The 144,179-nt window shown below is 42.4% G+C and overlaps 1 protein-coding gene and 1 pseudogene across 3 annotated transcripts; one reads left to right on the top strand and one right to left on the bottom strand.

The window, feature by feature from the left end:
* Positions 1 to 30,440: 30,440 nt before the first annotated feature.
* On the bottom strand, positions 30,441 to 129,883 carry LOC133376454 (sodium channel protein type 3 subunit alpha-like). Of its 3 annotated transcripts, none has more exons than XM_061608595.1 (30): positions 129,658 to 129,883; positions 109,746 to 109,904; positions 108,728 to 108,782; positions 106,773 to 107,047; positions 104,874 to 105,191; positions 101,889 to 102,006; positions 99,382 to 99,472; positions 91,566 to 91,694; positions 90,876 to 90,967; positions 89,502 to 89,774; positions 88,459 to 88,522; positions 84,151 to 84,292; positions 83,714 to 83,920; positions 81,609 to 81,878; positions 78,744 to 79,088; positions 78,189 to 78,321; positions 77,262 to 77,500; positions 72,006 to 72,179; positions 70,658 to 71,014; positions 63,653 to 64,138; positions 51,927 to 52,047; positions 50,606 to 50,760; positions 50,096 to 50,269; positions 40,199 to 40,321; positions 38,473 to 38,754; positions 36,894 to 36,947; positions 36,399 to 36,536; positions 34,643 to 34,747; positions 33,551 to 33,821; positions 30,441 to 32,112 (listed from the first exon to the last, which is right to left on the bottom strand). In XM_061608595.1, exons 5-30 carry the CDS (start codon positions 105,138 to 105,140, stop codon positions 30,920 to 30,922), a joined length of 6,003 nt encoding a protein of 2,000 aa, XP_061464579.1. In that variant the 5' UTR covers positions 105,141 to 105,191; positions 106,773 to 107,047; positions 108,728 to 108,782; positions 109,746 to 109,904; positions 129,658 to 129,883; the 3' UTR covers positions 30,441 to 30,919. The 3 variants fall into 3 exon arrangements, with proteins under 3 accessions (XP_061464579.1, XP_061464578.1, XP_061464581.1); XM_061608594.1 differs by lacking the exon at positions 90,876 to 90,967 and adding an exon at positions 90,681 to 90,772; XM_061608597.1 differs by lacking the exon at positions 90,876 to 90,967 and adding an exon at positions 90,681 to 90,772 and having other exon boundaries at positions 50,732 to 50,760.
* LOC133378601 (5S ribosomal RNA) lies at positions 42,762 to 42,880 on the top strand (annotated as a pseudogene).
* Positions 129,884 to 144,179: the final 14,296 nt, after the last annotated feature.

The raw sequence follows: 144,179 nt of genomic DNA, 5'->3' as shown, positions 1-144,179 counted from the left end.
TTAAGTAAACAAAATGCAGTTCCCAGGATCGAAACAATTAATGGCAATCGTCAAGAAACAGATTCGTCAAAATAAAATAGACCAAAAAGAGAGTAGTCTCAAAACAGTATAATATTTTTCAAAATAAAAATCTGGAATAGAAATCCCTCTTCTGTGTATATCTTTAGAATGCAAATCCAGGACAGCTTTTTGCAACAAAAACAGAGATAAGCTATTAATTAGTGCGTAGCAGAGAGAAGTTATGGCTCCCCAGTGAGATGTCAAAAACTGATCAATCTGGCAAATCTCTTTTAAACAGCAACAATTTAAGTCAAGTAAAAGAAAAATATAGAAAGAAGGGTGCTTGCCTGTTAGTGCGTTCTCTCTTAGAAGATAAGATGAACGTTCGCTTTAACAGATAGAGCTTGCTGTTGAAAATCCGTCCCACCTTCGTCGGCTGGACCTCGTCCCATAAATTAATGAGATCTGGTCGTCCCAACAAAAATAGGCTTTGAGGTTAATCTCTTCGTTTCTCCCTACCCGGGAGAAGTTTAATCAGTCAAAAAAAAAAGAAAAAACTGACTGATATATCTGAATAAGCTTCTTTTGAGGCAGGAGCCCGTCTCAAAAGCAGGCACAGGCTAAGTCACCCTTCCCGGAAGTCCAGCATCTGATTTTCCTAATGCGCAACCTATACTCTGGACAAGAGGCTACTGTAAGGACAGAATATGGAGAAACCAATTGGTTCCAAATCGGAAAGATTGTGAGACAGGGGTGTATTTTATCACCCTATTAGTTTAATCTATATGCAGAACATATCATACAGAAAGCAGGATTGGACCAAGATAAAGGAGGCATGAAAATTGGAGGGAGAAATAGCAATAATTTAAGATATGCAGACGATACCATACTACTATCAGAAACCAGTAATTATTTGAAACGAATGCTGATGAAAGTGAAAGAGGAAAACACAAAAGCAGGACTACAGCTGAACGTCAAAAAGACTAAAGTAATGACAACAGAAGATTTATGTAACTTTAAAGTTGACAATGAGGACATTGAACTTGTCAAGGATTATTAGTACCTCGGTACAGTCATTAACCAAAATGGAGACAATAGTCAAAAAATCAGAAGAAGGGTAGGACTGGGGAGGGTAGCTATGAGAGAGTTAGAAAAGGTCCTCAAATGCAAAGATGTATCACTGAACACTAAAGTCAGGATCATTCAGATCATGGTAATCCCGATCTCTATGTATCGATGTGAAAGTGGACAGTGAAAAAGCGGATAAGAGAAAAATCAACTAATTTGAAATGTGGTGTTGGAGGAGAGCTTTCTGGATACCATGGACCATGAAAAAGACAAATAATTGGGTGTCAGAACAAATTACTGTCACTAGAAGCTAAAATGATGAATGAGGTTATCATACTTTGGACACATAATGAGAAGACATGGTTCACTAGAAAAGGCAATAATTCTGGGAAAAAGAAGGGAGTAGAAAAAGAGGAAGACCAAACAAGAGATGGATTGATTCCATAAAGGAAGCCACAGAGCTGAATTTACAAGATCTGAACTGGGTGGTTCATGAAAGATGCTATTGGAGGTCACTGATTCATAAGGTCACCATAAGTCGTAATCGACTTGAACGCACATAACAACAACAACAACAACATCTCTCAGCACCCTTCACAAACTGCACTTCCCAGGATTCTTTGGGGGAAGCCACGACTGTCTAAAATGAAATAAAGGTCTGGCATCAGTGTGGCCCCCTGATTTGTCAAGCCAAACAGCTTTGAGTTTTAGAACACTGACTTTTGGTTCTTACTGAGTTTGCCTGATGTTATGATAGACTTCAATGTTACATTTCTTAAATTAATTAAAAATCAGCCAGGCATTTTTTAAAACTTTTAAACTGCAGAAGATTAAAGTCAGAGTATGGGGCAAGGTCAGTAATAGGATTACAGACGCTCTGTGAACATGGCTGATTTTTAATTAATTTCAACAAATCATGAGACCACTGTCAGAAAGAAGTCCAATAGGGGTCTGGATTTTTTTCTCTTGTTTTACATTTTAAACTCTCAATTCTCTCTGTTTTGTGTATCGCCATGAAAACTCAGAGGGTTGTTAAGCAAATGTTTCTGAGTTCAGGACTATAAGTTTTCTAAGTTTTTTTTTTTTAATGAATGGCAGAATGGCATGGGGGTATTTTCAATTTAACATTGCAGAATGTGAAAAATCCTTGCTGGTTATAGTATAGAGCCACTCTTGTGGCTTATAATAAAATGGAAAATCCAGAAAGCCTAGGGGTTTTGTTATTATTATTTTTAAAAAATCTTGGAACAACTCTTCTGCTTCTTCAGTTTGAGTATATGATTTCATGAAAATCAGCAGCAGTTTGTGACTGACTTATCTTTTATACAGTCAAGGAACAAGGTTAAAAAAACCCTATCAATTATCTGAGGTTTACAGATTTCAGAAATTGCTGCACACAGTTGTTTGAGATTGCTCCAACATGGTGAGCAAGAAGATGTGTTCATGGCCATAGAAACCACTGCTGGTGTAAACCAGGACTTGCTATTTCGGGATAACAACCCTGTATCTGTTACTCCTAATGTCTGCAATACATAAAATGGTATTCAGCTAATGATGAAGACTCATAGATTATTTCTGCCTCAGTGAGAGAATGTACCAATCCTTCAAGCAGCTTCATGAAATTTCAGACTGGGAAAGAAACTCATTTGAAGTCCCATTTGTGAATGGGAGACCTACGTAGTTCTGCTGAAAGAAAGATCTGCTTTCTTCAAAGACAGATGCATTGCTCCTGCCACAAAGGTGATAAGCTCTTAAAAACATTTAATAGGAATTTGCCATAAATATCAAGGGCTAGTGTTGAGAATTAGGGTTATCACAAAGGTATGAAAGAGAGCCTTCTATTCAGTCAAAAACATACAATTGAAAGGTTAAAAAGTATAAAATCCAAGCATTCACTTTTTATTACATTTCATTACAGTGTACTTATTAAACTGGGGCTTTTCTGCCTAGTGGTAAGTATGTATATCAGTTTTCTGCAAAAGTGGCTAGAAACGTTCTGCCCTTGTAATCTGCAGCCAGTGGTGGAGCCACTGGCATTAGATAATAGTTTCAGTGTTTGCATCAGTGAGCACATTTCACAATCACTTTGAACTAGCCTACTATACGTATGCCCATTCATTCTAAGGAAATATTGTATCTGCTTTGACCACACACTGAATTTACTTGCAAAACTCTTTTTATAAAATATCAAAAGGCATCTGATGTCTGACAGATTTCAGTATTTCTCCTTGTTGTTGCTGCTGGCAAAACTCCTCATGAAAAACAGAGGTTTTATTTTTAAATAAATCTTTCCTCTCAAACACAACCTTTTTTATTTTTAGCTGTAGAAAAACTGCTTTCAAGTGGAGCACTTGTGCTGCATGACAAACTTCAGCCTCAGGTTAATTTAGCACAAAACATTCAGTCTCTGAATTGAAAAAAATATTCTTCAGCAAAAATTGCTATTAAGTCTCATAAATGTGTCATAATGTTAGCGACAGCGACTTTTAATGCACGTAAGAGGACTACATTGTGTGTGCCTTTAACAGTGCAGTCCCAGATGTGGCTACTCAGAAGTAAGATCTTTGAATTCAATGGGGCTTACTCTGAGATAAGTGGGTGTAGCAAGGGTAGCCAGCAGGGTGCTGATGTCGCTGGATTACATCTCTCATCAACTCTGACCCTGGCCACGCTGGCTAGGACTGATGGGATAAAGTCCAACAACATCTGTTTAAGTAGTATATTGATTTGAAAAGGGTCTTAACTATAATCTCCACTAAGGGCACTTTCAGACTGCTGCAGTTTTGGAGTGGGATTCAGTCGCATTTCAGGTTATAAACTTTCTCAGATGGTTGGACTTTTTGCAATAAGGAAAGTGACAAGAGAATGCACTGGAAAGTGTGGAATAATACCTCCTCTGGCACCATGTCATCTAACCTTCCCGCAAACCACTCAGAATGAATGCTCATTAAATAGACGTCTGGCTGTCTGAGGCAAACAGCAAGATGTTCTCTCCCCCTGCCCCCATTCTACATAGAGAAGCTTACTAGACTGGCAACTGAACCTTACTTCAATGTTGACAATGAGGCAGTGACCTTGACCTCCATGTCACCTGAGGGCATTAGGCTAGCTTAGGGGATGCAAGGCAAGCATGAGGCACACACAGCTCTGCCTTCCAACACCTCACTGCCATTTTCCATCCCCCAGCATCTGCTCCCTGAGACAGCTGCCTTATTCTGCCTAATGGCAGGACCGGCCCTGCTAGAACGAATGGATTTGGGAGAGACAAACCTGATGTTCACCTGTGAAAAACACAACTCTGAACAGAGAAGTGTGGAATGGTCACAGTCTATTCTAGCAAGCCAGTTGTGGAAAGAGATGAAGTCAAAAGGACAGGTCAGTAACTTGCTTGCCTAGAGGGGTGAGTCATCAGTCCTACCCAGAGGACAACAGCCTAGAGAGGACCAGCTTGGTTAACTCATTTTCCCAAGGGGAAGCACCTCAGAGAAATAGTGTGCTGATTGATATGTGCCTGCTGGCTGGCTGCAAATTGTCTATCAGCAGGCATCCTCTCCAATCTGATCATTTGGATAAAGGGATGAACAGAAACAATGGCATTTGCCCTTCATGAAGCCATTTGAGACTGAACATTTTCCCTATTCTTCAAAGACACTGTATTATAGAAAGGATTCCACAAGCTTTACAGATATCCCATTAAAGAATAAGGGCATAAAAGAGATGACAACATTACTTTAAAGGATGCATGGTAAGTACGGGAGCTCACCAAGTATGTGTGAGCATGATTAGGTGACAAGTGAAAGTAGTCTTTCAATTACGGTGCCAGGGCTCCATATGGAATAGCAATTTATTTTAACTAATACAATCAGCTTGAAATGTCTTGAGTTGTAGAACATGTGTGCAAGGTCTCCCTTGCCAAACACTCTACAGCTGCCAAGTTTATGAAATGCTCCTTAGTGATATGCATATACCAGTTAGCCTCAGTTTTGTTTTGTTTTTAAGAGCGAGATTAGCTCTGGGATTTTATCACTGGCTGCTTGCCTGCCTGAAAGACATCATTTGTTTTATTGCATGCTGAGAGGTTTGCATGAAAAAATGTGAGAAGCTGTGAAGTGCAGAGAATGCCTTCCATGGCAAGCTCACAGAGATAGCTTTAAGGATCTCAGGGCAGGCAGAGAACATAATGGGACTGAGGCCCAGTGCAGAAGCCATCGCCATGGTTGTGCTGCTGCTTGCATCCCTTTCTTGTTGAGGCATAGCCAGAGTTCATCAGCACCTATAACCTAATTTATCTGGGCAGCTCACAAAAATTAAAAGAATAAAATACAATATAAAACCATTTTTATTTCTAAAAATATTTGTATATTGGCATCTCTCTCTCTCTCACTCACTCACTCACTCACTCACACACACACACACACACACACACACCAAGAAGACCCCTGTTCTCTTCACAGAATACATTTCCCAGAGTTCCCTGGAAAAAGGGATTCAGTGTTAAACCACTGGGAATCGTAGCTCTGTGAGGGGAATAGGGGTCTCCTAACAACTCTCAGCACCCTTCACAATCTATAGTCCCCAGGATTCTTTGGGGGAAACCATGCCTGTTTAAAGTGATGTAATAGTGCTTTAAATGTATAGTGCAGATGGAGCCTTTATGCCTCCTGCTTCTAAGGATGCATAATGGGGAGGGGTGTGTGTGTGTAGGGCAGAGAAAATCATGCTTTTACATGGCAGGAATATAATGTACTTTACAAAGAGGTAAGAGTTACATTTGTTACTCCACCCACTTTTACTTCTTACACCCACCCCTTGCATGTGGCCCCTCGAAGGTTCCGCACAAGGGAATGCGGTCCCTGGGCCAAAAAAGCCCCCCTACTTTATACAAGGAGTTGAACCTTTCCTCGCCCATCTACATAAGTTTCTCTCCCCAGTTGTGTGTGTATGTGCGCACTCATATCTGTATCTATCTGCAGCTCAGGATAACATTATCCATCTAATGATGTGGACCATACTCCATGAAAGATTATGCTTTAGGCCATAATCAGTTGGGTAGTCTTGAAGACTGTTTTTTGTTTTTGCTTTTTTCCTTCAAAAGACTCATCACACAGTTTACCGCTCTTGAAAATGATACTGGAATGGTAACAAACTGGCTGGCTGGGTGGTGTTGATTATGATGCTGGGTGTGTGTGGGGGGGGGAGGAGACACACAGCCCAATGAATCTTATATAGACTTACATTTTGCAGACAGCAGTGAATTATATCACCTGAAATTAAATTGCCTGAAATGTTTGAGATTTTAATCCTGAGGTATTCTCTCGCTCACTCTCTCTCTCACACACACACACACGCACATCACAAAGCAGCTACCGCTCACTAGCTACTTAACATAAATCCAAGCATACACCTAGCAAAAGGAACACCAACAAATTGCTTACGCAGGCTATAACAAAACACTGATGGGTGTTCTGCTGGTGTGCGGCGAAGGTCTGCAGAAATTTTTTGCATGTGTTAAACCTCAGGAAAAAAATATTTCTAATTCATATATTGCAAATCAACATTTGTGCAGTGTGGAGCACCTTGTTTGTGCATAAACAGGATGACCTAGTTTTCAACTTCTGCAAGTCTTTGCTCAAAGCTTGTTTGTATTTGAAAAGGCAGTTAAAATTTAAACAAGTGTTGGAGAATAATCTCTTTTATATGCTTTGGATTTCTTCAGGAGAGAGTTAGGTGTTCAGTAATATTAAACTCAAAGCCATAGGCTCTCTGTTATCTGAATGTAATGAACTGTGTTATTCCGTGGGCCACACAAGACATATCAAACCATAGATGGAAAGGTGTTAAAAGATATTTAACAGAGGCAGCCCAGATTTAGAATATGTGCTAGCTTCCAGTTCTATTAGCTGTAAGTCACAAGCTAAAGCATACACCCTGGTTGATAAATGAGGTACGTGTTGTGCATTGCTGTACCGTGCACCTCCAAAATCCCAGAGATTTATCAGAAGTATAAATATGCATTATAGAATAAAATTAAATACAATTATTACACAATGTCACCAATGACTGCCAGCAGGTTATTGAGAACATTACCTAGAACAGGGCCTTTTCTATAGTGCCCCCCCCCAGTTATGGAATTCAGTTCTGAGTGATATCCGACAAGCCTCAGTTTTGGTTTATTTTAAATGAGACCCCTCATTTCTATACTGTGCCTTTGCAGGTTAGTTAGGATGTTGGATTGTTTTAAATGGGCTATTTATAGTGTTATGCCGGTTTCAAATTTGTGGGAGACACTAAGTATTTTAAATGTGTTGTGATATGTTTATTGGATTGCAAATCACTTTGAGAGGCAGTCTTGCCTAAAAAGCCGTACAGACTTCTTTTTATTAAAAAAGGGACATTTGGTGCTGCAAACTTTATAAAAAATATGCATGCATGGAGTGGAGTTTAAAACAAAGAAACTGTATTCTTAGCTCTGTGCTACTTGTACAAGCCAACAAAATGATTGCTCAGATTTTGTTTTTTTCTTGTAAAATATCCCTTGAAAAGATTTTTCAGGAAGAAAAAAACACTCGGGGTATTCTTTGGTTCTGACTTCATATCACCATTTTAACAGGTCACCTGTTTTGCTTTGCCTCCAGTAGCCTTGATGTTAGCCTCCAACAAGCTGTTGGCCCTCTAGATGTTTTAGACTACAATTCTCATCGGTCCCAACCAGCGCTGATGGGAGTTGTAGTCCAAAACATGTGGAGGGCCACTAGGGCATTCTTATGGAGTTGAGCTGCCCATAAACAGGGCTTGTTCCACTTTGGTGGGGACTAATCTCTTGCCAACACGGAACATGGGATCCCAGTTCTTTGCACTTTTAACAGTGTGTGAGAGAGTGTGAGGAATGGATATGTCACCCTAACTTATCACTTTGACTGCAGTGGTGACAGGGACCTCCATTTGCAGCTACGTTAAATATTGGGCTGTATGGGAAAGTCCACCAGGTCTTTACTGGTAATAGCAGTGACTACTGAGCAATGGCATAATAAAACATGCAAAAGAAAATGTAAGGTAGATAGTGTGGAACTGCTCTGGGTGTTAAATACATTCTCTGATACATACGAAACCTAGATGCATTTACCTGTTTGCCATGGCAACTGTATCTCAGGGAAATTGTTGTCACATCATTTCACATGGTTTCTAGATTCTTTCTGCTGCATATGCATACCTTTTCCTGCTAGGGGAAAGGTAGTGATGATGGAACATGTAGGAGCTGGAAATATGAGAAAGAGCTACCAAAGGTCCAAAATTCAGTCTCTGGAAAAGACTATTGCCTGGAATTCTGGAGAGCCAATGCTATTACATGTCATCAGTATGGAGCTAGATATACTGACTCAGGCCATTTGGTACTAAGGCAGATTCCTTTGTTCCTAAAAGAGGAAAGAGAACCAAGGGTCACAGTGACTCTGAAATTTATTTATGTATTTTATTTACAACATTTATATACCACTTTACTGTAAAAAGAACCCCTCGAACCAGTTTACAGAAGGAATTAAAACAATAAGATTATTAGTAAAAGCAGTTAAAAACACTCAAAATAATAAAACCACCAATGAGTTAAAAACAGATAAAAGCATAATAGCTTCTACAAGCCTGGGTAAGCTTGCCTAACCAAAAATGTTTTTAGCAGGTGCTGAAAAGAGTACTATAAAGGCACCTGCCTAATGTCAATAGGCAGAGAGTTCCAAAGTGTACGTTCTGCCACCATAACATGGAAAGCAAGCCTTGAGCATGGAAGGTAAGCCTGATAGCAAATCGACAACCAGTGCAGATTTCAGAGCAGAGGTATTATGTGCTGACAGGGTCTCACTCATGTCAACAATCATGCCACACTATTCTGCACTAATTGCAGCCCCCAGGTCAGGTTGTGCGGTATGGGGATTTCTGTGACCTTGGCTGACTGGCTGCTAGGTTTGTTCAGTTCTGATTTTTGGTTAGGAACCCTGACTGGTTGCAGGATGCTGAGTTTTCTGCCTTACTCATACAAGTCTTGTTGTGGATGGTACAGTATTGCATTTAGGAAATCATCACTGTTTTTTGTTTTTCTGTTTGCATTTTATTTACCTCTGACCTCACCCCCTTACATCCATAAAAGCAACAACAGTGGTTCCATGTGCTCAGCTCAACCCCCTTAAACCCACCGATGGTGCACCTTGTTGTTTGCATGATGGTTTGTTTCTTGCTCAAAAGCGATAAAAGAGAATTCACTTTCTGCGAAGTGTGACTTCAACTGCTGTCATCCCCAAGCTATTGCCTGTGAAGGTAGTCCAAACCATGTGTGTTTTCTTTCTGTCAATTTTTACTCACTGGAATTGGGTTGGCTGTCAAAGTGAGTGTATAGCAGCCCACAGGGTAGGCAAGAAAGGGTAGAGAATCTTCTTAACTCTTAACTCATTTCTGAAACCTCTCCCTGCAGTGAAGTATGGAGCAGCCACGTTAAAAGTCAGACAGGGCATTCCAGGGAAGGGGTTGCCAACCCTGCTTTGATAGCAATATCTTTGCAGAAGATCCCTACTCAAGCCTTACCAATAGCACAATCCTAACTGTATCTACTCAGAAGTAAGTCCTGTTGAGTTCTATGGGGTTTAGTCCCTTAGTAAGTGTGCTTAGAATTGCATCCTTCAGGGGCATCCATCTTTACTCTTCAATGCTCCCATCTAACATCTCCATGATACTAGGCTCTCTTCTTCCAAAAATGGCCTTCTGGTGACTAGCCTGGCCTGAGGGCACTTAAACTCTTCTTGCCAGAAGCAAGTAGGCTAGATTAAATGTTCCCTGCCTAGGCTCCCTAAGCAGGTGAGAAGGAATGATCCAGTCTCTTCAGCTGGACCTGGGAACACCCTCATTTAGGTAAGATTTCTATTTTAATTTCCAATCAGAGAAATTTTTTTGTTTGGGTAGTATGCTCCAAGCAGCTATGGTTGATGCTTAGCATATCATGCTTAATGAGATTGCTAGGGTCAGGGCTCTGACCAGAGAGCAGCCAGGTCAGACCCTGGCCAAGGGCCCCTGAAAGGCACCTCCTTAGAGTAGGTGGATAGCGCTCCTGTTCCGTGATCCACAGCAGAGTGGGCACCTGACCCTGCCATGGATTGCAGAGAGGGAGCTCTTAGGCACACCCACCCACAACCGTGCAGGCCTGCAGCGCCTGCCTGCTTGCCCCACCTACCTCTTCCATTGGGGTGAATGCTGACCGTGCTGCGTGCATGCCTGCCATCAGCCAAGATGGCGGCTGAGGCTTCCCTAATGGGCTGATGCCTCTGTCACCATCTTTGATGGCAGGCATGCAGATGCACATACATGCATGCGTGGCATCAACCAAGATGGTGGCAGAGGCAGGAGAGGTAGGTGCAGGTGGGAGTCATGGGCCCAGGGCAGGCTGGCACCCAAGGGCACAGTCATACTTGGCGCCGGCTCTGACCAGGGCCCACCCCATGACATCACTTGAGCCTGCCCCTGAAATCTCAGGGTTTGGGATGCTTCTGAGTTGGTAACCCTGTTCTGATTTGTTTACAGGGTAGTTATATGAAATGAGCATTCGTTCTGTTTTGCTTGTGGGTGTTCATACTTCTATTAATCATTCATCTCATGCTTTCCAGTGCATTTCCTTGCCGCTGTCCCAACTGCAAAAAGTCAGCTTTTTTTAAAAAAAAAGTGGATTTGTTGTGCTAAAGTAAGAGAGTGTTTTAATCCACTTTAAATATGGAAATCTAAATATTTGAAGCCCTCCTGCAATATACTGACAGTGTGGAGACTCTTTTATACATCTCCCCTTTATAATCAGACAATAATTTTTTCAGTGATGTGATGAGCACTTAAAACCCCAAAGCAGATATTCGTATGGCCCCTCGGATGTTGCAGTTGCAGAACGCAACATATGCCTGGGAGAGGAAACCGGGGAGTATGTGGAGCCACCTGGAAGCAGCTGTGAAAGCAACAGGGCTGCCCAGCAAGCAGTGGATGAGTATAGCAGCCATTTTGGTAAGAGCTACTTGATGCTCTGCTGCAGAGATCCGTTGAATTTTGGCCAATCTGTTTGTCAAGAATGTTTGTTTTTATTTTTCTCCTGCAGTGATTTTGGCTTATTTTAAAAAGAAAGTAAGTCCCACTGATTTCTGGAGAATAAATTCCACTCTATCTGGCAGCCTTTACTGCCAAATCCTGTGAGTCCCATTTAGGGATTGGAGGGACAGAAGAGCCTATGCAACAAGATAAACAAAGAATTACCTATCTCTCATTCATTCATTCATTCTCTCTCTCTCCCCATGTTTTGGAGAGTCCTTGGGCAAAACATCCTCCATTGCCCTGCTTCCTCATTGAATTGAACTCCTCACTGCAGCAGGTCCAGGGGGCTTCTGCCAGCAGGTCCCCTGTCAGGGTGTGGACCATTGGCCGATGCCCCACCATGCCAACCCTTGACACCAGCCCTGCATTTCTGTTTGCCTCTCCACAAAGGAAAGACAGTGTGTTGCCAACTAGAGTGGCTAGATGTGGCCCAGTAGTAGTAAATGTTTACAAAGCCACTGGGCGTGGGGGAAAGTAAGGCCTTCCTCCAAATGTAGCTAGTAGCAGGGCAGCAGAAGTAGTGAGACAACAGCAAGTGGCCTCCGCCACTCCCTGATATTTATTTATTTATTTATTGCGCTTGTATACCACCCCATAGCTGAAGCTCTTTGGGCGGTTTACAGCAATCAAAAACATTAAAACAAATATACAATTTAAAAGACATATTTTAAAAACAATTTAAAAGACAATTTTAAAATTTAAAACAATATAAAAACAATTTGAAACACATGCTAAAATGCCTGGGAGAAGAGGAAAGTCTTGACCTGGTGCCGAAAAGATAACAGTGTTGGCACCAGGCACGCCTCGTCAGGGAGATCATTACATAATTTGGGGGCCACCACTGAGAAGCCCTCTCCCTTGTTGCCAGACTCCCAGCTTCCCTCGGAGTAGGCACCCGGAGGAGGGCCTTTGATCTTGAACGTAGTGTACAGGTGGGTTCGTATCGGGAGAGGCGTTCCATCAGGTATTGCGGTCCCAAGCCGTGTAAGGCTTTATAGGTCAAAACCAGCACCTTGAATCGAGCTCGGAAACATACAGGCAGCCAATGCAAGCAGGCCAGAATCGGTTTTATATGTTTGGACCGTCTGGTCCCTGTTACCAATCTGGCCACTGCATTTTGCACAAGCTGCATTTTCCAAACCGTCTTCAAAGGCAGCCCCACATAGAGTGCATTGCAGTAATCTAATTTGGAGGTTACCAGAGCATGGACAACTGAAGCCAGGTTATCCCTGTCCAGATAGGGACATAGTTGGGCCACCAACCGCAGTTGGTAGAAGGCACTCCGTGCCACCGAGGCTACCTGAGCCTCAAGTTGCCTCCGGGTGCCTACTCAAAGGGAAGCTCGGAGGGTGGCAACAAGAAAAAGGGCCTTCTCAGTGGTGGCCCCCAAATTGTGGAATAGTCTTCCTGATGAGGTACGCCTGGCGCCAACATTACTATCTTTTCGGCACCAGGTTAAAACCTTCCTCTTCTCCCAGGCATTTTAATATGTGTTTTAATATGTGTTTAATATGTGTTTATAAATGTTTTAAATTTAAAAATTTTTAAGGAAGCCCATTTTTACTGTTGTTTGAATTTGTTTTAAAATGTGTTTTATTGTGTTTTGATATTGACTGTTGTGAACCGCCCAGGGAGCTTCGGCTATGGGGCGGTATATAAATTTAATTTTTAAAAAAAGTGACAGAGATGGTTCTAGGAGAACCCCCAAGCTACGAACCTGCTCCTTCAGGGGGAGTGCAACCCCATCCAGGACAGGTTGGACATCCACCATCTGGTCAGAAGAACCACCCACTAGCAGCATCTCAGTCTTGTCTGGATTGAGCCTCAGTTTATTAGCCCTCATCCAGTCCATTGTCGCAGCCAGGCACATTGACAGCCTCACCTGAAGAAGATGAAAAGGAGAAATAGAGCTGCGTGTCATCAGCATACTGATGGCAACGCACTCCAAAGCTCCAGATGACCGCACCCAACGGTTTCATGTAGATGTTGAACAGCATGGGGGACATAACTGACCCCCTGCGGAAACCCATACTGGAGAGTCCAGGGTGCCGAGCAATGTTTCCCAAGCACCACCTTCTGGAGGCGACCTGCCAAGTAGGAGCGGAACCACTGCAATGCAGTCCCTCCCACTCCCAACTCAGCCAGTCTCCCCAGAAGGATACCATGGTCAATGGTATCAAAAAGCGCTGTGAGCTCAAGGAGAATCAACAGAGTCACACTCCCCCTGTCTCTCTCCCGACAAAGGTCATCATACAGGGCGACCAAGGCTGTTTCTGTGGCAAAACCAGGCCTGAAACACGACTGAAATGGATCCAGATAATCGGTCTCATCCAAGAGTGTCTGGACCTTGCCCAGGAATGATTTGCTACCGGCCTATAGTTATTAATATTTTATGGGTCCAGGGAGGGCCTCTTCAGGAGTGGTCTCACTACTGCCTCTTTCAGGCAGCCAGGGACCACCCCCTCTCGCAGAGAGGCATTAATCACTTCCCTGGCCCAGCCGGCTGTTCCATCCCTGCTAGCTTTTATTAGCCAAGAAGGGCAAGGATCCAGAACAGAAGCGGTTGCATGAACCTGTCCAAGCAACTTGTCAACGTCCTCAAGCTGCACCAACTGAAACTCATCCAAGAAATCAGGACAAGGCTGTGCTCTGGATACCTCGCTTGATTCACCTGCTATAACACTGGAGTCTAAGTCCTGGTGGATGCTAAAGATTTTATCCTGGAAGTACCTAGCAAATTCATTACAGCGGGCCTCAGATGGTTCTACCATGTCCTTGGGGCCAGCATGTAATAGCCCCCAGACAATTCTGAAGAGCTCCAGTGGGCGGCAGATTGATGATTTGATAGTGGCAGCAAAATATTGTTTTTTTGCTGCCCTCACTGTCCCTAAATACAGCTTACCATAGGCACTTACCAGTGTATAATTGCATCCACCAGGAGTTCACCTCCATCTGCACTCAAGACGTCTCCTATATTGTTTCATCGCTCTCAGCTCTGGGGTATACCATGGAGCTGTACGAGCTCTACACAGGAGAGGGTGCTCAGGAGCAATCATGTCAACTGCCTGGGTCATTTCTGTATTCCACAGTTCAACCAGGGTTTTGACAGGAGCACCAGCCCTATCAGCTGGAAAACTCCCCAGAGCCCTTTGGAAACCATCCGGATCCATTAGTCTCTGGGGGCGGACCAGCTTAATAGGTCCCCCACCCTTGCAGAGGGGAAAAGCCGCTGTAAGTCTAAACTTCAGCAAGCAGTGATCTGTCCATGACAGAGGGACTGATGTAAGGCCCCCCACATTCAGATCACCAACTCCATGTCCAGATGCAAAACCCAAATCTAGAGTTTGTCCTGCTACATGTGTTGGGCCAATGCCATATTGGGACAGTCCCATAGTTGTCATGGAGACCATGAAATCCTGAGCCGCCCCGGATAAGGTGGCCTCAGCATAGATGTTGACATCCCTCAGAACCAACAGTCTGGGGGATCTCAACAGTACACCCGAGATGACCTCCGTCAGCTCAGCTAGGGAGTCTGTTTGGCAGTGGGGTGGGCGGCACGCCAACAGAATCCCCAGTCTGTCCCGCTGACCCAACATAAGGTGCAAACACTCCAGACTAGTAGTCACATGGACAGGTGCTTGCAGAGGAAGATGGAGCTCCTATAGACCACAGCAACCCCCCCTCCCCAACCCTCAGGTCTACCCTGATGCTGGACCAGGTACCCTGGTGGACATAGCTGGGAGAGACTGACTCCCCCCTGCTCACCCACCCAGGTCTCGGTTATACATGCCACATCGGCTGCCTCATCCACAATTAAATCATGAATGAGGGAGATCCTATTATGCACCGATCTGGCTTTAGCAGCAGCATCCGGAGACCTGAGAGCTGGCTGATAGAGCAACCAACAAACTTGCGGGTGTGGGGAGGACCGGAACAAGGCACAGTCGTTAACTGCCTGTGCCGTGTTCCCCTCACCTGGCAAGTCCTCCTCACAATGCCATATCTCCCTCTACCCATCACTACACTAATTGGGGGCCCCTCAAATCTCCCCACTTGGCTCTGAGTCCTCTCTCCCAGGCACATAACTGAAGACCCAGAAAAAGGCAGACAAAGCAGGAGCCGGCATATGTATCCCCTCCAGAGAAGGGACAGGTGGAAAAAATGAGCCACAGCTGGCTGAGTACCTGGACCCTGGTCCTGCAAGGTGTGACCCCCGCAGAGCAGAAGTCCAACCAGGAAAGGGTGGTGGTGGTGGTAGCCGAGCAGCAGCAGCAGCAGGCAGGCAGGCAGGCAGCAGCAAATGGCTCTCTTTCTCTGGAAGGGATGGTGGTGTTCCCCTTCCTCCTGCAGGCACTGGGTCTCCTGGGCACTGGGATGCCTAGAATCAGGGGTGTTGCTAGGCACTTGAAAGACTCAAGGCACAGAAGTTGAAAAAATGTTGTATATGCTAGTGTATATGTACAGATGCAAATTTACATCTCTGAGCAAATTAAGAGAGTGGGTAGCTGACACCTCCCTGGCACCATGCTTTGCAGCATGCCCAGTAGCCCTATAAGCAAAGTAAAAAAGAAGTTTTTAAAAGGTTAACAGAAGTAGCAGAAGATCAGGGGAGTACAGAAAAAGACCTGGGGCTTGGGCCCCTTGGCCAACCCCAAACGATAGCCCTGCTTAGAATGCTACAATGACAGTGCACCAGAGAGCCTGGGAAACATAATTCTTCATGGCCCCAATTGTGAAATAACTTCAGCAGATAATAGAATGAGATAGCAGAGTAAGATCCTATTGCCCCTGAAGAAGACTATACATCAAAACATGTTGGGACTCTTGAGCCTCACAGAGAGCTGGGGTCACCAATGTGATGTCTGTAGGTGCAATGGCACCTTTCAGGGCTTCCCCTGGTGGTGCCTGTGAAGTCTCTGAGCCCCACTCCTCCCACTCCCTACATTTTTGTCCTGAGGTGGCATTGAGAAAGCAGATACAGGTAAAAGAGGAATTAGGAAGAGCATCACTCCTCTCACACTTTGCCTTTCAACTCAATGTGCTTTTCAAGGCTCTGTTCGGGAACTGAGCAGTTGAAAAGACAGCAGAATGGCCAAGATGGTAGGAGGGAGAGAAGGTGATCGGCTGGAGGAAGGAAAACAGGGCAGCCAGCAGGAATGGGCAAAATGTTCACTTTTGGTTTCCATTTTTCCAATTTTCTGTTCAGTTCTCTACATTTCCCCATCAGCTTGTGCATTTTGTTTTGTCAAAGTCCTCATGAAAATTCATCACCATTTTAGTGTGAATTTATCCTAATGTACAATTCTTGTATTCTGTTTTGCCTAATGTACACAACTTTGCAAAGCGCATTTCCCTAATACAATGCCTTTTGTATGTTCTTTTCGTCAATGTATGCATATGTATGCAGACTACACCCCCGCCCCACGTTTGTGTACATGTTACCGGACTGGAGAACTGCACTGCGAGATGTGAAGGAGTGCAAATATTGAAAAACAGCTGTGTTTCATTTTGCGCATTGTTTCCGAAGATGTGGAGTTGGTAGGTTCGCCTTTAAATCAGAGCTTGGAAAAGTTACTTTTTTTGAACTACAACTCCCATCAGCCCCAGCAATCATGGCCACTGGATTGGGCTGATGGGAGTTGTAGTTCAAAAAAGTAACTTTTCCAAGCTCTGCTTTAAATGTGAACTGAATTGAATTTCTCCCCCAGTCCTAGCAGCCAGTCAGGGAGAGACTCTGGTGTCCCACAGGAGAGCGTGTGCCAGAGAGAGAAATAGAAGAGGTATGTGTGCATGCCCACATGTTGAAGCCAGTAAAACAGATCTAAACTCCCACCCTTTTTTAATTTTCTCCCCATCACCAGCATTTAGCGTCCCTCTGGTTAGAAGGCCAGCTGTGAGAGCGACAATAGGAATGAGGTTACATCTGGAGCAGCAGGGACACTTTCAGCCTCTAATTCTAGAGTTACAACTCACCCCTCACCTGTTCTGCCTCCTTGATGTCTCCCTGGTCTAGTCCCATTTAAACAGATGGTTGGATAGGGCTCACTCTACCATCAGTTATTCACACAGAGTCCTCGATCACACTAAGTCACTTGAGTAATTTTTCTGCTGGTGCCTGTGCCCTGGCTTCATAGCTCAGTAAGTGCTTGTCAGCTAACATCCTCCAAATATTTATAGTATCTCTATGGATAGCTTCCTGTGGGAGTGGATGATACCGGCCCAGTTTATTTATTTATTTATAAAAATATTTGTATACTGCTACTTCATTAAAAACATCAAAGCGGTTTATAACATGTTAAAAAAACAACCACCGTAGAATAAAAACATTAAAAATATAATGAAAACAAAGGTCAGCTATTGCGGGGGGGGGGAAGCATCTTCTTAATTGCCTGCATAAGGCTGGTGAAACAGAAAGGTTTTCAACAGGCGCTTAAAAGTTAAAACAGAAGGCGCCTGCTGAAACTCTGTTGGCAGAGCATTCCAGGGAACCAGGCTGAAGACACTGAAGGCTTGATTTCGTGTCGATGTTAAATGAGCCTCGCCAACTCGGGACGACCAAAGCTGCTCCTGCAGATGACCTCAGTGATCAACCTGGAATATAAGGGCTTAGGCGGCACCTAAGATGTTCAGGGCTTTGTAAATTAATTCAAGGACCCTGAACCTGGTTTGGTAGTGCTAGTTTCCCCTCCCCCTAATTAAAAGGAACTAATATAACTAATCTATTCCACCAATTTTCTTTGGTTACGTTAGTAAAGTGCACCACATATGTCCAAGACAGATGATTTCACTTGGTGTATTATAAACCTGATGTAGTAAAAGCAGAATAATTAATACACAGAACTACAGAAGACTGTGCCTGAAACCTTTTTATTATAGTAGCAAGCTCCTTGGTTAGACTGTTCTATAGCAGCAGATCTCCACAAGGTGGCAGGATTTAGTTGTGCATGCAATAATCATCACTGACTTCTGAATGCAATTGCGGGACTGCAGAAGCAGAGATGCCCACTTGCAGAGACAGGAGGCCACACATTTCATTATTTAGAACAGCTACTGAGGACCAAACTAGATGGGAGGTTAACTGTGTGGATGCCATTAATCAACTGTGCAGATTTTTGTTGTTATGAAAATATCAGCAGAGGAGAAGCCTGAGCAGCCCCTGAACTGTGAGAGGTGAGGAGGGGAAGTTTGACTTCTTGAAAACTCCCCTCAAAAGCTACTATTTGGATTTCAAGAGAAATTCCCAATGGCACCAATGGAGGTTTCCCATGAAATGCACACAGTGGGATTTACTCCAAGTAAACTTGTATAGGACTGTTAAACTGGTTTAATGGCCATTCCCTCTTCTCTAGGAACTCAGAGGAACTTATTTCTGAATAAGACATGCAGAAGCTTGTGCTGTGAATGAGAAATGGTAATCTTCGGTGATAGAAAAAAATCTGAGGGACAAAAGATGCTAACTTAGGGAACTTCTTTATTGTGGAATCAGTGCTGGTTTTTTGGAGCACAAGCAGGTGTTTTGGAACACCCACACAGTGTCATCCTCATCAAAATACTCATTTCTGCTGAAACATTAAATCCAAATGAAATGGGAAAATGAATAAAATTCAAATATTTTTTTTTAAAATAAATAAAATTAAATCAGATGTAATGGCATTTTGATGAGGATGACATCATATGGACACTGTGGAAAATTTGCATGTTTGAGCAGTACTGAGTCCACAATAAACTGTTGTGTCAAAGGGCTGTTAGAACCAGGCACGGCCATATTTGGGGATGTAAGGCTGTATCATTTTATTTATTTTAAAAAGTTATATCCCACTTTTCACCATCGAGGTCCCAAAGTGGCTTACAATGATAACATGACAAAAAAATGGAAACGGACTGCCTTCAAGTCGATCCCAACTTATGGTGACCCGATGAATAGGGTTTTCATGGTAAGCGGTATTCAGAGGTGGTTTGAGGTGGTTTATCATTGCCTTCCTCTGAGGCTGAGAGGGAGTGACTGGCCCAAGGTCACCCAGTGAGCTTCATGGCTGTGTGGGAATTTGAACCCTGGCTTCCCAGATCGTAGTCCACCACCTTAACCACTACGCCACACTGGCTCTCAACATGACAAAAATATACAAAATTTAAAATGTAAATTAAACCTCAGAAATTTAAAATCTTTAAAAAAATAAACCAAAAAATAAAAAATGTAAAACATCAGAAGCTTTCACAATGCAAATAAAACAGTCCTAACCAGGCATCTGACACTCAGCAGGGACAGTGCCTGTCTAAGTTCTAGTGGGAGGGAGTTCCACAGAGTGGAGCCCACAACACTGCAGACTATTTTACATAAGGATTATGTGCCAGGCCTGGGAAATGACCATAGTCACACTGACAATGGTCATAGAATCCAAAGCACATCCACCACCATGTGTTTTTGCTAAATAATTCAGGAGGCAGTTTTTATAGGCATAGGGCGCCTCTAGACTGTTAGTATTTCATGGAAGGGATTCAAGTGCATCCCAGAACTTTAACTTTGTGCATTTAAAGTGGATTAAAGTACTGTGCCACCCTAGTGGAACAAACCCTTTTTTAAAAGGACTTTTCAAAGTTTGGAAAGTTACGGGAAAATGCATTGAAAAGCATGAGGTGAATAAATTATTAACAGGAAGGTGTGTGAACATCCCACAAGCAAATTGTGATGAATGGAGGATGAATGCTCATTGTCATATGATCTCCCCGCAAACAAATCAGGGTGAATGCTTAATAAAGACCAGACATAATCTAACCGCCATGTACGGCTGTGAACACACTGGTCGCCTAAAGCAAAGCATTTCCTTCAGCCATACCTGGAGGGGAAACGGGTTGATCTGCTGATCAGTTGCAAAATCTCTTTGAAGCTGAATTTTTAAAAAACACACATTCAAGCTGATCCCATCAAGTTTTACAGTAAAGAGGGACGGGGTTTTACCAGCATCGTGTGCCTCTGTTTTCAGAAAGAGTGGTGGAGAAGCGCTGGAACCAGCACAGCAGTGGGTGTGTCTCTACTCTTTGTGCAAGCCAATCAGGCTGACTGCTCAACAAACCGGTCGTCTGGAGGAGCCCAGACTGGCAGACAAGCAGATAACAGACGCTTATGTAATGGGAGCTGAACAGGTGTCTCACAGACACCAGGGAATCTGCAATGCAAAAATGGCCCTTGGGGTTTTTCTTTCTTTCGTTTGTACTGAATTTGCAAGAAGAGTGCAGCAGTTTTCATTATGCCACTGGTTCCTGTTAAAAGGAAAGAAGCTGGCATGTGCCATCCACTGGCCCGTAAGCTTTTCTGTGCTTTGGGCCGATTACAGCATCCACCACCCCTTTAAATGTACATGCCACGAAAGGGATTTGTGCAAACATACACTGCTGTTCCGTTTATTGGCCTTTTTAATTTACTTGCCTGACATTCCTCCCCCCTTCTCCTTTTTCCTCCACCTCCCATCATTGCTTATCCTATTTGCATGTCTGTTTCCCTGCAGGTCACATGCTGGATGCAGCATTTCAGAATCCAAAGCATGCTCTGAGGAGCAGCAAAACAAAGCCTGCCATTCCAACTCACCGCCTCCACTGCAGGGACATGCAGGTGGTGATGCCTTGTCACCATGACGACATGCATCCCACAGGGAGGGATATCCTAGGATGGTACACAGATCCTGAGGCTGGGTTTAGGGGGGGTGGAGGAAAGAGTGTTTGTAGATAGTAACCAGAGAGACTGCAGCCTGGGATAAGGGTTAGACTAATCCCTCCCACTGTTTTCTTGAAGCATCTTCTCTGCACACAGATAGAAGAGGGAAGACAAGCTGCATTTCATGGATCTGGATTCTTGTACTGCTGCTGATAGTACCGGCAACGGTAATAGCTCCTATTAGAGCTGTGCTCAGAGAGTCTCTTGAAATCCTCAACTCTGTTCATAGGCAGAGTTGTTGGAGGGAAAGTTAGGGAGTGGGAAGAGAAATTCCCGAACAGTTTCTCCAGGGTGGGGCTTGCCAGTAGCAGTGGCAGTATATAGGAACATCGGAAGCTACCTTGTGCCAAGTCAGGCCATTTTGTCCATCTAGCTTAGTACCGTCTATACTGACTGGTAGCAGCTCTCCAGGGTCTTCAGAGCCGGGTCTCTCCTGGCCCCACCTGGAGATGCTGGGAGGTGAACCTGGGACTTTCTGCATGCAAAGTAGATGTCCAGCATGTTTTTTACCCTGCGGGTTTTTTTAATTTCACCGCAAGTGCTGGCAGCCTGGTTGCCATTTTGCATCCTCCATAATGCCCTGACCTAGCGCAGGTTTGGAGCAGTGGGGTGGGGGGAATGGCAGCTGCTGCAAAAGAAATGGTGGAGAGTATTCAGAGGAAATTCTGCAAAGTGGTAAGGAAAAAAATGCAGAAATTTTCTCAGAAAAAAAGACTTCCAAGAAATTTTGTTTTGGCTCTAGTTCCTATGGGCTAGACCAAGGATAGCTAACTTGGTGCCATAATTTCTATCACCCCTGAACGTCAACCGTGGTGGCTGGGGCTGATGGGAGTTGGGAGTCCAACAAAATCTGGAGCACACCACATGGGCTGCCCCAGTCTGGGCAGAAATTAGGTTAATCTCAGTCAAATTGCAACATGGGTCTTTCTACTACCAAAATGTCCAGGACAGTGTGTTTTGTCACATACAAAATGTCTCCCAAAAGTTGAACCTAACTTATGCCCTTACTATGGTTGGATTTTAATGCCAGACCTACTCAGAATAGATCCATTGAAATTAATAGGCATGACTTACTTAGGGTCAGAAAGCCAGTGTGGTGTAGTGGTTAGAGTGTTGGACTACGACCTGGGAGACCAGAGTTTGAATCCCCACACAGCCATGAAGCTCACTGGGTGATCTTGGGTCAGTCACTGCCTCTCAGCCTCAGAGAAAGGCAATGGTAAACCCCCTCTGAATACCGCTTACCATGAAAACCCTTTTCATAGAGTCGCCGTGAGTCAGAATCGACTTGAAGGCAGTCCATTTCCCTTTTTCATTTCAGCTTAGGGTCATTAATTTCAATGGGTCTACTAGCTGAATACAACCCAATGTAGTGTGGATGTGACCATGTAGGCTTTTCCTAAGGACTGCCTTTCTGTGCCAGTGACAAAATGGAAAAGCTCACAAGGATGGTAAACAATATTATTTGACAAACAGGGTTAGGAGTCCAAGAAAGTTAAAAGAAAAAGTGCCCAAGAAAATAAGGGAACAAGGGCCTTGGTTTTTATTTCACATTTCATCCCATCCTTCTTCCAAGGAGGGTGGTGTACATGAATAGGGTTACCCCTTTTATCCTCTCAATATCCCTGTGAAGTATGTTGGGTGTAGAGAAACTGACTGGCCAAGTCAGCTTTGTGGTGAGAGACGGGTTTCAAACTAAGCCCCAATGCTCTAACCCAGTGGTGGGAGAAACCAGTGGTTCTCCAGATGTTGCTGGACTCCCATTAGCCCTAACCATTGGCCAGGCTGGCTGGAGCTGATGGAAGTTGGGAGTCCAGCAACATCTGGAGGGCCACTGGTTCCTCACCCCTCCTCTAACTGCTATACCAGACTGGGTCATCCTAGTTCATATTCCGGTCCTGTTTTTGCAATGTATATTACTATATTGCTAGTGAATGGTGCTGTTGCTTCTTATCTCTCGTAATAGGGACTGCCAAACCTCACTTCGGTTGCCATCCCCGCCTACACCCGTACCCTACAGCACCTCCAAGTCCTCCTCCCACCCCCTCTGCCAGGTGCTTCCTAGCCATCTCTCCATCCCCTCTGCCATGCCTCCCCCTACCACTCCCCCCACTGCATCTGCCAGGTGGCCCAACCCCGCCCTACACGGGTTGCCAGAGTCCCCTTGTGTGCACACTGGTCGCCGAAGCTCTCCCCCTGCTCCTCTACGGTCTCCAAACCTCCCACCTCCCCCTTCAAGGTTCTCCAAACCTCCCCTCCCCCTCCAAGGTTCTCTAAGCTTCCCCCCTCCCCCTCCATGTGTCTCCAAACCTCCTCCCCCACAGGTCTCCAAAGATCCCCCCTTCAAGGGTCTCCAAACCTCCCCTCTCCAAAGGTCTCCAAAAACTCCCTCTCCCCCTTCAAGGATCCCCCAGCCTTCCCCTCCTCCTGCAAGGGTCTCCAGACCTTCCCCCCACTCCCCACTTACCATGTAGCCTTGCTGCTGCTCTGCTGCTGCTGTCTCACTTGCTCACTAGGCCCCCCACTGCCCCGCTTGTCATTGTCCCTGCCTTCTCCTTTTCGCCATGCCATCGTAGCCAAGGTCTGCCTCTCCTTGCCCTCATCACCTGTAAGCATCATGCTACCTGTGAACGCTTCAGTGCACGCACGTGCCTGTGCAGAAGCCTTCATGGGTAGCGTGACACTTACAAAAATGTAATATAATAAAATAAGAATTAACTCTATGTGTATAGTACAGTCATTAATTTTCCCTACCTTGTGTAAAAGCTGTAAAACGTAAAGGTTAATAGATCCAAAATATAAATATTCCACTTGCATGAATGCCAATGAAATTTGCAAGCCCAGTTGTAGATTATTTGCTCAGTTGTCTTATTTTTATTTATTTATTTTTTAACCAAAGCAAGTAGGAAGAGAGAGGGAGAGTTCCTCTGTGCATCCATTGCAAAATGGGAGCCTAGAAGCAAGGCCATTCTGTTGGCTCTGCTGAGACCAGTTTGATCAATACGTCCCTCCCTCCACTCTCTCCTGGCAGCAGTCACCCCATCAGGCTGCAACAGAGGGAGATATAGGAAGCTGGGCCATTCCACTGGGTATGCCAAGAGAGCCACTACATTTGGCTTCTCCTCTCCCTGAAGGTTTTCCTTCCATCTGGTCATGATAAGAACCGCTATTTCACTTTAAGCATTAGTGACTAAGAGTGCTGCTTCTGCTTCTGCTTCTGCTCCCTTTTCACAACCCTTTCTTTCTTTCTTTTTGTACTTTTGTGTCGTTTCTTTTTGATTGTAAACCTATGGGCTGTCTTATTTTCATTGATCATATGTGAACCGCACTTGGGAGCCTTTTTGGCTGAAGAGTAGTGCAATAATGCATTAAGTAAATCACTGAAATGACCTCACTCTGGCTCTAGTCACACGCAACCAATCACATACAACATTGGTAGTGGCCCTGGATCGGGATGCAGATCCACATCTTCAACGACAATGTGTCCAGCCACTTCATGGGATCCCAAATTAGCGTTTCAGTGTTGATGCACCTCCACATGTGCCTCTGCATTGACATGGGCTGCACATGCAAGCCTTCTTCTCGCCTTCAGATCTACACATGTATAGAACATATGCAAAGGGGGAAATGGCCTTGTGTCCACTGGCCGCTCTTGATCTCTGCATGATTGAGAGCAGGCTTTATGTGCATAATAGTTGAACACAAGAGCCTGGAGAAGATCAGGCTTTCTGTCTGCACATGCAGACCCTACACATGGGCTCCTACTGGGAGAAAGGGCAGGATATAAATCTAATAAATAAATAAAACAGTTTGTCTTATTTTTGGTGAAAGGCATGAAGTGTGGGAGTGGGGCTAGCAGATGTTGTAGAGGGGTAGGAACAACAGATGTGATCCCACTCTTTTGCCATACATTTAGTGAGCACGTAGATTCATTGGCAATCACTCATAGTCGAATAAGATTGTCTTCCAAGATAAGGTCTTTGCTTGGAAGACGCCTGTGCGTGAATTTGTTTTATGTGGGGAGATCGGTGCACCACGATCAACACACAATCTTGACAGAAAAAGGCTTTGACCCAATGTCATGGGTACCATGACGATTGGAAGTCCTTTATCTGCTGCAACCTTCATCCACTTTCACAGCCTTTGTAACGTACACATTGTTATCCTCCGTCTGTTCTGCCATTGAGGACTTTCTTGGATCGTTCTGTCTGGTTCCTCTCCCTTGACCTTACTGCCATGGGTGACCCTGCTGGGAGTACATGACTCCCGATGACATCGCTTACAGGGTTCATTGGAACACGCAAGCCCACTCACCACTACAAGGTGACGATCCAGCACGTAGATACAACAGTGAGAACAAGGTTATGGAAGTCAGATGGCTGACCTTGATGCCATAGTCTCAAAGCTAACTATGGGCTGGTTCAAATGTTACCTTTGCGGCATGGAAGCAGTTTCCAAGTGACCCATTCCCATGCCTTCCCAATCACAAAAGAGAACACAGGGAGAACATTTCAGTCTCCCAGGTAGGATGTTTTGCTGCTGACTTGAAACTCACCATTTCCAACAGCAACATCATAATCAAAGGGAGATTCCAGAGTCAAATTACTGAACTAGAATTTAGTTGCATTTAAGAACTTTTTTTTAAAATGCAGCAGTTGAGACAATAAGTGTCCTTTCCCACTATAGGTTTTAAATTATAACAGTAAATCTAGGAAGGTTATGTCATTATCACCTATTACTGCTGGTGTGCGTGCTTACCATGCTTATTTTGTGTACGTTCAAGGTTTACATAACCTTAATTTGGTCAGAGCACAAGTGAGGATACAGCACTGTGCATCAGAGTGCCTTGGTGGGAGAACGTCTTTGAAACACATTGAATTACTAAACTGTTTGCATTGTTGAGACTCCAGCATTCCTTTTCCTCACCCTGGCATTGCTGCCTTCTATTCTTTTTCTTTTTTCAGTGCTGCCCATGGAAACAATATTTTCAGCAATGTGAATGTGCACCCAACCCACCATGGTCCATCAAGAATGCAGCCTCGGAGGTTGGATTTGTTCCCTGGACAGTCTTGTGCAAGAACAACATGATCCAGCAAAGGGCTCCTCAGGCCACACAGAATCCACTTTCCACATGTGGATTGTTCCTACTGGGTTTGCGTGCATTAAAAAAAAAACCAGCCCCATGATCCAGAGATTGTAATGGTATTGAATAGCACCTCTGCAACAGTACAGCATGAAAGTCCTAGGTGCCTTCAGTTGCTTTTTGCTGAGGCAAGATTGCTGAAAATTTGGCAGATGGAAGGTTCCTTCACCCTATTTTTGACAATCCCCCTTCCAGTTGCACCACAGCCTGTCATATCCAGACGGGTCTCCTGACCCTCAAGAGAGATTTTTTTTTCAGGTTTGTAAGGGGGGAAGGAATAGGAAAGTTAACTTCCACACGGACCCCCAGTGCTTCTCAGGATCCATTTTTTGTTCATATTAGACCCAGAAGTCGCAATTTTGGCTGACTTTTTGTTGTTGTTCCTCAACTCTGAGTGAATGTGTGTGCTCAGGGGGGGGAGGCATTCTTTTAGAAATTTTTAAGAAATTAAGTGTCGAGTGTTTGGCATGCCAGCCTGCTTGCTATAAATTGTTCATGATATGGCTTCCCAGATTTGTATCAACCCTAGTGTGGTGTAGTGGTTAAGGTGTTGGACTATGACCTGAGAGACCAGGGTTCGAATCCCCACATAGCCATGAAGCTCACTGGGTGATCTTGGGCCAGACACTGCCTCTCAGCCTCAATGAAAACCCTATTCACAGGGTCTCCATAAGTCAGAATCGACTTGAAGGCAGTACATTAACTCCTGCAGCTGAGATGCATGTGACTGCTTTCTCTCTGGAGAGATGCTGATGCCCTTCGGTTCGCTCTGCTTAGGTTACAGCAGTAGAATGTACCTCTTTACTCTGCCTAAGATTGAGATTGCAGGATAACTATTTCTTATCAGGAAGAATGAGCTATTTAATTCTGTGTCAGCAAGGGCACCCACTCTGCACTGGAGTGGCAATTTAGATTTGTGTTCAGAGGCATTTTGCAGTGATAGATCTGATGCGTTAGCATGTGCTCGCTCCATCTCCCACCCAAAAGTGACGTTAACTGGCAGGTGTCAGAACAGAAGGAGCGGTAGTTGAAGCTCAGCTAAAAAGAAAATGAAGATGTATAAGTTTATTGCTTGATCCAGCAAGTGAGACCACTGTAGCACTCAGAAGCACTGGGTAATAGGGTTCAAATGCTGAAAGTGGGAGCCTCGTGGTAGGGGTAGGACCAAACTTCAGTGCCTGCCTCAAATATCTGTACAAGGCAGGAATTCTCTATTAGGGCACATCTGCCAAGCTGCTGTAACAGGGGAAGACCCCTAGTTCAGTGGTAGATAGACTATAAACTTTGCATGTAAAGGGTCCCAGATTCAGTCTTTTTTACCTCCAGGTGGGGTTGAGAACTACTCCCTTTTGAAACCCCGGAGAGCCACTTCCAGGCAATGTAGAACTATACGGAGCTAGATGAACCAATGATCTGACTCATTACAAGGCAACTTCCTCTATTCCTCTTAGATACTAGGAAAATTTTCTTTCCACATCATTCTAGCAATGTAACTACAGATGACACACAAACACTACAATACATTAGGGGGGAAATCTTTGCATGTCTAGGCTAATTAGATTGTAGCTTCATATCATTGCTGAAGTGGGCTCTACCTCATTTCCTCTACCTCCGATGTTCCTGTCAGTGATGATGCTTATGTAGCCAAAAAAAGCACCCCATAGACATAAGAGGGAGATATCAGCACTCCAACAGTGTCTAGCTGGTTACCCATGAGGTATGGGTAAGAAGGCAAGGCTGGCAAAGGGGCAAAGCAGAACAGCAGCTAGACAGGCTGGTGGCTGCAGCACTATGGACAACTCCTAATGAGAAACTAGCTCCAACAAAAGTTGTAGGTGAAGAGAGGTCATGAGCCTGACTGCAATTCACCCATCCAAAGGTCCATCCTCTTGCTGGAAGCATGGAAATTCTTAAAAGGCCAACATCCTAGCCTGAAGACAGATGTGTCTTCTCCCTTCCAGCCTGGGGTGCTTCCTGTGCTATTGAATGGGTGCAGTAGCCTGGGAAGGTGCTCACAGAGGTCCTGGCCCTGGTTCTGTAGGGTCCTGCCTACTAGGGTTCCCAACCATTGCCTTGCTGTCAGAAGTCTACTGCCTCAGTCAGCAGCAGCAGCTCCTCTCCCTCTAGACTCGCAAACCCATAAGCTGCAGCCATGACCATCAGCAGGTTTGTGATAGCCACAATCTATGGGGAGGGGAAAACACAGAAAACTCGGGGGGAGAATTGGTGTGGTTGGCTGAACAGGAGTGCTTTCACTCTGCAACAATTTGTTGCAGAGCCCACTTGTGAATGCTTATTCTATATTTGTTAATCTTCAAGGTGCCCCCCCATTTCATCCATGCAATTTATTATGGGTGATATCCAATGTTAGTCATACTCAAGAGTAAACCTACTGAGGTGAACAAACTTATGTTACTTGGATCTACTCGGACTATGACAAACACTGCATATTACCCAAAGATTTTACAAGGTGACAGCTTCTCAAAAGGGAAACAAGCTACATTTGTGTATGAAAAATGTGTTTTCCTGGTCTGATTGCATTGCTTAACCAATTTGTTCTTTGAAAAACATGCTGGGTTTCATACTGTATTTCGAATACTTTAGCACAATATGTACCAAACAATAAGAGCAGATGACAGGCATATAGGGATAGGGTGGAGAGAAGTCTTACAAATACTGTGAAGTCCTTACCTTACTTAATATCATCACTGAAGCACTGGCTGCAATCCACTGAGAGGGTTAAACACTCTATAGGTCGGATTGCATTAGGAATTTAGTGGATTAAGGCCAACAACTATGAAACCAATATGCTCGCAATCATTCCAATATACATCCCCAGCTACTGTAGCTGGCATCTTTTATTTGTTAGAATTAAAATTAAAAGTGAGGCCAGGATTCAAAGAGGCCCAAGCATATGTGCAAAGTGATGGCAGTGGCCAGTATTAATTTTTGGTTGCAGCCCCTCGGTGCATCACAGTCTGCTGCTGCAGAGCATCCCCAACCTTTGCAGGTGTTGGGGGAGGTTGCTGCTTGGAGGGAGAAACGAAAAAGCCCCACAATTGATGCATTAGATCACAGCCTGAGCTATTATGCACACAATATTCTCTTCCAACAAAATGCCTAAATGGAATGAGTTACAAAGCAGACGAAGCAACAAACACTCATTCATTTCTTTTATTTTTGTATTGTGGAGGTCTCAGTTGAAAGATACAATGAATGTAAAGTAAACAAAATGACTGGAAAGGAAAAATACATGAATCTGAACATAATTTTATGTACATAAATGCTGCTATTTTTTTACATTATGTATATTTGCTAACTGCATTGTCAACAGGTTAAACAGCTTGCAGTATTCCCTATACTGTCTTGATCTACACCATGTAGTAGCCAGCTGAAATGTTAAAAGGCCAAAAGAAAAATTTTAAAAGCTCATAAATAACAGCAAACTATTGCTCAGTGATATGAAGAAATGAGGCGATTTCATTCACTTCACCACTTCCTATAGAAAATAAATGTGGGTAGTGGGAGGAGCACGGTACAATTGTAGCAAAGGCAATATTCACATGCACCAGCGCCCTCCCAGTTATCTATAATGGTACAGAATACAAGGTATGTCCTGTCAAGAGTTTGCAAGCTAGACCTGCTGTGGCACGTTTGCAGAATTGCACTGTGGATAGACCATTTGCTTGTATGCTCAAATATGTACAACTTTGTAAAATGAGTATTTACATCACATAGTCAAACTGTTTTTTGTTTCTAAAAATTAGGTATGAACAGTACTGAGAGCAGATGACTATGCAGTACTTTAAGACAAAGTAATACTTTTTAAGACCCTACTTTTTTGCCCATTTTTTCTAACTCCAGGGTATATTTATGTACTAGTTTACTCTCCAAGCCTTTTGGCCAGTCCCTTGAATCAGCAGGTGCCTCTGGCATGAGACACTTTGCCTGTCCCCTGTTCCTGCCTCATGGCATGCTATAATTGTGATTCTCTATACTGTGAATTAACCTGTGGTGGAAGTGATTGTTCAGTGCAGAGGTGATCTCACCTTAGGTAAAGGATTGGATTTAGATAACTCTCCAGGACTAAGATTGTGTGTGTGTGCTTGGACTAAGCAATCAGCATAAAAATAAATTCATTTGGGATTTTTTATCAAGTGCAGGCACAAGAGGATTTGCCTGATCTGTCAACAGAAGGTGTAAAATTGCTTTAAAAAACATCAGAGCCAACCTGAAATACAGAAGTGGTTTAAAACTCTGCCTGATGATGTCACATCCGTTTCATGCGGGATCCAAAAGTGCAGCAGGCCTTCATGCAAGTTGCTTCTCTGCCTGTACGTTATAGAATATCTGAGAGGAGAACACCCTGGTCCTGGTAGCCCCACCCCTTCCCTCCCACAACAGAAAACCCATTTACAAAAATAGTCACATATAATAGTAAACACCCTGTGAATTTTTAAAAAATGATCACCTACATTGTGTGTGTGTGTAAAAATATGGCAAATGTGGCAGTTGAAATACACACAGTGAAAACACTTACCAAACTAAGTGTCTTGCAGTTTATTATACACAAAGGCTATAGCTTTGTGCACCTTTCAGAGCAGCCATATTGTCTCTCCCTCTCTCTCTTCCACAACGTCAGCTGTTGTAATGAGTACACGAGGCCATTACCCTGATTTACAGAGTTACAGTTTGGTGACAAAGGGTCACTGTCTTGTTATAGGCACTGACCTTTAGAGAGATTGTATAGATTTATATATATATGCAATATATTTATAAAGTAAAAACTGACAGTTTGGCATAAATCTCCCAATGGAGTCTTGCTGACAAATACATCCCTTTCAGAGGCTGTAAACAATTTTTGCACACAAACAGAATTTAAATAGTTTGCTTCACTTTTTGCTAACCCTGGCATCTTTACTTTTGTAGTCTCTGGCTGTTTTGCCTTTTTCATATTTCTGTTTGTCTGGCTTTGTAACACTATCATAGGAAGGTGGGGAGGTGGTGGAGGAGCTCTCATCTGTTTTCTCCGGAGTGGAGTTCCCATTAAACTGATCAGGAATCATGTCTTTGATGGGAAAGACATCACCATCTTTGCACTTATCTTTATTATACATAGAGGTCACTTTTTTAACTTTTTGCTTTAAGAGGTAGCGCCTGAAAACCCGCTGGATGATGGTAGCAGACACCTCCTCTTGCTTTCGTTTCAGGGTGGTTGTAATTGGTTCGTATGAAACTTTTGAAGGATTAGCTGCCATGAATCGATCTTCCATTTGTACTCTGAGTAAATCCATTTCCTCACTCTCTCCCAAAACACGTTTTGTAAAGGCAAACAAGATGTCAAGGCAGTGAATTCTGTCGCCACTTACCATGGGTAAATCCATTGCAATAAGCTGAACGTGGTTTGGTTTTGGTATTAGGAGAGGAGGATCCAGTGAAGCAGCAAAAGTGGAGAGTTTACTGTATTCTATGAACTGGGATGCATCTGGATCAAACTTTTCCCAAACTTCATAGAACATCTCAAAGTCATCCTCACTCAAAGGCTCAGCGCTTTCTTCCGTGGCAACGCTGAAGTTCTCCAAAATCACAGCAATGTACATGTTTACTACAACTAAAAATGATATGATAATGTAGCTGACAAAGAAGAAAATCCCAACAGAAGGATTGCCACAGTCTCCTTTGACTGAGCTTCCTGGATGGTCTATCTCAGGGTCACAGTCTGGTGGCCCACTGTTGAGAATGGGTGCCAGCAAACCATCCCAGCCAGCAGAGGTGGTGATTTGGAAGAGGCAGAGCATGCTGTTGCCAAAAGTTTCAAAGTTGAACATGTCATCAATTCCCACTTCTCTCTTCACATAGGCAAAGTTGGACATTCCAAATATAGCATAGATGAACATGACGAGGAAAAGGAGGAGGCCAATGTTAAACAAGGCAGGGAGAGACATCATCAAGGCAAAAAGCAGAGTGCGGATCCCTTTTGCACCCTTGATTAGACGCAGGATTCGACCTATCCTGGCGAGTCGGATGACTCGGAACAAGGTGGGCGACACAAAGTATTTTTCAATAATCTCTGCTAGAAACATACCTGAAAAGAATGTTAAAACAAATGATTTGATCGCTAAATTAAATTAGTAAAATTCTCTTAAACTACGATGGCATTTGTAAACTAGGAAGTATAACAGAAATTAATATTAAAAACATTCAGATAAAATGGTTTGGGTGACATAATGCAAGTCAGACTGTGGTTAGGACATGTGAGGAAGTAAATTTAATTTGTGTTCTGTGTAGGGCCTCTGCATACATGATACTTTTTATCCACAGATGTTACTCAAGAGATATTAGTCATGTGCAGGACAAGGGGTTAATCCTACAGTCATATGTAGCTACCATATATGCATAGTGGGTTTTGGTGTTTTTTTGCTTGTAATCACAACAGCTACAGCCATTCATGCCTTTCCACTACATTTACACCATGAAACCAACAGCTCTCCACTCATCATACATAATTATGTACATGTGACATACATATTTCTCCACCTTGAGAAAGAAAAAGCTATGTGTGAAGAGACTGTCAGTCTGCATCTCCATGGAGATTTGCTAATGAACAGATGCTGTCCAAATGGGCTGTGTGTTCAGCCCTGCCCTTCCCCAACTCACCTGTGCTACAGAAGTCTGCAGGAACATCTAGGAACATGCAATCTGCATGCCTCCAGGTACAGTATTGAAGTTGGACATTTACACCACACCAGAGATACTTTTTCTTAGGACACTGCCCATAGCATCAGAGCAGTAGCATAGAAAGCTCATGCATGTAAAATTCCTTCTTATAGAGGATCCTTCCACCTTATAAGAAAAGGCTGAATTCTGTAGTGTCAAAAGGGCTCTGTGTGGAGTGATGTTTTAAGACCAGATACTCTCTTAACCATAGAGACCACTTCAACATCTTCATTTGCTGTCAACAGAAGTTCTGCATTATGCAAAACTTGCTACAATTTACAAGAGTGCAAGCCCTTAACATACAGTTGTACTGTTAGGCTGCCTCCAGACTGCTACTATTTTGCAGGAGGGATTCTCTCCTCTGCTTCTCTTCATGTCCTCTTACTCGCTTCACCTCCAATTTGGAACAAACCATAATTTGCCCTTACATACAAACCAGCACGTATTTTTTTATTCTTACTGGATCAGAAATCTTATGCTACATATCTGAATTGCGAAGAACCATTTAAGTAAATCTTTTATTTCCAGTGTTTAAACAAATTACATGTGATACCCAACTGCGTTAGTTCACCAGCTGAACTGACTTTCATAAGAGGACGTCCCCTTCTCACTACAGACTCCCTGTGGCTCCTCAAATCTGCTCCAGAGGGTAGGGGGACCCTCCACAGTACATTTGGGGGGCATGGATGCCTAGAGGGGGAGGAAAGGAAAGAGAAGTTCCATTGCATGAGCAGAAGTCCACTCACAGGATGTGGATTTCACCCTAAATTATTACACTTTAGTCCTTGTTCATTCTTGGTTCTTACCTACAATGGAGAGAATGACAACTACAAAATCAAAAATGTTCCAGCCAATGGTGAAGTAATAATGACGGAGTGAAACCAGTTTAAGTACACATTCCCCAGTGAAAAGGATTATGAAGATCAGGTTAATCCTAGTTAAAATAGTTTCCATTTCTTTGCTTTGGTCATCTGTTTCCACCATCATGGTGACCATATTAAGGCAGATAAGAATCATGATGCTGATGTCAAAGGCTTGTTTTGTTACAAAATCAAAGACCATGCCTTGAAATCTATTCTGTAGAAACAAAAAAAAAATTGAATGTGAAAATAACTCTTTAGAAATGTGCTAACAAACGTTAAAAAATATTCATGCCCTCTTCCTTTGAGGGATGAGGCAACTGTATCTGCTTTCCCAGTGTCTTGGTTTTTGGGAAACAATTACTACAGCTTTTGCTTTTTTTGGAAAATTCTGGGAGGCAACCAGGAACAAAATCAACCACCTTCATTTCATCTGAACCGCCCTGAGAGTCAGCCATGTTATGAACCAAAATATTAATGACACTACTATCTTATGTTTCATATATTTAAATTGTCTATATATAAACTACAATAATTTCACCCTATATTATTTGAAAATGTAAGGGGTGGGGAAAGCATGACTGGAGAATGAAAGCAGAGTGCAGGTGGTACATTTTCTGCTATTGCCTCTGCCCTGTGAAACACCCTTCCCTCAGCCATACGTGATACATCACCTTTTAGTTGCTTCAGAGAGCTTGTGAATACTTTTTTTTTTTGGCCAGGCTCTCCCTGATGCATAAGATTGGATCCTGTTCCTTTTGAGTGCCTGTTTTTATTCTTTTTTTTTTTACAATATATTATTATTATTACATATATTACCTTCACCATAAGGTCTAAGGACAATTTAAAATAAAACATTAAAACAGTCTAAAACAAACCACAGTCACAAGAATAGGGTGGGTCCCAAAACCACAAATCTCAGGTATCAAAGGCTCAGGTATCAACATTAAACGGTTGAAAAATGTTTTCATATAGACAGACAGACAGACAGATACAATGTTGTATCTTAAAAGATATGAAATAAAAAGATATTCTTACCCCCGGTCTAGGTATAGGTTTTTGTGGCTTTTTAGAGCCTAATTTTTTCATTGCATTATAGTATTTCTTCTGTTCTTCTGTCATAAAGATGTCCTGTCCTCCAAAGTAAAGAAATGAAATCAAAACTAGTTACAACCAGGTCTACAAATTAATTTACACTATGATGAATTGAACACATTTTAGAACAGGGTGGAAGCACCACACAAGTTCAGGCCTGTACTTCAGGCAGTTCTGATGGGGTGAAGTTTATGTAGCATATTACTGTGATATTATACCATATCAATTGACTACAAAGCTATTTCCAGACCCAGTTCAAAGTGCTGATGTTGGCCTTTAAGGCCCTAAGTGGTCTGGGGTCAGGATATCATCAAAAACATCTCCACCCATATGTATGTTTGCAACTACTTAGATCAACATCAGAGGTCATTCTCTATGTCACCTTGTCATCTGAGATATCATGGGTCAGTAGGCAGGAAAGGTCCTAGACCAGATTAATGCAAGGCAGGCCCATCTGGACCCATTGTTGCTGCCCTTTCATCACACAGGAAATAGGTGGCTTTTTTTCCTTAGCACATTTGGGGTGTGTGTGTGTGTGTGTGTGTGTGTGTGTAGATTAATTGTGCATCTGTTTGCCTCTTTTCTGGTTTTGCTATTTGATAAGCTCAATTGTATTTTGATTGGTTGTAATGGAGTTTTCAGTGTTTTGTTCGGACTGGGTAGCTGTCTATGGGAACTTTATCAAGACAGAAACACAAAATATAATCCCTCCAATAAACAACTATATTCAGGTGAAGTTACATATTAGAGGGTCAGGGAAACATGAAGTAATATATGTTCTCTTTTGCTGTCAGTTTGCTGGGGTGAGGTTAGGGAAGAGCAGGGGGGAAATTGCTGAGCTACTATTTCCAGCAGCAGACACTAATCTCTCATAATATGAGATTTTGCCTAGATATGTCCTGCTGACTTCTTGGGATGACTTGTCAAGTGGCTTGTCAAAACAGTTTGACACAAACCTGCAAGAAAACACCCCATTCACATAGCTTTCCCATTAGCTCCTCTCCTAGGAACTTAGGGTACAATCCAAACTACTGCCCCCACCAGTGGGGCTTTGTGGAGCAGCAGGGCTACCATTGTATTTGCAATTTTGTTACTCACAGTGGCCGTGGTGGAAGTTGGGGGATGCAGAACAATCAGGCCCGATGCTGTTGCGCTACAGCAGTGAGACCAGCTCGGGAATCAGTGGATCCTGGGTTGACTCAGTCCAATCCCCTCCCTTATAACACTTTGCTTTTGTGCCTTCCATTGGCTACCGCTGGTGGGCAGCCCACCACCAGCACTCCCACCAACTTACCAACTTGCCAACAGCCAGTGGGAGGCCGACTCAGCTGGGAGAGAGGGGGGGAGGGAAACCTCCGCCTAATCCAACCCCCTCCTACCCCCCAGCCTGGTGTAAAGGGGGATTGCTCTACTAGTATTCTAAATAAGAATGGGCACCACTGTTGGATAGGTCATTCTCCTTTCTATAGGAGCTGACTTTATATAGGGAGAAGAGTACAAAAATAACTTACTGGTAGACACGATCAATAAATGATGTTGCATTTGCCACAGCAAGATGTATTTTAAATAAATAAAAAATGTATTTTCTTTTAACTTTAAAGTGATTTCTTCACTGTGGGCAGGACTTGGGTCTGGCAGTTTTAAAAATACATTTATAGTTTTATTTCCAGAGCATAGAGAAAACACTTTAAATACTTATCTTCTTTTTTTGCTGATTGAAGTTGTCTATGATGACACCAATGAAAAGATTTAAGGTAAAAAATGATCCAAAGATGATGAAGATAACAAAATAAAGATACATGTACAGGTTGTCCTCATAATAGGGCTGATCTTCTACCTACAATCAATTTAAAATATTTACAGCATCTCGGTACAGACACACTAAACAGGCAACCACCAATTTTCTTAATAATACAGCAATTCAATGCAAAGAAACAAAGGACCTAGCATGTGTACCTCTCTGTATGCAAGCACTGAGTTGTAAACACTGAGCCAAAACTTTGGATTTGGCTTTTTGTTTTAGTTTAGCATAACAAACCTAACTGATATTCACCTATATGTTACAGAAAAATTAACAATACTTTGACTGCAGGTTTTACCAATTGGACCCCCATGAGTTACAGAATGGAGTGTAGACATGCATACTCAGGAAATACCGTTTACATGTATAAAATGAATGTATACTGAGACTTACATGCCGTGAATCAACAGCTGCATACATAATATCCATCCATCCTTTAAAAGTAGCCTACAAGTAAAGTGCAAAAATTAAGCACAGTTTAACCATATGTATACAGAAAACATTGATATCAAAATTTGGCAGACTTATATTAATACCTTACAGCCTGATCCTATGCTGTGATATGCTATAGAAGAGGAGTAACCAATGTGATGCCCTCCAGATGTTGTTGAACTACAACACCTATTATACTTGACCACCAGTAATTCTAGAGGGAGCTAATTTATTCATTTAAAACATTTCTTACCCACTCTTCATGTAAGTGCAATTTCAGAGCAGGTTACAACTAAAACAAGTTCAAATACATAGTATGATTGCGAAAAAGAAGGCAGATAAATCATAACCAGCCAACCAAAGTAAACATCAACACTAGCATTAAACTCCACCAAAATCCTGGGTGAATAACCAAGTTGTCACAGATGGTATCTGAAACATAAAAGAATAGGCACCAATTGTATCGCAGAGAGGAGGGAAATTCCAAAGCTTGGGTGCCATAACAAAGAAGGCTCTCCTCCACCTTACCATTTAGTGGTTCTCAGTTAAAGATGGCACATATAAGAGAGCCTCCCTGGAAGATCTTAATAAACAAGCAGGTCTGTACAAGAAAAGGTGTTGTCCATCCATCAGATTCCATTAAGAGATGGACCATCTTAACGGGTTCCCTCATCTCTACAGGGGAAAATGGCACCTTCATTCCAAACCTCACCGTAACATTGTCTGATTGAAGTTGTAGTTCAGTAACATCTGGAAGGCACCACCCTGATGACCCCTGCTATAGGGACATGTGAACTGATATCCAAGAGCCAGTGCAAGGGGACAGAACAATTTCAATGATTCAAGGAGGCTTATAAAAATAAAAAATGTACGTAAAATAATATTTACTGATTAGATTTTGAAAACACCCTTCAGCAAACAGAGATCCTAGGACAGTTTGTACCATATTGTTTAAACAGAATAAAACCCACTTACAACTTATAAAGCCTAACAATGAAATAATTAAAATGTCTAAAAATCATTACAAATAAATACAACAGCTATTCACAGTTGTTCTAAGACCTTGGAGGACCTAATCAGATCCCTCTAAATGCCTGGATGCATGCAAAACAAACAGCAGATTAAAACACAATCAAAAGTTAGAGAGTTTAAAAGAATTAAGATAACTAAAATGATTTAAAATGCCAAGTGAATAAAGGCATTTTGCCTAGTACCTAAAAAGAGAGCAAGGCTGGTGCCAGGCATACCTTCCTGAGAAGGGTTAGCCCTCCCTTTTGTAACAAGGCTCTCTTCTGATGGAGGTGGAATTTAGAGAACGGATAAATCAGTCAGTGACCCTAGAAGGCTTGACCCAGGAGCTCCTTCCATGGGCTAACGTACACATGGAGCTCCCGTGCCTGTCAGGACTCCCCACTGCCTTTAATGCTGGGGCCAGTTTCAGGCAAACACACTGGAAAACACATGGAGGCAAGGAAGCTGAAAGATTCGCATGGGTACTATTTTATGCAGGGGTTGTAGAGTGGGGAAAAAAACTACTTACAACTTGAAGCAGAGCGAGATAACCAGCTCCAACATTGTCAAAGTTTACTTTCACATTTTTCCACCGGGCAGGCTGATTGTCGTTGATGAGTTCTTCGCACTGAGTTTTATTGTCAACCTCGCTGATATTAAACATTCCACCTGTTGTGGTGTTAACACAGTGGTAGAACTTGCCAGCAAACAGATTTACGCCCATGATGCTGAAGATCAGCCAGAATATAAGACATACGAGAAGCACGTTCATGATGGAGGGAATTGCGCCTACCAGGGCATTAACCACCACCTAGCAGGCAAATTGAAGGGAGGGGAAAGAAAAGAACCCCCAAATTATCTTTTAAAGCTGAAGAACGTAGCCTCTTAACTTCTGTTCACATCTTTACAATCCAACACATAAGCTTTTTTAAATACATATACACACACGTGGAAAAATAATGCATGTTAATAGAAAATCCTACTATAAAGTGTAAAAACAAAGACAAGGAAAGCAAATAATTGTAAAAAGTAAAATAAAACCTGGTAGCGGTAAGATGGAATCATAACATTTGTGTGCACTGGGGAGGGAAAGAGAAAAAAAGTTAAATACGAAGAATATAAATCAAAGACTGATACAACAAACCAGGACTTCAAACATGGAATAGCTTGAGATGAGAACACACTGAATAAAGACATGAAGTGATTGCCTGGGCTTTTAAGATGTCAGTAATGCATATTTTGTATTGGTTTTACATGTTTTTACGTTGTTGTACACCACCCCGATGTTTTGTGAGAGGGCAGAATATAGACACTTTTATAAATAAATAAATAAAAGTGACAAGATGTTTCTTCAGTTTGTGGTAATGCCAACAGATCTTCTCAACAATGGCAAGACAGCAACATTTAATTTTTCCACTAACCATTCAGTCTTCAAATATATAGCCTTATTGTATTGCCTGTCTAGCTTTTGAGCTTTCAGTAAGCATTACCCTCGTACTTCCAGGGATAACTTCGCAGGCAGACGAGCTATACATTCTGCACCAAGCATCACATTCTGCACTCCTATAGAACTGCAACATATCCAGCACTGTATACTTTCCTGATAAGGTAACAATTGTTAAATGAAAGTTGCATGTTTACACTCTGAGTATCACTTGAAAACTGTAGTTCACAATGAAGATGGCTTACTGCTGTCAGTTCAACAGTAGAATGAAGGTGAGTGTATGATGTGACCATAGTTTGTATTATTGACAGTGTAATCCACTGTTATGCATGTCTAGTTTTTATCAGCTTGTGGTCAAGAATCCATCCCCAAATCAAAAGCCTTCAACGATACAATATTGCAGTGTATGATGGTCTAAAATCCAGTTTTTCTTGGTGCAAAATCTGGACTGCCTAGTCCTGGTATCTACATTTTGGAGGTGCAAAGTACATAGTTCTGTACAGTCACTCACACACACACATCCACGTGCACACTTAACCATTCTGGAGTGTTCTAATACTACCATGAAATGCTGAAATTACTTTAAGTAATATTCATGTGAGGGACCAACATGGCTTAAGTGCTTTGCTGAGAAGGAAACCTCCAAAAAAGATGTAGAACTTAAAAGTCTTTCAGAAATGCTGGTGTCTGTGGCATATAGTAGAAAAGAAAATTGTGCAACATTTCATCATGGATTTATCATTCTTTATTCTGCGTGAATAGCCTTGTTTCATGCACATATTATTTCAGGTTCATTTCACTGATGTCTCACCCTCATTCCTTCAAATCGTGACAGGGCTCTTAAAGGCCTCAAAGCTCTTAGTGTTCGAAGTGATTTAATGGCACCAAGTTCAGAATAGCCCAGAGCATTGGCTACTAAACTAACCAATGAAACCTGCAAGGAAAAAAGGTAAAATATGTTAGTGGCATTCGTTATAATAGAGATATAGAGAACAAGGTTCTCATGTACATAGACCTTCTTTTGAGCCAGATTTCAGTTTATCTGAGGCCCAGAACATGCTTTCAGTTGAGCCCAAGGCTTCACGGATCAAGAGCAGAGAACCAGACTCACACAATGTGTGGCTCATAAAGCCAAACATGTGCTGTGGGGTGCCTGCTAGGTGCTCGATAACCATCCTGCTGTTGTACTCCCAGAAGCTTGGCCTTCTTGCTTAATCAACTACTTGCCAGAGAGTCCCAGCCCTGATACACTGCAGTTCCAGCAACTGACTGCAGAGGCCTGGGAACATAAGAAGCTGCCTTTATACCACCGGTCCATCTAGCTTAGTATTGTCCACATAACTGGCAGCAGCTCTCTAGGGTTTCAGACAGGAGTCTTTCCCAGCCCTACTTGGAGATGCTGGAAATTAAACCTGGGACCTTCTGCATGCACAGCTTGTACTCCACCACTGAGCAACAGCCTTTCCCTTCCCCTTTTGCGAAACATACACACGTAGGTCTTGGTATGGTTATAAACCCAGCCATAACACAAAAGGTCAGGGACAGGCTTATTTCTCCAGACCGCCGCCTTCAAACTGGTAATCGCTGCTCCTTGTCAGTTCAAGTGCAGCTGTTGCTAGGCAAAGAGACTGCAAAGAGGTTACAAAAGGAAGTGTAACCCTGTTGAGTATTACTCCCTGGTGGATCTTGGCAGAGGAATGCTTTTTCTTCTGGAAAAGCTGCCATAGGACTCTGAGGATGAAAGTACCTGAGGTGGCTTTGTGAGGAAAAAATTGACAAGAGAAAATCTGGAACAGAGAAACACAGCCATCCAGAAGAGGTCTTGTGAGAAAGAACAGTGTAGGAGACAGAAGTGGACATCCAAACCACCTTCACTCCATACAACCTGCAGCAGCGCTGTAGGTAGTAGCCAACCAGGGAGGGACTGATAGACAGGAGGTCTATAGCTCCATTATGCCAAGAGTAGCTCCAGGTCTACAAGACTCTGAACGCCGGATTCCTACCCTGCTGTCAGCTCACAAAAAAGACTTGCCCATAGCCACTCTAATGGGTTTGATACCCTCCAGTTATAATGAATGTTGTTTGTTTTATCTTTCTATTGTGAGCAGTGACTGTTCCTTTTGATTCCTCCTTTCCTACTTTTTTTGTTAAATAAACGATGCTATTCTAGCTCCAAGCAAAAGGATTAGAATTGTAATTGAAGATCTCTGGTTTTGGATATAGATAATTTAATCTGTTGCTGTTTTCCTACTTGTTTCCCCTACATGATGTCAGGAAACACAGAAGTAATTAGGATGGACGCACCATGTGTGCTAATGGGGAAGCGGGGCTGCCATTATTCTCTGTACCCACACTTTGTTTCATCTGTGCAAAAAACCCTATAGCTTCTCCTGTAGAAGGAGTTTGGTAGGGGAAAGTGGTGTTACAGAAGCAAGACACTTTTGCCCATCCAAGTAGTATCAAGGCCTAACCCTATTTAGAAAGTTCTAAGGTCAGCCAAGATTACAGCAGGATGCTCTAGCTGTGGATTTCCTGCTGTGAGCAGGGGGTTGGACTCGATGGCCTACAAGGCCCCTTCCAACTCTATGATTCTATGATTCAATGATCAATGGAGAGAAAGCAGAGAGGGGAATAATGACTCAAGACCCTTCCAAAACATGCTGAGAGGAACCCGCTGATTTAATAATATACCCCTCCAAACTGTGGATGTGTTGTTGGTTCATAAATTACTTATTCCCTTGCCTTGCACTTTGTTTCTGGATTCTTGAAGAGGAAGGAAAGAATTGGGGACGGGGATATAAGGTGCTGGAGGGCAAGTGTTTTTTTTTTAGATGTAATTTTAGCCTACCTACATTAGGTATACTGACATAACAAACATGTGAGAAACTTAAAAGGGACACTCAGAGCAAGACGGGAGCTAACTTCCCCTTCCTTCCCTGCTTCTTTTGCACAGAGGAAAGAAAGGCAGTGGGCGTTTAGCTCTCACCCTACTCAGGAGGATAAAGCAGGATGAAAGCTAATCCTCAATCCTAATGATTTCATTGCAGTTATCAACTTTTATCAGACACACAAAAACTGGAACATCAATGTAAGTTTCAGGCTGACATCTCACAATGACAGTTGGCTATTATTACTGTTTAGTTTGACAGATCAATCTAACTGGAAGAAGTTTTTTATTTGTTCCATCAATCATTCTTATCAGTTGGATTATATATATACACAATGCATTTTTTTACTCAAATAAAAAATAAAATACCCACCTCAGGTAATATATACAATTTTACAATAACTTTGCCCATAAAGCTGTTAAGAATATCCTACTGCCACTTCTTCTGTAATGTGATAAAGTATTATTATTCCTATAAAATGGATTTGGCTACAGCCAAACTATCCTGAACATGCCCAATCTCCTCTGATCTCAGAAGCTAAGCAGGGTCAGGCCTGGTTGGTACCTGAATGGAAGACTGCCTGAGAATACCAGGTGCTGTAAACTGAGAGGAAGGCAATGGTAAAGCACCTCTGAATACCTCTCACCATGAAAACCCTATGAATATATCCAAAAACAGATTCATAGGATCGCCATAAGTCGTAATCGACTTGAAGGCATATAATAACAAGATGGATTTAAATACTATGGAAAAATACATTTTATACTGCATTCCTATTGCCAGATTATAGGTGAAACTTCAGAAACCTTCTACAATATAGGTCTATTGACAAACAATACAGGAAACATATATACAAAAAGAAACAAACCCACAGCTCTTTTAAGAAAGAGGTCTAGTTGAGACATAATGCTAAACCATGGTTTAGTATTTTGAGAATGGGCCACAGAGAGCTTTCGCCTTGTGCACTCCCCCAACTCCTCTGGTGCATCTGCCAGGAGGAGTTCACATCCATTTTAGATTAACTACAGTTTAGCATGTTGTCTGAATCCTAAACCTGGGGTGTGGGACCTGCAAATATTGTTGAACTACAACTCCCATAGACTCTAACCAGCATGGCCAATGGTCAAGGTTGATGGAAGCTGTAATCCAGCAACATCTGGAGAACCACAAGTTCCCAATTTCTGCACTAAGATTAAGTAATTATTAACTATGGTTACTGAAACAAATCAGCTTAATAAACTGTGGTTTAAAGCTGACTTATTTCAACTACCTTTAGTTAAGATTAACCACCAATTCTCCAGGTTTGGACACATGGCAAGCTGTGGTTAACCTACAGCAAAAGCAGGAGCCTCCAATTTCTTTCTTGCAGCTGTGCTGCAGGAAGAGAGGGGAGTGTGTAAACTAGAGACTCGCTGCAGTTCTTCTTTACTGTGAGTGAACCAGGCCATCTTCAAACTGATTAAAAGGATGAAATTCACCAACAGTTTGAATCGCAGCTCCACAGATATTACTAAACCAAAGGAAATTTGAAAGTCATATTTGGAAGAGGAAAAAAAATATGACCTCAACAAGGTCAAACAAGCCAAGTTCAAACTATAGATTACAAAGCTGACTTGTTTAAATTAGTCAGTATTAACCAAGTTGCTTGTTCAGATGACACAACAAACTGGTTAAATAAACGTGGAAATTAAAGCTTCCTCCTCTCGGCCATATGGCAGGGGGAGGAGAGAAGCGCACAAGCCCAAACCTTGCTGCAGCTCATGTACATCATAATAAACCATGGTTTAGCATGATGTGTGAATATGGTCACTATCTGACTTTGACACATTTTTGTAAGTACAAAGATTAGAGATACACAGATGCACATGAGGATACCTTGCTGAAATAGACATTCATGAGCAGAGGTAGGTGCTTCCAGCAGTGCTCAGAACAAGGGTGGATTACCAAGTATCCCTAATTGTATGTCATGTCCTGGATGGACCAGCCTTGCTGCCATCTATCCACTGTTCTTGGGTTTCTTCATAGTCCTCCTGATCAGTCAAGCACACACTTTGCCCACCTGTGACAGCTCTTTGCTCACCTGTGCAGGCAATGTATTTCTATTCTGGCATCTTCCCCCGCTACTGATGCCCCCCCTGATTCTAGCTGGGTTTTATACCTTACAGCCCATTACATGGAAGTTGCTTTAAACAGTTCCATATTTTAAAACATTCTGTATGCCCATTTTTAAAACCACATTTTACAACCCATCTTTTAAAAAGTGCCATCCCAGATTAAGATCTTTTGGCCTCCAGTTTCCCCCCTTTATTTCCGTCTCTCTGTTGTAACAGAGTTTCAGAGGTGCTTCCTATTTTGCAGCAAAGTACAACACCAGCTTCTTATGAAGAGAGCCAACTGTTTATTTTGGATGCAACATTACTGAGACTCAGAGCCTCTGGTACCAGTAATACCAAGAGCCATCTTCACAAAAACTACAAGAGGGCTTCATCTTTCCACATTGCTCTAGGACATTGTTCTTCAACCTTGAGTCCCCAGATGATGTTAGACAACAACTCCCATAAATCCCAGCCAGCTTATCCAATGGCTAAGGATGATGGGAGTTGTAGTCCAACAATGTTTGGGGCCCCAAGGTTGAAGAACAGTGTGATCTAGAAAGCAGTTGTCCCTTCCATCAAATCATAACTATCAACTCACCAGCAGTACTACTGTATGTCTGTATTGGATCTTGAGCCTGTAGGCATGGCCTTTCTCCTCTTTAACCTTTGTACAATACTTAAGTTTTTAAATGTTGTAGAAATAATATTATTACTTGTTGGTGTGACTATGTTGTAAGCCTTTTGCATTCCATTGTTGGCTAGCTAAGTTGAGGTGATTTTTCTTCATGTCATCTCAAATCCTTTCTGCACATTTTGCTCTGATTTGTGAACTCCAGGATGATGTTCTTCACATGGGCTAATTGCCAAAGCATAAAACACTTAAAGAGGCTTCCATATGGCAGCTGAACTGTTGTAGCTCTTGACAAAATCAACACCCGGAAGTACAAAGAGGTGAGTCTGTGATTATTCTGGCAGGGTTCATGAAGAGTGCTGAAGTAAATCACAATGAGCAGTGATGTATCCAGAGCTGACATTTAGGATGAAGACAGTGGTCAAATTTATTAATTGCCATTTTCAAAGCTGCCTCATTGTACTGTGAGCTTTGGAGGAGGGCACAGGAATGATCAGTTTCAGAATGATCAGTTTCAATGGGGGAAACCCAATAAAGGACAGTATTTGTGAGGTAAAAGCCTTCCCACTCCACATGCCCAGAGCAGTTTTCCAAGTCTTATTGAATTGATTGGGTGTTTGTTGTTGTTTTCATGGTGATGCAATTAAAGTTTAATGAATATATGCATATGTGTTATTTAAATTGGAAAAATACAGGCAGCCTGCCTGAACCCTGGAGGAATGGCAAGAATGATGGCTCAGCCAGTGTTTGTTCTGCTGACATGGATATGTGTAGACCATGTCTCACATTATGCTGGGTATTCATGATTAGTACACAAATTTATGAAAGCAGATGCTAAGGACTGAACTCTCATGTTAACTTTGTGTATCACTGTTCTTGATGCTGTTATAATGATTGGGGTCTGAATAATGGAGAAAGTTATGCGTCTGTGAGCGTGTGTCAAGATCTCGGATGAGAATGGATGATTTTAACCTCATTAGTCCAGCCATCTGGCTTCACTGACATAGTTCAAATTGCCCTCCATGCCAAAACCATTTCATACACCCAGCTCCCCATTCACAATTTAGGCACTGCACAGCTTGCAGCAGCTGCAACCATGCTGCAAATTATGCCTAAGGTGTTATAGAGTTCTGTTGACAGAAGAATCCATACTCCTATGTTTGCAAAATGGCTTGCTTAGCTGTGGTTTTATAGGGATCTGCTGTAAGGTTGAATAAATGCTGTGAATTTCTATATGAACTTCACGAATCTGCAAGAGATGTCCCCAATTGTGCTCATTCTGTAAATATTAATGGTTTTCTTTGTGCAGACACATAGACAGAAGTACACAAAACATAACCATAAAGAAGTAGATTATCTTGTAAACATCTCAAAAATGTATGTTAATTGCTTTAATTAACTTAACAGAGAAAACGATGGGACACTTTTTGTGACAGAGTTTGATATGTTCATTTCTGGTTCCTGTTTATACTCTCTGTTTTAAAGCGACATATTGACCCTACTGAACTTTTTAAGCACTCAAACCAGATCTGACTTTCTAATGCATTTCATAAAGATATGTATTTCTATATTTGACAAATGATGAAAGCCCTGAAGGTTTTTTTCTTGCCATAAACTCCACAAAGTGATGGTAAGTCTTCAAGCCATACATTCCTTCAGCCTTTTGCTTTTGGGAAGTGAAAACCTTGTTTGGCCTTGATCACTTTGTCCACCTTGCAGTTTTACTTCTAGAGACAGTGGCCTTTGGCTAAAACAGTCACCACCATGACTTGCTGCAACAGGAGTGTGAGAGGCGGCCCGTTAGGCTCTGACACAAGACTTGCAGAATAAGGGGCACACACATTACCTATGGACTAATGCATCCCTATGCCAACAGCCAGTCTAGACAGGATGTGTCCACCTAACCGGATATGTTTTCCTCAAAGCAAGGCAAAAACAATTGTTCTTGTCATTTTCCATGTGTAAGCTCTTTGTCACCATGAATACAGAAGAGGAGCTACATTGTAAAACAATCCTGTGATCCGCCCAGTGGAACAGAGCCCACCAATCATGTAGAGAAACCTGCCAAATGCCTGACAACCTTTATATTTTTGCAGTCATAAGCAAGCAGCAAAACTACGGGGTTTCTCAAGTTGTTGTTGGGACACAATACATGGTGGGCTCTATTTTGCTTGTGTACATCTGTGGTACAGAATCATAGGATAAGCACAATGAGTAGAAGGCTGCGAAGTGATCTACATATATACACCTTGAGCATCACCTCCAATATCTTATCTCAGTAGGAAAACATCAAAAAATACACAAAAGATGACTGGTGCAATGGCTCTCTACGTACATAGTCTCTTCTCCCAACCTGACTAACCTTGACTTTTACTATATAGACTAAGGATCAAAGAGCTATAATTCTCTGAAATGCAGAGTGATGAGATAACTATGGTATCCTCACATGAATGTACAACTCATGAATTAACAGCTCTGGAATCTTTGAATATTCAGTTCCCGACTCCCCAAAATTAACATTATGATACTTAATATAACAACTATATATATATACTAACACCAAAAGGACCACTATTTTGCACAACAGCAGTTTCCGATTCTGGTTGCCATTCATTTTGTTTATTTATTTATTTATTATTTGATTTATATCCTGCCCTTCCTCCCAGCAGGAGCCCAGGGTGGCAAACTGAAACACTAAAAACACTTTAAAACATCATAAAAAGACCTTAAAATAAATTAAAACAAAACGTTAAAAACATTTTTTTAAAAAAGGTTTAAAAACATCTTAAAAAAAAGAAAAAGGGTTAAAAACATATTATTAAAGAAAACAGATTAAAAGCAATTCTAACACAGACACAGACTGGGATAGGTCTCAACTTAAAAAGCTTGTTGAAAGAGGAAAGTCTTCAAAAGGCACTGAAAAGATAGCAGAGATGGCGCCTGCCTAATACTTAAGGGTAGGGAGTTCCACAGGGTAGGTGCCGCCACACTAACGGCCCGTTTCCTATGTTGTGCAGAACAAACCTCCTGATAAGATGGTATCTGCAGGAGGCCCTCATCTGCAGAGTGCAGTGATCAACTGGGTATATAAGGGGTAAGACGGTCTTTCAGGTATCCTGGTCCCAAGCTATAAAGGGCTTTGTACACCAAAACCAGAACCTTGAACTTGGCCCGGTAGCAAATGGGCAGCCAGTGCAATTCTTTCAGCAGCGGGGTGACATGTTGGTGATACCCTGCCCCAGTGAGCAGTCTCACTGCTGTATTTTGCACCAGCTGCAGCTTCCGGACCAACCTCAAGGGCAGACCCACATAGAGCGCATTACAGTAATCCAGCCTGGAGGTTACCAGTGCATGGACAACAGTGGTCAGGCTATCCCGGTCCAGAAACGGCCACAGTTGTCTTATCAGCCAAACCTGGTAAAAGGCACTCCTAGCCATGGAGGTCACCTGGGCCTCTAGCAACAAAGACGGATCCAGACTATGGACCTGCTCTTTCAGACGGAGTACGACCCCATCCAAAGCAGGCAACTGACCAATTATCCAAACTCGGGAACCACCAACCCACAGCACCTCCATCTTGCTAGGATTCAGACTCAGTTTATTGGCCCTCATCCAGCCCACCACCGAGTCCAAGCAGCTGTCAAGGGTTTGCATGGCCTCTCCCGATTCAGATGTTATGGAGAAATAGAGCTGGGTATCATCAGCATACTGCTGACACCTCGCCCCAAAGCTCCTGATGACTGCTCCCAAGGGCTTCATATAAATGTTAAACAGCATGAGGGACAAGATGGTACCCTGCGGCACCCCACAGCACAACTGCCAGGGGCCCGAAAGACAATCACCCAATGCTATTCTCTGAGAGCGACCTTGGAGATAGGATCGGAACCACTGTAAAACAGTGCCTCCATCTCACCAAGTTGGCCCAGAAGGATACCATGGTCAATAGTATCAAATGCCGCTGAGAGATCAAGTAAGAATAACAGGGTCGCACTCCCCCTGTCCTTCTCCCAATAAAGATCATCCATCAGGGCAACCAAGGCCGATTCAGTCCCATAACCAGGCCTGAACCCAGACTGGGATGGGTCGAGATAATCTGTTTCATCCAAGAGTACTTGCAATTGCTGCGCCACAACCCTCTCAATCACCTTCCCTAAAAAGGGGGTATTTGCAACCTGTCGGTAGTTGTCACACACCAATGGGTCCAGGGTGGGCTTTTTCAGGAGTGGTCAGATCACTGCCTCTTTCAAGGCGCCTGGAACCACTCCCTCCCGCAATGATGCGTTGACCACACCCTGGATCCACTCAGTCAACCCCCCTTGGCAAGCTTTAATATGCCAAGAAGGGCAAGGGTTGAGGGGACATGTTGCTGGCCGCATGATCGCAAGCACCTTGTCTACGTCATCAGGCCGCATCAACTGAAATGGTTCCCAACACCAGTCTCCTCCAGATTGGTTTGACAGAAAATTAAAACAAACAAAAAAGAAAGGTAATAGAAGGGGGGTAATGCCCTCGCCCTCGGGACTTCCTAACGGGCTCCCCAAGGGGCAACTCCCTTTGGTGTTGCCCCTTTGGTGGCAACCCCACCAGCGGCAGACCCGCCACCCAAGGGCAGCTGGGCTTTTATGCCTCCTGACCCAGCCAGCAGCTGATGCAAGAGGCTGCAAGATTAACTGCAGCCTCTCTCTGGAGCCAGGGTCAGGCAGGGGGTCCCAGTCCTTGCAGCACTTTATCAGATTATTCTTATAAAAATGACGATTAATAATATCAATGTATTGATTTTATAATGAGTTCAAGTAACAGGAAACCAGATTTCGACTGAACATCAGGAAAAACCTCCTAACTGTTAGAGTGGTACGACAATGGAACTAATTGCATAAGGAGGTGGTGGGCTCTCCAACACTGGAGGCATTCAAGAGGCAGCTGGACAGCCACCTTTTGGGTCTGCTTTAAGCTGGATTCCTGCATTGAGCAGGGGGTTGGACTCGATGGCCTTATAGGCCCTTTCCAACTCTACTATTATATGATTCTATGACATTTGTACCATGGTAAATGCTACACAGGAACAAAACAAACCATGGCTTTTAATTACTTACATCTACAATGAGGAAATCCAGCCAGCACCAGGCATTAGTGAAATATATCTGAAAGCCATAAGCAACCCACTTCAGAAGCATTTCCAGAATGAAGATGTACGTGAAGACTTTGTCTGCATACTCCAACATGGTCTTGATGGTCTTCCGCTGTTCAACATATATGTCTTCGAAGGCCTGTGGCAGGGAGGACAGTGGCATCATTATCTTCTCGTTAACGGAAGTAAACTGTACTTTAAAAATACAGTGAGGTGTAACACTTCACTTCTGCATCATCTTCCACAAACAATTAGCAAAGAATTAGCAAGATATCAGGCAGTCTTACTTCTTTTTCTCTCATTTTCTTTGTATATCCTACAATATCTGTGTGACAGATATTTAGCAAACATTTCCAAATCTGAAAATACTTTATGTGCAACCCACTATACATTCTATAACATACAATGTAAAATCTTTGATGCTACATATATTTTGAGAAATATTAGATGTTTATTTTATTTGATTTTTGCTCACCAGCGCACCACTGCTGAGGAGAATCATAAATACAATGAACGTCTCAAACCAGTTGTGTTCAACTATGCTGTAGCAGGTTTTCCTAAAATTCCACCAGATTTTTCCTTTGCCATCTTCTATACTCACTTGACAACATGGGAACTTCTTGATGCAGCCTGTTTACAATGATATTAAACAGTTAAATATTGGAATAAATCTTTCCTCCACGGAATTGAGGACCGTACATATGGAGTTTTCACATTTTCCTCTCATAATAACCTTGTGAGGCAAGAGGACAATTCTGTTATGATGTAATTTTTAACAGACACTCCCACAATCCATTCAGCACAGAATGAAGTACTGAAATTATGTCAATGAATTGTGCTGCATAGAGCACATCTACACATACCTGTCCTTAGCCATGGGAGGAAAATAATTTGTGGCAGCTGTCTGCCATCTATATTTTCCCCACACCTGACAATATGTGTGCAGCAAAGTGTATGCACTTTCTTACCTGGGAAGATATTTCTATGTACTGTAGTACATTTCAACCAGCATCCAAAGAACCACACAATTTAGTTCCACATGGCCCAGGGAGTTTTTGACTTGTGCTTATCAAATAGCAGCCCAAATGCACATAACAAACTGCTATTGAAAAGCAGATTGTGATATGGTAGGGAGGTCTGCTGTTCAAAGAAAACAAAGTTAGGGGGAAAAACCCCACTGGGCATGCTCAAATATTGCGTGAACCTAAAGTAGCTCTTTGGATCCAGCTCTTCCTTTTGTGTGAGGCAGCCCTAAGGACCAAACTCCATGCCATTATGTGTCTCTTTACCCTGATAGGCTTTTTGGTTTTCCTGAAAAGAGCCTCCGAGGATGCCACTGGGAGTGGAAGAACAGTGATGGTCAGGATGGAGAAGCTGCTTAACTCTTTCCCTCCTTGCAATTCATCCACTCAATTCCTCTCCCAAGCTTCTTTCCCACCCACAGGGAAAACAACTGGATGGCGGAGGTTAGGGTAAGTAGACTCACGGCAGGAATGGGAAACATAAAGCAGTGTTAAAAGATCTCAAGCGGAGAGGAGGGAAGCCACCCCACAACTGCATGCAACATGGAGTTTGTCTAAACTTGGGAAATTCTTTTGACATCTGAAAACACGCAATATGTACATAAGCTGTCAAAGCGGGACCAGAACCATATAATCCGGGCTATGACATTACTCTGCTAGCACAGCTTTTACAGGCACCACAATTAACAACAAATCACAATTAACAACAAATCAAATGGAATTGCAATGTTCTGGGAAGCCAGGTCAAATTCAGCCCTTTTCTATCCGTGTTACCTTCTGTAAAACAGGCTTCAGGTTCAAGAGATTCTTCGGGTTCAATCTCTGCCTGTTCACCCTCTCCAGGTGGGGCAATGTCAACTGTGCTGCCTTCGGATGAGCTGGTTGCATTTAGCTTCTGAAAATAAAATCCCACAGAAGAAGGTTTTTCCCCCCGTACATTGATGCTACACTCAAAAGGAAACACTGAAGCGTGTTTATATTGGCAATGCAGAGCAGAGCAACCACACAATCCTACATATATCTACTCAGAAGCAAGTCCCATTCAGTTCAGTGGGCTTACTCCCTCCTAGGTACGTGGGTATAGGATTGCAGCCTAAGGGCTTTTTTAATGGAAATAAAAGCATTGCATTAAAACTGCCAGTGTGACTTTGTTCACTCACAAGTAACCTGAGTATTTTCTTATGTTGCAGAAAAACTTCTGTGGATAGTAATTCTGAAATATATGATACGGGGGGGGGGCTGGATAACTATTTGTCTTACATTGTATTACCTGAAATTTAAGAGTATCTGTTGTTTCCCCCCCCTCCCCAAATGGCATATGTTTTAGCTGTCTTCATGACTCACTAAATATTATATGGGAACATAAAGAGAGAGAGAAATATAGAAGATGGCCTGTTGTCCAAAGGTTCTTTATTAATTTCAGAAGGATGAAGAATAAATTGGTGAATTAATTTAAAAATAATCCTATTATGTACTATAGGACTCCAGATACTATTAAATTCAGAGCCCTGCCCTGCCAGACGATTTCTGCAAAACCAGTCTGAATTGATCCTTTTACCTACATGTCAGAATTCAATTCACTCCACATCTAACCAAGTTACAGTTATTGTCAGTGTGTCGGTGTGAGGTATCACAGCATGTGGATATTGTGTGTGTGTGTGTGTAATTTGCATTTTAATGCAGATGCACATGCACTATGCTGCCACACAGCCACCTACCCATAAATAGTACAATGTTAAGCTTGACATTCTTATTAACTTTTATACTTTTTGCTGTTAGGCTAATAAAATAACATGAAGAATTCCCCAGTAGTTAGCTTGCTGAAACAAATAAATTTAAAACACAAGAATTAATAAATATGAGAACCAAGATGATGGATTTAAGTATTAAAATGAATCATGCCTGTAAGCAAACAGATATCCCACTCAGTCAATGGATGACTGCAGTCCTTTTCTGACATTATACAACTGGGGTGGGGAGCAGGATGAACCAATCTTAGTTCACACAAGAAAGGAAGTTTTGAGAGCTCATTTTGTATTAAACTGTATTTCTGAACCAATATACATTCTTAAGGCTCATTCCTTCCTGTCAGTGCAATTTTAGCTGCTAGTTCAAAGAAAAAATTGCAACTGAACACAGTGAAGTTTTCTGCAGCACACAGTGAGGAAGACGTGTGCCTCATGGAGCTGGGTAAACTAAAAGCAAAACACCTCCCAAATTAAACAGATATATTAAACAAATCCATGTATTATTTGCCTGATATCACACCATTAAAACAAATCAAAACTGAAACCACAAACTTAGGGTGAAATCTACAACCACCAAAATTTAACGGCCTGATTTAGAAGTAACAGAAAACTATGGTTTCCTGCTATATGAATGAGCCATGATGAGTCTTAGGCTCATGCACTCCCCCTCCCTTCTCCTGCTCTTTTGCACCTGAAAAATCAGAAACTTTCGCTTATAGTTTTAAACAAACGGAAGGTCCCCATGACATCTGTTTAAACTGTGGCTAGTGAGAACTGGTCAGCATCAAATCGTGATTTCAGATACTGGGTTGTTCTGAAACCATAGCTGAAACAAACCTTCATTCTCTGAGCTTGGATGTCACAGGGAACTGTGTTTAGTTTAATATCAATGGAAATGAAGGAGGAGAGTTGTCAAGAGGAAATGCCCAAGCGTGAGGAACGCCATGGCTCATCCATGCAGTGGGAAATAAGATTTCTTATTGTCTCTGAACAAGGCCAATGTGAGCATTTTTACTGGCTACAGTGGACTGTAGTGCATCCATAAACAGTAGCAGAATCAGGCCCAAGTTTAAACAGAATACTAACTAATTCCTAGTACATCTAAAAGAATTAAAATCCTGACATGATAATTAATAATTTAATGGAACAAAATGAAACTGTAGTGTCTAACCCATAGAAAATCACAACAGGTATTCTTCCACTGATGAGAATTCTTATTCCAACAAGAACCAAAAACAAAATAGGAAAAACACTTTTAGTGGAGGGAGAGTCTGTTATTATATGCCTTATACCAGGGATGGGAAACCTGTGGCATTCTAGGCATTGTTCGACTCCAAATCCTATCAGCCCCAGCCAGCATTACTCAGGGATGCTGGGAGTTGTAGTCCAAAGCCATCTGACATGTCACAGATTCCCCACCTCTGACTTATACAATTACATTTGCATTTTAAAAAATGAACAGTTTGACAAAAGGTTATTAAACCATTTTCTATTAGAGGCCATTCAATGGTCACCATTGTGCACTCATAAGTAGGGAATATCATTATTTGCAAGGAACATATTGGAAAGCATTTGTTGGTGATGCAGCATTCCCAAGGCCTGAATCAGCAAAACAAGAGCATGCTTGACTAAAGCAGAAGCCTGTACAATACTAATGAAACTGCACCAAGGAAAAACAAAACCCACCTTCTTTTTTAAAGGATGATCTGAAAAAACAATTTGAATTATAACCATTGCTAGTAGTTATTAGGTAAATTGGTATAGATGGCAATAGGACAACCACTTTAGCACTCTTTTGGATTTGAGCACATCTCTTGATTTTTGCCCACATAAGAATAATCAATACAAGCTTTGCCAACAGCATGTTAAGGGGCCCATTTCCATTGTTAAAGCATTCACTTAAGGCCCAGTCTTGCTCTCATTTGTTTGCTTTACACTATTTCAATGGGAACAGGAGCAGGCTGTTACACAAATGTTAAAGCTTTACAAACCGCTTCATGAGTCAGGTGACAGTAAAAAAAACAAAGGGATTCAGCCTTTATAAATTATCAGGAAAAAGTCAGTTTGAGCATTCTAAATTGCCTTGTGACTTGACAAACTCTCAGATAAATAATTCTTATTTTCCTTTACAATTCAGCCACATTTCTGATCTAAAAAAGTTTTAGTTGCATACAGAATAAGATAAAAAAATTCTCACCCCTCCAATAGCCTTTTCCTGAATTGAATATTTCCCAGTTTGCAGCCTGACAATATTTGTTTTATGTTCCATGAAAGTAGCCCTCAACCACTGAATTTGCTTAAAATCTATAAAGTTTAAGCTAATGGTTTTAATTAAAATAGTAATTAACAATGTAACTCTCACCAGTGTCTTTCTTAATTGTGCACTAATAACTGATTAAGGTTGCTAGTTACACACAGCCAAAAAAAGGTTTATATCACCAAAATAAGATGACAAGATGAAAATGCATATGGCAGTTTGTATGTGTAAGATGCAGATTTAGAAACAATGACTATGATGTAAAAATAGACACAATCCATCTCTCCATAGTGGGGAAGCCACCAGGTGAGTTGTGTGCCTGCTCAGTCTGCTGACCAATTGCTGCTGAGTACTGAGGAGCAAAGGAACATAGAAAGCTGTCTTATACTGAGTCGAACCATTGGTCAATCTAGTTTAGTACTGTCTACACTGACTGGCAGCTGCTCTCCAGGATTTCAGCCAGGATTTTCTCTGGGATTGAACCTTGGACCTTCTACATGCAAGACAGATGCTCTACCACTGAGCTACGGCCCTTCAAGACAACCAAGGCTCATACAATCCCTTTTAATTGTCCCTTGTCTTTGGACCAGACTTGGACTGGACAGTCCTCTAACATAGGGCATTGTGAAATAGAGGACTATCCTATGACAGCCCTTCAAAATAAAGGATTATTCTCTGTAAAGACACATAGCCACCTCAGAGCTGATCTAGATATTACGTATACCAAAGGCCATTACCCATGATGAAATTCCCTGTCCTGTGCTGTATTGTCTGTCAGAAACCACTGATGAAGCTGGACCATTATGTAATGAGTTTCTTTACTTATGATCCACATTAATGGTGGACTGGGGGAACTTGCTGCCTCAGTAAAAGATATGGCCAGGAGATGGGAAAGTTGCCATGGGGATGCAGATCCCTGTGGCAGATGAAAAATGTAGTCCAGTAAGGTATTCTGAGTGGTACCACCCTTAGCCCTGGAGTTGTATTTTTTGGTGTTTTCAATTGACCTGATTGTTAGTGAACAGCATAATGTCAATAGTGGATTTAGTCATTTTACTTGGACTTTAACTGAGTATTTTTTAATTCGCTAATACCAACTTTGAGGGTATTGCTACCAGGCCAAGTTCAAGGTTCTAGTTTTGGTGTACAAAGCCCTATACAGCTCGGGACCAGGATACCTGAAATACCATCTTACCCCTTATATACCTAGTCGATCACTGCGCTCTGCAGGAGACGGCCTCCAGAGATACCATCTTATCAGGAGGTTCGTTCTGCACAATATAGGAAACGGACCTTTCGTCTGGCGGCATCTACCCTGTGGAATTCCCTCCCCTTAAATATTGGGCAGGCGCCATCTGTGCTATATTTTCAGCGCCTTTTGAAGACTTTCCTCTTTCAACAAGCCTTTTAAGTTGAGACCTATCCCCGTCTGTGTCTGTGTTAGAACTGCTTTTAATATGTTTTCTTTAATAATGTTTTTAACCCTTTAAAAATGTTTTTAAAGCTTTTTTTTAGAATGTTTTTAACATTGTTTTGTTTTAATGTATTTTAAGGTCTTTTTATGATGTGTTTTTAGCATTTCAGTTTGCCGCCCTGGGCTCCTGCTGGGAGGAAGGGCGGAATATAAATCAAATAATAAATAAATAAGATTAAAATGTGAACATACCAAGTTGTTTTTAGAGCTATAACTCATTTGTGAATAGTTGTGAAAGCTTGGAGTTGTGTTGTAGCTAGTGCAAACTCCCACAGTTACAACATCTTGTGATTTTATTATTATCATAGTTGTCAGCTACTTATTGTTAAAGGCTCGTTCCAATGAAGACATGTCTGCCTGAGAGACAAACAGGCATGCAGCCATTTCTTCACTTGCTGTTTGCCTGGTAATTGCCACTGAAAACCTCTGAGACGGAACAGCAAACATCACTCAGGCTGTAAAAGTATCACTTCTTTGGCTAAAATGTCAACAAATGTTTACTTTAAAATATTGATAACAAATTTTCTGGAAATTTTTAAGCCATAAAGACAACTATAGAAATTACTGATTGTAATTTGGCATTTAAGGTGTTTTACCACCAGTAATATCCACGTGTATGTGCCAAAATCAACTCATGTATCAAAAATCATTTCATGTTTTCAGTTTGTTTGTTTTAAATACATTGTTTGATAAAGGTATTAATTACACTTTAAAAAACTGAGTAATTTTATTTTGATCAAAGACCAGCAAATGAAACAAAAATGAGGGTGCAAGCCTATGGCCCCTGGGAGGCATCCAAAGCAGCCAAAGGATATTGAAGACCTCCTTCTCCAAGGGCAGAGGGAAAGGTCCTTGTACAGAGAAGGATGTTTGCCCCTGGAAGCCTCCGTTTTGTGACTATGGAAATCTCTGTGACCATCCCTCTTCTCTTGTTGATGCTCGAGCAGAGGCAGGGAGGAAAAAGGAGTATGGTGGGGCAGATCAATACCTCCTAATCCTTTGACATGCCCCTAACAAGGGAGAGAAAAATATGCCAGCCTGGGAGCTGGCACACTTATTTCCTCTCCAACCTCCAATCTGCTACCCTTGCTGGTGGTAGACTGAAAGGGCTTCAGATCGGGCCACTCTTCCACCGTGTCCTTTCCCTTTCCCATCTGCATGCTTTGCCCTTGACTTCTCTCTCTCTCTCTGTCTCTGTCTCTCTCTTGCCTACAACATGTACCAATATATAAGATAGATAAAAATCCTCAACCAAATACTAAAAGAATTGCATTAGGTATAGAGAACCTTGCATGGTAATACCTTGAAAGAACATACAACAGTTCAAATAAGAGGCATATGTGTAAATAAAACAAAAAACAGAGAAGCCTAGAAAATAATTAAAACGTGCAATTATATTCATTTAAAGCCCCACCCACCCAGCTTTCCAAAGAAGTTAGTATTACGTATACGCCACATTTATAAGGGCTGAATCAAAAAGGGTTGTTTTTATTGTTTTTAAAAAGTACACATGCTCCCTTTTTGCCCCTTGGCCTTTGGAGAGTTCAACATTGTTGTCAGTTCAAGATCCATCTTACAAAACCTATAGGTCATGCAGTAGCTATTGAAAGGATTTGATATTAAAAATATGTATCTGGAAAAGTCATTAGCAGAATCAAAATGTATGTTGGGGTTGCCATTCTTGCCTGACCATGCTGTGATGCGCGAGTCACGAGACTCAGCAGAGAGCAGCTGTGCATGTCTGGACCATCTTGCAATGGACAGGGAAGGAAACATGACTCAGTAGCATGCAAGCCAGTCAATATTCACCAGAAAGTGATCATATATAATTTGCTTAGGTAACCTGTGTAAGAGTGGTGGTGATACGTTGAATCTACCTGGTTAAAAAGCACCAGAGCTGCATTCTTGATTGCTCCAGCTTGGTTTTATCCCTGTGAGAAGTAAGAACGGCAGGCAATGAAGTTCACGACATAGGACCTCCAGTCTTTTGCTCTTTGGAGATTAGCATTCAGACATGGTTTCAAAACATTTTCAGGAAGAAGAAGAAAAGAGAGATAGAGCTAACAATATAATTACCAAACTAGCAAAATGGGATATATATTTTCTACATCAGAGCTGGGGAAAACTCTAGTCTTCCAGATAGTGTTGTAGTCCACTCCCATCATTCCCAGCCTGCATTGCCAAGGATGATGGGAGCTATAGTCCAACAGCAACAGGAGGGCCACAGGTCCCCCACCCTGTTCTACATGGTCTATGTGTTCATAATCAAGGTAACAGGAATCACTATGAACCAGGGTTAATCATCATTGGGACCACACAATGTAACTACTTTCTTTTTTATGCACTGGTGCTATAAAGCCTCCAATTGTTTAACTATGGTTAAGAAATCAGGAGGGGACCCAGGAACTGTGCCCTCCCTCTCTCCTCTCTTCTGAAACATGAACCTAGATCCACCATCTAGATCCACTGGCATTGTAGGGATCAGCCAGGGCTAATGCCCTGGTAGGCGACCCATTCTTACCAGACTCCTTGAACTACCTGCTGGCATTGGGTCTTCTCCTCTTCCCCACTGAAGGAGGCTGACCTAGGGTTTACTCCTTTCCCCCTCTCCTGTCCCCAGTGGTGGCAGCACCAGTGGTCACTGTCAGTAGAGGAGTGAGCCCCAGGCCAGCCAGCAGTAGCAAGGAGAAGTGGTAATGGGAGAGGGAGCCTGTTGCAGCTCTCTTCTCCGGAATCTGCAAAAACCTGGAGCCAGCACAGTGTGAATTTAAAAGCTCAAGATATGAATGTTTGTTCAGAAACAAGTCTCAAGGAATTAAGGGGGATTTACTCCCAAGTAAGCATGCTGCAGTTAAATTCTTCATTCTATTGTAACTGTCAACTTGTATTTTGGGGTGGGGAGAGGGAAGCATCCTGGAAATGGACTGCATTCACGTTGATTCCAACTTATGGAGACCCTATGAATAGGGTTTTCATGGTAAGCGGTATTCAGAGGTGGTTTACCATTGCCCTCCTCTGAGGCTGAGAGGCAGTGACTGGCCCAAGGTCACCCAGTAAGCTTCATGGCTGTGTGGGGATTCGAACCTGGTCTCCCAGCTCATAGTCCAGCACCTTAACCACTACACCACACTGGATCTCGGAAGCATCCTAGATCTCTATTATTCTGTTAAAGCAAGAACCACATCCCCTTGTTCAAAACATTTGATCTGGCAAAACTCTTTCCTCTGCAATGTGATCCTCTACCATCAGCATCTCCCTGTTACCAGGATTCCTGTTTTAATTCAGAAATACATTAAATGCCCCTTGCTAAATAATGGACCCTCCACCAGTGGTCTCTTGGTCTATAGCCTAAAGTAATGCATTATTTAACCTAAAGAGGAGAAAAGGCTTATTCTCCCCCTTTCCGGTGTCTGTTGAGAAGCCTTATCAGCATTTTCCACTGCACTCAACAGTTTGCAGAAGCATCTAATGAACCAAAGACAGAAAAAGGGAGAAACAGAAAGAAGCTTGTTTTCCTCAGTAATTGAGACCTCTATTGTTTCTTTGGGGGCAGGGGAAGGGCTGTTGTTTCTGGATTTTTCTGCAAAGATGCTGTGGAACGTCTTGAACAGAGAGGCTTTTCCTTGATCTTAATTATGAAAACTCTATCTAGGGTAGGGAGCAAAAGTGTGAATGTGACTCATGCACATATAAAAGCTCTGGCAGTTGAGTATTTGGAGCGGCACAGTTAAAAACTTTTAATAGCGCCACATTAAGAGAAGTAGCTCAGGCTTCACCATAGGCAATGTGGCAATCTGCACATGAACAGTTCAACAATTTAGTGGCAAACTGATGCTAGGTTTGGTTTCCAAATAGTGGTCTAGATTACATAAATTTGCTAAAGAGATCTATCTCTTGTGGTTAAAATGGGTTAAAACATAAATTGTGGAATAGTCTCCCCGAGGAGGTACGCCTGGCGCTGACACTATTATCTTTTCGGCGCCAGGTTAAAACGTGTCTCTTCTCTGAGGCATTTTAATCTAAGTTATTTATGTAAATGTTGTAATTGGTATTTTAGATGATGTACTTTTATATTTGTTATATTGATCTTGTAATTTTATTATTGTATATGTTTCTATGTTTGCCGCCCAGAGAGCTGTTTGCTAGTCGGGCGGGATATAAGCTGAATAAAATAAATAATAAAATAAATAAATAAATAAATAAATAAATAAATAAATAAATAAATAAATAAATAAATAAATAAATAAATAAATAAATATCATAGCTGTGGTTTAGAGAAAACAATCTGAGGGCCAAACTACATGTGAATCTACATGTGTCTCTTTACCTTGCACAAATCTTAAGACATTAAACTCCACCCTCACAGTTCTAAGCCACACAACAAAAGTAAGCAACAGTTGCTTCTATGAAAGAGAAACACTTCCATTAGGTTTGGAGAGTTATGCTCCAATTTAAGAGAAATCAATTTGCAAATTAAATATCAGTTTGCAGATAAATAAAATAAACTGCACAGAATATGTTCTCAGGCAGATGCTAGGAAACAAATACCTTTTTAAAAATCAGAACCATTAAGGTATAACAATAGTTGATATGCCAGTTAGAAAATGAAGCCAACTTTCAACCAATTAACAAGGTCATCTAACTACTAATGAAAGTATGACTACTCCAAGCCCAGAACACTGAAGGCCTAACGCTCAGAACAGGAATGAAGAACAGAATATTCCAGAGGAAGGAATTGGAGATGTCCCCATTATTAATGGTACACAAGAAACTACAGTCTCCCTAGAGTAAGGAAAAAAGAGTGCTGAGAGATTAAATTATACAGCATACAAACACAGAAAAACTTTTTAACTTTGATTCTTTTAGAAATAACCTTATTTTAAGAATGTCAAGTGCTTCCAGAATAACTCCCTATAGAATTGCTAGTGAAAGGTTTAGCAATATTTGACTATTAGGGTAGCTACCTACTTATTGTCCAAAAAGAAGAAACGCATCACCAAAAACAGCACAAAAGAAGAGATTGAACTGCATAAAATTTGCATATAATCTAAATAGACATCCAACAAAATCTCATCATAGTGAGGAATTACTATGATTCAGTGGCCTGTGCTCTTGCTCAGTGTGCTGTCCAGATGTTAACTGCTGACAGGCAACTTCAATTCTTTATTCTCATAATTCTTAGTATTCAAACTGGACTTGGATCAGACACGCCACAAACAGGAGTGTCCTCTATAAAGTAGGACACATGCACACCTTACAATAGGAAGTAGTAAGGTCTGGCTAGGCTTCTTTTTTTAATTCAGTAATGTCACTCACTGAGAGCTTATGACCTTTTGATGTCAAGATGACCCACTGAATACAGTCATCCTTGAGTCATTCAAATAAATACCTGCCAATAATTGTGTGCCTCACTAAACAACCAGGTATTTAATCAGACAGTAGTAAAAATGATAGATCTTGCACAAATAAGAATTGTCTACAGAAACAATAGATTGTAATGACAAGAGACACTGTCTAAAATATGAAAGGCCATACTTTGCTGTATACATTTTAGCATTTTTGCAATAAACTTTACAAAAACCATACATTTCCAAGGCAAGATCTCCTCAGAACCTAAATAGGTAGGAAAACTGAAGTCTGGAGAATCTGAGTTTATCATTTTTTTTCTTCCATAAAACGTTTTGAGAATATATCTTTTCTGGAGTATTCATAGACATGCATATACTAAACAATACTAAAGAACTTGAAGATTTTTTGTTTAAGCTAATAGTCTATGAAACAAAATACTTGAAGGATTATTCACAATGGCTGGCATTCAAAGTGATTTGTGTAGTTTTCTGTTCCTTCATGGAACCCTTTTAGCTCCCCTCCCCACAGGTGCCCTGCAAAGGCTCCAAGGTTAAGGCCCTCCAGAATGACACCCCATGAGGTGTGAGGGGCTGCCACCCAAATAAACATGTACATTCCCATAGCAGATCAGATATACTTTTTGTTCATACACGCAGAAGGATTTGGATCCTGGCCAATCTGTTTCAGTAGGCCTCTGTCTAGTAAGTACTGTTTTCCTCAAAACCACTTTACATTTTTGTTTAGATTTCAGTGATAATCAGATCCATCCTTTCCCCTTAGCTACTGCATTGAGATGAAGTAAGCAGGGCAGAGCTATTATTACATCTAAGCTCTCACACACACAAATATACACACTTTTCATCCAGCTTTTAAAATATTGGCTTCTAGGGGAATGCGCTAAACAACTTAAAGTATGACAAGGGGCCATCACCGATTCCACTGCTCTCTACCCCTGCAGTTGCTTTTCCTGAGATTTTCCATTGGGTGTAGCTGATAAGTAGAAGTTAGGGTCAACTCATGGCACTAAAGATGGGAGATGTGCACCTCTACCATTGGTGAAAGCCTACCATCCAAACCTGATTTTCTGCTGCTGCTACATAGCAAAACATAAGGCTGGATTGAAACACTTCTATATGCAAAAGAATATAGGAACACAGGAAGCTGCCTTATACCAAGTCAGGTTATAGGTCCATCTAGCTCAGTGGTATTAACACCAGGGGTGGGGAATCACCAGCCCCCGGGCCTGATGCAACCCATAGGGCCTCCCCATCTGGCCCGCAGCCTCCTCTCCTTGCCCTTTTCCCTCCAGTGCCACAATCAGGCTCGAAAAAACACCTCCTTTTACCAATCCTAAATGCGCTGTGGGGGAAGAGAGCAATTTCTTGCAGGGGGGGAGGTCATAGCTGAGAAGGGAAGAGTTAACCCTCCCATCCTCATCCACTATGACCCCCACACATTCACACAATGGAAATGTCACTTTTATAAATCAAACACGTCAATCAAAAGGTTGCTATAAAGTAAGAACCATAAAATCTCCCAGTACTGCTACATGAGCAGAGACATTAAAGTAATTTCAATAAAATACATTCAAAATTATATCTTTTCATTAATGTTCAGTTTAATTTTATATATGTGTGTGAGTATATATATATATATACATATAAAATCGTACCTCTTTGCATTCTTCAAGGTCGGATTCACTGCTAAATTCCTCTGTATTTATATTTTCAAAATCTGACTCTCCAACTGCGATTGGTACAGTCACAGTAAGGCCCGGATTATTTATAAATGACATATAATCATTTTCATCAATAATGTATTTTTCCACACTGCTGCCTGTGCATACACCACTGGTGGTTCCATTCCCATCTCTCAGATAATTAACATCTTTCGTTATTTCAATCATCGTATGGTTGCAAATGTAGGTGTCTTTCTTGTGATTTAGTTCTTCGAGCACTTTGATATCCTCTATAGCTTTCTGCCTGCCAACAAAGCCTTTTTGAACAACTTCTCGTAATTTTTTCTTTATATAGTCTACTCCCTTCTGAATCCTTGCCACAGCAATCTGGAGATTGTTTATTTCGTTATCGTCGTCTGTAGCAGCAAGGTTATCTGAACTAAAAGAGCTCAGCAGCAAGGCCAGAAACAGGTTCAGGACCTAAAAGATGGTGGTGGGGAAAACAAAACAAATATGGGTTTCCACTGTACAGAAAAGATTAAAAAGAAAATAGAGAGACGCACACATAGGAACAAACCTGCAACTTTGGTCCAGGAAGAGATTAGACCGAACAGGACCAGCTCAACAATCAGGCATGGTAAGATGCTGGGGCATCTTCCCCACCAACACCATTCCTCCTGATTCCCCTGCTCTGCACCCCCTAAGCTATCCCACTGCCTTCCTCAGGTAGAGCGGAGGACACGGTCTCTTTGCCAGTGTTGAAGTAAGATTAAATTGCCAGCCTGGTGGGATTCTTTATGTGGAATGGGGGTGTGTGTGTTTGCCTCAAGCAGCCACATATCTTGAGCTGGCCCTGGATGCTGTGGTTGGAAGAGCCTTCTAAGAGAATAGGGCCCTATGAAGTGTATCAGTTCCTGCCATCCATTCAGTTTTGGGCTTAATTTTAGGTACTCATGCTAGTGTTTGTTTATTTATTTATTTATTTATTACATTTATATACCGCCCCATAGCGGAAGCTCTCTGGGCGGTTTACAGCCAGGTCCCAAATACCTGAGAGACTGCCTCCTTCCCTACAGCCCCTCTCAGGTGTGAAGATTAGCAGAATGGGCCCTTTTGGTAGTCCTGCCGCCCTCAGAAGCTCGGGGGGTGGCCCGGGAGAGGGCATTCTCTGTGGCAGCCCCTACGTTTTGGAACTCCCTCCCCATCGAGGTGCATCTGGCAACTCTGCTATGCCGGACACGCTTTCCTGGAGAAACTATGGAACCACTTTCAAGCTCTTGAGGATGAGACTGGAGGACAGCCTGCAAGGGAAGAATAGCAACAGTGAGCAAGAGCCTGAAGTCAGTCAATTAGGGGCAAGGAAACCATGCCCTACAAGAAGAAGAAGAGGAGGAGTAGCAGCAGGAGACTCCCTACTGTATGGGATTGAAACCCAAGTATGCCAAGAAGACCCATGGACTCACCAGATACACTGAATCAGAGATGTGACTGCAGCATTGCCATCTCTCATAAAGCCCACTGACATGCATTCCCTGTCTTTTCATCCATGTGAGAATGAATTATACTGTTAAGTGAAGCTATGAAGAAATCATGTCAGACTTTGAAGCTCTGGGAAGGAAACTCAAGGATTTGGGGGCCCAGATAGTTTTCTCATCCCTCCACCCATACTTAGAAGAGGAGTAGAAAGAGAAAGAAAAATACTCCAGGTAAATGACTGGTTGTGAAGGTGGTGCTGACACGAGAGATTTGGATTCTGGGATCATGGGCTACAGTTCCTAGAAGATGGACTGCTGGCAAGTGATGGGTTGCACCTCACAAGGACTGGGAAGAATACATTTGGCCACACCATGAAGAATTTCATCAGGAGAGCTGTAAATTGAATCCTAAAGGGGAGGGAGACATAAACTTGGCATAATGACCGACGAAGGCTTATGCACAGTAACAGGAACTGAGAGAATGGCTGTAATGGGGCCCAATGACAGTCTTCATAAAAATGTAGAAAGGAAGCCAGACCATAAATCACATGATCTTCAGTGTCCCAGAGTATGGGAAACAGGACGAACATGAACTCTTTGTACAGGAGTATAAATATGACATGATAGGTATAAACTGAAGGATATAGCTTGTTCAAAAGCAACAGAAGGAATAGAAAGGGAGATGGAGTTGTGCTATATGTTAAAAATATATATCCCTGCACAGAAATATAGGAGGATGAGCTTGGTAGCTCCACCAAGAGTAACTGGGTTATAATATATGGGGCAAGAAATAAAAAGAATATGGTGGTTGGAGTCTACTACCGACCACCAAATCGAGGAGAAGACAAGGATTAAACTTTTGAAAAGCATACTGCCAATTTTTCGAGGAGGCATGATGTAGTAGTAATGGGGTACTTCAATTACCCTGATATCTGTTGGGAGACAAATTCTGCCAAATATGGCCTCTCCAAGAAATTCCTGACTTGTGTTGGAGATAACTTTTTCCTACAGAAAATGGCGGACACAACTAGAGGATCAGCTATCCTTGACTTGATTCTAACCAATAGAGATGGCTTAATGGATGAAGTGGCAGTTACGGGAACTCTGGGGGAAAGTGACCACACTATACTTGAATTCTTGATTTTAAAGGAAGCAAAAGCTGACAGTAGCAACAAACATACCCTGGATTTCAGGAAAGCCGATTTGAACAAACTCAGAACAATTATAAGTAATGTTCCATGACAAGTGATCCTTTCAACAAGCCTTTTAAGTTGAGACCTATCTCAGTCTGCGTCTGTGTTAGAATTGCTTGGTAATATGTTTCTTTAATAATGTTTTTTAATGTTTTTAACGTTGTTTTGCTTTAATGTATTTTGAGGTCTGTTTTTGTGATGTTTTAAAGTTTTTTTAGCACTTCTGTTTGCTGCCCTGGGCTCCTGCTGGGAGGAAGGATGGGATATAAATCAAACAATAAAATAAATAAATAAAAATAATCAGAAAAGGAGGCCAAGATGGGTGGGAGTTTCTAAAAAAGGAAATTCTAAAAGCACAATGGCAAACAATTCCAACAAGGAAAAAGGGAGAAGACGGCAGAAGAAGCCAATGTGGCTTCACAAAAGGCTTAGAGATGACCTGAAAACAAAAAAGGGCACATACAGGAAGTGGAAGGAAGGCCAGACCACAAAGGAAGAGTACAGACTGGTAGCACAGAATTGCAGGGATGGCATCAGGAAGGCTAAAGCTGAGAATGAGCTGAGGTTAGCGAGAGATGCTAAAAACAACAAAAAAGGTTTCTTTAGGTACAACCATAGTAAAAGACAGAGAAAAGAAATGGTGGTACAGCTGCTCAGTGAGAATGGCAAAATGATGACAAAGAACAGGCAGACGTGCTAAATTTTTACTTTGGCTCAGTCTTCTCCCCAAAGAGGGTCTATGATCCTCCTGGCAAACATGAAGTTGAAGGAGCAGGATTGCAGCTTGAGATTGATAGACAAATGGTCAAGGAATTCTAATCACTTTGAACAAGTTCAAATCTGCAGGGCCTGATGAACTGCATCCTAGAGTATTGAAATAGTGCCAGACTAATCTTATCTTATTTTTTGATCGGGTAACCTCTCTGGTAGACTGTGGCGATGCTATGGACATAATGTATCTCAACTTCAGCAAAGCTTTTGACAAAATGCCCCTTGATATTCTGATTAGCAAGCTAGCTAAATGTGGGCAGGATGGAACAACTATCAGGTAGATCCACAGTTGACTACAGAATCATACTGAAAGAGTCCTTATCAATGGTTCCTTCTCAAACTGGGGGGAGTTAACGAGTGGGATACCGCAGGGCTTGGTCCTGAGCACAGTGCTCTTCAACATTTTTATTCATGACCTCAATAAGGAAGTGCAGGGAATGCTTATCAAATTTGCACATGATAAAATATTGGGAGGAATAGCTAATACCCTGGAGGACAGAAACAAAATTCAAAGTGATCTTGATAGGCTAGAGCACTGGGCTGAAAACAACAGAATGAAATTTAACAGGGATAAGTACAAAGTTCTACACCTTGGAAAAAGAAACCAAATGCACAGTTATAAGACGGGGGATACTTGGTTCAGCATTGGGAGAAGGCTCTTGGAATTGTTGATCAGAAGCTGAATACGAGCCAGCCGGGCGATGCAGCTGCAAAAAAGGCAAATGCTATTTTAGGCTGTATTAACAGAAGTATAGTTTCCAAACTGCAAGAAGTACTAGTTTCCCTCTATTCGGCACTGGTTAGGCCTCATGTTGAGCACTCTATCCAGTTCTGGACACCTCAATTTAAGAAGGATGCAGACAAACTGGAGCAGGTTCAGAGAAGGGCAATGAGGATGATCAGAGGATTGGAAACAAAAGCCCTATGAGGAGAGACTGAAAGAACTGGGCATGTTTAACCTTGAGAAGAGAAGACTGAGAGAAGACTGAGGGGAGATATGAGAGCACTCTTCAAGTACGTGAAAGGTTGCCACACAGAGGAGGGCCAGGATCTTTTCTTGATTGTCCCAGAGTGCTGGACATGGAATAATGGGCTCATGTTGCAGGAAGCCAGATTTTGGCAGAACATCAGGAAAAACTTCCTAACTGTTACAGTGGTGCAACAGTAGAACCAATTACCTAGGGAGGTGGTGGGCTCTCCAGGTCTGGAGGCATTCAAGAGGCATCTGGACAGCCCCCTGTTGGGTATGCTTTAAGCTGGATTCCTGCACTGAGCAGGGGGTTGGGCTTGATGCCTTATAGGCCCCTTCCAACTTTAATATTCTGTGATTCTATGATGATGGCAGTGGTGATAATGCAGCGGAATGAGGTGGTAGAATCCTGAAGTGATTGAGTAGACTGTACCTCTTCAAACTGTAGGATAGGGTATCATATTTTCAAATCCTCCCACATAATTTAAAAATAAGCAAACAGCTCTCTGCAAGTAAACAAATCATAATTTCTTGGAGAAAGGTTCTGGCCAGCCTTCTCTCTGCTATGTTAGCTTCTACATGTAAGGGCTTTTTTAAAACATAAGAAGCATTAAAAAATATGACACCTACCTGCAATCTGAAATACTACAACTCATTCTGTTACCTCAGGACTTATCACTTCTTTTTACAGCATATGTGGACCTGGCCTTAGAATGAGTGCACTGAGCGCTATTCCAGATATATTCTCCATAAATTCACCCATCCTTTTAATAACTAAGCTTCATTTAATAAAATGGACACGTTCATGGAGAATATATCTGGAAGAGTGCCCAGTGCACTCACTCTTCAGTTACCAAAGCCTACCTCAGACATTTGGCTATTATCTATTGCCACCATCCATCATCGGGGTGATTTTGCAGAATCATTACATTGCTTTGTTTTAAAAGGCACATTCCCCAATCTCCCTATATTGGGGAGGCAGCGATGGCACCAACTTGGACGGCTTTAAAAGAGAATTAGACAAATGGAGGATAAGGCTATCAATGGCTACTAGCCATGATGGCTATGCTCTGCCTCCATGGTTGGAAGCAGTATGCTTCTGAATACCAGTTGCCAGAAACCACAGGAGGGGAGAGTGCTCTTTGCGCTCAGGTACTACTTGAGGGCTTCTCCATAGGCATCTGGTTGGCCACTGTGAGGATAGGACTATATGGCCATTGGCCTGATCCAGCAGGGCTCTTATTATGTTCTTATGTTAAGTCTGCAGTTTTGTTTTGTTTTAATCACATGGACAGAGGGAGGCAGTACCAGGAGCTTTCTTTGACATTTCAGCACAGGATGGGGAACCTGTGACCCTCAAGACGTTGTTGGATTACAACGCCCGTCATGCCTGACTACTGGCCATGCTGGCTGTGGCTGATGGGAACTGGAGTCCAGCAACATCTGGAGGGCCACAGATTCCCCACCCCTGAATGTAAAGCTGCTCTTGATGCTGAATAACAGTTTGCCTCTTTCACAGCAGAAGGTGCTGTCGAAGTGAGAAAGTTAAAGCTGTGTGTACAGTTATCCTTCCTGTGTCCAGAGAGCAGATCATATTTAGCAAGTGTGAAAGAAGTTTGGTTACCCAAACAAAGGCACATAGAGGTTATATCTATATCAATATCATTATTATTAAGTTCAGATGAATGACTAAAGCAGTATACCTTTGCTTCCTCTTACAAGTTGAAACATAATTTTAAAATACTTAAGAGAATGTCCAAACCATAACCAAACAGTAATATCCAGAATTTTCCTCTGGACTGCATAGGTAGCACAAAGTTATAAGTAACCCCAGAAAATATTGTAACATGTGAGCATTTCTTTATCCATTATTTTTTAAAATCATATATTCGTATGGTGGTAGTGCTGCGATTGTGATCCACCCTAGATCAGGCTAAGACTCTTGAATGGGTCCTGACCCTCCAGTTAAAAACTAATGCCCTCACTAAAACCTCTTCTCTTTCTCTCCCTTGGTGGAATATAACATACGAACTGGCACAGTTCAAGGTTTATCAGCATGGAGAATCTTTTACAGTGCAGACTTATACGTGCCTACTCAAAAGGAAGTTCCAAATGAGTGCCACAGGACTTACTCCTAGGACATCTGTGTAAGATTGCAGTCTCAACCTGCTATCTGGACCCTTTTGATGTGGTACAGATAGTGGGTTCAATAAGATACTGGATACAAATGAAGCCTTCATTGAACTAAGTCAGATATTTCTTTCTACAACAGGAAGAGCAGGGTAAAGAGGGGAGAACAACAAGGAGTGAGGGAACCCTTGCCCCTCTGATACTCAGTAAAGGAGTACTCTTATAAACAAGTCCCAGAGAAGCACTTCTGACTCACAGTTTCTTCCCTGTTTTTTCTCATGGCCAACTAGGATATCATCTTTTTCAGCCTTGTAAAAGCCATTCACTCTAAGTCTGTGCAAAGTTTAATAAGGATCCCAAGTCAAACTTTAGCCTAGAGACTTTTTTTTACAAAATAACAATCTGAAATGAATTTATTGGACATTATGATACTTAGTTTCTAAAAAGCCTGATTACATACCACGAGGTTTCCGATCACCATGACCAGCATGAAAACAATAAGGCACATGGTTTGACCTGCAACCTCCATGCAGTCCCACATGGTTTCTATCCATTCTCCGCAAAGTACTCGGAACACGATCAAGAAAGAGTGGAAAAAGTCATTCATGTGCCAGCGTGGAAGTTCACAGTCATTAGAGATCTTGCACACACATTCCTTGTAGCTTTTACCAAACAGCTGCATACCAACCACGGCAAAAATGAAGACAATAATGGCCAAGACCAAGGTCAGATTTCCCAGAGCACCCACGGAGTTGCCAATAATTTTGATCAGCATGTTTAGTGTTGGCCAGGATTTAGCCAATTTGAAAACCCGGAGCTGGAAACCAATAGCAAGAAGACATTTTTACTATTCAAAATTCTTCTGTGCTTTGCATTTTACTTTCAAAAATGAAAACAATTTGTCCAAATTTAAAGAGAACAACTACTGAGGTACTTATATACGTTTGGTGGAATACAGGAAATGAATCAAAAACAGGCATCTTACTTATAGCCACATTTGGAACCATCTTTTTATTTATACATTCTAGAGAGCATTATTCACCTATTATTTCTATCACAATTAACATTTCTGTGTTAGCCACCAGGTCACATTTGGTAGATGTGTTAAACATTGTTTGAATTACATTTGTAATATTCTGTTGATTGGGGGGCTTGTTGTAAGCCTGTTGTTACAGACGGATCATTTCCTAGTGAGGTCTAGGTTGAATATGCTATACCGAAACCATTGGGTTGTTTTCAACTAAGTCCTACTCAGAGTACACACATTAAAATTAATAACCCTGTTAGTCATGTCTCTTAACTTCAATGGGGCTATTCCGAGTAGGAGTAGCAGTGAATACAACCCATTGATATACCAAGTCTAACATGTTTTTTATTTACTTTGAGCATAATCTAACATAGAAAAGTGATATACAAATAAACTATGAATACTGAGAACTCTCTTTTAATAATAATTTTGCCGACTGTCCTCCTGTACAACACTAAGGGATAGAAGCTTGCTCTTTTTATTTTGCAGCACTGTCAACTGAACAGATGGCACAGGGTGCTATAAGATTTTTTTTTCCAGTCAAAAGGGCATTCCCACAATTACTCTTCCTGTAGACCTGCATGTACACTGCATACATTGCCCTGATAAGGATGTGGTTGTTCATTCAGAAACCTTGCATTCACTGAAACATTAGGCAATTTGTAAATTTGAAAAGCAACAGATTTCTCCTTTATCTCATCAAGAATATGCAGTTGCTGCATTCTGCCTATAAACACTGGAAATTCTATGAAAACTGGTGTTATACTATTTGCACATTTACCAGTCGGAAGGATCTTAGAACAGACAATCCTTCCACATTTGCAAGACCCAGCTCCATCAAACTCAGGCTGACAATGACGCCATCAAAAATGTTCCAGCCTTCTTGAAAATAATAATAAGGATCCATGGCTATTATCTTGAGGACCATTTCTGCGGTGAAGATCCCAGTGAAGACCTAAGTGCAAGTATAAAGAATGAGTTTACATTTCATTTGGACTCTTAAATTAAAGCATCTGAGTAACGTTTTAGTCCAGTTAGAGATCTTCCACGTCTTTCATAGTATATCAGCTTCTTACACAGGAAGCTGCCCTATACTGAATCAGACCATTAATCCATCTAACTCAGTATTGTCTACACCAGAGGTTCCAAAATGGTGGTGTATGGACTACCAGTGGTCTGCTAGCTTCATTCATGTTGCCTGTGGCATGTCTATCAATTTGTTGTTGATTTCATATATTGTATTGTATTGGATTACAGTTTGAATTCCATAGTTAATAATTCAGTTAACAAATCCTCCTGGAACAAAGCTCCTTTTAATGAAGGCTTTTTTTTAAAAGGTGAAACTGACCAGGTTTGCTTTGCTATGGAAAAACATTCAAGTCTGTGACTTTGCTTTAAGGTGAAACTGACCAGCCTGTGTCTTTACTATTAATAAACTGATAACCCTGTGCCTTTTCTTTGCTAGGGTGAAACTGACAAGCCTATGTGTTCCTTTGCATTAAAGAGATCTCTTGCTTTCTCCCAGGGCTGGGGAGGGAAGGATTTAATACGATTCAGAGGAGTAGTAGGAGTGGGTGGGTGCCGGACAGGCACCCTTTAAAGCCCTTGTTGAAGCTGCCCCCACAATCTATGAGCAGGTGTAGGAACCTATCCCTATTCTTTCCATGTTATTCCTACCCCTTGTTAGGAAAGGGTTTGGTAAGTAATGTCGAGGAACGCATCTACTTTGTTAACTGGGGTATTACTGTATACAAGAAATATAAGAAGCAATAAAATACAATAAAAAACCATGCAGCATCTAGCACAGCACATAACAATTGCTGCAACAGGGAGAAAAATCATTAGGTGGTCTGCCAAGACGCTCGCAATTTTCAAGTGATCCATGGGGAGAAAAACTCTGGAAACCACTGGTCTTCACTGATTGGTAGCAGTTCGACAGGGTTTCAGATAGGGGTCTCTCCCAGTCCTGTCTGGCAATTGTCTCTCGTCTCTGGGGATCTCAGACAGGTTACGGGGCTCTGAGCTTCCCCTTGGCTCAGGGTGATTAACCAGATAAGGGGTGGTGGCAGCTATCTACCCTGCAGGGCTGTTGTGAGAGTGCACAGTCTTGGCAGAGAAGGATATCTTGCCAGGATCAATTGCCCTGGGTAGGGAATTGGCTCCTGGGACAGGGAAGGGTGTCCAGAAGGACTGGCGCCCCTTCTTCACACCTAGCATATGGACCATTTTTATACTTTTGCTTGAACTTTAATTTTTGCAGAGATATTCTTTCACTTCTGAAGTTCTTTTAATTTACTTTTTTCTGTTAAAAAGGAATACTTAATTTGATACAATTCATTTTACATTTTAAATTATGTAGAGATAATCATGGCCTTTCATCATAATTTCTTTTGACAAAAAAAAGAGAAGGAAGCTCATAATCAAAACAGGTCACAAAAAAGTAAATTAACTTTGGATGGAAATCAACAAAATGAGGCTAACAGATTAAGAGGGTAGAAGACTTGAAGTTTTAAATTAGTACCAGCAGGGAAGACACTATGAACCAGCACTCATCCCTAATTAAAGTTAATACAGTATGAAGAAGGCTTCACACATTATGCTGAGCAAAAAAACCAATGTGCTCTTTTAGTCATGTACACACTGGAGGCAGCCACAGCCAGATGGGAGCACTCTGCAGTGTTTACCTGTTTCACACACGTTTTAAAACAAGTGATCAGGAACACAAATATTACACTTTTACCACATTTAATTAAGATGCATATAAAAAACATGTAACATAAAAGAGGCCCTAGGGAAAAAGCCACTGTGAGAGATGCTGCATCATTCAGTGTTTCTGTGCGAGTGCCTCTGGAACATGAACTTAGCAATCCTGCACACCCATGAAGTGCTCACAGGAGTCCCACTGGCTACTAAACCAGCCCTGAAATAATTGGGAAAGAGGTGGATTGTAGAAATAAAGTCATAGCTCATGTGCTGTAGTGGGCCATCCCGCTGAAAACTCTTCTGATGTAAATGGTTTGGGTACTGCAGCTTGTTTCCATTTTCTGTACCCTTCACAACATCTGCACTCTATGATACCATATAAGAATGCTTTTGATGTCCACTAAAAAAAAAGGTGGAACAAAATATAATACATATATATGGCATAATCTAATTATGTCTGGCATTAAGGGCACACTCTAAATGCGCTGTTTTTATACATTCTGAATAAGCACATCTAAATCGGTTGGGCATTCGCTGGAACTTGAACAGTGTAAATTGCACAGGTATGAATACTTCTATTTCATATGAAAAGCTGATAGTTATGTGTATGAGCAAAATGAAAGGCCCACAAAGGTATAATTTCTGTCTATGGAGGTAAGGATTTAAATGCAGCCTTTCAGGTGAGACACTTATTTATTAGAATTAATTTGGATTAGCAGAAATGGTATTGTTAATTCCCACCCCCGTACACTATTAAAGTAGCAACTTTATGTTGATCGCCTTTTAAAAAAAAGGAGCTTTCTGAAATATGTTCTCAAGTAAACTTAAGCAGAAATAATTCCAAAGAGATACTGAGATGACAAAGTGAGCTGCAAACTTTCTAGCATGACAGATAATTCTGGAATGGTACAAAGGTGGCACTACCAAATCAGCTTCTGTAAAATTTATATAGGCTACCCCTAAGAGTTGCACCAAACAATCTCTATAAAGCAGCTTAGCTTCATGGGTTAAGATTTTATAAGACTGTCAAATAACATTTGTAATCACATTTTCATTAATGAGTGCCTAAAGAAGTGAAGGTAATAGTAGTCCTTAGGCAAAGAGTTGTCTGTATAAGAGCTTTGCACAGGCTTTTCCCACTAAACTTCCTGATAGCTTTGCTAAGGAGACCCACCAGTGAATTTATTTAGTTTTAATTTTTTTTATCTTTAACAAATACAGCTCAAACACACACAATTGATAAGGTACATCAGTTCGGTTAACAGTAGTGGGTTTGGGGTTTTTTAGAGCAACAGCAACTAGTTTCCTTTATCGTTCATAGCTTTCTTTCTAGCAGAAAGAAGGCGAAGAGTTTGAAGTGGATATTTCTGTTTTTCTGCAAGTACTTCCTACAGCAGGTGGGGCAGGAGTATCTCACCTGGTGGGGTGGAGCTGCCGCGGCAATAGCTTCCTGGCAGCAGCATTGCTGTGCAGATGCACTAGCAGGAGAGCCAGATCGGCTTCACCAGAGCACTCCTAGAGCCCTGACCTTGCCTCCACCTCCCCATCCCCATCCAGCAAATGGGAGGAAGGGTGGTATATATTAAATAAATAAATAATAATCGATGCTGATGCTGCGAGGCTATTGATGAGACTCCACCCCAATGGGCAAGGTTTCCTGAGGTGGGGCTAAGGCATTCTTTACTATTCAGGGGAATTACAGGCAAAGAGTGACCAATCCCCATATGGAAAAAAAGTCATTCCTTACCTTTAGACCCCACTGCTAAGTTCTCCTCAGCATCGACTGCCAGTAATCGACTATCACATCTCAATAGTGCCCCGACCCACTATTTGGTAATCATTCTAAGCTATTCTCTTACCAAATACATGAAGACATTTTTCATGAGGCAAAGTCTGATCCTATGCTAGATTTTTAAAAATGTGTTCTTGGTCAGTATGTTCCCTAGACCCAGTTTGAGGAGCTGGTTATCAGAGATCCCATGTGAAGCTCCCTACTCCTTAAGGTCATCATGAGATGTCCTCAAATTGAGCCTTTTTCCTGAAAGAAAGTAAACCCGGTAGACTTGGAGCAGGGCCTTTTTAGTAGGGCTGCTTCAATCGTAAAATACTCTCCCCAGGGAAGCAAAATGATCCTCATCACTGGTTAATTATTTTTAGATGGCACTGAAAACCTTCCTGGTTACTTTGGCATTTTTTAAGACCTTAAGAGGGCATTACGTATCTGGATTCTGGAAATATTCCTTGTTTTTGTGAATTGGCTTCTATCTGTATTGTGTCACATTTTAAAATTCTACACTGCCTTAAGTAGGAGTCACCAACTTTTGGGGGGAAGATTTTGAATTCTGAGAGAATGATGAGGGCACCAGTCACAAAATGGCTGCCATGGGGAGCATGGCATAACATAAAATTAGAGAGTACAGCCATTGCTGCTCCTCCCGGACCCCAGGGACAACCTCATGTTTACCATAGGAAGTCAGTTATGGCCTGCCAGTGTTCATTGTGGGGATACAGCTGTTAAAGGTACAAGAACCTTGTTTTCACCTATGCCAATCCAAAACCAAAGCCTAGGCTGCCATTCTGTACCCACTCACATGGGAGTAAACCCACTGCACAGAGAGACTTCTGAAGTACACACGTATACCACTGTTCTGTAAGTATACAGCAAATCCTTAATGAGTGCTTGGACATCATCTCCTACATAGCAGGAGAAATGGTTAGACTTCTGTGCAAAATTCTCACATTTGCCTTTTGGAAGTGGGGGAAATTCTTCAACATTCACACACTTATTGTGTATTGTGGGTTCCTACTAGGAGGAAGGGTGGAATATAAATAAATAAATACTTGCAGAAAGTAACTTCTAGGGACTACCTGATCTCAGACAAACCCACCACAGGAAAGATGAATCCTGGTTGCTAGGGAAAAAGGAACGGCAAACTACAGAGATTCCAATGACTAGGCAAAACAAAGACAGAAGCAGGAAAAGTGCAGAAAAAGCGAGGGCTCTTTAGGACCCCAGGGATTCCTATTGCCTAGTGTCCAAACAATTCACTTATCAGTCACAATTCTGACTTCATTCATTGACTAAAAACACTGACAAGGCAGGAGCAGCCAGGCTGGCTCATTTCACAGAAATAGCTTCACTTTTTACTTCATAACTTTCTTTGTAGGAGGGTGAGCTTTTTTTTTTTTTTTTTATGAAAGCTCAGTCTGGGGACCCTGCCTGGGGCACCAGTGAAAGCTTTCATATGTGCTAGGTTAATGACCCTTGCCTTAAGGATTCCTATAATAAGAAGATTAATCTATTTCTAAAATAAATAAATTATTGCTTACATACCAGGTTTCCAACAAAAAGAACATGGTTGAAATACGAAGTCATTGGATAGTGCTCCATGGCCATAAATAGTGTATTCAAAACAATGCAGATAGTAATGGCAAGATCAACAAATGGATCCATCACTATTAAATTCATGATGTGTTTTACTTTTAACCATGGACTCCAGCAATCCCAGATCAAGAAATTATTTGCAAATCTATACCAGCATGGTGGACACTTCTGTCTGGATTCTTCAAGTTCTGAAGGGAAAAAAGAAGAAGGTTGTATAGGCAATGTATTTGTTTTAAAAATTGTATTCAGTATTCTGCAGTGACCTCCCAGAAATATATACTACATAGGCATATGTACATACTTATATGTATATATTTCATATGTACACATATCATTAGGGATGTTGGAAGATTCCATCTGAAGTGGCAGTGGAAATTCCAACAATCTGCATGTTTGCTCAGGTCAGGAACAGAAATCAAGCCACTAAATATGAGCTATTGTTGTCTTTTGAGTCCGCCAACCAAATGAACAGCGTAGGCTTTAGCAGAAGTTGAACTGTGGTAGACCAGAAAGTGCTGATTGTGATGAACACAGGATGGGATGCAGCTAAAATCAGAAAGATTTTTGTTCTTTTGGTGCATCAGAAATACCCGTTACCCAGGAGGGTCAGGCATACCATCATTAGAGAAGATATGAAGATCCACCTCAAAACCATTTAAAAGCTGCCTGAAAGGGAAGTGGCAATAAAATTAGGGAATTTTACAAGATTTGAATCAACTGGATTTGGAGATTTCATAAGTGGAAGGCGGACTCCCACTCTGGATAATGCAAATGCTTGATGAGTGCCTATGGGTCTAGCACTGAGAATGCTTACTTTCCACTGAAATAAAAGTGACCGTATCTGTACAATACATAGCCAAACATGTCCACCCATACCTTCCATAGTGTTTGTGAGTATGCTGGCTATACTCATGGCTCTTTGTCTTGCTGCAGATTCTTCCATCAGATCCATAGAAATTTGATAAGAGCTTAATCTTCTTTTTCTTATTTCTGTTTCAGTAGTGGTGCCCTGAAAACACAATTATGGTTAATAATTCCAGGAATTAAAGCACAAGATATATAAATCTGACCTGCAACAAATTATTGTAGTATGGAGTGCTCCTGTTCAGGTCTCCAGTCACACGTTCTGCTGCCAAACATACAGCAAGCATACAGTATTCAGACATACGGTTCAGGCAGAATGACATACCACAGTATTTGTTTTAACATGATAGATTTTAGTGAAAACAGTTGGGCCAGTTGCCATCTGATCCTGCCACCCTTTTCTGACCTAATTACAGTTTACATTGCTTCCAAAGTAACAGTTAACTGTGATGAGGCTCAGCAGGGGGACCTTTCTACCAGTGGTGTCAGATACAGGAATCAAGTCAGATATGATAGAGTGGAGTAGTTTATGAATTGATACGGAGAATGGAGTAGACAGTTTATCACCTCTGGCAGAAGCTGTCCAGTAGGTGAAGTCAGAGGTCCTCCCACCAAGGAAACGACACCATTGCAATCCACGGTGCTGTGCATCTTCCCATTTGCTGGAACTGCTGGCACCATCCTTGATGACAGACTCACTTGACTGGTGTTACTGTTGCGGCATTCGCTGTTGTGTCTGTTTGGAACAAAGAAAGAATCTCTTCTGCTCTCATTGTCTTCCAGAGTGCTGTGCTCATCATCAGCAAAGTCATTCTCCGATCCTATATCCTTCGCTCTGCCTCTGAAGCTGAAAATACTTGTCCTGCTGTTGCGCCTTGGGGAAAACAAGGAGCCACGGAGACTCAACAAAGACTGGGGAGGGGGGAAACAAGAGTCCAGTTAGTATTTGGGACTATTCATGCTTTTTTTAAGTAAGAGTGCTTTTGTCTACCCACACTAGTTTAATCAATTACAACTGTCAGCTGTGATACCAGGATGATGGCTACAAGTCTCAGAACACCCAACCTGGTTTATTATTCCATAGACCCAGACCTCTCCTGGTCTAAGGAAGGATGGTAACTCTGTAGGAGAGCACATACTTTGCCTTCAGAAGGTCCCAGGTTCAGTCCCTGGCCCCTCTAGTTGAAAGGATCCGCTTGCAAATGATGTGAACATCTCTGTCTGAGACCCTGAAAAGTCACTGTCGGTCAGAGTAGATGACATTGGTGGGCTAGGAGGACATATAGTCTGTGCTGGTATATAAGGCAGCTTCCTAGGGTACTGAAAGGCTTCCTATCTTCATAGTTTCCAGAGAAGCCTCCATAGGTGAGATAGAAAGGCAGGGTACAAATTAATTGAATGCATATTATGATGCTGCAAGTTGCTCAGGGAAAGGGCTATAGCTGAACAGTAGGGCATCTGCTTTGTATGCAGAGGGTCCCAGGTTCAGTCCCTGGCATCTCCAGAAAGGTCTGGGAAAGCCTCCTTATTTGAAACCCTTGAGGGCTGCTGCTAGCCAGTGTAGATCATGCTGAGCTAGATGGCCCAATGGCCTGACAGTATAAGGCAGCTTCCTATGTTCCTTTTTCTATGCTGACACAGATTTACACAAGCCAAGCTGGGTCACACTTCTCTAATACCTCACGCAAGACAACAAGTAAGCTACATTCCCTCAGCCACTTACTTATCGACAGTCATGACCCAGCTTGCATTACCCTCAAGTGGCACACTTCAAGCATAAGTAGATACTTCCTAAGGAAAAAGGCAGCATATTAACTAGGCAGCCGTTGCTTACAGCCTTGGGGGAAGCCCAATGGCTGGATCCGTTTAACTATAGGTCTATTAATCCACCATTTATTAATCATAATGTCTCATCAATTACTGCTTTCAGCAGCCACAGGAGACCTGAAGATGACTTAGCCACTGAGAACAGGAAAAAGGCATTTTTGCTGGTCACCCTCGTCTTTAATTGCACTACAAGCAGCTCCTTAATGGAATCTTTTGCTCTCTCTCTACATATTTCATTAGCAGTAGGCATGAATAAATAAAGCCATCACTAGTGCCGGGGGGGGGGGGAAATCCTTCTGTTAAGATTTATTAACATCTTACTGTTGAATCTGCTCTCAGATCCAGTTATTTTAAACTTCCAGTAATTTCTGGACTAGTCTGGTTTTCCTGTTGGTTCTAAGGATACTCTGAAATACATGATTTGAACATTATGGCCTAGCAACTTATCAAATATTTCCTGTGCAAGTAACAATAATAGCATTTATATGCAATTCAGCACTGTTTTAGGGGGAAACTGCCCTATCAACTGCCCAATAAAATAAATAATGGTAAATTATGACTATGCTCTGCCTCCACAGTCAGAGGCAGAATGCTTCTGAATACCAGCTGCCGGAAACCACAGGAGGGGAGAGTGCTCTTGTGCTCAAATCCTGCTTGTGGACTTCCCATAGGTATTTGGTTGGCCACTATGAGGACAGCATGCTGGACTAGATGGGTCACTGGCCTGATCCAGTAGGCTCTTCTTATGTTCTTAATGGTACATGAAAGAGAGGTAGTTATACTCTTGCCATCATTATATTACATTCTAACAAATTTTCCTGAGGAAATATCTCCCAGATTTTGCCAGCTCTCATAGCAATTACCTATAACATGCTGCATTCTCTTTGTTTTATGTACATAAAACATAGTTTTTGTGTTCACAGCCATTTGGGAAGCACCAATGATTGGATGTTTGTCCTGTTTTGGTATTCATCTTAGTTGGGGTGGTTATGATGGGGATGAACCCTTTTATGATACTGCATTCTGGCTATGTTTTTAACATGTTTATGTGATTTTATTATCGTATTTTCACTGTGGTTGTTAATTGCTTTGAGGCTTTTGTAGTGAGAAGTGATCTATATAAATGGTGAGGCAGCACCCACCATGGAGACACTGGGCTTCACCTCCACCGCTCTGTTGTCTCCATCGGGCAATATTTACTTACATGGGAGAAAGTAAAAGGATACATTCAAGGACTCTTTTGAGATGTGGACTAAGTTTCATCCTCTGCCCCTTGGTGATACCAGCATCTGCAGCCTCCCACCCACCCCCAACTATATTCCACACTGCATTCTTTTTATTCTGTCTCATAGAATTCGGTGGAAGTCACTGCAAACAAAGGCAGTCCCCATTTGCATGCCCTGACTTGCAGAAAAATAAAATAGTCTTCACTGATTTTCTGTAAGATTATAATTTCAGAGTTTAGCAGGATTCTTGCGGAAAGGAGTTCCACAGATGTGGGGCCACCATGAAAAGTGTTCTGTCCTGTTCCTTACCATCTAGAATATATGGGGGGGGGGGAATCTGCCTTGGAATTGCACAGTTTAAATTTGAGGTGTACTGTACCTGGTGAGTTGAAGTCCTCTTTTCATAGGATAGGCGACCTCCCCTTTGGATGCTGTCTTCTGATTCAGATTTAGGAAAATTTTCAACTTCTCTATCTTCCGCTTCCGAAAGCTCCTTCTTTCTTCTTTTTTTCCTCCTGTTCCTTCTTTCTTTAGCACTCTTGGAGCTTAATTTAGATGCCTCTGAAGAACTTTCCAAGAGCTCCCCCAATCCACCCACGCCGCTGAAATCTCTTGATGCTACTGAGGCTGCTGCCACAGCTGCTGTTGCCTGTTGTGTTACAGTGTCAGGTAATTAGCATTAGTTGGTTTACCACATTAAATCATAACCTTAGAGAGATTCATTAGAGAGATTCAAGGGTACACAGTCACAAAGCAATTAAGTACAAATGTCAATAATTAGTGTCCCCTTATTTGAAATGAAATAATATTTTAAAAAAAGGTAATGCGGTTCTCGGAAAACACAGTTATCCCTAAAGTTTTTTTATACGATTGCCATCAATGGTGTGCTGCCTTTGTTTAGGACCAGCCTGTTCATACTATGTACTGACTGAGAGCAACCAGCCACCAATCTACTTGTGAAACTGTCCTTCACCTCCACTTCCATCAGCCCATATTTCTGTAATACACCAGCCAATTCCATCCTACTATTTGAGAGTTGCTAGTGAAACAGCATGGAGGCAAGTGGAACATAAGTTCTTTGCTTCTGCAAAGTTCTCTTCTAGGCCTCATTTCCCATTGAAAGGCCACATTCATTGAGAAGTGGGAGGGCTTTAGGACCACAGAAGTGCCACCGCAGGCTCCCAAACTCTCTGTTAGACTATTCACACTGAATCATGCCTGTTGGTCCTGCCTTCAATCGCTGCATGAGTGCTAGTTCCATACTGCCCTCTAGAAATCTGGCAGAACATGAGAAAAGGCCCTGTGTACATAATTGGGAACCCTGTCTGCATTAAAGCCCATTCTCAGCTTCTGTCAACCACGCAGAGATTAGACTAGCGTATGTGCAGTAATCAAGGACAGGCCAGATGGATAGTATTCCACTCTCCTTCCTCACTTTTAGTGATCACATGGAGAAAAAGGCTTAGTTGAAAAAGTGCATATGATCCAGTGAGTGCATATGATCTAAGTGCAAACGATCCAGCCAAACGACACAGGCTTCTGCACTCTAGGGAAACTGTCAGTGGAACCCTGGAATCCTCTTACAAAATCAGCTTGGCAGTGCCTCAGTCAGAGCGAGATGGTTCCAGGCATTTAAGGGGCAGGGGGGAGGAGTCATGGAGGAAAGGTGCATATTGAAACAAAGCCCCAATGCCTTTGTTTAATGCTACATACATTGATACTAAATAAATAAATAAACACTTGATGCTAAATACATATTTAACAGTAGCAGAACTGTTGTTTTGCACAGGTTTAAGTCATGCCTCCTCCCTGTTGGGTTTTCGCCGAGCCTTAAAGACCTGGCTATTCAGGCAGGCCTACAGGATTTCTGGGGTGGATTAGTTTTATGTTGTATTAATTGAAGGGTGGTTTTAGATTAATTGATGATTGTGATTTATGCTTTGTATATTGCATTTATATTATTGTAAGTCGCTTAGAGTGTCCGTTAGTTCGGACAGATAGGCGACTAAGAAATAAAATGTTATTATTTATTATTATAATGCTGGCTCCAGATTCCTGGACAAGATGCCTCTAGTGCCCCCCGCCCAATTCTCTCTGGCTGCTGGTTATCCATTTATTTTCTCTTCTTCTCATCCTAAGGGCAAGGTGACAGCGGCAGCTGCTCCACTTTGTCCTAGTTCCCATCACTCACTCCCATCACTCACTCTCACTGACTCTTTCAGCTGGGGGGGGGGAGAAAGAGAGAGGGGGAGAGAGAGAGGAAGCCAATGGGTGGCAACAGGAAGAGGAATATCAGCAGTGCCAGGGAGCTCTGGTAGTCAGTGAGGGCCCTGGCAGGTGCCCAACAATGCCAATCAAATGCTGGGCCTGTAATTTATGCTTCACTTACAAGAGCACACCATGATAAAATCCAAAAAAGTACACAGTTTATACCAATTCTATTCTACAGTAGAAACTGAAGTGCATTTTCCGAAAGAAAACTACCTGGGCTTCTTCTTGTTGTTTCTTCAGCTGTTCCAGCATCTGCTGAAACTCGGCCTCCTTCTGCTCTGCTTCTTCCATGGTGGCTTGATTCTGCTCTTCATAGGCCATGGCAACAACAGCCAGGATCAAGTTGATCAGGTAGAAAGAGCCCAGGAATATCACCAGGACAAAAAAGATCATGTATGTTTTGCCAGCGGCTCTCAATGTCTAGTGAGGGAGAAACAATAAGGTCTCATCTGTTTGGTTTTCACCCGTTACTGACAATACTGCCTTGCCGATTCATCAACCTCAAATGTAACAGCACCCCAAGTATGCCTGAATTATAACTTACTGCTTAAAGTTTCATGTTGTATTTTAAAAAAAGTCACACAGGCAACAAAAAGAATGCCTTCACTTTTCCATCACACATACTAAGCTTGCCTCATTACGATCCTCACCAATTGGTAAAGATTTTCCCAGTAGTCCTGAGTCATCAGCCGAAAGAGTGACAAGAAGGCCCAGCTGAAGGTATCAAAGCTTGTGTAGCCATAGTTGGGGTTTTTACCAGCTTTTACACACATATATCCTTCTGGACATTGGCTATGAAAAAAAACATATTAAAACATGATTTAACATTTCTATCAGTTCAACTGTGTTGACGTTTTCATAGTTACAATTTTTATTCTAAAGTGAATGGTTTGTTTCCCTAAGCAACTGTTGTTCTTGTTTTCCATTCTGCAACAGAATTATGAGGTTGGATCCAGACCAAGTTAGGGGTACTTGGAGGTCCTATTGAAATGAATGAAAAAGGTTAGTCCTTACTAACTTACGTCCACAGATTTCAATAAGACCAATGTATGACTACAGCTGCTATCCTATACTCATTTACCTCGAAATAAGCCCCACTGAACTCACTGAGATGTACTTCTGAGGAGACGAATGCTGAGGAGACAAAGGCAGCACCCTAACTCTGGTTATCTACATATACAGTAGAAGTATGATTCGTGAGTCTGTATTGGTTCTAAGCCTTAGCTTGCCTTGAATCTCACTCGGAGGTAGCTGAATCAGTAGCTAAAGTATCTAAACATTTCATCCTAAAGTTCATTATTAAATTTACAAGATTGCTTCAGGACTGTTCATTCACCTAATCAGAAAAATCTACAGTTCACTTTTTAAAGAGAAATCTACTATTAATCTTCAGCAAGATTCATTCACCCATGAGACAAAGAAGCATACGTCAGTTCGTGTTAGCTTTTAAGTTACCATATGACTCTCGGTGTTTTTTATGCAACAAATTAACAGAGATACAGTTCTAGACTAATATCAAAACATTTATGAATAATTCCAAGGCAAAATGTTCACATAATAATTAAAATACAATTCAAATGTTTATCAGAGGGCAAACCCTGCACAATTATTTTATTATTTCTAATTGTCACTTGAGCAAACATTTTTCGCCCTAGCAATGACTAGGCAAAAAGTTAAAGGGCCAGTTTAATAGGATTCATATGTGATAGAGGCATGTTTAACAACCGAATTACCTTTATGCCCTTTGTTCCTCTTTAGCCCTTGCTATCTATATTCTTAATTTTTATCTGTGTTCTTAATTCTTATATTCTTGTCTTCACTACGTATATACTTCCAAAATGAGATATGCACGTATGGCTTTTGTGTTTGGTCATCAAACAACAACTTGACACAGACGAAATGTTGCAAGAGCATTTACAAAGGGCCAGAGCCTGAAACTGCTACTACTAAATGTCTTGTTTAGTTACTTCAGGGATGGACAACAAATGCGACCCTCCAGATCTCTCTATCTGGCTCACAGGAGTCTCCCAAGGACACACACCATCACCAGCCCTGCCTCTTTGAATGGTTTTGCTAGGCCTTGAAGTCAGTGTAGTGGAATGGTTAGAGTGCTGGACTATGACCTAGGAGACAAGGGTTTGAATCTCCACTCAGCCCAGCCATGAAACTCATTGTGTGACTTTGGAACAGTCACCACCTCTCAGCCTAACCTACCTCACAAGGTTGTTGTGAGGATAAAATGGCTGGAACCATGTACAACACTTTCACCTCCTTGGAGGAAATGTGGTATCTACATGTAATAAATAAATAATAATAAATGTCTGATAATGCTTCTTGCTTGCCTGGATGGAGGATAGATATTTATTGCTCTGCCCCCTTTTGTTTCTGGCCTCATCCACCACTGGCATGTGGCCCCCAGAAGGTTGCCCATAAAGGAAAGTGGCCCTTGCACTGAAAAAGATTCCACACCCCTAAGTTAGTTAATTGAGGGAGTTAAATACAAAACCAAACATTTAATTCATTAAAAAAATGAGTTGGATCCAAAGGGATCCAAGTGGAAGTGGAAGGTAGCTCCACTTGTGCAAGGAGTACAAAGTTTCTGCCACCTCCCCTCCTGGTTGCAGCTCCCTATGCCACATCCCAGGCTGTCCCCAGTGGTCCAACCCTCAGAACTGTCTTTTTAGAAGGCAAAGGGGTTGCAGCAGAGAGAAGAGGCTGAGAAATCCCTATGTTGCGCGCACAGTTGTCAGGATCTAACCCATTGCCTGAAAGATAGGATAAGAAATAGTGGCACTTTTCCCCTCAAATGTAGTTTTGTAGAAGGTGACCTCCAGAATCAGTAAATTGCTTTAGCAATTAGACATACATCATTTCAAAAGAGATACACTTGGCTGGCATATACGCACACTCTTCTTTCTCCATTTCCCCTTGGAGAAACCTTTGTACCTAATCGCCAAACTTTTATTTTATTATTTACTTGAAAGTTTTGTAGGGCAGTACAATATCTCAGAGAGGTCAGGTCTCCTGCTCCCCTGGTGCATTCACTATAGCTGCCCAATTTCCCTGCTTTTTAAAGTTCGATAGAAATATCTGTGGGCTATAAGTACGTTCTTAAACGGCAAGGTTTTTTGCCTATTAGTGAATTTCTCTGCTTTTTAACCTGGGAGGTAAGAAATGGGATCCTGTGCAAGTTTGCTGAGAATGGATTGATCATTTGCATGCTTACTGAGTTCAATGGGATTTACTCCCCTGCAATCATGCTTAGGATAGGTGAAACTGACCACAGGGGATGGGGAGGGGAGGAGGAGGAGGGAGGGGAGGAAAGGCAGAGGGGGCAACTGGGATAGGAGCAGGCAGGAGGGGGAGGGGAGAAGGACAGGTTTGATCATTTGCATGCTTATTGAGTTCAATGGGATTTACTCCTATGCAATCATGGTTAGGCTAGGAAAAACTGACCATGGGGAGGAGTGGGAGGGGGAAAGGGAAGGAGCATGTTGGAGGGAGGCAAAGGAAGAGGGATGGGGAGGGCAGGTTTGAGCATTTGCATGCTTATTGAGTTCAATGGTATTTATTTCCATGCGATCATGCTTAAGATGGGTAAAACTGACCATGGGGAGGGGGAAGGGGAGGGTGAAGGAGGGGATTTGAAGGTGATGGGGATGGGTAGAGAGGGGCAAAGGAAGGGGGAGGGAGGGTTTGATCATTTGTATACTTTTTGAGTTTAATGGGATTTATTTCTGTGCAATCATGTTTGAAAATGGAAATGGACTGCCTTCAAGTCAATTCCGACTTATGGGCGACCCTATGAATAGGGCTCTCATGGTAAATGGTATTCAGGGGTGATTTACCATTGCCTTCCTCTGAGGCTGAGAGGCAGTGACTGGCCCAAGTCACCCAGTGAGCTTCATGGCTGTGTGGGGATTCAAACCCTAGTCTCCCAGGTCCTAGTCCAACACTGACCTGGGGGAGGGGAGGGGAAGGAGATTGGGTGGGTGGGCACTGGGCAGAAGGGAAGCCCCTTTCCTTTCCAAAAGAAAAACATTGTGAACAGTATCATTGCTTTTCAGTGTTTCCCTCACCTTTTTATTCTACAGCAGGCACATGTAGCCTCCCACCCAAATTTAAACCAAAGCTGTCCCTGGTGATATCCACAACAGGGCTTTATTTCACTTTGGACAGTCATGGCTTCTCTCCAAGAATCCTGGGAAGTGTAGTTAGTGAAGGGTGCTGAGAGTTGCTAGGAGACGCCCTGTTCCCCTCACAAAGCTTCAATCAAAGTGGCTGACTGTTAAACCAGTCTGGCCACTGGAGCTCTGTCAGTGGAATAGGAGTCTCCTCTCAGCACTCTTCACAAATATTTAAAGTGACCATCTGAACTATATCAACTGTCTTAATAATGTTGCTTCTTCCCTGCTAAAACAAGATCAGCACAGCATATGTCTTCTTTCTATTATTTGGGCTGATTGCAGGTGTTGCCACCACGCACCATCTGCTCAGAGGCACATGTTACCAAATTCTTCGAAGCTACACAGGAAGTGGATTGGACTGTGAAAGACCAACCCAAATGGTGTTTGCATTTTGACACATTTGTAGGGCAGTACAATATCTCAGAGAGGTCAGGTCTCCTGCTCCCCTGGTGCATTCCCTATAGCTGCCCAATTTCCCTGCTTTTAAAAGTTTGATAGAAATATCTGTGGGCTATAGGTACGTTTTTAAACCGCATGGTTTTTCGCCTTTTAGTGAATCTAGTCTAGTAGATGATACATTGAGAACATGGGCACACACCAGACTCTCAAGACTGCAAGGGGCTTCCTACATGCAAAAGGATGTGTGTGTGTAGCTGAGATTGTTCAGTCACACTGAAGCTCCTTATGGATGCTAGAGTGTTCATGAAGCTCCCAATCAGAGGCTTGGTGTTTCACTGTAGAGAATTCAATGTATTATTAAAAAATTCTTACCCAGCATCTGAGCTGTTGCCACAAAGAAGGGCATCTCTTTGTCCTTCCAAAACATAAAAATGATCTGATCGGAAAAAAGAATAAAGAACTGTATTTTTCTATTGTTGCTGTTATTAAACACAGATCCATATACAACTATAAGCAAGGGGCTGGGTTCCATCTTGTCCCTCCATTTGCAGAGTGGCTCAAGATCCAGTGGAGACTCCTGGTGGAGGAAGCGGGAGAGAAACTATTTTTGCCAATTCCTCCTACTTCCTGCAGCCCCAGCGCCCCCTCTTATGCTATTCTTATGGGTTCCCTAGGCTGGCCCTCTGGAACAGCCTTTGGAGGGAGACACAGTGGGCTGCAAGGGGAGGGATAATTGGTGAAAATGCCTCTCCTCCTCCAGTGGAGAGGGTGGAATTCTACCCATGGGTAGTCTAGATCCCATCAAAGAAAGGATTACATTTTTTAAAAAATCCACAGAGATATGCAAAGTTTTGTCCTGGTTCTCAAAAAAACACATGGCTAAGGATCTTGTTTATCCAAATTACATTTGTCAGGGCTCTCTGTGGCTTAAGGTATTCTATTAATTGAGAATAACAATTAATGAATTAGGAATGTTACACAAATTAAAGAAATCTTCACTGATTCATTGCATGAGCATTCACTGATCTGATCTGCGTAAATCTACACATGAATAAAAACAACAGTTCTGAAGACTTGATTTTAGGTGATGCATAGGCCATCCCAGCAGACACCTCTTAGGAGGTTCACTCTCTCCTGTACAACAGAGAATGAGAAGTGCTTCTTTGGATGGTATTTGTTGCTCATGCCTTTTATAATTATTTATATTAAAACATAATTTACTTATTTTTAAAGAAATTGGCTGTCTGATTGATTGGGGAACTGTTTTGTTAACAGATCAAAAAGGTTTTAGCAGGTGATCTAGCCAATTACATGGTTAAATGTTGCATCCCTGATTTTAATATTTTTTGCTTCATTTTTAATTGCACAATATATATGCAGACACACACGTATACATTTCGATCAATCATGCTTACTTGCAGTCTCAATGTACTGCTCCCAGTCAAATGTGCTCGATGTAGTGTTAACAAAGGTACCATTTTCTGCTATTGTGCTACTGAAGTAGGAAGTTGTGTTGCTTTCAAAAGTCGAATTGTCTGGTGGCCAAATCAGGCATTTATGCCTCAGGTTCCCCATGAAAAGCTGCAGACCTATTAACGCAAATACACTCAGACAAAACACAGTCAGGATCATGACATCCGAAAGCTTCTTCACTGACTGAATTAGGGCCCCCACAATGGTCTTCAGGCCTGCAGACAGGATCAAAAGACATATTAACACATATCAAGAGTTCTTCCATCATATTTAAAATGCCATGCAGAAAGAGCAAACAACGTCTTGTTTGTGACACAGTAAAGCTTAATGAGCAGCACCAGAAGTTGTGAAAATGTATGAAGAGCAAAAACTGTTCATGAATGCACCATGTACATTACATTAAATGTACATATTTCATTGCAAAACAGAAGTTTTATCAAGTTATGGATTGCCCGCATGTAACATTAGCATTTAGTAATAAATAAATCTATAGTTTATACTATTTTTCTTCTCTTAAAAACTGCATTTTCATCAATCACAATGAATTCTCTGCCCCCCCCAAAAAAAAACCTGAAGAAGAAAGATAGGTAGTTAATAAGATCCCAGGCTATGTTCACCTTGACATTTATTAATATGCCCCCAAGCAATGTTTATTCAACAGCTAGTTTTTAAAAAGCTTAGTTCAAATTTGACTGTGCAGCACAATCCTATGCATATTTACTGTGAAGTAAGTCCCACTGGTTCAGTGGTGCTTATGCTCTAATGTTTAAGATTGCAGCCTGAAACAGTAAGTGCTAAGATATATGGCAATACAAAAGCCATAGTGTTAAAGCTTTTCAGTGTGGAAGAAAAAAACCCCTGTCACCTTTATGCAGCAACAACAACAAAAAGCAAATCCCAAAACAAAATATAATGCATAGGCTGTGCATTCTGTAGATGTATCATGCAATTGTTTGTTAAACTCAAAGGCTGATTTTGCAAATTAAAATAAATGATACATTTGAAAAGGCAAGGAATCTTCAGATTCCTGCCTTTTAGCAACATGAGCAGTGATTAACAAGAGTTGCACTAGACAAGAGTGGAACTAAAAACTCAGCCTCAGTGTTTAACCTAGCTCTCACCTGGAATGACTGATATTGTTTTCAATGCCCGGAGAACTCTGAATGTTCTCAACGCTGAGACATTGCCCAGGTCCACAAACTCTGTCACATATCTGTAATAGGGGAGTTCACACACAAACACAATGACAGCACACAAAAAAACAGCTAGAGATACAAAGGGCCTGGCACTTCATCATCATACCACTCACTTCTTACCTGGGATTACAGAAATAGTTTTCAAAGCTCTCAATACTCTGAAAGTTCGAAGAGCTGAAACATTGCCTAGGTTTACAAATTCTGTTACATACCTGTAGAATTAAATCACAGTTATTCAGAACTGAAGTAGAGCTCAAGCTAATTACTTGGGGTCTTTCATCAAGACCAACTTGGTGATTTCACCTTTTGCAATATTATACTAAGATTCACATTTATTAGCCAACATCTGAAGTTAAGTTTCACTGAAGTAAAATGCACATTTTGACTTGAGAAGCTAAAACTAAATATAGTAACATGACATCAAATAATAGTTTTCATTCTAATACACATAAAGAATGCAGGACATGAAATTAGCATCCCTGAAATGTAAACAAACAAGTAAATAATACTTAATATTACACTTTTGTATGAACTGTAAATGTGTTAACAAAGCAACTGCACTGCTAGCAGGATTTGTGCTTATTTTAATTAATGCATGTCTCTTGGTATGAAATACATGATGACAGAGAACCGTGGCCCTCTAAATGCTGTTGGATTAAATCCCCGTCATCCCAGAGCACTGGCTATGCTGGCTGGGGTTCATAGGAGTTGGAGTTCAACATCAGGAGGGATACAATTGCCCCAATCCTGGTACACCCTGACACTAATTTCATGCCCTTACAATATTTCAGAAATTGTGAAAGCACTTACGCCATCAAAATTACACTGAAGTCGAGCCAGTTCCATGGGTCTCGAAGAAAAGTGAAAGCTTCTAAACAAAAGCCCCTTGCAAGAATTTTAATAAGCGATTCAAAAGTATAAATTCCAGTGAATGTGTACCTAAAAGCATACAAATTAAGAATTATTGTGATTTTGTTTTATCTTCTATAATGGGTGCCTGATAAAAGCAGTAGTTTCAGACACATTGGATACTCCTTTAATAATAATAATTTCCTAATTGGATGTTTAACTATCTGTTTGAACAGCTAAAGCGCTACATTTGAATCATATTTAAGAAATATAAAAGCCCTATTAACCATTGAAATCATTAGGTCAACAGCTAATAGCCAAAATTCTGCTACATAATGTATTCTGTCATGCAGTTGCTCATGAATTGTTCCCACAAAATATGTCAAATCAGCCTACCAACATGTATGCTAGCAGCAAAATAGATGCATGAGTTCTTTGTGTTTTTTCCCCTCCTAGATTCCTCCAATAAATTATATCCTTGTAGGAATAATGAGACATGTGAAGCAGCCATAAGTAATCAAACTTAGTTATTTTTCATATGTCACAAAGTCAGGCTTCCTGATATCCCCTCTATAGTGAACTCATTCTCCGAGTGTGGATCCTTATGCAGCCAAACGAATACCATCTACACTAGCCTTCCCCAATCTAGCGCCAACTGTTGTTGGACTCCAACGCCCATCAACCTCATCCAGGTTGGTCTATGATCAGGGATGACGGGAGTTGTAGTCCAGCAACATGGGATGCTTACTTACCATTGGAAGGGGGAGATGGGAAAGTAACGGGAAGTGGAATTTAATGGAGTGTCCTGGGAAAGCACATGGGCTGGCTGGCAAAGTTTCTTTATTTCTCCCACCTCTACTTGCAGAACAGCCACAGCTCAGTGATATAGCACATGCTTTGTATGCCAACCATCCCAGGTTCAATCCTTGACATTTCCAAGTGCAGCTGGGAAAGGCTCCCGCCTGAAACCCTGGAAAGCTGCTGCCAGTGAGTGTCAACAATGCTGAGCTAGATAGATCAATTTTCTGACTCAGTATAAGGCAGGTTCCTATATTCCTATGCACTTTCATGCCTTCTGCTACCCAGCCTCTACTTTTCAAACTGCTTCCCTATCCTGCACTGTGTTTCCTTAAGACCCATTTCTTTTTCCTTAAAAAAAAAGTCTTATATGACTCATACTAGTCTCAGCTTAATTGCACCTCTATTACCACCTGACTCTTCCTTACCTGTTTCCACTGCTTACTGAACAAAATTCTGTCCGATTCATCACAAGGTTTCTCTGGGAACTTAGGAAATTGCATGTTCTGTACAGGATCAGAGTGCCTGTTTCACACTTATAATGCTTGATATAAATAACTGATTGCATGTATATTTTGCCTAGGTGGTTTTCATGTGGTACCCAGTCAGTCTGCTACCAAAAGCACTAATCAGACCCAGAGTTGATTAGGTTCAGTAAGATGGCTGCATCAGATGCCTTCTGTTCCATCTAGTACTTGGTATTGTATATAAAAAATCTCATTGGCTGAAAGGGCTAAGGACAGGCTAAAAAGATACAGATAACCTACTGGACTGTCGCTCTACTAACAGGAAGACTTCATCATCTCTTGAGATAGAGGGTCAATTCAGATGTTTACCTTAAAGACCTCTCTGTCCTGTCACATGTAAGGTTATGTTGAGCTGGCTACTAGCTCTGCTTCCAGGGTCCTTGCACTTGCATATGGGGATGGAATCAGATTATGGCATACTTATGTAAAACCCTGTGCTTGTAAGCCTCAACCCTGCTGTCTTACCCAGAAAAAACTAGAAATTGACTGTGGCTTTTTGAGCATGCGCAATGATGCTTATGCCCCATATCCATGTGAAGATGGAAGGATGGCAGATACAGGGATGGTCAGCATGCTTGCACACCCATCCAGTGCCTGCAAGGGAAGAGGACCATCACCGCCCAGGGAGGGAGAGCCATCTGCCTGCTTTGCTGCTGCTGCTGCTTGGCCAACATCTCTGCTCTCTCCTTCTTGGGCTCCTGGTCTGCACGTGGGCACCTTGCAGGACCAGGCCCCAGGTGGCGTTTTACGTGGGAAGAAGAACCGTCTTAGAGCTGGCGTTTGGGCGCACAGAATACGGGACTGTGTCTTCTGTGTGGGTTTGAAGTGGATGAATGGGTGTTATATGAGTGTATGTTGTGAGTGAATGTGTATTTTTATGTATATGAGTTTTTTGTATTTATAGTTTATCATGTGCCTCGGGAAGAGATTTTATCATCAAGAGGGGAGACCTGAGGGGGCCCCAATTGCCGTAGTGACGGGTAGAGGGAGGTATGGTGATATGAGAGGGACGTGCCAGGTAAGGAGAACGCGGCCCAGACATGTAGTGGCTGTGCCGCGTTCTGGTCCTTCTCATACCCGCAGGGTTGTTGGTTGTCCTATCAGCCAACTCTCAGATCTCCAGTTGCTGCTCTTTAATGCCAGATCGGTACATAATAAAACCTCCCTCGTCCATGATTTGATTGTGGACGAGGTGGCCGATCTGGCATGTATAACCGAGACCTGGGTGGGTGAACAGGGAGGAGTTACTCTCTCCCAGCTCTGCCCACCGGGGTATCTGGTTCAGCATCATGGTAGATCTGAGGGTCGGGTAGGTGGGGTTGCTGTGGTCTATAAGAGTTCCATCTCACTCACCAAGCACCATGTCCATGCAATCACTGGTCTGGAGTGTTTGCACCTTGTGCTGGGCCAGAGGGACAGACTGGGAATCCTTTTGGCTTCCCTAACTGAGCTGACGGAAGTGGTCTCGGAGGTACTGTTGAGATCCCCCAGACTATTAGTACTGGGAGATCTCAACATTCATGCTGAGGCTACTTTGTCTGGGGCAGCTCAGGACTTCATGGCCGCTATGACAACCATGGGGCTGTCTCAATATGTTAGTGGCCCAACACATACATCGGGGCATACTCTTGACCTGGTCTTTGCTACTGGACATCGGGATAGTGATCTGGATGTGGGGAGTTTTACATCTCTCCCGTTGTCATGGACAGATCATTGCTTGCTGAAGTTTAGACTTTCAGTAGCCTTTTCCCTCTGCAAGGGTGGGGGACCTATTAAATTGGTCCGCCCCCGGAGACTAATGAATTCTGAAGGTTTTCAAAAGGCTCTGGGGGTTTTTCCGGCTGATAAGACTGGCGCTCCTGTCGAAGCCCTGGACGATCTGTGGAATACAGAGATGACCTGGGCTGTTGACACGATCGCTCCTGCGTGCCCTCTCCTATGTAGAGCTCATACAGCTCCTTGGTATACTCCGGAGCTGAGAGCGATGAAACAAGACAGGAGGCGGCTTGAGCGGAGATGGAGACGAACTCCCGACGAATGCAATTATGAGCTGGTTCATGCTTCTACTAAGCTCTATGTAGGAGCGGTGAGGGCGGCAAAAAAACAACATTTCGCTGCCTCTATTCAGTCATCTCTCTTACGCCCACGGGAGCTTTTTAAAGTGGTTCGTGGCCTACTCCATCCAGGCCTACAAGATACGGCAGATACATCGGTAGCTCAATGTAATAAATTTGCTGAACACTTCCAGCATAAGATCTCATGCATTCGCCGGGACTTAGACTCCTATTTAATAGCAGTTAATCCTACTGAGGTGTCCGGAGCACAGTCCTGTCATGTTTTGTTGGATGAGTTTCAGTTGGTTCAGTTCGAGGACGTGGACAAGGTGCTTGGACAGGTTCGTGCGACCACTTCGGTACTGGATCCTTGCCCCTCTTGGCTAATTAAAACTAGCAAGGAAGGAACAGTTGGCTGGGCCAAGGAAGTGATTAATGTCTCTTTACGAGAGGGAGTGGTCCCTGGCTGTTTGAAAGAGGCGGCAGTGAGACCACTCCTGAAAAAACCTTCCTTGGACCCAGAGGATTTCAGCAGCTACAGACCAGTAGCCAATCTTCCGTTCCTGGGCAAGATCCTGGAATGTGTGGTTGCTGACCAGCTCCAGGCGCTATTGGATGAAACCGATTATCTAGATCCATTTCAATCAGGGTTCAGGCCTGGTTTTGGCACTGAGACTGCCTTGGTCGCCCTGTTTGATGACCTCTGTCGGGAGAAAGACAGAGGGAGTGTAACTCTGTTGATTCTCCTTGACCTCTCAGCGGCTTTTGATACCATCGACCATGGTATCCTTCTGGAGAGGCTTGCGGAGTTGGGAGTTGGAGGCACTGCTTGGCAGTGGTTCCGCTCCTACTTAGCGGGTCGTCTCCAGAAGATAGTGCTTGGGGAACATTGCTCGACACCGTGGGTTCTCCAATGTGGGGTCCCGCAGGGTTCGGTTCTGTCTCCCATGCTTTTTAACATTTATATGAAGCCACTGGGGGTGGTCATCAGGAGTTTTGGAGTGCGTTGTCATCAGTATGCTGATGACACGCAGCTCTACTTCTCCTTTACATCTTCTTCAGGTGAGGCAGTCGACGTGCTGAACTGTTGCCTGGCTGCGACAATGGACTGGATGAGAACTAACAAACTGAGACTCAATCCTGACAAGACTGAGATGCTGTTGGTGGATGGTTTCTCTGATCGGATGGTGGATATATACCCTGTCCTGGATGGGGTTACACTCCCCCTAAAGGAACAGGTGCGTAGTCTGGGAGTCATCTTAGACTCTTCCCTCACACTTGAGGCTCATGTAGCCTCGGTGGCCCAGAATGCGTTCTACCAACTTCGGTTGGTAGCCCAGCTACATCCCTATCTGAGTAAGGAGGACCTCACATCAGTGGTACATGCTATGGTAACCTCGCGTCTGGACTACTGCAATGCGCTTTACGTAGGGCTACCTTTGAAGACAATTCAGAAGCTACAGCTAGTGCAAAATGCGGCGGCCAGACTGCTAACAAGAACTAAGCGGTCCGAGCATATAACACCTGTGCTAGCCCGTTTGCACTGGCTTCCAATATGCTTCCGGGCCAGATTCAAAGTGTTGGTACTTACCTATAAAGCCTTATACGGCGCGGGACCACGATATCTATCGGAACGCCTCTCCCGATATCAACCGGCCCGTACACCACGGTCTACTACGAAGGCCCTCCTCCGGGTTCCGACTCATAGGGAAGCCCGGAGAGTGGTGACAAGATCTAGGACCTTCTCAGTGGTGGCCCCCGAACTATGGAATGGTCTCCCCGAGGAGGTGCGCCTGGCGCCGACACTATCATCTTTTCGGCGCCAAGTTAAAACCTTTCTCTTCTCTGAGGCATTTTAATTCATTTTAATTCCTGTTAATTCTAAATTATTATATTTTGATTTTAGACTGTACAGTTTTGTGTACAGTTTTGTGTTATTTTTATTGTATTTTTAATGTTCACCGCCCAGAGAGCTGTTGCTAGTCAGGCGGTATATAAGCTTAATAAAATAAAATAAATAAAAAAAATTCACAAAATGGACCAGAATAGCCCTAAGGTAAGTATGGTGAAAATGTAAACAAGCTCAGGTTAAAGTGCAAAAAAACCCCACATTGAACCCTCCAGGACAAATAATTCCAGGACATGGTGTGAAGACATGTTGCAGCATATGAAAGTGTGAGGGCATATGAGGACCAAATTAAATGCAATGCCATTCACACAATTAGCAACTCCACAAATGTCTTTTTAAAGGGGAGGCAGGATTGCAGGATTAGCATGGAAAATGGGAGAAGAGTTTTTAACCCTTTGCTCCATATTACAGACCCAATTCAGTTCAGGCCCCTTACACCTGCTATTTGTATTAGAAAAAAAGCTCAAATTTGCTCCAAAGGGAGCTTTTCCCCTCAATGCAAATAGCAGTTGCAGGAGACCCAATCAGAACCACAGTGAGGGGCAAAGGGTTACATCCCCTTACACTCCTACCCACCCACCCATCCCAACACACAGGTCCAGATCAGGCACCCTCCACAATGGTGGCTTGCTGGTGGGGGCAAACTTGGCAGCCACCTCAGGCCCTACAGTTTTGGGGGGAAGGGGGAAATCTTGTATAAAATCCTCCTTGCCTCCTTTACAGCCAGTCAGTCTCATTGAGCATTACAGCCAGGTCTCTCCCTACAAAAACACAGGCAGAGGACCTGTTCTGCTTTCCATCAGTAGTTCCTTGCCCAGGAGCCGTCCTTACACTTTTTGTTTTTCCTGCACATGCCCAGTTCATTCAGGACAACAGGATGAGGCATCAGCCATTTTGCTTTAGTAAAAGGGGAAAGGAGAAGATATGCACAATTTCGCAAAGTATTGTTTCACCATGAAATCTCAGCAGAGTGAATAAAGATATTTCCTTTAGCCTTTTTGGCTGGCTCTGACTAGAAACTGAAGAAGGGGGAGGTGGTACTGGAAGATAACTCAGCTGTTGAACAGGGTATCTGCTTAAGGCAGGCAAAAAGCTGGAGCCCCTCCCCCACCCCAATGCAATTTTTTCTTTTGCCCAAAGAAAACTTCAGGCTGCCCTCCTATACACACTTGCTTAAGAGTGAAGCCTACTGAATATAGTATGACTTACGTCTGAGTAAACATGCATAAGATTGTACCAGTTTACCCCTCTTCTCATAAGTGTGTGTGTGGAGCAGAGGGTTTTAGGGAAGGCGGCACATGGCAGGATTTTTATCCTCCATTGGCTTTTTACTGTTGCTGCAAACAAAGTAGCAAAAGGAGATATTGCGTTGCTCACCTAAATGACAGACTTAAGCAAATGGGGCAGTTTATGGACTAATATAGATTCATACTTGATGTTGAATCTTTGAGGGAGGCACTAATTCAACAGAGCTGCTGACTTAGATCAAGAGGTTGTTTTTTCCACTTAGATTACAATCAGCCTTAAGAAAAATGTGTTGCTTTGGCAACCCTTCAGTTTGTCTGGAAGTGCAATATTATTCAATATATTTACCATAACTGATATGTAGTACTTTGCACTAATCTCACTGTATCTGTTGAATCTGGTGAAAGGTCATTGTCAACACTGAAGTTGATAAAAAAAAGTATCTGCACTCTTCTATCTCACAAGAACACTTTGTAGGATTAGCACAGATTTCAGCTGAACATAAAATTGGGAAAGGTTTGGATTACAGTGATTAGATTAAGGTCTTTGGTTCCAAGAAGGCTTGAAAAAGTTCATTTCATTAAATAGGTTACCAGACTCTTACATGTGGCTTTTTTCTGCTTATGTAATAATATCACATATGGCAATGAGGCCATGTTTCTTTTTGTTTATGACTTGTATTCATGCATTACAATGTAGTGTTACATAACGCATTAAGTAATATTCTCCCCGCTCCAGCTGCAATAAAAATTGGTCACAATGAATGTATTGTAGTGCATTTATCCATACCTTCACAGCAACTTCATGTTTAGAATTAAGTGAAATTTTATGCCTGACTTGCTTTCTTACCTCTCAGGGATCCCAAATGACTCTCTTGCCCAGGGCCCCCCAAACTCTAAGGCCGCTATTTCCCCATACCCATACCCCTGAAATGTACATTTAAAAAGCCATTCACGTGATTGCTAATTGCATGAATGGTGCCTCAACTACTTTGGCTCTGAGCCTATATAGAAGACTGCTAGGGAAACCTATGTATGCTGGCTTGAGTTCCATGGAATAAAGATATTAGTGAAAACCAAAAAAAGCACAAAATATGTTTTCATTTATGATCAACTTCAAATCTTTGAAGGGATAGAAAATGCACAAATCATTGTGGAAATACTGAACACCACTGATTAAAATTCACAACTAATATAGTATCAAACCAAAATAGATTACAAGTTTTTAAAACGGTATTTACTTACTCTACATTCTTGGTCCATTCTGGAGGGTTACTCATGGTCATAAATACACAGTTGGTCAAAATAGTGCACATAATAAGCATGCTGAATAATGTAAAATGCAGTCAAGGAATCATGACTATTAAATAGATATCAGACTATAAAACAAACATAATGAAAGCACCCACTTAAGAGCACAATCCAACTTGCATTTACACTGAGCTGAGGGGAGTTGGGTGCAGCAGCTTTCCAAGTGAGCCAGCTGGGTCCTGGCTCAGCTAGGCTATGCCGGCATAAGTCTGTCAGCCCAGCTCAGCCGGGCCCCAGCTGGCTCAGCTGAGAACGGCATAAGTGGAGCTAGCATAAGCTGGTGTAATTCTGGAAAAAGTAGTGTCAGGGGCGTGTCAGGGGAGGGACTGAGGTGAGGGGACTTAGGCCACATCCAACTCACGTTTGGAGTGCTCTTGCAAGTCCCAATCCAGGCAACAGTTACACTGGGGAAAAAGGTCGGTCTAAGAAAGTAATTGCAATAGAAGTCAATGGAGAGGGCTTACTCCCTGGTAGGGGTATTTGGGAGAGCAGGCTTTTACTTTCTAGTCCCTGTGTGGAGCTTCCAGCTGAGCCAGCATTCCGCAACCCAGAGGCCCCGGAATGGCAACTGGATACGGTGAACCTTTACGCCAGCTTCCGCTGAGTTGAATTGCTCTGTTAAATAATCTTTTAATAAAACCAATGAACACATACAAGTTTAGAGTTCCAAAGCTCTGCCTGCTGCCACAAAAAGAAAAGGACTCATGACACCCTTTAAAAAAACCTGTTTCGTGGTAGTACGAGCTTTTATAGGCAACAACCTACTTCATCAGATGAACTTTTAGAAATTGCAGAAGTTGTTGCCAGGTCACTGTGGCTGTATCTCTGTCAACAGGTTGTGCTTTCCATGCCTGCAGAGTTTAGACATGTGTGTGACTAGAGATAGCTCAGTACATATCTTGTAGGTGAGATTGTGACCATGTGAACCAGGTGTAAAACTGCAGCATAAGTCAATTCTTAAAAATCAGTTAGCCATTTATGGTCTCTCCACATATTTTAAATTTGGACTTCTTTATAGACTTTCTGAAGACACTCAAAACTCTGAAATAGTTCTCTTTTTCCCTGTTAATGTTTTATTCAATGTGTTAGCTTTCCAGATGAAAGATTACTCACAACATATTCAAAGGAAAAATCTGGCATCAACATAGGTAAGGATAGTGAGTTTTCTCTGCTCCCTTTGCTCCAGTTGGTTTCTCTTCCTCAACTCCCTTTCAGTCGCCTCTCATGTACCCCTCTGCCACTGCGCCACCACACACAGTGTAGGAAGCTATCCAAGTGCTTCTGAGATAATTCTTTAAAACAAGGGTTGTTAACCTCTGGCCCTTTAAATGTTGTTGGACTCCAGCTCCCATCAGCTACAGCCAGCATGACCAATGCTCAGGGATTGTGGGAGATGGCTATGGCTTGAAGGCACAGGAGGCCACCACATTGCTGAAGCTAAGCAGGTCTGGGTCTGGCCAGTGCGTGGATGGGAGACTGCTTGGGAACCATGGGTATACAGCCTTGGATCTTCTATGATGAAAAAAAGCCAGGGTATAAATGTAATAAATAAATATAATCCAGCAACATCTGGAGAGCCACAGGTTCTCAATCCCTGGTTCAGAATATCAATATACTAATTAAGAAGTGACCACTGAATAAACTGTTAAAGGTCTTGGTCAAAGAGTTCTTACTGAATCTCTCAGTGCTGTCATTTTTTATTTCAGGTGTTACTTGAATCCTTCACATGAGAGGATTTACTCTAAAGTACATTAATTAAAACCATTATTATTATTATTATTATTATTATTATTATTATTTTAACATTGTCTGCCTTTCACCCCAAGGTCCCAGGGTAGGTTACAAAATTTAAAATACAACCTTAAAACAATTTAGAACAGCTTACGATCACAAAAATAGGGTGGGTCCTAAAAATAAACATCTCAGGTGTCAGAGGCCAGGTAAAAGGAATAGGGGGGGGGTTAAGCTTTTTTTAAAAAAAAGGTTTTGAAGATGTTTTAATATATTTTGATGTCTTTTTATGATGTTTTAAAGTGTTTTTAGTGCTTTTGTTTGCCACCCTGAGCTCCTACTAGGAGGAAGGGCAGGATATAAGAAAAACAAGCAAATAAATTAAAAGTAGTATTGTACAGTTCTAGCCTTGAATGTTCATGCTTTTAAAGCCAGGGTGGCTAACGTGTGGCTCTCCAGATATTGCTGGGCTCCATTTCCCATAATCCCTGCTCATTGACCATGCTGTTTGGGACTGATGGGAGTTGGAGTCCAACAACATCTGGAGGACAACAGGTCTCTCATCCCCGCTTTAAACATGAATATGCTTTAAATTACCAGTAAGAGACATTTGTTCAGAATGCATTTGTAAAAATGACAGCCATTTTTCAAAATAACATTGGAAAATATTTCAAATTTCATCTAAAAATCAACTACTTGTAAAGGATATGAATGTACCAAAATCTTAATAGCAATTTTTCTGAGAGGATTGAAAGGGGTTAAAATGTACAAGGCAGATGTGGCACTGAATCGGAAAATTGCCTTTCCTTTATTCAATACTATGAAGGTCTGGAAAACAAAAAGAATGGAGTATAAAAAAACCCATTGTATTATACACAAATATTAACTTCCTACAATTTGTCGTTCCACTGATTTTCCATGCAAGATGCAAGTTTTGGCTGACTCATTGCACGGTGTCAACTAATGGCCCATTCAAGTTAATCATCAGGAAGATCACTTAGATCACTGTTTTTACTAATGTGGCTCAAGTTACAAGAGCATCTTACCCTAAAGGCAACAACAAATATAAGTGAAACACATACATGAATAACCACTCTCATATCTAAAGCGTGGACCACCTTGTCTTTACAGGTTTTCCTAAAGTGGACTGAGCAAAGATATGAAGATTCACAATTTGGAGCATGGCGACACATTCAAACAAACACAAAAAATCAATTTGTGGCACACCATTATTGACTTGTGAACTGACTCACAGTTACAATTCTACAAATGGCACAGGCCAGAGTGTTAGTTCAAAAGTCATGTCCCATTAAGTCCTAGCACCTAGCTCAGCAGGGCTGTCTTTGTTGGAGGAGGATGAATCAGTGGGACCTTTGCAACCCAACACAGACTCTACAGTCTCAATGCAGAAGGATTCCACCGCAGGTCCCAGTACCTGCAGGTACCAGATGGAATTGGCCATCACCCCCCAGGTGTATAATCTGAGATACCAACCCTGGAAGACACCTCTCAGAGGTTGTCTGAAGCTGGTTCAGAGGCTTTATGAAGATGAACCACATCTCCACAGCGCCTCACAGCTGCATGGGAGGCTCTTTCCCTCCTCTGCATACTATAAAGAGGGAGAGAAGCTGAGGAGGAATCAGCTGCCCAAGGAGCAGCATAGATTTGGAAGAAAGATATACATAGAAAGCGAAGCATTGCCTCAGCGTGGGAGACGCAGCCAGAAGCAACAAGGAACTCTTTCTGGGTTAAAATCTAGCGGTGAGCCAGAAAAGTAAACTCTTTCCAGGAACAGGTATTAAGGAAAGGGTTGTATCCAGTAACCCCAGGACAGCTCAATGATGAAAAGAGTCTCAAATCTCCTATACCAGGAGCCAGGTACGAGCCACAACCTCTCTGAAAGAAAGACAAGGGTTTAGGGCTCAGAGAGGACTCATACATTAGCTGCTGTCATCTCGGGGAGACTGCAGAACACCACAACACATCGATATCTGACCCTGCTGAATCCTGGAAGCCGTTTACTCAATGCACCGTGTTTCAGCTTATATCCCAATACAGGACCCTTTTTCTGGAGTCAAGGAACAATGATATTGACAACTCCCAAGTAAAAGTAAGCCTTAGAAGATGGTGTGCCTGCTTTGCAGGACAGCCGGAGGCCTTTCTGTTGCTTGCACAGCTTATAAGGAAAGATCCTTGATCTCAGATGGAGATGACACAAGTGCACCAGGAAGAGATGGTCCTGCAAGAACAGCTTTACAGCCCTTCTGTTGCTGCCTGGATGTTGCTGGTGCAATGCCAGCTCTGAGGAGCAGTAATATGGCAAGTTCAGCAGTTTCAAAGTCTTTGGCTTTGTTTACTAAAACAAGTAAAATAAGTGTGCTAAATTAGATCACTTGTTAGGGCATCAGAAACTTTTCCAATGTAAACTGAAAATTTTCTAATGCAAATCATTCAGAAAAAATCCAATTCAAAATTTCCCAGAAAACCCACATCACTGCTGATCTGCTCCTTATCTCTGGCCTCAGACTCTGGCTACCCAGATGGTCATCCCTCCTGCTGACGCAGCAACCTTGTCCTGTAACCTGATCTTACTCCTATTAGACATCTCCCCTGCCTCTCGAGTAGATACTGAATCTAAGCCTAATAGCTCCAATATTTAGAAACAATGAATAATCTTAGCCTTGCATGTAAAGATCCAAATCTCCCTGCCCATTTTCTCCTTTAAGTTTGCTTCCCCTTTCCTCCCTTCCTCTCTCCCTCCCTCTCCCTCTCCCACTCCCACTCCCACTCCTCCTCCCTCCCTCCCTCCCTCCCTCTCTCTCTCTCTCTCCCTCCCTCCCTCTCCTTCCCTTCATCCCTTGGGACCACTTGCAGTTGGAATCCTACCTTCTCACTCCCTTTGGTCTGCTCTTTTCTCAGGTAACTACAAAATACACACCTCTTTCTTTCTGCTCCAAGATCTGAATATAGACTGTCAAATGAGAGCAGCTCAGCTATTGCAAATAGCAATCCTTAGGTTCAAGCAGCTCAACCGGGGCAGCCAGAAGCTTTGTAACTGCCCAGCCCCTCCCTCAAAGGCAGCCACTGCCAGAGGTGTCAGCACCACCACTACCACAAAATCCTCTACTAGTGTGTTATACTCCAGAGTACTAAATGGCCAACTATAAATAGAGTGCCAGCTCCAAGCTTAGAATGGCCTCAGCAAGGCATCCACCATTGGTCTCTCGCTCAGTGGAGCTCCCTTCCCTCAATGGACCTACCTCCTCCTCCTCTTTGCCATTGCTGCTGGCTGCTATTGTTGCTCCTCCTCAACACTGTTGCCTGCTAGCATACCAGGGCGAAACCTGACAGAAGAGTGAGTCAAAGTGCAGGCAGCTCCCACTCACTTGGGAAAGAGCAAGCAAGCAACAACAGCAGCAAGTATCGGAGGTTATGGAGCTCTTGGTGGGGGGATTGGGCCTCTGTATGAGCAGGCAACAGGAAGACCATGCATGTTGTCCTTTAAAATTAAAAAACCAAGACTGCAAACAGAGTAACTCTTTTGTGGAAGTCCAAATGTTTTTCAGTGGAAGTCAAGCACAGAGAGAAGTCTGCTGAAATAAGGAAACAGTGAGAAGACATTAATGTAACCGTAGAAGTTCTCAAAAGCTTACCACGATAGCTCAAATCCAACCAATCTTATTAAAACTACTCACTTTTTTATTGCCATAATACGGGTCAAGGTCTTCCAATGGTTCAGACACCATTCCTGGAGGAATGTCTCCATATATAAATGGAAGGGTTTTCCCTGCTTCCAAGTCACTATTTGGCTTTGGCCCATTTTCGTCATCACCATCTGAATGATCATGTTTGGGCTTTTTAGCTTTCTCCTCTGCACAGCGTCTTTCAATAGCTGCAAGAGATTCTCTATTAAAATAGTGGAAGCTGTCAGGTCCTGGTGGTACCAGCAGTGCCTGTGCCATTTTTTCATCCTGCACATTTAAATTACTTTTAGCCTATTGCATAAGAATGACCTGCAAAAGAAAGAAGAATGAAAAATAAAGTTAATGTACCCATTGCCAACTTCTACAAGCTAACATATATACCAAAAATAGACTCCTGGCTATATATTGTGCTTTTTTATGTTAAGATTATTGGCTTTTCCCATACTTCTACTCCTATAAGGGAAGATTATGCTTATGAAGCAGGGGAAGTGGATGCCCACAATATGCTGTGTCAATAGCCAAGGTCAAGCCCCTATTTCAGAGGTTTAGCAGAGCAGCTACAGGCATCCATGTGAATAAGGCCACATACGCACCATACCTTTTGTTCTGAAGGATGCTGAGAGTTGTTAAGAGACCCCTATTCACCTCACAGAGTTCTCTGGGAAGAGGGAATGATTGTTAACCACTCTGAGAATTGTAGCTCTGTGAGATGAATAGGGGTCCTAACAACTCTTAGCATCCTTCACAAACTACACTTCTCAGGATTCTTTGGGGCAAGCCATGACTGTTTAAAGTAGTGGTGCTTTAAATATATGGTGCAGATTTGACCTTAGTCCTATAGTGATTTCTGGAAATCAAGCGACCCATAAGTCTCTGAGGGTATGCCAAGCTAACTGGTCTTGGCCAGTCCTGGAAAGATTTCAAAAGGTAATGAGCCATGCCTTCATGAGGTAATCCTCTCTAGCCACGACTGTGTAACCACAACTGGAGTTATGGCATGGGCAGCCCTGGCTTTATCGCTCGACGCCTGGCCCTCAGTGTAGCAGCAGCAAGAGGGTCTTCCTTTCACAAAGCATCTTGGTACAAGTGCTTTTGTTGCTCAGGAAGCAGGAAGGAAAGACAGAATCTGTACTGAGGGTATTTATTTATATTTATTATTCACTTCCAACCCAAAGCAACCCAAAGTGACTTCCAACAGAAGAGCAGGGAAGACAAAGAGCCAGAAACTGTAAGAGAGAAAAGGAAGAGCCATTCAACGGGAAAGAGACCCGCTATGAACCTACCCGGTCACTTCGCTCAGCATCTAAGGCCCTCCTCCGGGTACCAACCCATCGAGAAGCCTGGAGGACAGTTACTCGATCTAGGGCCTTTTCTGTAGTGGCCCCCGAACTGTGGAACAGCCTCCCCGAAGAAGTACGCCTGGCGCCTACACTTCTATCTTTTCGGCGCCAGGTTAAGACCTGGCTATGCTCCCAGGCATTTTAAGCGTTTATGTTATAATTTAAATTTTTTCTTTTTTCTTTTTTCTTTTTTCTTTTGTTGCTGCTTGTGTTTATTGTCTGTTGTCTGATTTTATTGTTGATATTTTGTATTTTAACCTTTTTGTACACCGCCCAGAGAGCCACTCGCTATGGGCGGTCTATAAATGAAACAAATAAATAAAAATAAATAAAAATAAATAAGAGGAAGCAGGAGGGGTATGTGAAGATTTCAGGCCAGATATGAGGTTAAGTAGACACAAGATACAGCTCCTTTAATATATAGGGAGCAGGACAGGTGGGATGGCAAGCAAGGAATCCAACAAGTGCCAAACAGCTTGGGTGGGTGTCAGCCAGAGCAAACTCCTTATGAAACATAATCAAAATAGCAGAGAGTAAAAATGTGTCCTACCCTTTTATCTCTGGGCAATGTTGGATCTTGAAACAGAGCCACTGGAGCTGCATGTATATTCCTTTGGGTGGGCTATGCAATGACTCAGGACAACAAAACCATATTTTCCTCAAGAGGCAAAATGAGTTCAAGAAAGCCCATCCTTAACACTGGTAGAAACAGAATGCTTCTCCTGTCAGCAGATCTTCTCCATTCTGGCACACGAAAAAAGGAAGTTTAAGAAGATAATGTTTCTAGCTTCTAGTCACATTACCACCAGACAGACCTTGGGGAAACTAGGATTTAAAAAGATATGGTTTCAGTTATGGTATCAAGTGTCAGACTCCCCACACAGATTGCTGAAAGTTCTCACTAACTTCTGTGACAACCAAGTTCTTAAAGGCTTTACAGCAGGGGTGGAGAATCTTTTCTAGCCTGAGGGCAACAGACCCTCAATGAAAACTTCCTAGGAGCCACATGCCAATGGTCAGAAGCAAAAGTGGGCAGAGCAAACAGCAAGACTCCTCCTTGTACAGTAGGCTACATTCCAACCACACAAAAGTCAGAGAGCTGTATTCAGCTAAAAAGTTGTTCTAGTATAAGGGTTAGCACTAGCGCAATGGTATCACCCCTCCCCATGCATGCCCTGTACCATCCCTGAGTCTGCTCTGGAGGATTGGGAAAAACCCTAGAGCAGATTTAGGTTGTGTGCAGGGGGAGGAGAAGGGGAGAAAATTCTGTTGTGCAAGCAGAAATCCTTACACAGATGGAATAATCTGCTTAGAGCTACGTCGAGTACAACCCAAAGCTTTCTACACTCAAAGCTCTCTCAATCCTCCATCCAGCCAAATAAGAGGCATTATCATAGTTCAATACCACATTCCAACCAGCCAAAAGCATTTGAGGAAAGTATGGGACAGTCTGGTGGGAGGTCTGGCCTAGACAAAGTCCCTAGAGCCATATACAGCAGCCAGAAGGGCTGCATTTGGCCCCACACCCTGCTGTTCTCCTACCCTGCTTTACAGGATTAAAAACACTTTCAGAATCACAGAACTGGCCCAGTTCAGGAGTGCTGTGAGATTATTTGTGGCACAGTTCTTGGGGCAAAACCCAGGCTCTAGAATTCTTTTTCAACAGAAACTGATTTTGCCTCCATTATGCTAGTTTTAGGCATCTGACTAAGGCATCACTATTGCAGTAAGCTTTTGATATGGAGGGCAACCAAATTGTTCCTGCTGTTTATTGCTCTCTATGTTTTAAAATTATTAGTGCTGAAGTTTTATCTGATTTTTTAAATTGCATTTTACTTTTGCTGCTTTTATTGCTTTCTCTTGCTCTCTGTATAAACAGAAACACACAGAGAGAGTGCTCCATCCCTGCATGCTTTGCTTGCCAACCCCTCCCCCAGTTCACCCCTTCCCCCCTTCCTCAGGATGCTAAGGAACCTCTCCCCTCCCCTTCCCCAAGGCCACTCCTCCCCCCTCTTGCAGGTTGCCAAGGCGCCTCCCCCTTCCCCAGGTCACCAAGGTCGCCCTTCCCTCCTCTCGCAGATCACCAAGGCCCCTCCCCACCTGGTCTTGCATGCCCTCCTTCCTCCCCCCTCCCCATGGCCCAGAAGAAAGGGGGGCCTCACGGTAGTGACGGCAAGGTTTCCCATGGACCGGCTCTGCAGGTCACCCAGACAGCTGCCTGTCAGCATCCGCCACTGCACACTTGCTATCCTGCTCTCAAGTCAGTGTCATCCGCGCGCACACACGGGCCTGGAGGAGAGGCTTCACAGGAGCGACACAGACACCTCCCATTAAGAGGCTAGCTGCCACCCACTGTTTGCTCACTCTGCTGCTCTCCTCTTCGTCTTGTTTGGCCACCCATCCACCTTCCTTCTCCTCACCACACAGTATTGAACCCAGTGCTGCAGTTCACAGCACCACCTGTCTGTGGCAAAGAAAACTGCAATGAGATGGTCAGAGACTTACAAAAATATAGCTATATGAAGATCTTGTTTTCAGCTTTGCAGGGGGCAGTGTCCTTCTACAGATGTAAGGGAAATTAAATAATTAATTAATCAATCCTGTGTCCCTCAGCAAACATGAGCTGTGATATCTCTTGATGAGGAATCTCAATACAAAATTAAATAAAGCAATAAAAACATTCTGATGGCCTGCAGTCAGACTTATTTCAAATGAACATGTGAACTTGAAACCACTACCACCACCTTTTGAAACTCCTGTGTATGTGCACCTCTCTTCTTTATCCATTTTCTTTCCCAGTTCGCCTTCCCTTCTCAGGTCTATTCCTCCTACCCTCATTCCTCTGGATCACTCCCTCTACTAACACTTCTTTCCATAGGATTACTGCTCCCATACACCTGGTGACTTCTTAACTCCTGACTGCTTCTTACATAGATCCTGCTGACTGGTTTGCAATTGTCTAGGAACTGAACAACTCAACCAAAGGCAGCCAGAGGCCCTCATCTACATTCCCTGTAGGAACATTAGTACCACTGTCAATCACTTGTCAGAAGCTTCACCACCACCAATCCTGTAGTGCCTCATAACATAGATGGCGAACTTTTTTTTAATGACATGAAAGTTTACATTTAGTTTATCAAAATGTGATATAGAATCTGATGACCTTCTTAAAAAATATTCAATTCCTAACGTGCTGAATGTGTTCCACAAAGACTGATTTAAAATGCATTATAAAATACAGTAAAGATATGCTCATTCCCTAAGGCCTGTTGGAGGCTATGTATATTGACAAAGAAATGTGCACAGTTCCCCCTTCATGGATAGATTATGTGCACATTCTCCATGGCCTGTTATTATGCACATCAGCAGCTCAACTTGCATTACCCATAACATATATATTAAACACCTCATACAGGCGGCATTCTTGTCAATAATTGAGTTCAGTGGTCAGTGATCTCTTTACTTGCAGAGCCAAGAGAACCCTCAGATAAATATAACTTAAATCACAAAATGGTCTTCTTACTCCATTTAGATTAGCATAATCAGCCTGCACCGGAACCTCCTAGTGTTTAATCTCTTCTGTGTGACATTTATTTCCGGTTCTTTCTTTTCTTTCCTATTCCTGGTTTAAAAAGATCTTCATATTCTGTGTCAACTTTCTGCATTAGCTTCTTTCCTATTCCTGAATGGAAAGAATGTAATAAAAAGATGCAGATCATTCTACTCTGTTCTGGAAAACATGTTTACTTTTGATACATGAAGAACACTGTTATAGAGCTTTTGAAACTGCTGACACACCGTGTTCTACCAAAGCAAAGGAAGCTCAAACAGGTGGGACCAAATGGAGCATTGTGTAGCTCCCTGAGAAGCAGTTCCAAAGAGTACAAAAAGAAGGGAGGGAAAATGTATGCACTTCAAAGCCTGGTGCTTAAAAGAGTAAATAACAGAGGGCTGCAACAAGTACCTGTTAATAACACACAAAGTGAGCCCTCAAAAACCAGATAATGGGCGGAATCCAGGGCACTTGTTTCATTAGTGCAAAGATTTGTGTTTGTGCAACTGAACTTCCCCCCTCTCCTCCCTTCCACCCGCCCCCACTTCTGCTCCAGAGGGTTGGGGGAACCCCCAGAACAGATTTAGGAAGCACATGGACAAAGGAGAGCAAAGTTCCATCGTGCAAGCCTAAATCCTTATGCTAATGGAAAACTACACTAAGCACTACATTGGATACAAGCCAATGATTTTAAAGTAGAATACCCTCTTTTTCTATTCACCAGAAGTATATTGGCCACAATGCTTCTTTCCCTCATAACCAGTGGTATGGAACCTCAGGCTGGGGGCCAAACACAGCCCTCCAGGCGTCTCTCCCTGTTCCTTGGAACTCTCCCCAGGCCACTCCCATCATTGTCCGTGCTTTGCACCCCAAATAGTTTTTTCCTGGCTGAAATATCCCCTTCCTTTTCCATTTGTTGCTCCACCCACTTTTCCACTGGCATGTGGCCCCTAACGGTTGCTCAGAAGGGAATGATGAAAAATCTGTGTGAAAGATATTGAGTAGGTCTGACCGTTCCCAGTTCTCTCAGAGGGCTATTGGCATAATTGGCTCAAGTAGGTTTTGTTGGTGGGCTCTTGTTGGGTCCATATCAGATGTTTAGGAGGAGTCTTGGTAAGGAAGGACATGGGTGATGCCACCCCAATTTCAGTGATCCTGGGTAGAGGGAAGTATAGCCATGGGGAGGTGGTGAGCAAGGCTATCTATGACTTGTTCCTCGCTCTCACTCTTCCCATGGATGGGTTCATTGTTGCTCCTCTGCTGTGCCCACTGGCCTACTGTGCCCACTGGCCTATATGTGCTATTGTTTAACACCAGATCAGTACACAGTAAGACCACACTCATCCATTATTTGATCATGGATGAGGGTGCCGATTTGGTGTACATTACCAGGACCTGAGTGTGTGAGCTGGCAGAGTTGATCTGACCCAGCTTTGCCACCGGGATACTCTGTGTAACACCAACACAGGCTGCAGGGACAGAGGGGAGGGGTTGCTGTGGTCTATAGAACTCCCATCTCTGTCACCAGGAAACCACTCTGTCTTGGAGCTGGCTGTGAGGGCCTGAACGTGGTTTCAGGCCAAGGACACAGTAGGGTTGCTGCTGGTGTACCGTCCACCCTGCTGACTAGCAGCCTCTCTGACCAAGTTGGCGGAGGCCATCTTGGCTGTGGTATTGGAGGAGCTCAGAATGATAGTCCTGGGAGATTTCAACGTCCATGCTGAGGCTGTCTCTAGTGTTCTGGCTCAGGACATCATGGCCTCCATGATGACCATGGGGCTGTCTCAAGTTGTCATCAGCCTGATGGGCAGGGCACACCCTTGATTTGGTTTTTGCTCCAGGTGGAAGGGGTGGTCTGGAGATGGGGGTGTGGATATCACCCCACTGTCATGGTAAGACCACTTCCTGGTGAAGTTTAGACTTATGGCTCTGATCCTCCTCTGCAGAGATTGTGGACAGATTAAGATGGTCCACCTCTGGAGACTAATGGAATCCACTAGATTCCTGAATGCCCTGGGGGAGCTCCCAGTAGATAGAGCAAATGACCTTGTTGAAGCTCTTGTCAAGCTGTGGAACAATGAAGCACATTGGGCTCTTGACATGGTTGTCTCTGAGCGCCCTCTCCAGTATTGTGGAGCCCAGTTTGCCCCTTGGTACACCAGTGAGCTAAGGGCAATAAAACAGGCTGGACAATGGCTAGAGCGCAAGTGGCGAAAGACATGCTGTGAGGCTGATGGGGCACAAGTAAAACATCATAACTGTGCATCATATTAATAACTGTCAATACTTATTTTTTAATTTATTATATTTAACAATTTTGTATACAGCTTGATTGCAAAAAAACTCTGAATGGTTTACAAACAAAATTAAAATTATCGATAACAGTTAAAAACAAGTAATAAAAATATTTTTAAAACAATTAAAACAACAGAATAAAAAGATTAAAACACATCAGTATCTATGTGTCTGGATTGGCTTGCCTAAACAAAACGATTTTAAGCAGGTGTTGAAAAGAATACAGCAAAGGTGCCTGCTTGATGTCAGCAGGCAGAAAGTTCCAAAGAGTAGGTGCTGCCACACTAAAAAAAAAATTCTTACAAGTGCAGAATGAGTATTATGTGGTACCTGTAACAGTGCCTGTTCCATAGCACAAAGTGCTCAAGTGGGCATATGTAGAATAAGCCGGTCTTGCAAGTATTATTATTATTATTTATTAAATTTATATACCGCCCGACTAGCAATAGCTCTCTGGGCGGTGAACATAAAATAGCATAAAAATACAATGAATAACAAAATAATACTAAAATACAATCAACAATCCAATACAATAAACATTTTTAAAAGTAAATCAGTGTAACTTAAAATGCTTCAGAGAATAGGAAGGTTTTGACCTGGCGCCGGAAGGAGAGCAGAGTCGGCGCCAGGCGTACTTCCTCGGGGAGACTGTTCCACAGTTCGGGGGCCACCACTGAGAAGGCCCTAGATCTTGTCATCACCCTCCGGGCCTCCCTGTGAGTTGGAACCCGGAGGAGGGCCTTCGTAGCAGAATGTAGTGCATGGGCCGGTTCATATCGGAAGAGGCGTTCCGCAAGGTATCGTGGTCCCGCACCGTATAAGGCTTTATAGGTTAATACCAACACTTTGAATCTAGCCCGGAAACATATTGGCAGCCAGTGCAAGCTGGCCAGAACAGGTGTTATATGCTCGGACCGCTTGGTCCTTGTCAGCAATCTGGCCGCCGCATTTTGCACTAGTTGTAGCTTCCGAACCGTCTTCAAAGGTAGCCCTACGTAAAGCGCATTACAGTAATCCAAACGTGAGGTTACCAGAGCATGTACCACTGATGTAAGGTCCTCTTTACTCAGGTAGGGACGTAGCTGGGCTACCAACCGAAGTTGGTAAAACGCATTCCTAACCACCGAGGCTACTTGAGCCTCAAGTGAGAGGGAAGAGTCTAAAAAGACTCCCAGACTACGAACCCGGTCCTTTAGGGGTAGTGTAACCCCGTCCAGGACAGGGTATATATCCACCATCCGATCAGAGAACCCGTCCACCAACAGCATCTCAGTTTTGTCTGGATTGAGCTTCAGTTTGTTAACTCTCATCCAGTCCATTGTCGCGGCCAGGCAATGGTTCAGCAAATCGACAGCCTCACCTGAAGAAGATGAAAAGGAGAAGTAGAGCTGCGTGTCATCAGCATACTGATGACAACACACTCCAAAACTCCTGATGACCTCTCCCAATGGCTTCATGTAGATATTAAAAAGCAGGGGGGACAAAACTGACCCCTGCGGGACCCCATATTGGAGAGCCCGCGGTGTCGAGCAATGTTCCCCAAGCACTACCTTCTGGAGACGACCCGACAAGTAGGAGCGGAACCACTGCCAAGCAGTACCTCCAACTCCCAACTCCGCGAGCCTCTCCAGAAGGATACCATGGTCGATGGTATCAAAAGCCGCTGAGAGATCAAGGAGAATCAACAGAGTTACACTCCCTCTGTCTCTTTCCCGACATAGGTCATCATACAGGGCGACCAAGGCTGTCTCGGTGCCAAAACCAGGCCTAAAACCCGATTGAAATGGATCTAGATAATCAGTTTCATCCAATAGCGCCTGGAGCTGGCCAGCAACCACCCGTTCCAAGACCTTGCCCAGGAATGGAACATTTGCCACTGGCCTGTAGCTGTTAAAATTGTCTGGGTCCAAGGAAGGCTTTTTCAGGAGTGGTCTCACCACTGCCTCTTTCAGACAGCCCGGGACCACTCCCTCTCGTAAAGAGGCATTTATCACTTCCTTGGCCCAGCTACCTGTTCCATTCCTGCTAGTTTTTATCAGCCAGGAGGGGCAAGGATCCAGTACCGAAGTGGTTGCACGTACCTGTCCAAGCACCTTGTCCACGTCCTCGAGTTGAACCAACTGAAGCTCATCCAACAAAACAGGACAAGACTGTGCTCCGGACATCTCACTAGGATTTACTGCTATAACTTGAGAGTCTAGGTCCCGGCGGATACATGAGATCTTATTCTGGAAGTGATTGGCAAACTGATTACAGCGGGCCTCCGATGATTCCACCGTGTCCGGAGGTTTTGAATGGAGAAGCCCCCGGACAACTCGAAAGAGCTCCGCTGGGCGGCAAAGAGATGATTTAATAGTGGCAGCAAAATGATGTTTTTTAGCTGCCTTCACTGCTCCTACATAGAGCTTAGTCGAAGCACTAACCAGCGCATAATTGTATCCGTCGGGAGTTCGTCTCCATTTCCGCTCAAGCCGCCTCCTATCTTGCTTCATCGCTCTCAGCTCCGGAGTATACCATGGAGCTGTATAAGCTCTACACAGGAGAGGGCGTGCAGGAGCGATCGTGTTTACAGCCCGGGTCATCTCCGTATTCCACAGAGTGACCAGGGCTTCAGCAGGAGCGCCAGTCCTATCAGCCGGAAAATCCCCCAGAGCCCTTTGAAAACCTTCAGGATCCATTAGTCTCCGGGGGCGGACCATTTTAATAGGTCCCCCACCCTTGCAGAGGGAAGAGGTTACTGAAAGTCTAAACTTCAGCAAGCAGTGGTCTGTCCATGACAAAGGGAGTGTTGTAAAACTCCCCACATCCAGATTACTTTCCCCATGCTCAGTAGCAAAAACAAGGTCTAGAGTGTGCCCCGATACATGTGTTGGACCACTAACATATTGAGACAGCCCCATGGCTGTCATGGAAGCCATGAAGTCCTGAGCCGCGCCAGACAAAGTGGTCTCGGCATGAATGTTGAAATCCCCCAGTACTATTAGTCTGGGGGACCTCAACAATATATCCGAGACCACTTTCGCCAGCTCAGTTAGGGAAGCCATTGGGCAGCAAGGTGGGCGGTACACCAAAAGGATTCCCAGCCTGTCCCTCTGGCCCAACACAAGGTGCAAACACTCCAGGCCAGTAACTGAATGAACATGGTGCTTGGTGAGTGAGATGGAACTCTTATAGACGACAGCAACCCCACCTCCCCGACCCTCAGATCTACCATGATGCTGAACCAAGTACCCCAGTGGGCAGAGCTGAGAGAGACCAACTCCTCCCTGCTCACCCACCCAGGTCTCGGTTATACATGCCAAATCGGCTGCCTCATCCACAATCAAATCGTGGACGAGGGAGGTTTTACTATATACCGATCTGGCATTTAATAACAGCAATTGGAGATCTGAGAGTTGGCTGATAGGACTACCAACGACCTTGCGGGTGTGGGAAGGACCAGAACAAGGCACAGCCACAACATGTCTGGACCGCGTTCCCCTTACCTGGCACGTCCTTCTCACAGCGCCATACCTTCCTTTGCCCGTCACTACGGTAATTGGGGCCCCCTCAAGTCTCCCCGCCTGATGGATAAAACTCTCTCCGAAGCACATAATACAACTAAAATATACAACAATTAAACGTATAAAAACAGCCATATATACAGCCATATATACAGCATATAAACATACACACTCACTCAGACATACATTCATATAATCAGGCACCCATTCATCTCACATTGCATCAACACACCAACAAAAAAGTAAAAAAAAGAAAAGAAAGCAGCAGCACAGCAGCAAGAGCAGCAGCCTCTCCTTCCCTTGGGCGATGGTTTCTTCCTCCTGCAGGCACTGGGTCTCCCAGGCCACCTCAGCCAGCCAGCTTATGTATCCCTCCAAAGAGGGACAGGTGGTAAGAATCAGTCCTGGCTGGCTGGGTACCTGGGGCCTGGTCCTGCCAGGCAGAAGTCTCTCTGGGAAGGGTGGTGGAGGTGGTGGTCCCACGGCGGCGGCGGCGGCGGCAGCAGCAGCAGCAAGAGCAAGAGCAGCAAGAGCAAGAGCAGCAGCAAGAGCAAGAGCAGCAGCAAGAGCAAGAGCAGCAGCAAGAGCAAGAGCAGCAGCAAGAGCAAGAGCAGCAGCAAGAGCAAGAGCAGCAGCAAGAGCAGCAGCAAGAGCAGCAGCAAGAGCAGCAGCAAGAGCAGCAGCAAGAGCAGCAGCAAGAGCAGCAGCAAGAGCAGCAGCAAGAGCAGCAGCAAGAGCAGCAGCAAGAGCAGCAGCAAGAGCAGCAGCAAGAGCAGCAGCAAGAGCAGCAGCCTCTCCTTCCCTTGGGCGATGGTTTCTTCCTCCTGCTGGCACTGGGTCTCCCAGGCCACCTCAGTCAGCCAGCTTATGTATCCCTCCAAAGAGGGACAGGTGGTAAGAATCAGTCCTGGCTGGCTGGGTACCTGGGGCCTGGTCCTGCCAGGCAGAAGTCCCTCTGGGAAGGGTGGTGGAGGTGGTGGTCCCAAGCTGTTGAGGGCTTTATATACCAGTAGTAACACTTTGAACTTGGCCAGGTAACAAATTGGCAACCACTGAAGATCTCTGAGCAGAGGTGCTATTGCTGACAGGGTCTCACTCCTGTCAGCAATCTATCTGCAGTTTCCAGGGCAAGTGCAGGTGAAGCCCCACATAGAGTGCCATAGAGTGCATTGCAGCAATCCAATCTTGAAGTCACCAACGCCAATTTCTCCCAGTCCATAAATTGTCTTAGTTGTTTTACCAGACACAGCTGATAAAAGGCACTTCTAGCCACTGAGACTATCTGGGCCTCCAGTGACAGAGCTGGGTCCAGAAGCACCCACAGACTGTATGGTGTGCAACCTCATCCTGGGAAGGCAGTTGACCAATTTCTTGGACATGGGAAACACTCACCCACAGTGCCTCCATCTTGCAAGGATTCAAGTTCAGCTTACTTTCCTTCATCCATCCCACCACTGTGTCCAGGCACCAGTCCAGGGCCCACATAGGCTCTCCTGATTCAGATGTTATGGAGAGACAGAACTGAGTGTCATCAGCATACCGACGACACCTTGCCCCAAAACTCCTAATGACTGCTCCCAGCAGCTTCACATAGATATCCAATAGCATTGGGGATAAGTTGGTACCCTCCGGCACCCCAGAACACAACTGCCAGGGGGATGAAAGACAGTCACCCAGCACTACTCTCTGGACTCCGTCCTGTAGGTAGGATTGGACAATTGTAACACGGTGCCCCCAATTCCCATTCCATGGATCATTTATATCAAAAGCTGCCAAGAGACTGAGAAGTAGGAGCAAGGTTGCACTTCCCTTATCCCACTCTCTAAAAGTTATCCAAGAAGACTGGGATATGCTGAGATTTAACAACAGATATTACAGCAAGCTATTACAGTCTGGGACCCAGGGATTTTGTCCCCTTGTCTCCCCATCCTCAGCCATAGATCTGTGAGGTTCTGTAGGAACACTGGGTTCCTCAAGGGAAGATTTCTGTAAGGGTCCTGGTTCTGGTCCTACAGGCTGTGGTGGTGTGGGATGTTCTTCTGGGGTCCCCTGTCTGACAGCTTCAAGCTCAGTGGTCTCTTGATCTCTAGCAGCTGGTTCAGATCCCTGAAATTTGTTCAGCTCCTTAGCTGGTGCCTTTGTAGTCTCCAACTTCCTCTCTGGTTTGCTGCTGAATTCAGGGATCATTGATTATGTTTTTATATCTGTTCTGCTAAGTTTTATGGGCTTATTTTAATTGCTGCTTCTGTCAGCTAATTTTTGTAGTGTAGTCACCTCTGGTCATCTCTTTGCCCAGGCCTTTGGCAGGAGCTGAATTAATCTGCTAGTCATTTATTCTGCTTATCGCTTGCTGATTATGTGTATTTTAGTTTTTGGGTTTTTTCTTGTATTTAATGTTTCTATTTTTATGCATAGGGAATTATTTGCATTTTTCTAAATGTCTATACTTTGTATGTCATGTTTTTATTTTTGTTATTGTGTAACTCACCCTGGGACCTTTTAGTGATGGCCCAGATTATAAATCAAATTATTATTTTTGTTATTCTTTTATTATATGCTGCCCTGACAGTTTTTACTGAAGGGTGGCATACAAATTTTCTAAATAAATTATTTTTGGCATATTTACTAGCAATCTCTCTTAGAAGGATTCCATGTGTCAAATTTTAAAACCAAGTTTCCTAATAGAACCTAGCTGGAAAAATAGCTTTCCCACCAGCATCTGCTACCTATATAAGTAAAGCTTCCCTACCGTACTGGTTTAAGGAGGACTGCCATTTTACCATCTCTTTAGTCATGAGATGCGTATGCTTTCAGCTTTCAAAGGAGAAGAATAGAGATTAAACTAATATTATGGGAGATTTGACTCCCACAGGTCTAAATATTCTAAACTACGAATTTAGAATCCTGCTAATAAATAACAATGCTTAGCATTTCTCTTTACAGCTTTCATCTGGTTGCCTATTGTAAATAAAATATTGTATTCAGGTGGCCAGATGAGAGGGTACAACCTCTACAGAATACAGTTTATGCAATTTAGCTCTACAGAATGGTGCACTCTAGTGACTACATGGGCGGCTCTCTCATCTTACCTTTTGGCCTTAAAGATACTGGATTGTAAAGGAGACAGGCCCATGTATATATGCACTGAGAATGTTGCAAAGGAGAATGATAAAGTCACATGTACAGTTTTCCCCTTTGTTAAAAGAAAATGCACCATGGAGGCTCCATGTGGGGCTCTCACACCACATATCCTATGCACAAACACAGCAGGAATCTGCCTTTGACAGTGAAGCAGCCATTTCCATAAACCCTTTATTTCCAAAACTGCTTTAACTACAGCAAGGATGATGACCAGGGTTCAGCTCATGGGTTATCTTCAACTTCTGATGCACTTTTAAAATCCCCTTCCTTCCAAGCCCATTCCTCCGGTTCTACCCAACACCTTGCTGTTCTGCCCTCAACTTCTTTCACCCTTTGTACCTAGATGGACAATGCTGTCACAAAATGTCCTCATCCCTTGCATCCTGATTGGCCATAAGGCAAAGAAGGCTGTTCCTTTAGCTGCTAGGGAAATGCTCTTGAAGAAAGGGAGTGAAATACTCTTAGTTACATCAGGACAGCCAACAATATAATTCCCAAGTAATAAAAATGCCATGTATTTTACCTGTTTCCAGTTTACACTTAACTCTTTATACTCATACTATTTGAAATCACACCCAGTTCTCTCTTAAAAATAAAAAAACATACTCCATGCTAGTGTTGTGCTGTAATGATACAAGGTTGCAGTTGGGAGGCAAGGTTTGTGGTTTGTGAATGGCAGTTTTTTCTTTTGTAAGCACCTCTAAACATAACAGTGCATACAAATAAACAATTGCGGTTAATGCATCACCATTGTTTCATTTCAAAAATATCCGCAACATAATGAGTAGGAACATTTCAACAGTACAAATAATTTGTTCCTAATTCTCTTTTAAATAAGATTAACTAAATTTTCTACAGAATTCACTAAAAGTGGAATTCAGGTCCCATCTTTCCTTTATGGTCAGTCTAAACCATCCTCAAATTCATTAAAGTTTTGGTGAAAACACCATGCACTCAACATGAATGGATCAGAAGATTTTGGTTACCTCACTTCAACAAATACTATATATTTTGTGATATCTGTGTTCTATGGCACCTTCTGCACTGTACATTTAAAGCATCATCATACCACTTTAAACAGTCATGGCTTCCCCCAAAGAATCATGGGAGCTGAAGTTTGTTAAGGATGCTGAAAGTTAGCAGGAGACCCCTACGCCCTTCAGAGAGCTACCGTTCCCAGAGTGGTTTAACAGTCAATCCCTCTTCCCAGAGAACTGTGAGGGGAATAGGGGTCTCCTAAAAACTGTCAGTAGCCTTAACAAACTACAGTTACCAGGAGTCTTTGGAAGAAGTCATAACTGTTTAAAATGGTATGATGCTACTATAAATGTATAGTGCAGATGGGGCCTATGATGTTTTAACCTTTTGTGCTGAACCATCTACATTCTTTCTTTCTTTTTGCTTTCACACTAAATAGTCTCCTATAATCTCAACAAAGCCCAATATCATTTTGTGGTGTATGTGCACCAAGATCAAGCATGTATGTGCAAAAATGACTCGTGTAAATTTAAAGCTAAAACCTAAGCATACTTCTTTTGACAAAAGTTTTATTAAACTCAATGAAACGTCTTTTGACTAAACATGTTTTGCATGAAGAAGCCTGACTACCAACCCCATGATGCCATGCAACACTGGATTAAATATGCATGTGTGGAAATACTAAGATTTTATACAGCTTTAACACTACAAAATCTAAGAAGCTAGGTTCCCTGAAAGAAACCAATAGACTATGGAAACACATAGAACTGGCCAACATTTGATTCTGCAATGGCTTGTCCATGGAAATCTGTTACTCAGAGCTGGGAAAAGAGTTACAGAATTTACCTTGTGACGTTTTTCGTCAAACTATAAGATCTGAAGCCAGTGTTACATCAATTGCTTCTCTTTTTTTGTGGCAAGCTATACATACTTAACTGGCAAAAAAACACTGATTATAAGAATGAAAATAATTACATCAATTCTAACTCCCACAATCACCTCAGATGCTAAGCAATGTGCAATTCCTTTCTCCTGTCTTAACTGAAAAAACAGCAATAATTAGTGCATGTGATCAAATTCTGCACTGCAGAAGATGAAATCACTTTATTTAGATTTAAAATAGTCACCTTCAGAATTGGGAGGTGGATGGTGTGGAACAGGCCAATGAAAAACACTTGCTTTAGTGTAGAACAGCCATTTGATATAATTATAAAAAGTCAACTTGCTTTTTTAAAAAACACTGCTTTAGACTCCTAATACACTCCACTGACATGCTATAAGCCAGTCTCATGTGTTATCCACTTCAGACATTACAGTAGAAGCAGCCAAGAGAGGTGTAAGGGTTGTTCATACTCTTGCAAGCTCCTTTTCTCTTAAAAAGTCTGAATTGGCTCTGGGATTTGAGGAAAAACAAGAGAAACCCCTCATTTCCCAGTTCCAATCCTATGCTCCTGCATTTCCAGATATGATATTCTGCTATCCTCAAGAAAAACATATTGTTAGCAAGGGAGGTTGATTTATTTTAACATTCAAAGGAAATAATCTGCATCTTGTCAAGCAGACTCCTTTGTCCCTACCCCGAATAAGTAGAATAGTGCTGTAAACAGTGCTGGAAAATTGGCATCTAGGATCATTGGTAGAGTGATCTATCCATGCCAAAAATGAAATCCTCAACAATGAAAAATAAGCATACTTTCAGGCCAAACGTTTATGGATAGCGACCATAAATTTCAGACCTGCCAAAACAGTCACACAGCAGCAATCCAGAACCAGTAAGTTAAATGGAAACACAACAAAGGACTCACACAGTTAATGTGTCTATCAGCTGCCTGATGGACTGTTAAGATCTTGATCAGAGACCCATTTCTGGATGCAGACAGGTTACTTTTGATATTAAAATGGGAATACCTATACATATCTCTCTGAGCTCCATGGAGGAAGGATGGGTTATAAATGAGATGAATAACCAAATAAAAAGCCTAATCACTACTTTGGGGGGGGGGAGAGAGAAGAGGCACTGTCTTCAAACTGATGTGTCAATTTGGGCAAAACCTAATTACCTGAATCTCTTGAAATTGTTTCTGTTAATAGTTGCAAGCAGAGAAGAAATGGCAAACCTCATAGGGAAGCAAGAATTCCACCAGAGTAAAGAGGTAAACTAGCCCTTGGTGAGTCCTAGAGCTGATTCACTAATAGGCAAAAAAAACCTTGCTGTTTCAGAACGCACCTATAGTCAACATATATTTCTATCAAACTTTAAAAAGCAGGGAAATTGGGCAGCTATAGTGAATGCACCAGGGGAGCAGGAAACTTGACCTCCTCTCTGAAATATTGTACTGCCATACATGTTTGTAAAAATGCGAACACAATTTGGGTTGGTCTTTCACAATCAAATCCACTTCCTGTGTAGCTTGAAGAATTTGGTAACATGTGCCTCTCAGCATATGGTAAGTGGTGGCTGCATTAAGGACTGCATCTCCAAAGATGGAGTACTGATTTTTTTGTATGTTTGTTGGTGTTCTTCTTTGCTTCTTTCCTGTGTTACTAATGTTTCTACAGAGAATCTAAGCTAGAAAATTATATTTCTCTCATTATTTATCCTAGAAATCTGTGTCAAATGTTTATTAATGTCAAAGCCTTTTAACTGGTCAATGTCACATGATGGGGAAGACAGCCTTTTGTGTTCTAATTGGAGGTTATATTCTATTTCTAGTTTGGGTGTATTAACAGCTGAAACTGAAACTGCAGTTTGATGTAAAATCAGACTGATTACAATACATTGCTACTTAAGAAATGAATCTAGCTGTTGGAAAAAAACAAACGTGGCCTGCCCAAGATGCATGTTTTCAGCCTGCTATGGTTAAACCACCCCACTTAAAGAAGGGTGGGCACGGTCAATGAAAAACATAGAGCACACCTAGAAATTTTCTAGAATACATTTCACCTCCCATTGTTTTATCTTGTGCAAATTAAGACACTCCTCATGTCCACTGGAGACTATTCTGCAGAACAGTCAGTGCCATTATTCCACAATTGCTTTTGGAGTTTGTTTAATGTAAATTATGCAAAGTGTTGCTGTACTTCACATATTCACAGAAACAGAAGCAAAAGAAAATGCTTTACTACAGGAAACGTCACTAAAATTGCAAAGTAAATCAAACATATTCAAGGTGAACTATATCAGCCATATCAACTGCCTTAATAATGTTGCTTCCTTCTTGCTAAAACAAGATCACCACAGCACATGTCTTGTTTCTGTTATTTGGGCTGACTGAAGGTGTTGCCACCACTCACCATATGCTCAGAGGCACATGTTACCAAATTCTTCCAAACTACACAGAAAATGGATTGGACTGTGAAAGACCAACCAAAATTGTGTTTACATTTTTACAAATTTGTAGGACAATATAATATCTCAGAGAGGAGGTAAGGTCCCCTGCTCCCCTGGCGTATTCACTATAGCTGCCCAATTTCCCTGCTTTTTAAAGTTTGATAGAAATATCTGTGGGCTATAGATACGTTCTTAAACTGCAAGGTTTTTTTGCCTATTAGTGAATTTCTCTGCTTTTTAATCCAGGAGGTAAGAAATGGGATCCTGTGCAAGTTTGCTGAGAATGGATTGACCATTTGCATGCTTATTGAGTTCAGTGGGATTTACTCCCCTGCAATCATGCTTAGGAAAGGTGAAACTGACCATGGGGGAGAAGGAGAAGGGGGGAGAGGAGAAGGGAGAGGAGAGGGAAAGAGGAAGGGGGGAGGAAGGGGAGGGGGAAGGAGGGAGGAGGGGATTGTAAGGGAAGGGGAGGGGATAGGAGGAGGGGAGGGGAAGTTTGATCATTTGCATTCTTTTTTCAGTTCAGTGGGATTTACTCCAGTATAATCATACTTAGGATAGGTGAAACTGACCTGTGGGAGGGGGAGAGAAGGGAAGGAAGGGTAGAGGGAGGGAGGGAGGGAGGGAGGGAGGGGGAGGAGATTGGATGGGTGGGCACTGGGCAGAGGGAAAGCCCCTTTCTTTTCCAACAGGAAAACATTGTGAACAGTATCATTGTTTTTCGGTGTTTTCCCCATCTTTTTATTCTACAGAAGTCTCCCACCCAAATTTAAACTAAAGCTGTCACTGGCCACATCCACACCACACTTTATTTCACTTTAGACAGCCCTGCCTTCCCCAAAGAATCCTGGGAAGTATAGTTTGTGAAGGGTGCTGAGAATTGCTAGACCACCTTTTCCTCTCACAGAGCTACAATCCCCAGAAGAGGTGCTGACCATTAAACTACTCTGATCACTGGAGCTTTGTCAGGGGAATAGGAGTCACCTAACAACTCTCAGCACCCTTCACAAACTGCACTTCCCAGGATTCTCTGGGGAAAGCCATGACTGTTTAAAGTAGGGAAAATGTCTGGCTTGGGTGTGGCCCCCTGATTAGCCAAGCCAAACACCTGTGAGTCTGGCTTTTAGAACACTGACAGTTGATTCTTACTGAGCATGCCCAATATTATAATAGACTGCAATGTTAAATTTCTTAAATTAATTAAAAATCAGCCAGGCATTTTTTAACTTTTAAACTGTAGAAGATGAAGGTCTGAGTATGGGGCAAGGTCAGTAACAGGATTACAGGCATTCTGTGAACATGCCTGATTTTTAATTAATTTCAACAAATTGTGAGACCACTGACAGAAAAAAGTCCAACAGGGGTCTGGATTTTTCTTCTCTTGTTTTACACTTTGAACACACTGAGTGTTTTGTGTATCACCATGAAAACTTAGAGGGTTGTTAAGCAAGCGATTCTGAGTTCAGGACTGTAAGTTTTGTAAGGTTTTGTTCTGAAATGAGCTTATGGGAAGCAGCAGAATGGCATGGGAAGGTATTTTCAATTTAACATTGTGGAATGTGAAAAATCCATGCTGGCTATAGTATACAGCCACTCCTGTGGCTGTATAATTTAAGCCACATTCACAATTGTCTTTCTGTGTTGGCTATGCACCAGGATAATGCTCCAGTTTAAGGTAGGTGAGCCACAATGCATTTATAATTTAAATCAGCTTCTAATGGCCCCTGAGGAAGTATTCCTACAACTAATATTCAGCAGTTTCAGCTGCTTTTCCTACTACGCAATATGTGTCCGGCTTCATGCTGGTGGTTGGTCTGAAAAGGACTGCAATCTATTATCGCTACCCATCTCTCTGCTGAAGTTATACAAAGTTTATATTCAACTATCAAACCATGAGCAGGAAACATTTAGCAAGAAGCACTGGGCCTACTCCTCCATAAATACTAAACATTACGTCATGAAGATACAGTTTCACTGGTATCAACAAAAGCACTCTTGAATCATACTGATAAAAGCCATGGAAGATCCATCAGTTGCTGGTAATAGCCCAAGATATAGAAGTATAATGTTGATAATTCTGTTTTGCCCCCATTCTGCAGTCTCCCTCCCATTTTATACCAACAAATGTTGTTCTCTGGCAAATACATTGGATAGATTAATAGCAACAGCTGCCACTTTGAGACCAGGTAAATTTCAGTCACAGAAGAATAGTAAGAGCACATGAAATGGCTTTGACCAAGAATGCAGAGCTTGGGTTGAAGAACTGTCTATCCCTGCACTGCATTATGCCTCCCACTACTTCTAACTGTGTGTATTACTCAGCAAAGAGTTCCAGAAATACACTCCAAGTCTCTTGGAACTTTGGTTTTGTATGTAGTTTATGAAGCAGAATTTTCTGGTGGGCTACTAGGTGCAGGAGGTCTTGTGTTCAGTTTTCTGTGCTTGGTATGGACTCCAGCAGAACACTGACACTCATTTACCTTAGCATATGAACTTGAACACTACATAATATGCCAAACAACTGAACATCAGAAAAGGCATGAGGGCAGAGAGTGGGAGAGGCAGAGGGAGGAAGGGAATAAATAAGGGATTGTACAGGTTTATTGCAATAATGTGAAAACTCTAATAAACTATATGCTTTTAAAAAAAGAATGCAGAGCTTCAGCAAAGTTAAACTAAGTCTAGGGGTCGAATGTACATACATTGGGATGCTTCACTACAAATGGCACATGAGTCAACCTAGGAGCAGTATTCTATAATGGGCACTATATGAGATGAGAGAGGGATTTGGCTACAGCCCAATCCTATACTTGGACTCAAAAAGTACTTGTTTCCAACAGTTTTTTTGTGTAACTGGGCACAAGATTTCAACCTTTGCTACCTCACACTCTCTCTGAAAAAGAGAAAAGAAGTTGTTTGCCCTGCCTTTCCCCCTATGATCCATCTTAACAGCAGCTGCTGCCAACACAAATTACAAAATGGGTTCTTTACACAGGTAGCTACAGCAACTAAGGACCAGAGTGGATGGGTGGAAGGAGCAGGAAAGGGCAGGGTCTGGCAGCAGCTGAAGTAAAGATGGCTGCAGTTCTGTGGTGTAACAGGGGAATAAGTCCCAATGAGCTGAGTGGGGCATGAGTTGTAGGATCAAGCTTTAGGTTTTTACTTGGCCACATAGGCAAGAAAGGCTGGAGAATTTGTCAGCCAAAACACTGACTAAGGTTCTCTTTTATAACAATATCTCATATTCTGAGACTTTGTCCATGCATTGGTTTGCATAAGTAGGTGGGGAAGCCTGCACCCCCATACACAAACAGATGGCTGATGCAGGACAGAAGGAAATACCCTACCAACAACCCTAAGGGCAATAAAGCCCTAGGTGGGGAGTGGGCTTTTCTACCCTACCAGCGGTTTTGGGGGCTGTAACTTTTCTTTTCCAATAGGTATGTCAATTTCTCCTATTATTCCTGGCTGTCTGAAAATGCCGTACTCATGCAGAAGTGTTCTATCTCCTATCCAGATGAAGCTGGCATTTGTGTGAGAGAAGGTGCAGGGAACTCAGTCAGATTCACCGTTCAAGCCAGCTAAGCTATTTTCTGATTTTTTTTGAGGGGGGTGTCTTAATTTCCCCCCCAATCTAACATGGCTCACAGATGGCTTGCTTGTCTTACTTATTTAAGTTTATTTAGCCATCCGTCAATAAAAATTCCCTGTGTAGCTTACAAGCAAGACATTATTTTTGTTTTTAAAAATACATTATATAATTAAAATCAATGACAAACAATAAAATACTGCCTTGTTTCCTTTAAGAGAAACAGCATAAATGGTTTAAACAATTACATTATAATATGAGTTGTATCCAATACTAAGTAAGTGTCCTGTCAGTACAAGGATTTCTCCTTGTGCAACAAAACTTTCCCCTCTCTTCTCCCCCTCCCTGATTCATCCCCTGAATCTGTTCTAAGGGACTCCTAAAACACACCAGAACAGATTTGGGGAGGGTGCACAGCATGCACAGGGGAAGTCCCATTGTGCAAGTGAAAATCCTTGCGCTTTTGGGACACGGTAATTGAATACCACTTACAACTACAGGTTAGTTTAAAACACAATTTAAAAACCTGGATGAATAAATAGATCTTCAACTCTAATTTTCTTATGGGAAATTTTGATGATTGATGTTTTATTTGTAAATGATGATGTATATTTAAATCTATGCATATGCCACCTTGAGAGTGGAAAAGCAGGGCAACGTAAATAAATAAATGCTCCCTCATTTTATGCAAAAGAGCCATACACTGACCAAGTGCCTCTTTAAAAGATATTGTTTTGCCTCATGTTAAGATGTTAAACTTCAAGAAACAGTGAGGAGAATTTTACCATTCCCCCACTTCCCCAAGTTTCTGATTGAATGAGAATGTGCAGCAAAATTCTCCTTGTCGCGTTGCAGAACATTAGACTACTAGCTTATCACATAGTTACCTGGATATTATGGTAAATTATAACTTGGTGTATGGTTGTCTGTGTCTGTCCTCTTCCTTGGGATCATGCAGTTTCATCTGTCCATACCTTCCTTCTAGGTTGATTAGTTCTCCTTCTTACGGTCTGTAGTGCACATCATACCCTCACAGCAAAGCTTGCCCTGCTCGCCATCCATTATACGTAGACCAAATATCCAGCTACCTTTGAACTAAGATTTACAGAGCAATCCTGAAAATATGGTAGGACCATGCCCTGAGCTGATCAACTACATAGGTCCCAACTATATTAATTATCCTAGAAGTAATAATCCACACTCAGGATAAGAATCTGACAGAGAGCAGACATAGCTAATTAGTGATGGGTTCCCATCACTGATCCATGTTGCTTATGACACATTATCTTATTCTTGTTCTTGGCTAAAAAAGAAGCCAAATATTTTGGAGATTAAAGGCAGCTGGTACACTAACACACACTTTCTGTTTCACACATGTGTCAAACGCAGAAATCAATTCAGACATGTAGGCTGCAAAATTTCTAAACCTGTATTCCAGATTATTGGGAAACCTCAAAAAAATCAATCACAGAGATCAGTCTGGAGGTAAGCAGCTGGCAAAAATGCCACCAACCATAACCTTTGGTATTTTTAAATAAGAAAAAAATGAAGCACCACAAAGTATCATCAACTTCAGAGTGTAAGCAGGCTAGAAGGTAGATTGAGCAAAAGAAAATTGACATTCCTCTATTTCTTATTATTGACAAAATATGAAGATGTCAATAAAATATGCTAAAGTGTCAGTAGAAATAACAATATTTAAATCCTATATATATGTATTTGGCATCAACAAAACAAACAAAAAAGAGTCTACAACCTCCCATTATTCAGTGCAATCAGGAAATATCCATAGGTGCTCCCTACCCAAAGGAGTCTGATGCTCTACTAAAATAAAATTAATTAATCCTTACAGCCCTATTTTATCTGAGAATTAACTTCAAAACCTACTCTTCCAGTACCCTCAGTCAAGGCCATCATTTGGAAACCTCCTGTTGCTTTCCCAGAATGGCCAATCTATTCCAAAGCTAATGTGAAGAAAACAACCATGTCTATATCACAACCTTCCAGGAGGAAAAACAAACACACACAAGATGCTGTACATTTCTATTTACCTTTAAGCTCATAAATTCAACACCCACAGGTAACATTTATTCAATGTCATTAGCTACGTGACCCAGTCCAACACTTTTACATTCAGAGCTGTACTACTTAGTTACAACAACTAATGATTAATATTGTCAAAGGGGATAGATTAATGAAGATTAACTTAAAGGGCATAGTTAAAATATTTGTGATGGCTTGCTTTTCTAACAGGCCTCACCAGAGGAGGAGGGGGAAATTCATATTATGGACTGAAATTGGGCCTTCTTTTTTGCAATCTGGACGTCATATTGCTCCCCTCACAAAACCTCATAATGTTTAAAAGATATAGACACGGCACATGCTATTGTAACATCCTAGAAATGTAAGGAAATGGGATTCCTATTCTGAAAACAGCCTGTCTGAAAATGGTATACATGAGGTAAACTATATATATTTCCTTCCTGTGGCATATAGATGTGAAAGCTTCATAACCATGCTAACGTTGATTAAAAGAAACAAAAACCTAACCACCAGTAGTTCATTTTCTTCCCCCTTAGGAGAAACATGACCTCCACTGGAGATTTAAAGCACTCCCTGGATTTCTTTATTGAATTAAATCTCCATTTTACCATTTGATCCACTCCACAGGGGTGGAGGTGGGGAAGAAAAATAAAATATTTACCGTACTAGGGCACTATATAAGGTTTCACAGCACAGTCCTAGGCATGTCTACTCAGAAGAAAGCCCTAGGGAATTCAATTGGACTTACTCTCAGGTAAGTATGTATCAGATTGCAGCCTTAAGCAGGTAAAAAGAGAAGAGGCAGGAGGGCAAACACAAAACCACCCACAAGCAAAACATCACAATTGGGCATTTCAAAATGGCTTTAAATGCTCCCAATTCGCCTTTTGATTTATCTATAAAACAACCAGAGGCGAAAATCAGATTCAGTGTTTTTCGGTGAAGATGTCAGGTTGCTAAGATCCATCGTCCGCAGGAGGAAATGGCTTGCCCGCTTACCTGATGAAAAGGGAGTGACACAAATCACAGCACAGCATCCAGGCAGCAGGACCATGTCAAATGCTTCCTATTGTAATGATCGAGGTTTCTGACCGTGACGCTTTACAGAAATATATATATAATTCACTATATAAGTTCTGCATTCTGAGTGGAAAAAGAAAAACACAGAGACCTTTCCAGAATCCCCTTTGCTTCTGCCTCCGCTTCCTGTTCTCAGTCTCACTCTATGGTACCCAACATATATCAGAAAACAGCTCATTAGGCGGTTAGGAGGGGGAAAGGGGGGGAGGAGAAAAGATGGAGGGGGGGTGGAAGACAGCACCTAACGTGGCAGCTCCACCTACTGGCAAAGAGAATGAATAAGTAAGAAGTACCAGTTTTAAAAAACTAGTCTTCAGTCAACAGCTTCATAGCTGTGTTCCTCCGAGAGAGAAAAATTAACTGCAGCAAACAAGATGACAAGAGATACTGCAGAATGCCTAAAAGACAGGCGTTCTTCATTTGCAATGCTGTTGGTGCCAAACTTCTGGGCACAACCCTCACTTTCGCCATGCATGACATGGCCTTTGGTATAGGAACACACCAGAAAGTAAGCTGCCTGTTTCAGAGCTGCCTCACTAGGTGTAGTAAGTCCTCTTTACTTTGGGGTTGTCTCCATCGCATATGTTCATCAACTTATTATGGACTAAATACTCTGTTTCCTACTTTTTTCTTCTGTTTTAAAAAATGCAACAAGGAAACAGTTATTTAGTCAATTCTTCTTAATTTATTAATCATCTTCCACACGTCTCAAGACAATGCACAAGTTATTCTAATAACTAGCCTCCCACTTTTCTTCACAAAGTGAATGCAAAGTGGCTCATATGATGAAAAAAATATAATACAATACATAAAACCAGGGATAGTCAACATGGTGCCCTCCAAATGTTTCTACACTGCAACTCCCACCATCCTTTACCATTGGCCATGTTGGCTGGGTCTGATGGGGGTTGTTGTCTAGCAACATCTGGAAAGGCACAGGTTTCCCACCCTTGTTTACTGAAATAATGCATGTGAAGCATTCTGAATACCCAAAAATGCAAAGACGGTGATAATACTTGGTGCTGGTGGGCTGTGTTTGACTAAGCGGAGGGGGGGTGCCACAAGTTGTGCCTTCCTTCTTCCTTTATACTAGTCTTTGCCTCTTCCAACTAATTATTCTAATGTCCCCCCCTTCCCAGCCAACAAACTAGCAGAGTTGTCATTGTCAACAATAATGAGCTAGATGGACCAATGATCTGATTCAATGGCAGCTTTCTTTGTTCGTAATAGAGTTCCTCTGACAACTCTATTTTATCATTCTCTGCAACACAGGACCCATGGCCAACCTACCAAAGTCACTTTAATGCAAACTGTCTCTAATGTGAAAATACCACTTGATCTGGATTAATGTTCTCTAAAGAGTGAATGCAACGGTATGTGTTTTAACTGCTTTATTTGTGTCTGCTAGCATTTTACTATTGCACTATTTTGGCATCAGAACAGAAGGTAAAAAACCCAATAGGACAGGACTTCTCCATAGAACTGGGCAGACAAATCAGAATAGACTTCAGATCTTACTTTTATTGGATTGATCTAGTATGTTTGGGAAGTGAGCTACTCCCCACAAAGAGATGTCTTTTTCCAGCTCCAAACTTTTGAATGTGTGGATTTATTGAAATAAGGTACATATTGAAAGGAATACTAACCTGTCTAATATCTCTTCTCAAGCCATATATTATAAAGGATGGTCAGGGGTGTAAAAATTGAGAAACTCACTAGATAATAGCAGCAGCTAAAAAGGTTGGGCCTTGCAATAGGCATCTGGGTTGCTGAAGAAAAGAAACAAGTCCCCTCTCCTCTCATCTGTACTGCTGTTTCTAGGACCTGTTGGCCACCATCTCCTCTTCCCTCTTACATGACCATCCTGCATGCTTACTCAGAAGTAAGCCTCACTGTATTCAGTGGGGCTTCCTCACAATTGTGTTTAAGATTGGAACTTTAGCAGCTGCTGACTTCCTCCTTATCCTAAACTGGGTAGCCCTCTGCAGATCAGCTTCCAGTACCTTTTTGATCTTGAGCTTTCAAAATTGATATGTGTTTCCTTTCTTTTTCTCCCCATCTAACCCCCCCACACACACACCTTTTTGTCAAATACTAACAACAGGAGGACTTGGGTGTGTATGTTAGAAACCATACACAGTGCCTGCAGTTCTTCAAAATTCACCCCTCTCTCTGGACCTTTTATCGGTTCTCTTATTTTTCTTCCTGTCTCTCTCTCCCCTTCTTTTCCTTCCAATTTTTTTACTTTTTCCTTTATCTCACAGTTTGCTTACATTCCTGTTTACAATTATTGCCTTGGTGTGTCCTTATGTTTCTAATCTTAACATCATGCTTTACTTACACAGTTCTCCCTCCAGCTGACCTGTAAGCTCTGTTTTACAGCTATTTAAAGCCTCAAACTGCATGCATGCAATTGCATCATGAAAACTGCATGCATGCAGTTGCAAAATGCATCCATTTCTTTTTGCAAGGAACAGGTCTGCAGAGAGCTTTTGCCCTATGCTTTGATATTTGTGCAGCTGATTTTGTTTCAAGAGGATGGTGCTGCACTTGCACACTTTGGATGACATTAAAGCTCTTTTCCCTCTTGGCTGCTTCTGGCTGAACAGATTATGGGACCTGGAGGGCTGAAGTAATCTAACAGTGGCTGCATGTGGGCAAGGTTCCCCCTTCTGCTTCAAGGATTCTTCATTTTTTGCAGCAGACCAAAACAGCTATCCTGAAACATACATTCCATCCTTCCAACTTCCATCCAAATAAATAAATTATTAAGCTACAACTTTATTATTATTATTATTAATAATAATAATAATAATAATAATAATAATAATAATTTAATTTAATTTGTATCCCGCCCTTCCTCCCAGCAGGAGCCCAGGGCGGCAAAGAAGGCACTAAAAACACTTTAAAACATCATAAAAACAAATCCTAAAATACATTAAGACAAAACAGCGGTAAAAACATTTTAAAAACCTTTTTAAAAGGGTTAAAAGCATTATTAAAAAAACATATTAAACAATTCTGACACAGACACAGACTGGGATAGGTCTCAACTTAAAACGCTTGTTGACAGAGGAAAGTCTTCAAAAGGCGCTGAAAAGATAGCAGAGATGGCGCCTGCCTAATATTCATGGGGAGGAAATTCCACAGGAAATAAAGGACCATTTCCTATATTGTGCAGAACGAACCTCCTGATAAGATGGTATCTGCAGGAGGCCCTCACCTGCAGAGCGCAGTGATCGGCTGGGTATATAAGGGATAAGACGGTCTTTCAGGTATCCTGGTCCTGAGCTGTATAGGGCTTTATACACCAAAACTAGAACCTTGAACTTGGCCCGGTAGCAAATAGGCAAATAATAGATGCATCAAGCACAGATACCTGCATTTACGATAATTGTAGTTACCCATATCTGACATAGATATGACTCAAGAAAATAATGGTAAAATAAATCAAATTCTGTTGTCTGTATTTCTTGGTTTCATTCAAACTGTCTTTTGTTGACCTTTAATACAGTTTAAAAGCTTTCATGCAGAACTCTGAATGAATCATTTGTTCATTAAAATTTCTAGCATTGTTATTGAACAATTCCATTGTTCACTCCTAAAATTTCCCCTACTATAGTGAAATACAGAATTTTGTTACCCATAAGAGGAATTCAGCAGAGGAAGAAGAACGCCAAGCATGAGCATCATCAAGCCCTTGAACAATTTTGACTAATTGGACAATATACTTTATTCAGTGCTGCACAAAGTCTGCTTACAAAACATACTGGAGCAGAGTCACAAGAGGTAATCCCTCTAAATCTGACATGAAGTATTGCATGTTGCATATTATTAAATTAATTAACCTGTCTGGCTTATTCCTAGATGTAAATTAATCCATGGGTTTAGCAAAGCTTTGATTATCATATTAGTAATGTACAAAAGAACTGAAATACACAGCTGTAGTTCAGGGTTAAGGCTGAGACTTAAGAAATCTTGTTCCACTCCTAGCACCGCTATAGACTTCATTGTGAACATTGGGAAATTATGTAGTTATTTCTCTGTGTCCCAGTTTTCCAGTGACTATAATTCTAATGTAGTCATGTGGAATGGCAGTTGTCAAGAGATTCTTTGAGTGACTAGAAGCAGTAATGTGGGTTTTCCAGAAAATTTTGAATTTGAAAAAACTCTTATGCAAATTAGGGTAACTTGCACCAGAACATTTCCTGATGCTCTAGAGAATGTTCTAATTTAGCATGTTTATTTTATCTGTTTTAGTAAACAAAACTAAAAACGTTGAAACTGCCTAGCTTGCCTAATATTGTATGTGCAATTGGCATTTTGTGTTTGCCGTTAAAATTGTTACTAATGAACTTATGGAATGGATGAATTTTCTGCAGAAAAATAAGGCACTGGAAAAGGTTCTCATTTCAGAATATATTGCACAGAAAAAATTCCACCCCACATCACTGATGGGAAGTGCTGGGATGAGAACAAAATGTGGTGGGAGGTTGAGAAGGTTAAGGTTAATGCAACAAATTATCATGATCATAGTATTTAGTAGCAGCTCGAGTATTGATACCAAGAGTCTCCCACTTCTCCCAATAAATAAGCCAGAGCAAGGCTTGCAAATTCAAGAGGGACCATAGCAGGTGGAGGAGTATGTGCAAAAAGGCCTAGGTTCAATCCTTGGCATCTCCAGTTTTTTAAATGTAAACAGGTGCTGTGAAAGACCCAGGAGAACTGCTGCCAGTAAAAGTAGGCAGTATTGGACTAGACCAGCCTTTCCCAACCAGTGTGCCTCCAGATGTTGTTGGACCACAACTCCCATCAGCCTCAGCCAGCATTGCCAATGGCCAGGAAAGATGGGAATTGTGGTCCAACAACATCTGGAGGCACACTGGTTGGGAAAGGCTGCACTAGACAGATAAAATGGTCTGATACAGACAGCTTTCCATTTTTCTAAATGTGTATAGAAGCTGTAGTTCCCATGCAGGTGTTATTGAGAGGCACCAGGAACACATAATAGTGCTCACACAGCTCTAAGCCGAGATTTGCTCAATGTTAAGCAAAGTACCATCCACTTGGAGTGTATTTGGATGAAGTCCAGCGCAGACCTGTGACTGAATCTCCTGCAAGAGGAAGTGGACTTTGTGATAGAACTCTGATTTGAGAACAAAAAAGTAGGAAACTGAAGCTAATATATGTGGCCTCAGAGAGAGTCTTGAAATGTATAATCAATGATTTTTCAAGTAAATGGTCAGTGGGAATAGTAATTGAGAAATTCTATAATATATAGTTTATCCAAAAGGACACATTAATATAAATAATGTCAGATTAAAATGACTCACAAAGAAAGGTATAAGGCCTGCTGTCTAAATCTGCTGACATTTCTGCAGCTATATGATCCATATTAGTCATCGTAACAGCCAGTTGCTTGGCTTGGGGATCCAGATACCCAGGTATTTAGCTTGTTTAAGCTGCTATTTTAAAAACGTTAGTTTCTAGAATGGAGCTTAACAGAGATTTTGCCCAGTCCTAAAAATGCATGTCTTCCACAAATAATTTGCTAAAATCTCTTTATTTGTTTTTAGAATGAATATCTCCCCATCTATTATCAAAAAAGGGTCTCAAGCTAGCTCATAATGTAAATAAGACAACATTTGTAATCAAAAGGTAGCTTGATAACATACTACAAATTGCAAAATTGATAAATCAAACCAGAGTATGGATTAACGTAAGGACACAAGATACATGAGCCAGTATTGTGTAATGGTTACGATGTTGGACCTGTCCTGCAAGAGGATCCTGTCCTAATTGTTAGCTCTTGCCAGCTAAGATTTCCTGATAAAACAGAACCAGTGGTGTAGTGGTTAAAGTGTTGGACCTGAGAGTCTAGGACCTGAGAGACCAAGGATCAAATACTCACCCAGCCATGAAGCTCACTGGATGACCTTCAGTCTGTCATCACCTCTAGTCTAACCTACCTCACAGGGTTGTTGTGAGGATAAAATGGGGAGGGGAGAACCATGTACACCATCTTGAGCCCTTGGAGGACAAGTGGGATATAAAAGTAGTAAGTAAACAAACAAGCATGGTTTCTGTTCAGTATATATGCATTATTCTACTCACAATTTGAAACATTTTGAAAGAACGTGGTTGGCTCCCATGCCCTATATGACCTTAGTGAATGGCTTGAGACAGTGACCACTTCCGGACTGTCACTGTTTTGCATCTGGGATTCAGTCACATACCAGCAAATTCAGGTTGCACAATTAAAGTAGATTTGGTAGCTGCAAAGAAGGTGTGTGTGATTTTGATCAGGATGGAAATATTATAGAAGGGGAAGGGACTAACGCTTTTCTCCATGCCACTTCCCCAGTTTAAACTATACACATGAACACTCTGTTACGGTGGAGGGTTGAACAGGGGTTTTGTTATCTAAGTCAAAGTACAAGATGGTGCTTCCCTCCATTCTATGTACAAAAGCAGCAGAGACTGTAGCTGAATCTCAGTTCAACACTGGTAATAGTAGAGAGGGGTTTTTTTCCAGGGGGCACAGGGCTGCTTGTGTGACAGCTCGCACAGCTCTGTCCTCCAACACTTTGCTGCAACTTCGCACCACCAAGCATCTGCCACCTAAGGTGGCTGCCTCACTCTGCCTGATACTATGGGTGGGGTAGCTGTTCCCTCTCTCCATGGACAGTTTTCATCAGGGAGACGGTACTGGGTGGAAAGGTTTAACCTCCTGTCTCTCAGTACCATAGCCCCAATCCAAATCAGGGTCCCCGAATGGGTGTTTTTAAGCATCAAAAATAGATTGGAAGATCATATCATAGATCTCCTGTAGCCACAGGTGTGACTGATTTTTGGTGAAAAATATCTGGCTGCTTCAGATGACACAGAGCTACTCCATAGAGACCAAAAAATCCAAAAAGCATGATTCTCTTAGTCAAAGGGAAAACCACAAAAGTATTGATCTATTCCTGGATTAATTTACAAGTTATCTGCATTTCATATCAATTCACTAATAGGCAAAAAACCTTGCGGTTTAAGAATGTACCTATAGGTAAGGTGTTGGACTACGACCTGGGAGACCAGGGTTCAAATCCCCACATAGCCATGAAGCTCACTGGGTGACCTTGGGCCAGGCACTGCCTCTCAGCCTCATGAAAACACTATTCATAGGGTCGCCATAAGTCAGAATCGACTTGAAGGCAGTACATTTACATTTCTATTTCTATCAAACTTTAAAAAGCAGGGAAATTGGGCAGCTATAGAGGCACATGTTACCAAATTCTTCCAAGCTGCACAGCAAGTGGATTGGACTGTGAAAGACCAACCCAAATTGTGTTTGCATTTTGACAAATTTGTAGGGCAGTACAATATCTCAGAGAGGAGGTCGGGTCTCCTGCTCCCCTGGTGCATTCACTATAGCTGCCCAATTTCCCTGCTTTTTAAAGTTTGATAGAAATATCTGTGGGCTATAGGTACGTTCTTAAACCACAAGGTTTTTTGCCTGTTTGTGAATTTCCCTGCTTTTTAATCTGGGAGGTAAGAAATGAGATCCTGTGCAAGCTTGCTGAGAATGGATTGATCATTTGCATGCTTATTGAGTTCAGTGCGATTTACTCCCCTGCAATCATGCTTAGGATAGGTGAAACTGACCACAGGGGATGGGGAGGGGAGGAGGAGGAGGGAGGGGAAGAAAGGCAGAGGGGAGGACTGGGATGGGAGCAGGCAGGAGGGAGAGGGAAGGAGAAGAACAGTTTTGATCATTTGCATGTTTGTTGAGTTCAGTGCGATTTACTCCCGTGCAGTCATGCTTAGGATAGGTAAAACTGACCATGGGGGGAGGGGGAGGGCTGGAGTGGGCAGGGGAGGAGGAAGAAGGAAGAGGGGAAAGGAGGAAGGGAGAGGAGAGGGGAAGCAGGGGGAAAGCAGGTCTGATCATGTGCATGCTTATTGAGTTCAATGGGATTTACTCCTATGCAATCATGGTTAGGATAGGAAAAGCTGACCATGGAGGAGGAGGAGGAGGGGAGGGGGAAAGGGAAGGAGTGTATTGGAGGGGGGCAAAGGAAGGGGGGACGGCAGGTTTGATCATTTGCATCCATATAGATTTCAATGGTATTTACTTCCATGCAATCATGCTTAAGATAGGTAAAACTGAGGAGGAAGGGGAGGGGCAGGAGGAGGAAGTGGAAGAAGGAGATTGGAAGGGGATGGGGAGGAGCAAAGGAAGGGGGAGGGAAGAGGCAAGAGGGAGGGGATAGGAGGGAGTGTGGGTTTGATCTAGGGTTGTGAGGCTCAGGGCCTGAGAATGATTCTGTATCTTTAAGAGAAGAGAAAATTCAGCCAAGTATAGGTTTTCTTGCAACATTGTAATGGGAAAAACGACAAGGTGAAATTCTTTCTTCCCCCTGCACAACTTTTAAAGATACAGAAGACCTCTTGGAGGCTGGGCCTGGCAACCCTAGTTTGATCATTTGCATACTTTTTGAGTTCAATGGGATTTATTTATGTGCAATCATGTTTGAAAATGGAAATGGACTGCCTTCAAGTCAACTGAACTTATGGCGACCCTTTGAATAGGGTTTTCATGGTAAATGGTATTCAGAGGTGGTTTTACCATTGCCTTCCTCTGAGGCTGAGAGGCAGTGACTGGCCCAAGGTCACCTAGTCATCTTCATGGCTGTGTGGGGATTCGAACCCTGGTCTTCTGGGTCCTAATCCAGCACTGACCCAGGGGAGGGGAGGGGAGGGGATTGGGTGGGTGGGTGGGTGGGCTGGCACTGGGCAGAGGATAAAACTCTTTCCTTTCCAAAAGGAAAACATTGTGAACAGTATCATTGCTTTTCAGCATTTCCCTCACCTTTTTATTCTACAGCAGGCACATGTAGCCTCCCACCCAAATTTAAACCAAAGCTGTCCCTGGCCACATCTACCCCAGGCCTTTATTTCACTTTGGACAGTCATGTCTTCTCTCAAAGAATTCTGGGAAGTGTAGTTAGTGAAGGGTGCAGAGAGTTGCTAGGAGATGCTCTGTTCCCCTCACAGACCTTCAATCAGGATGGCTGACTGTTAAACCAGTCTGGCCGCTGGAGCTCTCTCAGTGGAACAGGAGTCTCCTCTCAGCACCCTAAACTCCTCAGAAGTCAACCCAACTGAGTTCAGTGGGATTTACTCCCATGTAAATGTGCATAGGATTGCAGCTGTAACTTATAAGAAAATCAGAAAAGTAGATTTCTTTAACTGACATTTATGTTCATCCTAGTAGTGATTATTAATTAAATCAGAAATGAAACCTGATCGCTGTAGGTGTTGCAGGAAAGCTTTCTTAGATCGTTAGTCTTGCAAGAGACTGGATATAATTTCTGAGCTATCCAAACATTTCCACAGATGCAGCAAGTTACAAAATGCTCGAAATTAACACTTTGACCTCTTTCATTTTAAAGAAAATGTGTAACTTTTTTTCTAATTTTGGTGAAAATTACTAATGTACTTTATTCAGGCTTGTTGCAGAGCACATCTTTCATTGCTTTGGTGAAGGTCTGAATAGCACTTCAAGATTTATTAATGTTTTCCTGCTCTATTTAAACCTATGGAAAACAAGTGCTGCTAAAATAGTGTTGGGTATGATCTTTAATCTTTGTGGAGAGTGTAATTGGCAAGGTAAGGGTTAACCTTCCTTCCCCCAGATGCAATTACCAGTAAGGGAACTCTTAGTGTGTTCATGTTTCTCTTCCAGTATTTAATCTCACAACAAATATGTGAGGTAGGTCATGTGGAAATACAGCAACTGTAGCAATGTATCCCTGTCAGACACATGCCATGCATTTAAACAGTCCAATACAGTAGTTAAATCAGTAGACAGTGGTGCCTGATCTCAACCACAGCAGATTGAGATAATTTCTTATTTATTGATGTATGTGATACCATTCCTGAATAACTTCCCATAAAATATCTCAAAGTGATCTCACATGAAAACACAAACAATAAAAACAATTAAAAACATTTCTGTATGTAAAATATGGTGCCACCATGGCAGCTCGCCAGACCTGCTGCCATGTTCTCTGCAGATGGCTAGAGGGTGGTACTGCAGCTTCCAGACTAGCAAGATTCATAAGGACATAAGAAGAACCTGCTAGATCAGGTCAAATGTCCATCTAATCACAGTGGCTACCCAGATGCCTAAGGGGAATCCCACAATAAGGACCTGAGCGCAACAGCACTCTCCCTACTTGTGATTCCCAGCAATGGTATTCAGAGGCACATTGCCTCTCTCACAGTGGAGGCAGAACACAGACATTGTGGATAGTACCCACTGATAGATAAACTTATCCTCCACGAATTTGTCCAATCCTCTTTTAAAGCCATCCAAATTATGGCAGCCATCAGTACTCCTTGTGGGAGTGAATTCCATAGTTTAACTATTTTATTTTCATTCCATTTCATTTTTCATTTGTACACCGCCTTTCTGCATTACTGTACTCAAGATGTTTTACAACCATAGAAGTGACAAAATTTACAAAAAAAATCACACTGTCATCCTATAATAATTCAAAATATAACTAAAAATAAACAGCTAGCAAAATTCAAGAATCCATTTCACACATTATCATATTGACAAAATATCCACAAATGACAATAAAGCAAAAATACCTCCACCAATTACAAAAACTCATTAAGGCTTCAATCCAACCCCTGCCTTTATACTGGGCTGTAGCATTTATCCTATTGCCTCAGCCACCTCCCAACTCCAACTATGCACTCTATGAAGAAATAGTTTTCTTTGATCTGTCCTGAAACTTCCAACATTCAGCCTCATTGGATGTCCATGAGTTCCAGTGTTATGAGATGGGGGGGAGGGGAGAGAATGTTTCTCTACCTAGATCAGACACAGATCCAATAGAACATAAAAACCTGCATTCTGGTCTCAATCCTCAGCCAGAGGAACTTGCTGCTCAGCCTCTCAGCCTGCCTGCCTGTCCCTGCTTGCCTCCATATCAGAACCCTATGATCACTCAAGAGGACAGGAATGACAAGAGTCACAAGAGCCATAGTTAAGGGAGATGCAGGACAAAGGCGCATTCTGAAAGCTGCACTGGGCATTCACTGGGGGAGGGTGCTGTCATGACCCCCATGGTCTGAATTCCCCTCTTTAGGGGATGAGGCCATGGACTTGAAGGAAGAATTAGAATGTGAGAGGGGAATTACTCACAGAGTCAGACAAAATGGTGTCTACTGCCCTGGAAGCTTCAGCACAGAAAGAGGTTAGTCTGCTGACATCTTTCCAGCCTCAGGAGCTCATATTGCCACTCTCCAAGTCAAAACCCCAGTGGAACCATCATGTTCCCTGTGTCATCTACAGCTGCTGAAAAAGGCAAGGCTGCTTTAACAAGAGAAATTTCTCCCACTAGGGTATGATGATGGTGGTGGAGGAGGAGGAGGAGGAGGAGCTGAACACCCAGATTGAGCTGCAGCATTATTTAAGGCTCAGTCTGGGTTTATCTGTTGCTGAACTCACTTCAATTGGGCTCTGCCGAGAGGAGGCCATACTTGATGCTTTACCCTGTCCTGAACCTGTTGTCTACTAGCGCCATCACCTGGAGCGGAACAGGTGCAGATCATGTAACTGAACATCAGTGCTTTGCTTCATTAACTTGGTGGTGAACACCCAAATCATATTTGCTATGGGGCACATAAATCCTCACAACATATCCTGAAGCTACCTATCTCTGGAAGGCATCAATAGTTCCCCATTCAGTCCTTTGTTTAACTGTAAAAATCAAGCATTCCAGGTACGACACAGAATAAGATAATCCTTGAAAGAATTTAATCTCTAACAAATGCAGTCAGATAATAGATGCAGATGCTACGGCATGAGAAAATAATATGGCATAGAAGGCAAAAATCCTTCAACTATTATATTTATGTATATACTATTCTTCTTGTATAGTAGAGGTTCATCACATTAATGTGTGTATTTAGAATGGATGAACCGAATTTGTAGAATGGATTTCAGCTAAGAGATGCCTGTTGCTGGGCAATGTTTATTATATATGCAAGGAGTTATGTCAACAAGATTTTAGCATGAGTAAAATCTACATGCAGAGGAATAGCTTCCTTGAAGCATCCTAAATCAGATGAAAGATGGGGCTAAAATAATGCATAACATATACATAAGAATGATTCATTTACTGATACAAGCATATCAGTCAGCAACAACCTTTTTCTAGACATTATGAACAATCTCAGACATGGAGCCACAATCAGTTCTGATTATTTCTGTTCATTTTTAACATGGTTGCCAAACTGAATTCCCTTAAAAGGTAGATTCATATATCCACAAATGTCCACCTTATTAAGAAGTAATTCTTATTTTATTTAGTTTGACAATTTATATACAGCTTAATTTAAATCATCTTTAAGCGGTGTACAACTAACTCAATACAATACAGATAAACGTCAGTTAAAACTATAAATTCAAAATTCAGTTAAAATGTCTGCTGGAATAAAACAATATTCAGTAGATGTCGGAAGTTCAACAGGGAGAGGGCCTGTCTGATCTCAGCTGGAAAGGAGTTCAATAAAACTGGGCCCACATTACTGAACACATGGCACTTGGTAAATATGAGACACGCATCTGAGCCATGAGGGACTGCTAACAATGCCACTTCCCTGATGACCTCAGTGATTGGGCAGGGATAGAATGAATCACGTGCTCCTTGAGGTATTCTGGACCCAACTTGTTAAGGGTTTTGTAAATTTATACCTTGAACCTGTCTGAGTAGCATATGAGTAGCTGGTGCAAACTTTTGAGCACCGGAGTTATGCACTGGTGATAGTCTGTTCCCATTAACAGTCTAGCTCCAATGTTTTACACCAGCTGGAGCTCCAGCCCAAGCTCAGCAGTAGCCCCACAAAGAACACATTGCAATAACCAACTCTTGAGGTTACTAATGCATGAATTACCATGGCCAGCCTATCCCTTGCCAAGAACATAGTTGGTGTACCAGCCATAATTGGCAAAAGGCATTCCTAGCCACTGAGGATACCTGAACCTCCAGCAGCAAAGATGGATCCAGGAGCACCCCTAAACTCCAAACCTGTACTTTCAGAGGGAGTGCAACTCTGTCCAGAACAGGCAGCTGACATCTCCCAGACACGAAAACCACCAACCCACAGTGCCTCCATCTTCAAGTTCAGTTTATTGGCCCTCATTCAGTCCATCACTGTTCCCAGATAATGGTCCAGATCATGCACAGCCTCTCTAGAGTGCACCCAGTGGCTTCATATAGATATTAAACAGCAAGATTGTATCCTATGGTACACCATATAGTGCAAGGACAATTGATCCAGATAATTTGTATCCTCCAGGAACTCCTGCAACTACTCAGCTACCACTCTCTCCACCACTTTCCGCAAGAAGGAAGTATTTGTGACCAGGCAGTTCTTATAAACCCGTAGGTTCCAGGGTGGTGTTCTTCAGGAATGGATGCACTACAATCTGTTTAAGGGCAGCAGATACCACTCTGTCACATAGAGACTCGTTCACCATCCCCTGGACCTGGGATGGAAAGATCTGTCAGTTTCGATTCTCTCAGTTTCTCATTTTTCCAGTCTTAAATTCAGTTCTCCACATTTCTGCAGCTATTTGCAATTAAAAAAAAAACTCATGCAAACCCTCCAGCATTTTTGTGTGAATTTCTCCTGATAAAGACCTTTTTGTAGGCAGTTGTGACTAACGTACATTTTGCAAGCAGTTTCTCATCATATAATGCATTTTTGTGTTATTTTCACTCATATATTTATTTTTATGCACATTTTCCCCTACCACATGCATTTTTGTAAACATTGGTTGGTTGACGGACAGCATTGCAAAATTCAAATAAGTGTGAATTTGGAAGGTTGGCTGTGTTTTGATTCCCATACTATTTTGGAATGTGCAAATTTGTTAGTTTTGGCTTGAAATGCAAACTGAATCTAATGTTTTGTCCATTCCTACCTTGGATCCATCTGGCCAACCCACCCCCTGCTCTGATGGCTTTCACAAGCCAGGATGGGCAGGGGCCACGAAAGCAAGAAGCTACATCATCACAAGAGTCCTGTCCACATCATCAGGCCACATAAACTGAAATCAATCCCACAGAAGATGGAAAGCACTGGACCAAACAGAATGGAAGTAAATCCTCTTCAGGTGTTCTTTATATGCATTCAGGAAATATGCAAGGGAGGCCCACCCCCATTGCTGATCTGATCACCCTCATGAGTTGGCAAGCAGTCTCCCAAAGCAGGGAACCTCCTGTACTCATGGAAACTCCTTGTGTATTTTGGTAACCTTGTTTTCCAGGGCTCTACCATGGGTGGGAAACTGCCACAAGTACAGAATCCCCACTCCAGAGGATTGCCCTCCAACTTGTGGAGGGCGATTGGAATGTCAGTGCTGGTCACAG

This window comes from Rhineura floridana, chromosome 2 (genome assembly GCF_030035675.1).
Source record: "Rhineura floridana isolate rRhiFlo1 chromosome 2, rRhiFlo1.hap2, whole genome shotgun sequence".
Lineage (NCBI taxonomy): Eukaryota > Metazoa > Chordata > Lepidosauria > Squamata > Rhineuridae > Rhineura > Rhineura floridana.
The sequence above is the reverse complement of the archived record's forward strand: the minus strand, read 5'-3'. Positions and strand labels throughout refer to the sequence as shown.

Excerpts from the sequence above, each read along its gene's own strand:
- LOC133376454 (XM_061608595.1), bottom strand. The coding sequence starts at position 105,140 with ATGGCACAGGCACTGCTGGTACCACCAGGACCTGACAGCTTCCACTAT. Across the intron at positions 84,293-88,458 it reads GGCAACAGCTCAGATGCTGG|CCAATGTCCAGAAGGATATA; the intron begins GTAAGAATTTTT and ends TTTTTTTCATAG. Across the intron at positions 77,501-78,188 it reads ACTCACAAACACTATGGAAG|AACTTGAAGAATCCAGACAG; the intron begins GTATGGGTGGAC and ends TTTTCCCTTCAG.